This window comes from Melozone crissalis, unplaced genomic scaffold (assembly GCF_028551555.1).
Source record: "Melozone crissalis strain CALT ecotype California unplaced genomic scaffold, PUWL_Pcris_2 ptg000056l_1, whole genome shotgun sequence".
NCBI classification, from domain to species: domain Eukaryota; kingdom Metazoa; phylum Chordata; class Aves; order Passeriformes; family Passerellidae; genus Melozone; species Melozone crissalis.
In genome coordinates, this window is record NW_026535834.1 from 3,624,957 (window position 1) to 3,766,108 (window position 141,152).

Consider the following 141,152-nt stretch of genomic DNA (forward strand, 5'->3'; position numbering starts at 1 on the left):
TGAAGTTTTTCTCTGTTTTATAAACTAAGTGAATGAACGCAAGGAATCTAGCTCTGAGCTCTTCAAGTTTTCTGCTTCTTGTGTTCTGGGGGCTTGCTTGCTCACATATTTGAAAGGCTACTTTATGCCTTGAGACTATAAATCTTTTCCCAAGCACATATGTCAGCACAAGTTTGCAATCCTTTACATACTCCACACACAGCCTTAGGTGTGTCATTCAAAAAAAAACACCTCTTTTGTAGGAAAAAAAAAATACAACTCTCCCAGTGTTAACCTGTTGTTGTCCTCAGCCACTTTCACCATCTAGATGGAGACCCCACATCCCTGCTCTCTTTTCCCTGACTGCCCCACAGCTGGAACAGGCACAGAGCAGCACGGCTGAGGTGAGAGGAAGGACAGAAAACAGCACAGGCGTGGGACAAACTGTCTGCTGGGTGCATTTAGCTCCATTAGCTCTGCAAGACACTTAAATAACAAAAAATTGTGTTTAATAACTGGGAAGCGACGCTGAGGAAGGCAAACCAAGGGCTGAAAAGTAAAGGAAACTATGTGGCAAGGGCAATTACCAGTTGGTTAATAGAAAAAAAAATAGTTCAACCTGCATTTACAATGAAAATGGGTGCTACCTGTTCCTCACTATCATCCCATAGTAGTGGGATTTTGGTTAAGAAGAGTTTATCTGACAAAGTATTACAGTTTGCAGCAACAACTTTTAACTTACAGATAATCTAGTGCCATTCATAAACATATTACCTATTCATTCCTAGGGGAAAAACAAAATTAAAAGTCACAGTACCTTCTCATTCCCAAGGGCCCTCTCTATGTTACAGCCTGGAAATCAAGAGGCAGTGTACCTGGAAAAGCCAGGAAAGTGCTGTGTACCTGAACACCAGGAGCCTGACTGCTGCCTTTGCAGGTCTCACCGAAGCCCTCAACAGGTGCTGAAGTTGCCGCAATCGACTTCTCCAATCCCACAGTGATGGCACTGACATTTACCTGCGAGCTGCCCCATAAACCTGAAGTGGTTTTGAGTCATTTGCAACAACAGCTATCAAACAAGCTTTTTACAAGCCTCACATTCTCCCCTGTGATGATTGCAACCCTTTTCTGCATCTAGTGAAGGGAAAGCCACAGTCAGTGAGTGCCCTGGAAAGCTATCTGAGAGAAATCCATGTAGTAAGCCAGAGTGCTACATCTCTGCTGGTTATTAAATACTACAGAACTTTATTGTTGCCTCCCTTCTCTATAGAATTTTTTAAAAAATATACATCACCTACAAGCTTAAGCAATCAGAGTCCTAAAAGTTGTTTGCAGTGGGGAGAGCTGGCAGGGCAGCACCCACCACGGTTCCCAGGACACCGACGCTGCTGACATCCAAACAAGCAACAAACCAACCCACGGCAGCCGATTCCCTTCAGCTGCCCACTGCTCTGCAGTTTTTTCCCTTAAAGGACAAGCCAGTCCGAAATGTGCGTGCCATGGGGCTGCGGCAGGAGAGCTCATTAACTCGCAGCGCCTCGGACTCCCAAGCTGCCTGCCAGGTTTTTGCTTTCTTATACAAATGAAGAGCTCTGCAGACAGTTTGCAGCAAAGCCAGACGAGTTTAACTACTACAGATTTTGCCTATTCTATTAAGTTCAGCATACCAGCTCCTTACTCAGCACTCCCAGCTCCACTTTTGATTGTCTGAAGAGGAGAAAAACACCCAGTAAAGTATTGAAAGCTCAGCGAGCACACAAGCAACCCAAGAATAACTCAGCACTTTACAGCTGCCCACAGCCCGGTCTCTATTTTACCCAGCCCCACCACCTGCCAAGCAGGACTATTTCTGTTGTCCTCATTTCCCCGCTCTTCTCTCCCAGCCACACGCACACGATGCATTCCCCAGCTGGGAACTGCAGCCCCAGACACCGGTTGCGGGTAGGAGCAGGTCCTGCCCCAAAACAGCACCGGCACACAACTCCGGGCAATTTTTCCCTGCTGTGAAAATCCCGGGAGCCACAATCCCACTGTCCCTGCCAGGAAACCGGGGGGCTGCAACACCAGGACACCCCCTCCCCAGCACCCATCCCAAACTGGGGTCCCTCAGGGAGCCCCCATGCTCTCCCCCATTGCCACTCCAGGGCCATCAGCCACCCCTCCACAGCCCAACACCCCCTGCTCCACTGCTGTCACCCCCCAGAGCCACAGACACCAGCAGAAAAACCTTCCTCACCCCCACACCCCCCCTTCACAGAAAGGAGAAAGAGGATAGATTTATGCTTTTAAAACATTTTATTTATTACCAAAATTTCCAGAAGCCAAATTTGGCAATTTTTTTTTTTCATCTTTTGTAAAGGTTTTCATGCATAACTTGAAACTTGTCAACTGCAACAGTCAAGTGGTTACTTTAGAAGAGACAGAGACAAACATCCAGAATACAAACGGCTGTATCTGAATTAACAACATTTGTCTATTACTAACCTTATAAAGCAGGACGTGCCTTCCCTCTTATCAAAACCAAGCTGACAGATCTGCCTTTATACACACCCAACAGAATAAACTCTGTTATCGGCAAGGACGTTTTCCTTAAACGTTAGAAAAAAATAACAAAGCAAAGAATGGAGTGACTGTCCATAAACCAGTCTTTACTTCAGTCCTCTTTTAATCTACTTCTTCAATGGTGGGGCCACCAGAACCACCACCGGCCCCTCCATCTCCCCGGTACAATTTTGTGACGATCGGGTTGCAGAGTTTCTCCAGCTCCTTCTGCTTGTGCTCGTACTCTTCCTTCTCAGCCATCTGGTTGCGGTCGAGCCAAGACACCACCTCCTTGCACTTGTCGAGCACTTTCTGCTTGTCCTGGTCACTGATCTTTCCCTTCAGTTTATCGTCCTCCACTGTCTGCTTCATGTTGTAAGTGTAGGACTCGAGGGAGTTCTTGGCTGCCACCCGATCCCGGTTAGCTTCATCCTCAGCTTTGTACTTCTCTGCTTCTTGCACCATGCGGTCGATGTCGTCCTTGCTGAGGCGACCCTTGTCATTGGTGATGGTGATCTTGTTCTCCTTACCCGTGCTCTTGTCCACGGCGCTGACGTTCAGGATACCATTAGCATCGATGTCGAAAGTGACCTCGATCTGGGGGACTCCCCTGGGAGCTGGGGGGATGCCTGTCAGGTCAAACTTGCCCAGCAAGTTGTTATCCCTTGTCATAGCCCGCTCACCCTCGTACACCTGCACCAGGACGCTGCTCTGGTTGTCTGAGTAGGTGGTGAAGGTCTGAGTTTGTTTGGTGGGGATGGTGGTGTTGCGCTTGATGAGAGCGGTCATCACTCCTCCGGCTGTCTCGATGCCCAGGGACAGAGGGGTGACATCCAGCAGCAGCAGATCCTGCACGTTCTCAGACTTGTCTCCCATCAGGATAGCTGCTTGTACGGCAGCACCGTAAGCCACAGCCTCATCAGGGTTGATGCTCTTGTTGAGCTCTTTGCCATTGAAGAAATCCTGTAGCAGCTTCTGGATCTTGGGGATCCGGGTAGAGCCCCCCACCAGCACAATCTCCTGGATCTGGCCCTTGTCGAGCTTGGCATCGCGCAGAGCCTTCTCCACCGGCTCCAGGGTGCCACGGAAAAGATCAGCATTGAGCTCCTCGAAACGGGCACGAGTGATGGAGGTGTAGAAGTCAATGCCCTCAAACAGAGAGTCAATCTCAATGCTGGCCTGCGTGGAGGAGCTGAGGGTGCGCTTTGCCCTCTCACAAGCCGTGCGCAGCCGCCTCACCGCTCGCTTGTTGCCAGCAATGTCACGCTTGTGCTTGCGCTTGAATTCTTCCACAAAGTGGTTCACCATGCGGTTGTCAAAGTCCTCCCCACCCAAATGGGTGTCACCAGCTGTGGACTTTACCTCAAAAATCCCATCCTCGATGGTAAGGATGGAGACATCGAAAGTGCCCCCTCCCAGGTCAAAGATGAGGACATTCTTCTCCCCAGCCCGGGTTCCTTTCTTGTCCAGGCCGTAGGCGATAGCGGCTGCGGTGGGTTCGTTGATGATACGCATCACATTGAGGCCTGTGATGGTGCCGGCGTCCTTGGTGGCCTGGCGCTGGGAGTCATTGAAGTACGCCGGCACTGTGATGACAGCATTCTGCACCTTGCACCCCAGATAGGCCTCAGCAATCTCCTTCATCTTGGTCAGCACCATGGAGCTGATCTCCTCAGGGAAGAAGGTCTTCATCTCCCCCTTGTACTCCACCTGCACCTTGGGCTTACCCCCCTCATTCACCACACGGAAAGGCCAGTGCTTCATGTCTGACTGCACCGTGGGGTCGTCATACTTGCGGCCAATGAGGCGTTTGGCATCAAAAATGGTGTTGGTGGGGTTCATTGCTACCTGGTTTTTGGCAGCATCCCCGATGAGCCGCTCCGTATCGGTAAACGCCACATAGCTGGGTGTGGTGCGGTTCCCCTGATCGTTGGCGATGATCTCCACCTTGCCGTGCTGGAAGACGCCCACGCAGGAGTACGTGGTGCCCAGGTCGATGCCGATCGCCGGCCCCTTGGCAGACATGGTGTCGGCTGTTTGTGGTGCTGCTCGCCCGCGTCCACCCCGCCCGCTCCAGCTGCCGCCGCGGCGCGATATGCCCAGCTCGCGCCGCCGCCGCCCGTTTTATACCCGCCGCTGCCGCTTCTGGAACCTGCCAGAACCCTGACGGCCAATCCCGACGCCCCTGGAACAGCCGTTTGGCCAATCGCCCCCGCGAGCCGCCGGGGCGTGCCCGCCCCCAACGCTCTGGCCAATCAGAACCGCTAGCGCCTACCCGCCAGCCCGCCCCTCGCGAGCCGCGGTTTTTCCGGGTTTTTCTCGTGCGCTGTCGCGCTCAGCCAATCCGCGCCGGTGCTGTCCCCTCGCCCCGCCCCCGGCGCGAACATCAGCTAGAAAGTTCCAGCTGACATGACGTTATGCTGGAGATTGACAGCAGCGCTATCCAATGGCAGCGGGGGCGGGCCGGTGGGGTGGGGCTGTGCGGTCGCTACGGGACGCCCCCGCGCTCCGCCCGCGCGGACCCGCGGGGTGTGTGGGGGGGGGGTGTGTGGGGGGGGGGGGTGGGGGGGGCTGTGGGTTCGCGGCCGCTCGCGCCGTGCGGTGTTTGTAATTCCTGAGCGCTCAGCCCGGCACTGGGGAATTTGCCCTTATTTGGTCGCAGGGAGGCAGAAATGTCGCCTTCCCTCCCTGACACAGACACACACCTCCCTTCAGCCTCCCCCACGGTTGTCAGGGCGGAACGGCCGTCACCCCTCCCCCGCCGCGGCGACCGCCGCGCTGTCATGGCGGAACGCCTCCCCTCACAGCGCTCCGCGCCCGCCCGCTGAGGGAAAGTGCCTGAGGGAAAGTCCCGCCGAGCCCGTGTTTAGCCTTATTTCGCCCGAACTTGGCCGGCTGACAACACCCCCGCCCCGTGTCTGTCCCGGTACCCAAACTCGGGGAGCGGCACCGGGTTGTCCCGTCCTGTCCCCCCTCAGAACTGAGGCAATGGCAGCGGGCTGTCCCCCCTGCCCCGGCAGAGCTCCGGAAATGGCTCCGGTGGGGCTCTGGGGGCCCTGGTGCTGCGTGTTCCTGCGTGGTGACCATTCTTGAACCGCCTCCAAATTCTTGTCTGTTGTGCTAATGTGAGATGTCGTCACGCCTACGTTTAGCAAAAGCTATGGAGCTATTAACTCAGAGGTAGGAAAGTGCTTTGATGAAAATATATTAAACATGAAAATCCGCTGTGGTTTCTCCAAATTATGCCTCCGTACTCCGAGACAAACACTTCAAAATATTCCAGTTCTAGTAAGGAGGGCAAAACGTCCCGAGATTTATTTTTTTTTTTATACAGAGTCTTAGTGAGTAGCTCCTTTTCAGCTCCTTTTAAAGTGCTGCTAAGTTTGCTATCCACAGACTTCAGGAGCTGTGTGAGAGAAGGATTAATGTCACTGTATACTTAAATCCTCTTTCATTACTTTTGTCCCCAGCTTTCAGCAGTACCTGGCCTCATAGAAAACACGTTACAGCTTTTCCCAGAGTGATATGTATTCACACAGTTATTACAGGCTGTAACTCCTGTTCAAAAACATCCTTGTTTCCATTACTGTATTTTTCAAAGCCTTTTTTACAAGACATGAGAACTCCACCTCTTCTGTGCATTATGTGTGTAGTGTAGTTTTGTGATGGAAGAGCCTGGATTTCTGACCATACATATTGTACATGCTTAAATAACTTTAAATAACTATTAGTCTTCCGTGAATCCTGGTCTTTTTTTTTTTTTTTTTTTTCCACATGGGTTCTGACCTTGGAGCACTCCAAAAGAAGTCACTGGAAAATGGGAACCATCAGCTGTCTCTGCCTACAGGAGCTGCTCTGTATATCCTGTGTGCATATTTCTTTGATGGGAAGGGTGTCGGTTTCTCTTGTAGTTAGACCAGCGACTGATTCATCACTGAACCATCTCTTCCTGTAATTCACTGCCACTTCATTCAGTTGATTGTATTATGTGGGACAGGGAGAAATGCCAGGGCAATACAAAGAGAGGTGCATAATAAATTCTGTTTCAGCTGAAAAGTTGATGTTGTTTATTATTTGTATCCTTGTGAGGACTGTCCCTTAGGAACACTAATAATGCACAAGAAACCTGTTTTAATAGCTGCAGCACTAACTCAGACCCTGTTATTCCAGAGTAAAAAGAAGATTCCTGCCTCAAAAACATATTTATAGAAACAGTAGATGGAGAGAACAAGGGGAGTAGGAAATAACACAATATTGATTAACACAATAAACAGTCTTTGCAGCAAAATTAATCTGATGTCTCATTTAACTATAGCTGTAATCTGACAAGGATTATCCAATTTAGAAGTGACATTTCCTTTATTTGGCCCAAAGCTTTTAACTATATGTTTTATCAGCCCAGGCACAAAATACATACAACAGCTCCAGACAAAACTCGTTTGATGCTTCCTTGCCCAATAACTAGTGTGGCCCTGATATGGTTTTGCTGATACCAGATGTGCTGGTAACCTGCTGAAGAGGTGTCTGCATTGACTGGATTACTACTCACCCTGAGAGTACTCTCTCAGTCCTGTTTATTTCATCGTGGGAGTTGTTCTGCTGTAGTAAATCTGGAGGAAAGATCTTGGAGGAACACACGAGCACACCATTTTAATGCTACTGGTGTAAAGAGACATCCTAAGGAAAAATCCAAAGGACTGAGGCTGTTCAGCCTGTTGTTGCAGAAGTATTTCTTTTCCAGCTGGGCACACAGGTGCTGTTTTCTTCTGTGCAATGACATGTCTAGGTCTGCTTTTTAACTTTCATTCCTGTTCAGTCAGAAGTTCACAGGACGTTCTTGCCATCACCTCTTACTGATGTCCTTAGAGAAAGTCCAGTCTAATGAGAGGGAGCAACCCCAAAACCTCATTAGACATATTCTCTCTTCTCAGCAGAGCTATTACCAACCTGCTTTTTGTCAGCACTTTGGGAACCAACTCATGCATGTAGTCATCCTCTCATATGGGAAGAGCCACATGATTCCCTTTCATGTTGCTTCATATGCAATCATGGTACAGGTGAGCCAAACCAACTGGTTCAGAAATTAAAGAGTGAGCTTTATGGGGAGGACTTCTGCACAAGTCTGATTTTCCCTTTAACAAAACATTGGCTGTTATTCCCTCCTCCTGAATCTGTAAGCCATATTTTCACTTCCAGAGCAGCAATTTGGCACCTCTGGCAGTGGCAGGCCTCTTTCTGATCCATTTATTTGTGTTTAGGATTGATTATGCACCCATGTTTCCTGTTTAGCAGTGTTATGTAATATGCTGTAGGCTATTCTCCATTACACCACCCAGCCAGAAATGAAGATGATATTTAGATTTCTTCAGTGAAGCAAGAGCTCAGTATCTGGAGCAGAACTGAGAACTCAACCCTTATCTTTATCATGGTAAAAGGAAGATTTTTTTTCCCCACGTGTTTCATAAGGCAAAGGAGTATAAAAATAGGACTGAACCCAAGTTACAGTTCAATCAGACATCAGCCACTTGGATCATTAAGATAAAGTTGAAATGCAATGAATGATTTTTTCAGGTTTGGCAGTCAGAAGATCTTAGATCTTAAATTCTGGTATCCATTTCCCTAATACTCATTTCCCTTGTAAAACTATCCCCAAAATTGCATAGATCAGATTGTATCAGTGAGAATGGATTATTTCATAATACAGCAATCAGATGTTCAGAGAAGTCTAAGCAACTGCTATTCAAAGATCTAGTAATACTTTGTCACAATACCTTTTCACCACTAAAATTCTTCATCTTGGTTTTTTTTTTTTTTTGTGAATGTAAGTCTGGTACTTGGAATTCAGACAAGAACTACCAGCATATAAAATGACAAGATTCTTCTAACAAGGTGTTGTTTTAAAAATCATAGTGTATGTGGGGGATCTATGTAACTTACTTTGTATTTATATACCTCCAGGTTTTGTGCACAGCTGCTCCTTGTTAATTTAAAGGGCAGCCACAAGACATCCTCTTACTTATATAAGTGCTCCTTTGTTTTTGTGACTAACAAATAAAGTTCTGCAAATTTGTATAACATGTTTTTTGGCAAATTACACAAATGCATGATCAGTACTATGGAAATAGTCAGAACAGCAGAATACAGGGCACTGTAATTTCATACTGCCAAAGCAGGAGTTCAAAACTCGTGAGTCAGATCTCCTAAAATTATAAACCTAGTGGCTTTATTTACCTTCTGGCTTTTTCATTTTTACCATATGTTCAGATCGCACTTTTAGGATTTTCCATGTAATTTGCAGGTCTAATTTTTTTAAAATAAACAAAATAGCTCATTACACCATCTTATAACTGAAATCAGGCAGCCTCAGATTGATTAGACTCAATAAAATCATGGAAGTTGTCAACACTGATTAAACTAATGCTTGATGCTTCAAGGAATAATTATTTTATAATTAAGTGGTTTTTAAGCACATTTATTTACATAGACTTCTGCCAGTTTGCTAAGGCATGATTAAAAGCTGAAGTTAGTATCACTAGTGCTAACTAGATAAACTGGTGTGCTGTGCATTTTAGGCACTGAGTTCTTTATTCCTTTAACTGCAGCCTCCTTTTCTTGCAGCCACTACCAGCTCTACTGAGTCCTAAGCAAGTGACTTTAAAGCAAAACATTTTCCAGCAATCACAGAATCAGATCAGAAATTACCTCAACAGGTCATTTAGTCTCATTTTGTGTTTAACCAAGATTTCCTTTCTTGTAATTTAAGGCAATTATTTTTATTCATATTAACTTTGGATATGAGAAACAGTTGTGCCATTTTTCTTTGCAACCAGATTTTTATATGAAAATCATTGTGTTTTCCCTCCACCATCTCTTCTGTAAAATAACTTAAAATTACTCAGCCTGTACTCAGAAGCAAAGTCTTCTTGGTTTCCAGCCATTCACTGCTTTCTCCTGGATTCTGTGCATGCACCTTGTATTTTAGCTTTCAAGTGCTATGCTCAAAACTGGAGGTGTTACCAGCTCTTGCTTTGGTGGTTCTGAAGAAACAGATGATACTCCAGTTTCTACATTTCAGTTTTTACCTTTATTTGCAACATCATGATGTTGCAGATTAATTCTCAGAATATGATCCAAAATAATGCATCGATTTTTTTTTTCAATTAAAATTCAAAGAGTAAATTTAGTTTAGATATAAGGAAGAAATCCTTTACTGTGAGGATGAGTGAGGCCCTAGCACAGGTTGCCCAGAGCAGCTGTGGCTGCCCCATCCCTGGGAGTGTTCAGGTTGGATGGGGCTCTGAACAACCTGGTCTGATGAAAGGTGTCCCTGCCCATGGCAGGACACTGGAACAAGATGGTCCTTAAGGTCCCTTCCAACCCAAACCATTCTAGGATTCTTTGAAATTAAGCAGTTATTCCTTTACTTGCATGGTTCCAGCTTGCACTTGTTCCTATTAAATAATATCTTTTCAGATCCCATCTGCACCTTGCCAGGATTATTCTGAATTCTAATCTTATCTGTTAATGTCCCTGAACTCTGCTTGGTCTTGTTTGAAGATATTAAAAGGATACTCTATATGGTCCAGGGGGTAAATAAATGAAAACAGAGAATTTTATCTAGAACTGCTGTGATGGGGTTAAACAATATACTGCAGTTATTGAAAGTAACTGTAAAGTTGGAAAATTATGCTAAGTTTTAAACAAGATAAATGGTGTAGTTAAACACAGGCAAAGACCAATACTTCTTACTCAGAGATCAGTATGTGATTAATCTCTCAGTTTTACTGATATGCTTAGTGTGAACAATTTTTATAATAATTGAATGGTAGCATGATATGAATTCCTCTTGTTTTCTCATTTCTGTGATTATTTGGTAATTATTCATCTCTGTTTTCCCTCTTGTCATTAGCAGGTGAATGGGAAACACGCAGGAGCCGATGAAGCAGGTGGCACCTTCACCCTGTTGCCAGGACTGTTATCAACTCAGGTATAAGATGGAATTAAATCAGAATAATAAGCAGATTTGTAAGAGTATTTTATTAAAGATACTGTTGCAAAGCACAGAATAAGCTTTAAAGATGATGATAACTAACCTGGAATGTCTTTACTGATTCTCTACATAGACTGCAAGTAATAGCTAAGTTACAGAACAGTCACAGCCTGTTCTAGATGTCCTACACTTTGCATACTGTTGAAGGCGATGCTATAAATGTATTCCCTTCTCTCCTCTGCTTTGTGGTGGTCCTGCCCTTAAGGTCCTTCATGTTTTCTATAGAAAGCACATCCCATTTGCTCTTAGGTATCTTGTGCCTTCTCCCTGCATAGTCCCCAGTGGTATCCAGCTTTGCCCAGATATTCACCATCCTCCCTTTACTCCATACAGCCACTGGGACTGAAGTGTCAGCATCCCAGTGCTGCACTGGAGGCTTTTCAAATACCTGCATCAATGTTTGAGGGGTTATGTGTTAATAGAGCTGATACTTTCAACATCTATATGCTGAAACAATGGGGGCTATGTAATTAGATGAAGGAACCACATTCAAAGATATCTGAACATCTTTTCTTGCATTTGTATAGTAACTTTATAAACTCAAAAAGAGTAAAGCAAGCACAGACACATGCCCTATACAAGCTGCAATACAGACAATATTGTACATACTTGGTAACAACAGTAATGAAAATGATGCCAATTATAAATAAAATTATAGACAGACTCTTCTTGAGATAACAGTTATAGTGAACAATGAAACATCCTTTTATAATCATGAGTAGAATTAGTAAAATATGTAACTACAGCAGAATATAATCAGCATGTTTAGTCTGCTTACATGTCTTAATTTGATCCACTGTTGTCTGAGGGAAGCAAAAGAAATTGATATTTTTATAATTCATGCTTCTTAATTTGGAACACTTACTGCCTTATTGCTTTTTTAGTTAAGGTTTTTCCCTCCCCCATTAATTTAGCTGGAAACATTACTATTCCTAAAATGTTCAAATCTGAACATGAGCATCTGATTCTCTTCTTCGAGCCAGCTTTTGCAAGGCTTAGCTCCAGAACAAGGTGCACCCTGTGCCCTGTGAAGATTATTTTACATTTACTCATCTCCTTGTTGGTAAAAAGTTTTCACCATTCTTTTTAAAAGACCAGAGCACCATTTCTTTACTCTGCACATACAAGCACTGTGCTCCATGGAAGGTCCTCTTCAGCTTGCAAATGATGATGATGGCAGCAGGGGAAATCATGTCAGCTGGATCTCTCTCACCATCCTGTCCTTTCTCTGGGACCCTCTGTCCTCAGTTTTTAAGATTTTTTTTCACCTCTTACTCTTTTTTTTTTTCTTTTTTAACACTTGATAGTTTAGCATTGTGCATGAGTATACACTTGTAATGTTTGAACTAAAAAATCTACACAGTTTTTGACAGCAAATCTAAGAAGCCATATTTCATAAAAGGAGCACTCCAGCATGTGGATAGAAATTTTGCAAATTCATTTCAGTGCAGCCCTTAACACCTGGGCATCTGCCTCTTTTGGCTGTCTGCTCCATGAAAGACTTTGAATTTGTTTCTTACATCTGTAAGTAATAGTCACAAAGAAATAAGATTTATGATACATAGAAGAGTCCAAAACAGCTTTTACTGCATGTTCTAATTTGACTGTTTGGTGCCTTTTGCGACTGCTGCAGTTATGTCAAAAAAGCAAAGGTGGTGCCAATTCAGATCTGGCACACGAGGTTCTGAGTTTTTATCAAATCTTTTGCCGACCAGTTCTTCCTCATGTCTTCTCCAAATCTGGTTCTCTCAGTTGTTCAGAAGCTTAGAAGTCCCTATTTCACTACTGCCATGCAGAAAAGAAATGCAAGAAAAATATTAAAAGTCAGAAGCCCGCACTGCAGTACTGTATTTGCTAGCATGATGTGGTCCCTCCCACCTCACCATGTGTGGTTTTGCTCTAAATACCCATCCTTCAGTTCTATTCAGAGCACCAACCACAGTCTGGAACTCTTTTAAGAAGCCATACATTTCCTTCAACCCCTACCCCACCAGAAAATGACCTGAAACAATGTTGTCATCTTGTTTCAGAAACTTTTGCTGCTTTTTCCTTTGCCTTCTGTTTTCAAAACAGCTACAGATTTGCTGAAGAAAAACTTCACTTCCCAAACCTCCCAGAAGTAAGTTTTCATACTGTATGTGTTCCTTTCCAGCAGTGGTTTATGGTTTGGCTTAGTGGATGCTCAAAAAATTGCACAAGTATTATTTCCCCTCAGCCACTCATAGCTTGGAACACCCCCCACTCTGGAATACTTCTTACTGCTTCTTATTTGACTGTATTTTTGATTGTGTTTTTTTTATCTTGCCTAATTCAGAGGTAGCTGTTATGTATTTACTCAACACACACATCCCCACATACCCCCCAAATTCTTATTTTAGGTTAAATGCAGATAAATTTTATAAATATTTATGATTTCTGGAAGTCTCTTTCAACCACACTAGTTCATGACAAATCTGAGCAGCTTTGTGTCAGAGAGGAACAATCAAGAAACTGGAAATTCATGGTTGTAACTTTTGAGGACAATCCTTAGGGGTATTGGGGTTTTTTATTTTGTACACTGACTTCTTCCTCTGGATATGTGAATCACACTGTACACAGTTTATGATTGTGCCACTTCTGGATAACTCACACTTGGTGTTTCTATGAGACTGTGGCAGCCCTGGCCCAAGTGCTTGTGTGTACACTGCAGAGGCTGCACATGAAGCCAGGTTCAGCAGCTCTTTGCATCACTTACCTGCCAAAGCATCCTCGAGGCCAGCTCAGGGCTGAATTTCCTGGCACACCTGGGAGAGGAAAGCCTCGAGTGATGCTCCACACCTCAGTGTGCACCATGGCCAGGCCCTCACTCACTGCATGTGCCAGGCCCAGGCTTGTCTGGGATTTCATCTGCCCTCTGTGCCATGTCACATGCTTAAGGTGGGCAAAAAGGCCAGCTGGGACAAAAGGCTTTTGTTTTGTGCCATGAGGGCAATGTGAACAGGGGAAACACATCTTGGGCAAACTGCTACCTTCAAAGTACTGCTGGTTCTGGCAGCAAGGCCATATGTCTGCCTACCACAGTCTTAAAATCTTGGAGGGGAATTCACTGGACCAGTGCTGTTATTGCAAAGTAACTCTTACACGACTAGCTCAGAAGTCAGAAAGTACTTTTTTGGGTTTTTTTTGTAAACTAACAAAGGAGGGAAAGTAGATGCTCTAACTACAGTATACATGTGAGCACTGCTTTTCCCCAGCTGACATCAGTGTTTGCCATTGCTGTTCATTAGCGTCACCCTGCACTCTGCAGTCCAAAATCTCTGTCATTTCCAAATCATGGACAACTCACACACAGAGCTGAGCTTCATTCCACCACCTCTCTGAAATACGTGGGCTGTGCTGTGTGGGGCCACCTGTGAGTGCAGGAAGGTGGGCTGCCTGTGCATATTAAATCACATTTTTCCGATGAGACAGCAGAAACACTGCTAATCAGTGCCAGCTGTGGTGGGGTGGGGTGTAGCACACTCGGAGCCGGCGGCACTGCCGGGAGCCTGCAGCCCACAGGAAGGGAGATCAGAGATAAAACCTTGTGCCCTCCTCGCAGACTAACATCGCGCAGCTGCCCTAAGGACAGAACTGACTGGGGATGCACAGCCGAGGCAGGATCTGCTTCCCCTCTCCCAGCAGACCGGAGCATTCCAGCCCTGGGAACACGGACAGGCGGGTCCCAGCGAGCCACGAGATGGCGCTGGAGCCGCCATCCCGCATCCTGAGCCGCTGCAGAATCCCAGCCCTTCCCAGCGCTCACAGAGGATGCGGCTCCTTCCACTTCATCAAAGTCAGAGGAAGTCTGTGATTAGCTGGATGTTTACAAATAAAAGGAGGATCTGGAGACAGATCAAAGATGGCTCTCCAGATTTGGCTCGATACCAGGTTCCTGCGCTAACAGCATCTGCATGGGTTTCACTCTTATGTTCAGTGGCTGAACTTGGTGTATCTCATCATGCATTAATAATGCTTTTTCAAGGCTTAGTGCATTTATTAGAAATCTGAAGATTCAGCCAGCTAAGGACCTGAAGAAACAAAACAACAACATGCCTCAGCCAACAAGATCTTCCAGGCTCCATCTAAGAGAAGCACCCACTGGGTTCTTCCTCACCCTGCTTCCTGCAATGTAAAGGGAACCAAGAAGCAAAGATAAGCACTATTCCAAAATCCAAAAGATGTAGTACTTCAGTCTTAGTAAACAGGAGCAGTAGCTCCCCTAACGCTCTCTAACAATCTAAGTACCTTGGATGGTCCAATCACACCATATATGCTTTTCACTGAGGAGACTGTAGCTCATTCAGGATCTCAGTGGCCTTGTCACTGCCCAAAGGACCAGGGAGAGAAGTAGATGTGAGATAAAAGATGTGGTGTGTGAAATACACTGAGTTAATGTATATGTGTTCTAAGGGACATCTTTGTTTTGACTCTGTGTAACAAACCAACATAGCTTGTGAGGTCTGAGAGGCCACAGACTATTCATTCCTTCTCTCATAGCAGGGCTCTGTTTGAAGTTGGTATTTCTATTTGGGGTCTAAGCCACACTGAACTTGATCAAATAAACATTCTCCAAAGGAAACTGCCTTTGAACTATTTAACTCTTAGCACAACAAACTAAAGCTGAAAGAACTGTGACAATTACTGTAAAATCTTTTGTGTCTTGACTGAATTATTTTCCAGTTTTTAAGTTACTGTACATCAGGACCTCTGTCTTTTCTGGCAGAACTGACTGTGTCAGCAATGGCCAGTAAAATCTAAGTGAAACACAATCCATCTGAAAGCAGACTAGGTGGGGCTAACCCTCAGACTTCCAGGCATGCAGAGCATTAAGTGTCATATTTTACAGCATATGTAAGTGTACACAACTTCTATTTAATTCACCTGATAACAATGTAGCTCAGACATCTGAGCTCTCTCCTGGGCTGTGGGGCATACTAAGACAATTTCTTCATCAGTTCCAAGAGATCCTGTCCTGTATTTCTTCCTCCTAAAATATTACTGTATCTATCCTTTTCCCAAAGGAGGGATACTTTAAATTTTGTCTCTTAAAATGTTTCTGATTTATTCTAAGTAATTCAATAACCAATGGCTAGAAACCAGAACCTCAGTAATTTGGAAGCTGGGACTCTACCAGTAGGTACCAGTAGGAAACCCACAGGCAGGGAAGAAAGCAGGGCACCATCTTTAGCATCCTAAATAAAAGCCCTAACAACGCCTTGTGTAAGAGGAGCGTAACCGACACCAGAAGTCTGGTGTATCTGCTGCCAAAACCAAAAGCAATTTATGGTATTCAGCAAACTCTATTTTTAGCCAGCTTATCTGCATTTCCACAAACTTTCATGGTCTTTGGGGCTTTTGCCATGGAGAGAAGGACAATGTTATTTTTCCCTTTCCTTTTCTGGGGAGTCAGAAGCAGAAGTCCCTCTGGTGACCACCCGCAATGTAGTGGGATGGTTACCTAAAAAGGAGAGAACAGGTATTACTGAGTTGTGTAGGTTCAACTAAACATGTGAGAGCTATTAAAGAAAGCAACTTCTTAGCCCTAATCATTGCTTTAAAACAGGAAGAAAGCAAATCTTCCTTTTCAAAAACCAGAAGGCAAATAAAAGAGCTGAAAGGATGCATTTCTAAAATAGCAACCTTGTCATCAGGGGAGATGGGGGAAAAGAGAGGGGGAAAGATTTTTGCATCTTTGTGTTGGCAACACAGCTGCTGCAGAGACCTTGGCAATTGCTGACACTGGTGGCACTTTGCCTGACAGACAAATTGAGAAACTAAAGATTTACAACAGTCCTGATTTCCAGTGGATTTCCTACAAACTACACAGCTTCCAGGATTTAGAGGCCTATAAGAGATGCACTCATTCCCTGTCAGGAGTCTGGGGATGTCTACAGAACTACAAGACAGATTTATCTGAAGTCACGTCTTATTAGCAAACAAAAAAAGTACACCCCAAAATCTCATTGATGCAAATCACACATGAGTTTGAGTGAAAACAATAAATGCAGCAGACCTTTGTCAGAGAGGGAAGTTCTTGAACCATTTCTTTTTTTTTTCCTCCCACCGGAAATTCTACATGCAGCATTGTTTTTGTGGTTGTAGCTGCAGGAAGATTTACTATGGTTTTTAGTATGCCAGAAGGCACAGGAAAGGATTAAAGTTTTTCATTTTCTTGCAAGAGAATCAAAGATCCTGACCACGTCTGAACCTCAAGGTTGCTGGGGTGAGGTGTGCCACGCTGGCTACACAAAAGAGACAGTCAAACCTGGCCCTGGACCATCTGAGAATTTCTCATCTCACAGTTCTGTTATGTTCCCTTTAATATATTAATAAGAAACTTTAGAAATCTATTTCCAACCACTCTTACAGAGGGAATCTGCGTGAATTACTCAAAACCATTTCTCTAAAAGCACAATGCACGACGTTGTTTTCTTATGTCTTAAATTAATAAAAAAAACCCCACCCTTGAAGATATTGAGGGTAAAAATAACCCAAAAAAATATCTGATAGCATTTCTGCTATGAAGCTGGCACTGGCCATTCAAGTACATGAAAAGGAACATGGGCTGTTTGTTTCAGGGCTGAATATTTATAGTCATGATGAAGTGATTCCTGAGTCATGAGCTCTACTGCCCTGTTACAAATTAAGATTTGTCTTTCTGCATTAAAAAAATAAAATCAGAATTAATTCCAGAACTGTGGAAGTGACTGTAAAAGTAGCAAAAGACACTTAATTTATAAAATGTGTCCTGATTTTTGGCATCTTTCCCCTACAAAATCTCAGCCTACTCACATGTCTCAAGAATACACCGCACAGCAGTATTTTAGTAGTTTTTGGAAGTTGGAAGAAAATACAGAAAACTGGTTTATAGCTCAGAACTACAGAAATGTCAGCTTTTGAAAACATGTTCCTAATTTCTAGCTTTCAGCAGACTTTATAAAGTCAAATTAGTCATGTTTCATCTTGTAGGTCTTTAAGTCTGCGACAAGCATCAAACCAGCTGAGAATTAGGGAAGTCAGAAGATTTGATTTTTAACCCTCTGAGATTGAGAAGCACTTAAAAGTCAGAAGCACAGTAAGAAGGGATAGTAACAGATACTGCCAGCATCAGTTTAACTCACACAGAGAATTACCCTGAGCTTTCAGCATTAGACCAAAATGAGACAACTGTCTCCCCTTACTGAGAAAAGCAGCGAGGGGCACAGGGCAACAGGAGCTCCACAGCTGCATCTGGGCCCACAGCTGGAGGGCAGGAAGGCCAGAGGAAGGTGGGAGCCATTCCTGGGGTTTGGCCAGACAAGGGGCCCAGCTCATTCCTGGCCCTGGGCCAGGCCAACCACACAAACCCAGTGGTGCAGAGCACTACCCAGTCTGCTTCAAGAAACACCAAGAAAGCTCCAGAGCATATTTGTGGGATGAGCTGAATGCAGGAAGGTTTCCAGTTCTCACGAAGAGGGCAGATAGCAGAGATGTGTCTCATTTGTAAGAGGTTGGGCTGCCTTTTTCCTTATCAGGAAACAGGAGATGAATGTAAGAGTTCAGCTTCCCCGAGGATGCTGGGGGGAGACAGAGACCGAGTTAAATTCGGGACATGCTCTGAGTTCTGGTACAACTCATTTCAGCAGAGGAGCCCCCTCACAGCCACTCACTCCTCCTCTTGTGCCACCCCTTCTATTGTGCTTGCACAAGATCTGACACAGAGATGGAGAGGGAATCACAGCAGGGAACTGATCCAGCCAAAAAGCAGCCCCACAGGGAATAGAAAAAAAGCCTGTTGTTTGAGTCAGAGCATTGTGCAGCTCCATAGGTACTGCTCTTTGACAATGGAGAGGGTGGCACACAGGGGACAGGAGACCTGAAACTAATGGAGAGAAGTAAAGGGCTGCCAGGGCTCAAGGTGGCACAGCCTCCAGGAGCAAATTCATGTCCTCAACAATAGCTCTGAGACTCGATGGTTTAGCACTAGAGTATTCAAATACAATCGTGTAGTCAAACTATTCACTTTTATAACAATGTATTTTTAATACATTCTCCAGGGCAATATATTTTCTGTCTACAGCTTTGAATAAAAAATATGCTGAATTATATGTTTTACACCAACTGAAAGTATTACATAGAGAAATCCCCTAATTAAAGCATAAATTCTTAGAATTCCATGATTTCAATAATCAAGATTTCTCCACAGACCTCTTGGCTACAAATATCATTATACACAAATGTAAATACTCTTTGAACTAACAAGTCAGCAGGAAACATTTACAAGTATATATATATATTAACATTTTAAACATCTCCTCTGAAACTGAAAAAGAAGCTCAAGAGCTTTTGTGATATTTTAAAGCTCATACCAGGTCTTCATGAATTCCCTCTTTTTAACTTTCAGTAAATCTTGAAAGCTAAGAGCTAGGCTGGCCACTTAAAAATTCTTAGGATTGCAGCCCATAGCACTCCCAAAATGGGAAAAACAACAGAACACAGAGAGGTCCTCCAAAAATAAGAATAGCAAATCACTTTAAAATATAACTTATGGCATCCAGCAAATCTTTTTCTTTCTGTCTACGCCTTCTGCAATGCTTACACCTTCAGTTTTAAAGATCCTTAAGTGTTTTTACATGCTAATATTCACTAAGGAGACAGAAAGGAACAATGTTATGGCAACAGAAAAGCTCAAATGAGAGGAAAAGAACTCTTAAATAAAATATTTTTTGCTTCCCCTTCACGATCTTTCAAGTAACTGCAAAACTTCTAGGATAACTGCTGTTGATTTTTTTTCATGTCTGTTTTTGTTCTGTCTCCACATTAAATCATTTTTGTATGGTAGAAGCACTGAAACACCATCATTTCACTCTCCTGCAGATGCTGTCCCATTCTGGGGAGAACATTCAGGAGTAGCCAGCCCCAGGCTGCCTCAGCACCCAGACCTTCTCCCCTTTCACAGCAGCCAAATTCCTCCTGTCATGTCACTCCAGGCCTTTTCTCTAACAGTGCCATGCTGTTCCCCTGCACGCTTTTACATTTCATCTCAAATACTCATCTATTTAAATACCCATCTCATTGCAAGCCAGGCTGACTTGTTTATGTTCTCCTATACGCCCCTTGATCACTTCTCAGGCTACTTCAGTCATTCTGATTTTTTCTGCCTACATGTAAGTAGATCCATTTTGAAGCTTCCCTGCAGTGCAATTCATGCTCTTTGTGAGCCTTAGCATGGACTTTCATACATGTGAACTCCAAGGCACTGGGTTTTGTTTCCCTAGAACAGGAAAAAACATCAATTCAAGTTCAGTTGGAAATATTTAACAAACTTTACTTTGAAAGGCTACTACAACAACACAGCTTATAATTGAAAAACAGAGGTATTCAGGGTGTTTATAAAGTTAGATAGTACACGTAAATACCATCATTCCCAATTTCTCCATTTAACTTCTGTAGTTGACAGGTTTACTTGCACTAGGAAGTCACATTTTTTAAGAAACATTTTTGGGTCAAGTTCAGACCAATAAACTCTACACAAGGGCTCCTGATCCTGAGCAGGAGGCTCTATAAATCACCCTTAGCCCTTCACTGAATTCAGGAGTGATCCCTTACATGGCAGAGGTCACCTCCTGCCTTTCAGCAAGGTCTTTAATCTGGGCCGTGCCGTGTCCCCGCAGCGCTGGGCAGCGGGGCCGGCCGTGCTTGGTACGCGACCGGCGCTGGTTTGTGAGCTCATGGCTCAGGCCCACAGCTCCCCAGCCAAGCTGAGTCATCCTCACTCTGCTCTCACAGCCGGGACATTTTATCCACTCCTCCAGCCACCCCCTCCATGCCACCTTTGGGATTTGCTTCCCACTGCACAGCTCTAATCCTGCCTGCCTGCCTTTGCCACTCCCTCCCGTTCAGGATCTCTTCTCCCACTCAGTATTTCCACTCCTCCACTGCCACCAGACCCTCCTGCCAGCTCCCCCAGCGCTCTCCAGTTCTCCTTCACTTCCCTTGACTGCTTTTCCCAATCCAGCTGATACTGTGAGGGATAACTGCATGTCAGAGAATCACTGTGTGCAGTGTATGAAGCCCCCAGCTCTGGAGCACTGGAATATTCACGTATTCGTGCATTTGCTCTATTGGCTCCAGTGCTGTTGAGGGCTTGGTTGACTTCAGCGTCGTACAAGAAAACAAAGGATTGAGCAGTTAAAGCAAAACACTAAAAGCCCCTAAACTGTGCCCAAAGCAGCTGGTGCCTCAGAGCAGCTGCTGGCTCAGCACCAAGGGCTGGTGGGGGAGCCTTCTCCATCACTGCAGAAATGCACACGTCTGCCAACCAAGAGAAACCCTAATGCACGTTTGAAACTGAATAAATGCAAGGCAACTCACACTACTTTTAACAGTAGAAGTGGAGATTCTGAATTGTAGATTCACTCCTCTGAATAGTCTAAAATTAAAACTTGATACCCTTCATAATCCCCAAGAAATGAGGAATGAAACTCAACTCTGACAGAAACAAGCACATGAAAGCCCTGGACTAGACCATCAGCTCTTGGCTCCTATTCTCAACCCCACCACTGGCACATGAGGTGATAGAACATTTCAGCTGGAAGGGACCTGCAATGATCATCTAATCCAACTGCCTTAATTGCTGATCTAAATTACCTTCCTCCCTCCATAGCTCAGCGGGAAATAGCATTACCACCCTCTTTGATAAAGTGACATCTGCTGGGAGAAAGTACAACTAGGTTTTATTTTTTAATTGTTTTCTCCACAATTACATATTGGGATCCTTTCCTCCACCCCATCACAAATCACACACTTAACAAACGTTTAGACAGCTGGTGCCTAAAAGTCAAAGCCAGTTGCTCTCTCAAAGGCCAAAGTGCCTCACTGAATTGGTGTCAGCTGGTACTTAGTAGGATTTTTAAATTCAATTAAATTAAGAGACAAGCTGCACAGATTAGGGCTCTGCTAGAATGAGAAAGAAATCTTAAAAGGCATAAAATATCTTTACATTTATTAAGCAAACTCTGCAGTCTTTTCTTGTTATATTCTTGTTGAAAAACAGAACATTCATAAAGTATCATGAAAACAAGAAGCAAAAAAACCTTAAGGTCCCAAGCAATGGGACTATCTCCACACTCACCCTGCTTTTAACTTTCCAACACAAGCAGCAAGACACAGTTCACAGCTACGCTGAAAATGCAGTGTTCAGTGCACATGGCCATACTGCATTCCTAGCAACCCACCACGGCCACTCCTCCCTTGTATGTTAGGATAAGCAGGTTAAATATGCCCACAGAGGTACAGACAGTGAAAGAAAGGCCAACATCAGTTGAACAGCTCTGCTAGGACTTCCCATCTGGAAAACAACCACTGTGCTGGAACCCAATTGGTTATCCCAAGAGTCATTAATTCCCTTCCCCCTTGTGCACAGCAGCCCGAGCCTGCAAGGGTTAACTGAGCCTATGTGCTCTCACCCCTGGGAAGCAGCTTCCAACAAAGCCAAGAAGCAGGGGACCAGGACAGCCAGCTCTGCCCCTGCAGCAGAGTCAGAGCCCAAAGGATTATTTCTTGGCATGGCTGGTTTGGGTTTGGTTTGGCTTTTTTTTTCATTTCGAAAATTAATTTGGGGATTACGAACAATTATGCTCTTGCACATTAATCGCTGGCATCTAAAATTCTCACATGAAGAAACAACACATGGAAATATTAAAGCACTCATCTTATGGACATGGATCCGAGAACTGTTTAATAGCAGTCAGTGAAGGGGTAACATTGTGCTTTTAATCTACAGTTTAAAAATAATGATTTGTATATCTACGTAGTAAAACAATAAAATTAAGAACAGAAACTGATATTAGGAAACAGTGAAAATGTAATAATTAAACACATGATGCTTTTCAAAGCTTTATATTTAATGAGCCTAAATAGACACCTATGGTTAGGAGGGTCTTAAAAAAATAATAAAAAAGAGACTTATTTTCAATTTTTTTTCCTTTTCAAATTTTTTTACTATACTTATGCTTTGCTTTGGTGTTCTCTCTGCTGCCAACTTAATGCTTTAACAGTATGTTTATGCTTATGTTCTTTTCAAATGCTTGGCATTATAGTGAGATCTCATATCTTTCCTCAAATTAAATTTTGCTCCACATACTCCACAAGTATACAGATGAACATCCCTGTGCTGCTCCAGTTGCTCATTATTTGGGAATATCTGAAAGCAGACCTGGCATATAGTCTCTCCAGCTGATAAGTGAGATATCATATGCCGTACATGGTCATGTTTTCGGAAGTTTCCTTGATCACAAATGGAACAGACATACCTGGCCATGCCTTTGTGCATATCATTGTGGAGCCGCAACTGGCGCTCTCTTAAGAACTGCTTCCCACATGTCTGACAAACAAACTGTTTTTCCTTGGTATGAACGGTATAGTGTTCCCGCAAGTGGCAACGCTGATAAAATCCTTTCCCGCAAAGGTTGCAGAAATGCTTACGCCTGTGATCCCTCTCGTTCTCTTCCAACATGGAGTTCTTGAACAGATCTTGCTCCAGGCAGTTTGACATATGTTCAACCACTAGGTTTTCTGTATCAAAACGCTGGCCGCAATTAGGGCATCGGAAAGGACAGGCAGAATGCTTGTATAACTGGTTTTTTTGAAGGCTGTTCATTTGGAAGTGACCGTCCCTGAAGTCCTCTAGCATCTCTGCAAACATCATGTCCCTTATTTCTGACTGCTCCTCGGGGTTTTCTTCCAAGTCCATTTTCTCCTCAGAATTTCTGATCCCGTTCATGGTCAGATCCTGGGGTTCTCCACAGGTCTGTGCATGCTCCTGTAGCTGCTTGCCTTTGACCAGTATTTGACCACACTTGCCACAAGCACATATATTTTCTATGTGTTTGGATAAATAATGAGAGGACAGATCTTCCTCAGTGATTGTTAGCCCACAAAGTTCACAGGGAGCATTCTCCACGTCTTCCTGCACTGAAGAAGCCTTGCTGTTAAGGTGCCGTGGACTTTTCAAACACTTTCTTTCATCCTCATCCATGGATAAGCGAGGCTTTAGAGTCTTGCGAGCATTTCTCTTCTCTCTCATCTCCTCCTCGACGTAGTATCTGTAAAGCGGCTCTTCCTGTTCATCGTCTAGGTCGTCATTGTCAGAAGACTCATTGCAGTCTTTATCTGCCACCTTGATAATATTAAAATCCTTCAGCTCATCCGTAGGATTGTCCTCTGGCTCCACCTTGATGATAATCCTCTTCCTCTCAGAGGCTCTACTTCCTTCTTCACCTGATGTCTCGGAGGCAACAGTGCTGCTTTTTCTGCTCGTGATGTTTGACACGGGAGACGATGAATCGTCCGCAGCATGGTTCGAGTCCCCCTTGTATTTTTCTGTTTGTGTGGAGATCATTTTAGAAGTAGAGTTCTTTTCACTAAAGTCTATTTTCTCAGCACTGTAGTACCTGGCACTTTGGTAGGAATGCCTGTTGGTGCATGTTAACACGTGCTCATCCAGTAGCTTTTCACAGCTAAAGCTAAACCCGCAGCTGTCGCAGGTGAAGCTCCTTCCAAACCGGCGCGAGTGCGACACGCGCTCTTTCGTGTGAGAGAATTTGGACGTGGTGCTTTTTTTGCAGACATCAAACAGTTGCTCGGGGAAGCTGTTGAGGTGCAAAGTTTCTTCCTCAGGCTCTTTGTTATGGGATGTATTTACCGTTGAACTTGGTGGTTCCATGCCCCACCTGTTTGCTTCGCTGCCATTTCTAGCAAGTGCGTCTTCATACATTCTCACACCAAATATCATTTTATTAGTCTGCGTGCTAGAAGCAGGAGATGAACATTTTAAACTAGATGAGTCTGTGTCCTGTATATCTTCTAGACACTCAGGCACATTATATAGCTGTAAATAGTTCATGGCCACTTTAAATTGCTCGAAATTGGCAGGGGCTGTCATAATTTTTCCTAAATACATGAACTGTAAAATAAGATCAAAGCATTCAGCGCTAATCTTCATGTTGCTTAGATTCAGCTGGGCTGTAGTGTTTTGATGGTTCATAAAAAACATCCTAAAATAGGCGCTGCAGGCAGCAAGGACTGCTTTATGTGCTTGAAAATAAATATCATCGATAGCGATGCAGCAGTCGCACAGAAAGCCCCACTCTCTTTGCTTGTTTAGCTGCTGAAGGACATAGTTGCTATGGCTGGTTTTTGCCATCTTGTACTTCGATTACAGCCCTGCATAAAGAAAAAGGTATCTGTTAAATCATGAGCACAAACCCCAAAGCCTACTTCAACGTAGGGAGGAACTGCCACCTCTTTTCTCTCTAGATCTTCCTATTCTGCCAGTCTGCAGCACAGCTTCCTGTCTGGAGATCTCTGCTGGTAACTGCTTCTGAATATTGATGCCAGTGAAAGCATCCATAAGTCCATGTGCTCACCACTAGACTTACAAGACTAGTAAACTAATAAACATAACCAGCACACATGTCAATCAGAGCTGCTAGAATATAAATTAGCAGATATATCTCCAAGTCCTACAGCCAAGGTTTTCAGATATGAATTCTGAATGCAGAACTTCAAAAACTTCACAGGGTAGACTTCTGTAAGATGGCCCCAGGACAACACCTATACAAGGCTGTCAGAAACCACTCTTCAGTCTCAACTTGCCTTTTTACCTGTCAGTCCAACGGGCACATGATGCAACACACACTGGAAACCAGGCCAGGCTCAAACTGGTCTTTCCCTCCCCATTAAAGTAAATTAAGAGACAACAGAGCACCCACACAAGCTACTCCACACATTTTGCTCTTTGTGGCAGCTGAGGGACCATCTCAACCTTCTCTGCAAGGCGTCCTGCAAACCAGGAACTGCAAACTCAAACGCCTTCTCAGAAGCAGAGGGCAGCCCAGCTGCGGTGGCACGTCCCACGTTCGAGCCCAGAGCTGCAGATGGTGACCAGGCGAGCTGCGTGACAGCCACAGGGACTGCAGAGGCAGGAAGTGGTGCACGCCGTGCCTCCAACTGCTCTCAAAACCACTCGTTGAGAGCGCTGAAATGTAACCAAAACACGTAGATGGGAAACCGGACAAAGAAAAACTCAGCAATGGAGAACTGAGAGAGCCAGAGGTGGAGCCACGGTGAAATGAAGCCTCGGCAAAGCCTGGAGAGAAAGGTCTGCCAGTGCTGAGGGTTGCTCTATGTGAAAGGACTAACTCGTCCTCAAGAGAAAAGAGGAATAAAATATCGTGGTTTATGTTAACAAAAATATCCAGAAGAAATGCAGTGTATACAGGAGGTGAGTGTTTGATTAAAGACAAACTTCACCAAGTGGGGCCAGCGCCTAATCACGACTCACTTTGGAAAACCTTTACTGATACACATAAGCTGTTCTAACTGCACAGGCTGAGGGGGTAAGGAACCAGAAGAGGGTATAGAGAACACCCTAATTGAAATGAAAAACATAAAGCAGTAATGAGGATTCTTAACATTTTGAAAGGTTATTGCAAACAGTACAAATAACTGTATGAGGTTTGTGCAAATAAAGACCAGGCTAGCAAATAATATATACTAAAGGGCATTTTATGACTCAATGAAATGCATGGATTGATTTGCAACCACTCTTTCAACTGCCCAAAATTTAAACACAACACACACACAAATGTTCCATTTTTCTTCTTATTTTCCTAACAGCTTACATCTCCTAGGGAGAAAAATGGGTAGAGAAATTAAATTCCCCAATTAGCGTTGAATTCGCAAGTCATAGGCGTTGCCTGGCTTGTTAAGCAGCAAACCTAGAATTAAGTCCCCGTTCTTCATTCCACAAAGGACTGCCACAGCAGAAAGGCTCCCAAGATCTCGAGAAAAGAACATGCTCACCCCACCCAGCAATATTCCCTACTGCCAACCCACACAGCAGTTCCTATGGATCACCCCCAGCACAAGATCTTGTCTGGCAACAGGAACCTTGAGATTTGGGTTGAACTGTCCTGACAAGGAGCATCTGAATGGCAGCTGCTCCTCTCCTCTCTATCCAACCCTCCACACCCAGAACTCCAGGCTAGCACACTGCCATAATATTCTCAAATTGGTTTGGCCCACTGATGTCCACTGCAGAAGTGTAACTCATTGCATGGAATTAATTTCTCTTTTTCTACTAACTTGCAAGGCAGTGGCTTTGAAAGTAGGAGAACCTCTGAAGAAACTCCACATCTTTTCAACAGAAACTGATTATCGTCTGTGTCACTGGGTGATTTCAGAAGTTTCTGTGAAGAACAGCAAAGCTCTTGACATCAAGTAATAATAAAAGTGCACTTCATATTCTTCCAAGTGGTAACGTGTTTTGGATTTGAGGCAATTCATTAGATGCTTAAATGTTACTCAATCAATTGTATTAAGAATGGCAGCTGCATAATGATAAGGAATTAACTTCAACTTCCACATTCTAAGGGTGAAAACCAACAAGAAAATGAGATGATCCCATCTAAGGCACCACTGGCCTCTCGGTGTGAGCTGCCAACGTGACAAGAAAAGGCTCAGGACAGCTCATGTTAACTTCCCCATCCTCACAAAGTGGCAAGTTCAAAATGTTTTATTTAACTGTGGTTCTTTTACACTAGATACACTCCACTGTGCCCTCCAATAGAAAACCAGCAATACAAACAGCAAGCCTGTACAAAACAGGTGGTCACAAACTATCTGCAGGCACCTGCAGATGGGGTCGTTTCCACATGGTGGAAACAACGAGTGACAGCACACAAACTGGCCTTTTTCAAGTCTTCTTCTCTGAAAATGGGAAAAGATATTTCTCCTTTTGAAAGATGAACTCCTGCAAAGCTTTTAGCATGTGGATCCTGACGTGCAACAATGACCCACTGGCAATGCCACCCCTCAGGGAAAAACAGGTGGAGCATGAGGCTGCTTGAGCTGGATGGCAAGGTTTTGGATTTGACATGTTCTTGGTCTCTACCACAGTAGTACTACATTTAGTAGTAGGTATAGTAGTTTATGAGGTGATTTATGTTAATGACAGTCCTGGCATCCTGCCTCTGGATGCTGTATTAACCTGCTGGATGTAACTTCCCACCACAAGAGCCTGTGTTGGGCTATTTAAAACTTTGACAAATTTCAACCAGCAACAGCAAAACTTTCCTTCTGAAATCTTGGACTGATTACTTTTTTTCCCTCCTCCACAGAAAACCTCAGCCAAAAGGCTTCCAAAAACGAGGCTAAGAAAAAGCTTTCATGCATGCAGATTATTATTTGTTCATTTAGAAATTAAAAGTTTCTCTTCCAAAATCTTTGAGGAGACGCTTTATGTGGGAGAAAGCGTTATGACTTAGATATGTTGTCACAATATAAAAATCTGCCTGAATTTGGCCAAACTACATGCTTCAGGGGGAGAAGATACAAATTATCAGTTTATTCACACTTAAGACTTTGTTAGTTATTGAAACTTCAGATTACAGCCTTGCTGAGAACATTTCATCTTCTGGCAGCTGCTTAGTAAACAAGGCCTGCCTGAGCCATCCACAGTGAAATCCCCTTTTGCACAGAGCTCTGCTATGGTTTCAAACTACACAGAAGGGTTGATTCAGATAGAGGGAAGAAATATTTTATTATGAGGGTGTTGAGACACTGGCACAGGTTGCCCAGAGAGGTGATGGATGCCCCAAACCTGGAAACACTCAAGGCCAGGCTGGATTGGGCTCTGAGCAGCCTGATTTCGTTGATATCCCTGCTCACTGCAGGGGGGTTGGACTAGATGGCATTTAAAGATCCCTTCCAACCCAAACCATTCCATGATTCTATGTGCCACCTCCACAATGTCCCAGCTGATGGCAAAGCCTCCTGGAGACTGCTCCACAGACAGCATGGCTCGCCAAGGGGTGTCAGCTTCCCTCGTGGCAGCTGATGGAGAAGATGCCCAGTTCTGGCTGAGGCAGAGCCAGAGCCAGGAGGGGATGTAGGGAAAACACAGGGAGATTGGGAAATGTGAGGAGGATGTGATGGAAACCCTCTGGAAATCTGGAGAGAAGAAAAGGGCAGGCTGGGAGCACAGTGCTGAGCCAAGAGAATGGCACTGGGATTAGGAAGCAGCAGTGGGAATTAAAAATGGGTGCAATGAGGGTCTAAACAAGGGAAGAAGCCATTTGGGCAAAGGCCTGGGAAGAGCCAGGCTGCAGGGCCAAGGGCAGGAGGGGTAAAAGCCACAGACAGGCTCTTCCTGGGGGATGGGTGGAAAACAATTGCAGCATTCATGCCTTCAGAGCAGGAACTGCACCCCAAATTCCCAATCCTGCCTTCCCTTTGCATCAACAAGCACAACAGGCTTGCTGACAAACTCCTTCCCAACCAGAGCAAGCTCTCAGAAAATGGTAATTCATCATTACTTTGTTACTTTAATTGCTAAAATGGCAGCAATCTGCATTTATCACTCGTGTGGGTGGATCCGTACTGCAAACTATTTTTGAAGTTTGCTTTAGAAAAAAACTCCAGTTATTAGAATGAAAACAGGTCTTTTTACAGAAAATTCAAGGTATACACATATATTATGTATATACCAAAGTATATTCTTCCATTCCTCTTACCAAAATTTCCCTTACTCAGCACATGCTCTGGATCTGTCCAGGCCTGGATCTGAGCAGTACAAGACAAGATCCGTGCTCATTTGGCCAAGCATTAGAAGGATGTGAAGTGAATGAGAAGTGGGGGACAAAAAGGAGGATTTCACAGCAATGACCACTGCTTGGAGAACATAATCCCATTGCTGCCAATGCCAGGACAGGTAATTTCAACCTTTCTCTTTTGGTCTTTAATAAGCCTGGCTTGCATTTTTTGGATGTCCCATTTATTCACACAGGCAAACACCAGTGGTGGCAACTGAGGCCAGTGGGAGCTATCCTCTGTGAGTATTAAACACTGAGTATCTTGGAAAATTAAAGCTCCATACAGGTGAGTCTGTCAGTCCAAATCTTCTAATTATTTCTGATCCTCTTTTTCAAAGAGAGGAGAATCACCAGCCTCTTGCCCAGTGGACTAGCACACTTTGTGAAGCATCCAAATCCTGGAGGCACCAACCTCACAAGTCCACAAGGAACCCAAGTGACTCCATCTTCAGCAGTGATTGATTTGTGTGGTAAATGCAGCAAAGGCCACGTTGGAAGCAATCCTGAATGATGCAGAGGTGTTCTGAAAAAATGTGCTAGAAAAGCATCCGATATGAAAATGAAAACTGAAGGCATTGACTTGGGCATTTTCACTCTGATTTTCAAACTCCAAGTCTCCATACGCATTTTATTTTCCTAGTAAACATTTATTTTCACACAGCCAAGCTTTGATTCAAGCTACTTGTCTGCCACCAGACTTTTCTTTTGAAGCACCACTCAGATACTATTCAGATGTGACCATGGACAAGGTTAAGTTGCACTACTACACTAACCAATTATGTTGTTTTTAAGTCTGCTAACAAGAAAAAATAGGTATTTACTACAGCTCCATGCCATCATTTCCTCACACTCAAAAGTTTTCTGAGACGTTTTAAAACAAAAGAAGTTTAAAAAGTCCTCAAGCAAAGAAGTAGTGAAGTTCTTTTGCTAACTTCTCTGTCTTTAAAACAGACATACCACAAGGTTCAGAATTCAGGAGCCTTTCGGCTCCTAAAATTAGTAGGTGGTTTTCAAAACCCAGCATTTCCACTGCTGAGCAGGCAAAAACATGGCACTTACATGCTTACTTACTGGCTCCCTTTCTTTGGAAACCAAGAACAGGCTGGACAAAAGTGTAATAAATGAGTGGAGAATTTGGTGCTAATAGAAAATGAGGCTGGAAAACCTCAAGCAAACAACGCCCAGTTATCCAAAAAACAAGCACACAAGGATCAGAAAGCAAACCTCCCATCACTGTCTGTCTCCATACCCCACCCTGGTGTGGCTTCCCAAGAACTCTTCCCCCTAATTTTGCCATTGTGGGTCAGATCTACCAAAAAGCCTGGATTCCTAAATGACAGCATTGACATGCTGCAGAAAATCCTACAGAACATGTACAAATTCTCCACACAACACCCAAGAAGTTTTTGTGTTCTGCTACTGCACTGACCACAGAGCTGTCCATAGGCTACACCTTTTACCTAGATATCCTCAAAAGGAAGCCATAGAGATTGCTCTGGGTGCCTCAGTTTACACAAAAAACACTGAAAAAAACAGCAAAGAACTTGGGGCCAGGTGACAACTGTCCACCCCAACAGCGAGCACGCATCAGTTTGCATTGCAAGCACAGCCTTGATCATGAATTAAAACAGCTGTGGGAATTCCATGTACTGCCAGGGAAAATGTAATTAAGCTCCATTATTCAGGCTGTGAAGGACTAAAGGTATAATTTATCCTCCTCTCCCAGCCCTTCCAATCGCCTGCCTTTCAGGCATGTCAGTTGGGAAGATGATTCCAGTGAGGCAGATATTCATCTTCAGACACATCCTGATGGCTGAATCAACTCATTTTAAACAGGCTCCTGGACAATACATAGGAACAGCTTTCATGGCATTTGGGCTAGACTTGAACCAGGGGAGGGGAAGATGCTCCAAAGCCTCCAGCATGAGCTGTCAGAGCTCCTGGATGCCCTGTTCTCCACTGCTCAGCCAGCAGTTCTCTGCTGATTCAGCATCCATGCCCACAAATGAGAAACAGACATCAAATTTTAGCAAGTTATGCTTCTCAGCTGGTAACTGAAAATTAGTTAAGATACATTACATGGTCTTAGATAAGAACACTCCTCAAAAGACAAGGAATACAGCTTGACAGAAAAAAATAAGAAAGCTGAGTTTGTGCTAAAGCCCCATCTCAACTTCAAACAACTTTAGATCAGATCTAGGGAGTAGAAGTCCTAGAGAGACCTCATGCAGTCCTTTAAAGTAACTTGCTAGCCACAAAGGTTGACTCTAGAAAGTCACAGTTATCTTTCATCTGGCACCTTTACAGTTGTCAGGCAACACGGTAATGATATGTTTAAAAGAAACTATTGGGGGGGAAAAAACTGTGACACCCAATTCATGCTTTGCAGCAGAAAGATGAGCCTGTTCATCTCGGCTCTCCAAGTTACACCAACTTTCAACTTCTGGAGGGATCTTGGTGGTTTAACCACGTCTTGAGACCCTCAAATGAAGTCCCAGGTGCCTTCCAGGAAAGGATCCTTGGCTAAATGCAGGTTGCATTTCGGTGTAACAAGTTGCTGGATGCACATGAATGAAGCATGGTAACTTGTGACACACAGATCAGACTACAGATTTTCTTGACTCTCCCTGGTCTCAAATGTTTCACATTTTACTTTCAGCACACTAAAATAAAAATAAGGCTACTATGGTCTCTATCCAATGAAATAGGTCTAATATGGGGCAGAAAAAGCAACAGCCACTGAATTCTGGAGTTTTGCAGTGTGCACAAATTAAAAATTACCAGACCAATTTGAGGATATAAATGGTCCTCATGCAAATTATGTCAGCTGCTGTGCCCACACACTGTGTCCGCAGCAGAACTCTTTGGGTGAGGGTGTTTACCATTCCCAAGCAAAGGCAGGGCTGAATAACCCAGCTGCTAGAGAACCACTGCCCAGACTGAAAAATGAACATATGGCTTCTCACTCTGCATGTGTGTAGGTCCAGAACAACTCTAGTGAGAGGCCCAGCTGTAACAACTAAGAGAAAGGACACCGGGCTTGTGTCAGGGAACTTTCACTATCTCAGTTCTGAGCAGCTATTCTATTTCCATCCAGCAGGTAAATAGCTATTGCAGCTTTGTCCATCCTGGATTTTCAGGGCTTCCCACTGTCAGCAAGAACAGAAATCTGTGAAAGAAGCAGCCACTGACATTCAAGTAAGAAAGCATCTAAAAACCCAAATCCCTGGTTAATATGAGCACTCTCAATGTAATCGCTGCTAATTCCTGTGCCAGTGACAACAGTGGTTGAGCCTGATGAAGACTTGTGCAAGCAGAGCTGAAGCATCTGTTAAGTCTGTGATCTTATTCCACACAAAACTTTCTGGCTACTAGGAAGAAGTGGCTTCTATTACTTCTCTGAGCTTCCCACACAGCACCAACCCACATCTTCATTACCTGCATCAACCCCCCCAGTGGGTGCTGGTTCCCTGCGACCTCAAACATCAGCAGACTGCAGCTAATACTACTTGTTACTCCTTAGGTTTTCTGGCCAGTCATCCAAAAATCTCTCCACAATCTTGTCAACTCGTTTTGCTGCTGCTGCCTAGGAAAATCTCTGCAGCCGCTCGCGTTTGGCCGGTTTTCCCCACGGCCATATGGTCCCAACGCCTCTCCCGCCTCTCCTCCGCTCGCCATGAAAGCTCAACTTGTAACTCGGCAAAAACGAGAAGCCCGCATCCCCCTGCTCACGGCTGCTCTGTGGGTTCTTCCAAGAGCTGTAATGAGGAATGTTAAACAAACACCTTTAATTAAAGGAATGTTTGTTTAGTGTAATTAAATGCCTAAGGAACACCGCACTGTTGCAACCCCGGATAGTTTTGCAGTGCGTGCTGTACCTTGCGATACTCGAGTGCGAGGGAAATAATGCAAGCAAGCGACAACCTGGCAGTAAACACCCAAATATTAAGCAGCGTCCAAGCCATGCTACCCGTTTACCAACGCCTACGTGTCAAGAGGAACCGGCACTCCTGTATCAGCTGAAACGGGGGGTAAACTTGAGAAACTGAGTCACAAAAAATCCTGAAAAATAGAGAGGAATAAAAGCCCAGTCCCAAACTCACAGCGTTTTCAGTCCCATTTCCTCTACTCTCTTCAACTACCTTTCTATCCGAGCAGAAAAGAGGAGTCCTTTGAAGAACGAGACTTTAGACACCGCTCCCAGAGCGGCACAGGGTTTGTTTTTTATGTGACAGAAGTATTCCCCTTCCTTTCCAGCCGCCTGCACGGCGATCCAGCGCACTGCCAGCCCCGAGTGAAACCCAAGTCTCCCGCCTGGCAGGGTGGAGCATTCCCTCCGGGCTGCAGCTCCGCTCCGTTTTTCGCTAAACTACCGCAACTCACTCGAAGTTTTGGGGCGTTTATTTTGTGAAGACAAAAGGAAGAGAAGCGGCCGGACCCACGGCGGGGGCCGGGGCCAGGCGCGATAGCGGCACTCGAGATGTTTACCGCGACTTCGAGCCCCGGAGCCACGCGGGCGGCGCGGTGCCCTTCCCTTCCCTTCCCTCCCCGCCTCTCGCCCCTGCACCTCCCTAGGCCGCTTCTCGCTCTCCAGCGCGGCATCCCCGACCCCCGCCCCGCAGGGGGAGCGCGCCCGCCGCGACCCCCGGAGAGAAGGAGGGAGGGCAGGAGGGAGGGCAGGAGCGAGCCCGAGCCGGAGCCGCCGCCGCGGCGCCGCCGCTCAGCCCCCGCGCGGTCCCCGCGGCGCCGCTCCGCTCCGCGCCGTGCCCTGCCCGGCCGCCGGGCGCAAGGTCACCGCTCCGGCTGCCGGCCAGGGACCGGCCGCGGCTGGAAAGCCCCTACCTGGCAGCGCCGCCGCCACTATGGCGGGCCGCGCCGGGCCACGCCGCCGCTCGGCACTTCCCACCTCCCGCCGCCGGCGGAGCTGCGGCCGCCTCCCGCCTCCTCCTCCCCGGGTCCCGGCGGCGGCCCCCGGGCCCCGCTTACCGCGGCTCGGCGAGAGGCGGCGGCCGCCGACGGGGAGCTGTGCCCGCGCCGCTCCCGCCGCTGCTGCTGCTGCCGCTGCCGCCGCGGCTGCAACAAAGGACTTCCGCCCCGCCGCGCTGCCGCTGCCGCAGCGCCGGCTCCGCCGCGACCGCACGGAGCCGGACCCCTCCCCTCGGCGGCCGCGGCTCCCGGCGCCGCCGCTGCCAGCGCTGCTGCGCCGCCGCCAATGCCGGGGCCCGGCGGGCGGCTCCCTGCCGCGCTCCGCTCTCCTCCCATGCCGCCGGGGACGCGGCGCGGCGCGGGCTGGCGCTGCCGGGGCCCCCTCGGCCCGGCTCCTCCCCGTCCTCCGGCGGAGCCCCCCGGAGCCGCGGCGGGGCAGCGCCCACCGGGACCCCTCGCTGCTCTCCCGGGCCCCGCAGCCCGCCCCTTCCCCGCGCACCCGGGCTCGCCGCAGGGAACGGGCAGTCTCTGCTCTCCCCCCGAAGCGGCCGTGGCGGTGCTAACGGGGAGGCTCCGGTCACCCTGTGGGTGTCCGGCGATGGAGCGTTGTACCGCAGCCCCACGGCCCCCGCGTGGGACAGTGCAACTGCGAAAAACCACTGCGAGCTGCGTGAGCGAGTATTTCCTTCTCGCAGCAATTTCACACGTTAATACCTCCGCCCTCCCTCCTGGAGCTTCACGGCGATGCAGGAGCACAGGGCTGGCAGCCACCGCCACGCTCTGTCACAGATCCCGAGAACAGCGCTTTTTCTCATCCTTCCAGGAGCTGTTCCAGGCCCTCTTCCCACCAGTGTCGGGACCTCTCCTGTGCGACAACACCCAGCTTCTCCGGAACTATCCCATGTGAGTAAGTGGGATTTCCGGCCCCTCTGCCATCTGCCGCAGATCTGAGAGAAAACATAAGCCAGGTCAGGCTTTCCTCCAGGTCTTACCACTTGACTTTTCCACCCTCAAAGTGACATTTGTCCTTCAGCACAAGCATTGTAAGTGCTTAATCCGCAAAGCTCCATCATTCAGTTTCTGGAGATACCATTGTTTTTATGTTGCTGCAACTGAGATCCCTCTAAGTATCTGACAAGCCAAAGGGGCAAACTTAATCATAGCAAAACTAAGAGATTTTATTACAATTTGAAATGGCAAAAGTAACAAAAAAGGCAACAAAATAAAATGCCACAATGTTAAAATGTACCAGCATCCTGAAGGTTTTCCTGAGGAATCCCTCCTCTGTGTAAGCAAACAGGACAAACCCAACTCACACAATCCTAGTTTCCAAGTGCCCTTCCTCCTGGGTCTGTCTGGGGATTTTCTAACCGCTACAGAATAAAATCAGAGCTTTCAAAATATGCCTTTCAGAATGTGTCTAAAAAATCCCCGTTTCCCCTCTCATTCTGCTTCAGCCTTGCCTCAGGGATCTGTAGCAGTCCAAGGGAAAAAAACCTCTGGCACAGGAGGTGGAGGGACCCCCACATTACAGCTGCTTTGTAGGTTTTCCTGTTTTATAGGAAGTTAAGTAAACGGCCTCCACAAACCAATAGAGTCATGGTTTTCAAATCACACTGAAAAGTTGCTTTTCTTATGGTTCAAGAGTCTTTTTCTGCCCACTCTCTACACACCCCAGGGCAGCACAAGCCAAGAGCACCCATGAGGGGCTTGTGCAGCCTCTTGCTCTGTCCCATGTGTGTCACCCCACAGCTCCTGCCACCTCCGGTGAGGTGGGGCCCAAGGCAGTCCCCCTTCCTCACCACCCCGTTCTCTTACTGCCTTCCCACCACACTTACATTTACAATTTACTTTTTTAATTATTATTTTCTGACCACAGAGGAGGGAGTAGAAACACACATGGAGAGAGCTGTGATTATGTGCTGATGTCTTTCTGACCCACCAGCATAGGCTGTGTCACTTTCTACTAGCTGTGAGTGATATCATTGTCTGTGTTTTACAGCAAAACACCAAATTCAATCCTCACCACCGCTTTCATCAGTTTGGCTCTGGTTTCTCTGAAGCTCTTCAAAGTCCTCTTTGGACCAGAGTCAACCTAAATAACATGTAAATAATTAATCATTTAAATAAATAACATGCCATCTGCAAATAGCAACTCGCTCCATACACAGGTTAATAAATATGTTAAATAACCCAAAACAGAGTACAAAACCTTGAGCCACCTACTGCCAACCTCTTTTGGGGAGGAAAAGTGGGTACTAATATTTATAGGAGCAGCAGGATTATAGCTCCATAATATCTCAATACTGCTGCTGTGCAAACACAGGAGGGAAAGATGGTCCCTGAGTCCTGTGAGTTTTATATTAAAAAAAAATAAATAAGGCAATGGAATAGACAAAGCTGTGCTGGTCAGTGGGATAAGCAGCAAACACATGGATGAAAATTCTTTGGAACCTATGGTCTGTCATCTCTCAGCCCAACTTCATCACCCACCCAGGCTCAGGCTGCCTGGAAACAGCCCCATAAGCTGATGCATTCTGGTGGCCAGGGGCATTATTTGCCTTTAATATTCAAGAATTGCATTTATGGGGATGCAAAAGGAAAATGGACTACAAACTATCAAATGCTGAGAGGAAACCAAGAGGGATGATCCGAGGCACTGAGTATCTTCTGCAGAGGCCCTGAGTCAGCAGAGATGCTATGGAGGAGGTGGGTGTGATAGATCTTAGAAACTGCACCAAAATCATGACAAAGGTGCACAAATAGTGATTTTCACTGCCTTTTCCAGCTGGAAAAACAACGTGTGAGCATCAAATTAACCCGGTGGCAGCAGGACACTGTATGGACTGGACGTTTGAACAGGTTCAGAACGCAATTTGGTAACACTCATCGGAAAGACACCTCGGAGTGGTACTGAGTGCCGGAGCGGAGGATGGGGAGCGCAGGGGTCGCGATGGCGCTCCGGGAGAAGCCCATCCCTGCCCATCCCTGTCCATCCCTGCCCGGGAGGGGCTGCTGGTGGCCGGGCAATCGCGGTCAAGGGTGGGAGTGCCGCCTGTGCCTCCTCCTCTGCCTGGCACCGGACCCGGCACAGCTGCTCTCGTCTAAAATAACCCCTGGTTGAACATCAGGGAGCGACCGGAGGAGGAGGAGGAGGAGGAGGCCTGACAGGGAAACGCTGCGTCCTCGGGACTCGCGGTGCTTAAAGCAGCGCAGAGGCCGCAGACATTGGCGAGGAAGCCAGATCGTATCTTCTCATCCATTCCCGGCCACACCGGGGAAGCGCTTTTACTTTTTTTTTTTTTTTTCCCCCTGTAAAAAACAAAACAAAAACCCCAAAACCAAACAAAACACCAACCCAAACCATCAAACACCCCCCAACAAGCACGCACTTTCTGCCGAGAGCGGAGGCGCTCAAGGCGATCAAGAAGCCGAGCTCCCCGCCCAGGCTGGTGCCTTTGGCAGCCCACGGGAAAACACGCACCCTCCCAAAAATCCCCCACGGGGCTGCACCCGCTCCTTCCCTCCCTCGCTCCGGAGCTGCGGGCGAGCAGAGCAGCGCGGGCAGTGCCGCCCGCAGCCGCGCAGGGGCCGCGCAGGGGCCGCGCAGGGGCCGCGCTCGCGTTTCCCGGGAGAATCCCATCCCTGCCCATCCCTGCCCGGCCCGGCGGGGCCCGGCCCGCCCGGCAGGAAGCGCGGGGGGGCAGCGCCCACCCCATCCGCCGGGCGGGCAGCGGGGGCGGGCGGTGGCGGCGCTTCCGCGGGTAAGCGGCTGCGCGGGCGCGGGGGAGCGGCGGGGCCGGGAGGGAAGGAGGGCGCTGGGCCCGCGCCACGGGCGCGCTGCGCTCGCCGCTCCCGATGCGCGCCGTGTTTCTCTCTCTAACCCCCCCCCCCACCCCTCAATAATTTTCTGCGGAAACAATAGCAAATATCGGCGTTTATTTGCGCAGGGGCCGCTGGCGGGGCGGGGCGGGGCGAGGGCGGCTCGGCCCGCACAATGGGGGCTTTGTTGGGCGCACAGGGCTCCTCTGTGCCGCGGCCGCCGCGCTCAGCCCCGCTCCCCCGCGCCTCCGCCGCGGCTCCGGGGCGGCAGAAAGCGCCGTCAGCTCGCGGGGAAAACGCCAGCCAGGGTTAAAGTTAGTGCTGACACCCCGCAGAGCGTGGGTAATCAGCGGGAGAAGCGTCTCTGAGTGTGGCTGGCAGATGGGAAAGTCCCCGAGAGGTCTTGAGCACCCGCGGTGGTATCGGAAGGAGAAACTGTTAAATTGGGGTGCAGGGAGTATCTGGAGGAGGGAAGAGGCTCCATGCCAGGCGTCCATCTCGTTTCGGTGGTGAGAAGTCAACATTTGAGCCTTTGGGAGCTCTCCGATTTCTTAATGAGATGAACATCTTGTTCCCTTGCTCCCAGCACACCATGGATACCACCGGCCACAGCGTCCTCCTCCTCCAGCAGCTGAACATGCAGCGGGAGTTTGGCTTTCTGTGTGACTGCACAGTTGCCATTGGAGATGTTTACTTCAAAGCCCACAGAGCGGTGCTCGCTGCTTTTTCAAACTATTTTAAGATGATATTTATTCATCAGACGAGGTAAGAACACACAGCTCTCCTCCTATCCTTTTACCGTCCTCAGCATTCTGCTTTTTCTTCTTTCTAAAGGTATGAAAGTATAAAAGAGTATAAATGGGGACGTTAGGTGGCCTGAGATTATTTTCCTAACCCAGCACAGGCCTTGGCTCTCTAAACAATCCCAGACCAGAAAGCACTGCCCTTTAAAACCACTTTCTTAGTCAGCATATGGCAACATCAGACCCTGCATTTTGGAGATGAGGCATTTGTGTGACCAGATAAATAAAGCATATAAGTACCACCGTGTTCCTGCAGTGAGAGCCTTGCAGATTTGGAACCCAGGGATATCCTGGTACCTCCTGCCCGTGTGAAATATGTCCAGTACTTAGCCTTAGGTTGTAGTCAAGCTTGCTGGGTGAGACTGTCATTTCTGGCAGGATCCACAGGCTTGAAACAATCAAGAAGCTGTGGCCTTATCACAGTTCTGTGCTTCAGACTCCTGGAGATAAGGGCTGAGACTGAGATCATCAATTCATTTCAAGCTGTTGTTCACATGCTTCACCTGGCCAGGTCAGGAGTGGTTCTGCAGGTATACCAAGAGCAGTGCCAAGGTCTGGCCTCTGACCTGGGGCTGGCTGTTTGTGATGGATTAAATGTTCTTCATTCCCCTTCCTTTCTGAGGGTCGTGGCCTCCAGCACCTCTGCAAGATAATCTTTAGGATCAGCTGCATCGCCCCTTGGAAGTGAGATGAGTTAACTGCCCTTCCCTGAGGATGTTGTTTGCTGACACTTAAGTGCAATACTCATAAAGATTAGACAGTACTGGCAGCTGAACTCGTTACTCAGATGGATGGAGTGGCACACACTGGTGATGCACAGCGTGCATGGCATCGCTGCGGTGCCGTGTGGCTGCAGCTGGCTCTGCATGGGAGGGACGGGGTGCCCAGGGCTGGTCACCAGCACCAGCCTCAGCTGCAGTTGTGCACGTGGCCTTCGGAATCACAGGGATAAACGCAGACTCAGGCACTTGGCTTTGCAAACAAAGCTTCTGCACTTCTGCAGGGCTTGGCAGGGAGTGCTGCTTGTAAAAGCGCTCTCACAGCAAATGGGCAGGTAATGGATCGGGATTTGGATCCCTGTATGTACTTAATCATCTGTTTTGTTTCAGTGAGTGCATAAAAATTCAGCCTACAGACATCCAGCCTGACATATTTAGTTACTTGTTACATATCATGTACACTGGGAAAGGGCCAAAGCAGACTGTCAGCCAGAGCCGGCTGGAGGAGGGCATCCGCTTTCTGCACGCAGACCACCTGTCCCACATCGCCATCGAGATGAACCAGGCCTTCTCCCCGGAGCCCGTCCAGTCCTCCAACCTGTATGGGATCCAGATCTCCACGGCGCACAAGCTGGCCAAGGAGCGCCTGGGAGCGAAGGAGAGCCTGCCCAAGGCGGGCAGGTCTGCGGCGCAGGGCGATCCCCCCCAGCTGCAGCTGTCCCTGGCCATCGGCCTGGACGAGAGCCCCCTGGACCAGCAGCCCGCCCGCGCCCCGGCCCAGCCCGCGGCTCTGGCCAAGCCGCCCGAGGAGCGCCCGAAGCTCTCGGTTTCCATAAAGCAGGAGCGGTGCGACTCGGAGCCCGTGGTGTCCCAGAGCTGCACCCCTCCTTCCCCGGGCGTGGCCAGCCCCATCCTGGCCAAGGGCGGCCTCAAGGCGCACCTGTGCCACTACTGCGGGGAGCGCTTCGACTCGCGCGACGGGCTGCGGCAGCACCTGCACACCCACGTCTCGGGCTCGCTGCCCTTCGGCGTGCCGGCCTCCATCCTGGAGAGCGGCGACCTGGGCGAGGTGCAGCCCCTGGCCGAGGACAGGGAGCCCGGGGACGGCCATCGCCTCGGCGCCTTCCTCCTGAAGGAGGACGAGCATCAGCTGGAGCATCCGAGCTGCAGCGAGCTGGAGCCTCTGCAGATCGGGCAGCTCTCCCTCATCTCCAAGGACCACGAGCCGGTGGAGTTGAACTGTAACTTTTCTTTCTCGAGAAAGAGAAAGGTCAGCTGCACCGTGTGCGGCCGCGCGTTTTTCCGGAAGAGCCAGCTGCTGGAGCACATGTACACGCACCGAGGGAAGCAGCACAAGTACGGCCGCTGCCAGCGGCTGGAGAGCCCCAGCACCCCCAGGTTTCACCCCTACTGTGACAGTGAGAGTGTGGGGAAGAGCTCCAGCTTGTCCCAGGAGCACTTGGATGAATGCATCCTGGAGTCAGATCTCATCCAAGAAAGCGTCGATACGATCCTGGTAGAGTAATTCTCCCCCTTCAGATCTGAAACTGGATGTTTTGGCATTCTCCACCTAGGGAGTGGCTGCTCTGTGCAGCTGATTTTCTTGAGCCACCATTCCCCTCACTGCTGAGATAACTGTGAAGGACTGTGTACTTTGACTTGTGTACTTGCTTTTTTTACTTCTCTAACTTTTAAACTCGAGTTAATTCCCATCTAAGTCCTTGGAAGCCTCCGTGTAACTCAGTTATGCTTTTCCTGAATGTGAACTTATTCCTACTCTGCTTTACTGGAGTAAAGGCTGTATTGCTGGGTGTGAGGTTTAAACATTGTCTAGTACTCTGTGTGGTGCCTAGGACTGTTTGTATCCCATAGAATTGCTCTTCTGAAACCAGATGGATGGAAGTGTAGAGGGAAATATTTACTGTGTTTCCCAAACAGTTTGTTTTTAATGAAAATAAATATCTCAAGGAGATGAATCCTGAAGTTCATGTTGTTCATGTAACTGCAGTTAATAAATCTCTGCATAAATATTTGCAGGAGCCATAAGGCTGCTCTTTTCAAGGGAATTGGCAGTGTTGATGTAGGGGTGGCAACCTTCATTTTGACAAGCCCTGGAGTCCTCATCTGTCTTCTAAATTTACTTTTAAACTCTAGGGATTTGCATGTGTTTTTCCTCCTTCCTACTCCTCCCTCATTCACCACTACTGCATAAGCAAGGACAGATTTTGATGCTCCTCTAGGACCGTGTTTCATTTTTGGACTGTCTTCTCTGCAGGGAGGAAGGAAAGCTGCAAAGGAGTGTTCTTCCTTGAGAGGAGACATACCCTGGCTTAAATCTTTACAGGATTAAATGCCACACACGTATTTTCTGAGGGAAAATGATTTCTGACTATAAACAGCTTGGAGTAAACACATTTTTAAATATTACAATCTGTATATTTGCTCAGAGCAAATACAGAGCGTGTTATTTTTTTCTCTGTTTGCAGAGCCAGTGTTAGATGGTAACATGCAAGTTTTTTTGCCTTTCATATAATCACAGAATGGTTTGGGCTGGAAGGGACATTAAAAATTACTTAGTTGCAGCCCCCCTACCATAGGCAGGGACACCATCCATTAGATTGCTCAAAGCCCCGTCCAGCTTTTCATTTATCATTACTTGTTATCTGAAGGGTAATATCCAATAAAATTATACACATGCCTCTTGAATTCAGAGTTTGTCCCTTTCTAGTTTTCATCCCAGGCTGCAGCCCACCCCTCGGAGATGCTGTTACTCAGAAGGCCCCAGGGGACACACCAAGTTCTTAGAGAGCAGAGGTCTCTCCTGCAGCTCAGAGCAAAAGCCTCGTGAGCTGCTCCCGTAATCTCCTTACCCAGATTTTGAGAAGCCGGAGGCTTCCTGCCAGTCCTGGTGGAGCCTTTGGAAAGGGGGAGCCTGAGCAATGGTGTGAGAACAGTTTGCTGTCAGAATGCCTGCTCCAAAGCTCTTTGTAGTCGGGGCTCTTGAGCTGTCTTTGGTATTGTCCTGGAGCAAGAGCTGCAATTAAATCACTGCTGAATTAAAAGACCATCTGAGGTCTTTGTAAGGGCGATTGTTGCTTCTGGGCAGGGAACTGCTCACTCCAGGGGCAGGATTGGCCACTGAGAGCTGCCAAATTGTGTTTCCAGACAAAGGGGCAAAACACCCAGTCCCCGAGCCTGCCGAGAAGATGTTGCAAAATGCAGGCTGTGGTTTGGAGTGTGCTTCCCTGCAAGCCCCAGTGCTCCTTCTGCTGCTTGTACCCATTGGAGCTGCTCTGGTGTGAACACATTTGAACCCTGCTTAAAAAGCCCTTCTTTGGAGCAAGCAAACAAACAGAACCCAGCCGACACCCAGGCCTGTGAATGCTGCATCTGAGCACGGAGCCATTCACACAGCGCATTTCCTAGAAGGGAAATGCTTCTGCTTCTCTCCCAGCCTAATAGCATCAGCTAAATCACATCCAGCACAGGCTGCTCATAACTGGGCAAATGCCCTCCGGCTTCCACTGACCTCTATTTCTACATGATGAGTAAAAAAAAGGGGAAAAAAAGAGGTATTTTATGGTCATTCCTTATTTGTATGTGACACTTTACTGAGTGGGCTGGCTTCTCTGGGTGCTGCTTGCTTCCCTCGGCTTCCTGCATTTAATTTAAGAACACAGAGAAGCTTTTGCTGGGGTGGCTGGCGCTGTAGAAATGAGCTGTAGAGGGACTGAATATCAGCTATTCAGTCAGTAGGTGAGCACCTCGGATTGTCAAATAGGTGCCTAACTTGCCTGAAGTAATTGGTATTGAAAGCCAAAGGGCTCTGGATGTCTCTGCAGAGGTAACAGGGTGGTGGCAATAGAGATCAGTGCTGGGGACAGCAGCAGGGACAGCAAGCAGCAGTGCCCGAGGCATCTCTGGGACACGCTGCTCCTCCTCAGGTGCGTGGGCTGGACGGTTTTGTTCTGTTCTTGCCCATTAAAAAGGGAGCTTTTATAAAAGCTCTGATCTCGGGTGAAAGAGCCAAATGTCACTGAGCTGTGTGTGCTGTAGGAGGGACTCCATGGCACTGACTGCAAAGACACCAGCAGAGCTGAAATGAGACATAAACCAGGGCTGTGCTCCTGTGTATCCTTGAAGATACAGCTGTAGAGGATTGTTTTCTGTTATCCTCACACCCCCTTTTAAAGGTGTGCTTTGGTTAACCTTTGTGGGACTGAACATCTGTGACATCAAACGTCTGCCAAAGGCCTTTTTTTTTTTTGCATCATTTGCAATACAACAAATGCATTTTCAGCAGTTTCCTACTGCAAGTGTTAAAGCACTGTTATAATTAAAGCAGCAGGAAAAGCTGGAGACAGAAATCATCAGCTCCAAGTTATGTTAACATAAAAACATAATTCTCTCCAAGTCTTATGAATAGAAAATAATTTTACAGGGCAGTTACATTTGCTAAGCAAGGGCAGCAGCTGCTCCTGGATAAATCATGAGAAGTTTTATTACTGTATGTGGAAGACACTTGAATTACTGAGTGCTTAACCTTTATGCCGGTGCATGCTTGGAAATCTGCCCAACTTGCACAGCTGGGTTTGACAAATACTCATGTCTTGTTGTGGTTTGATTTTTTTTTTAATAAAAACATAAAAAATTTTTGTCACAGTCTGCAGAATAATTATACTAGTGATTCCTTCCAGATATCTGTGATTGGTTAACAGATGCACATGGGCTCAGGCAAAGAAAGCCCTGGGGTGGGAATACTTCAAGGATGAAAGTCCCAAAGGTCCAGGGGATCCTTGGAGATTTGCCATGTGCTCTGGAGAAGTCCCATCATTAGAAGTACTGAGCTGATGAACCACAGTCATTGAGGTGCCTTCTCTTTGGGCTCTGCAGCTCCTATTTTATGTAAAGATGGGAAGACTGGGGCTCAGATCCCCCCTGCCAAAGCCCCTGAGCATAACCAGGCTTTGCAGCCAGCTCAAGTGAACCTCTGCAATGCCACAAAGTGCATTCAAGGCTGTCATCATGTATCTGGGTGCTGGCCCCAAAATGCTGACTGTACCTTGGCTGGCTCAACCACCAGAGCACGAGAAACAATTTCAAGATAGGTAATTTGAAATATTTTGAGTGCTCTGATGCTGCTGGATCCAACAGGGTCTGTGATTCTCAGGCTTCTTAAGATGCATTAAAATGTGTGGACAAAAGTGTATTTATCTCCCCTTGCAGTGTGGGGTCTGGAGAATGTTGCTTTTTTGCTCACTGAGAAGATTGAACAGGGAAATGAAATTTCCTGTTGGGATGTAAACCTGAAGCAGTGAGCATTACAGTTAAAAATAAGGCCATGAAATGCTGCTATCATGACATTTCATTTCTTCAGTGTAATGCTGATACTGAATAGTTTTCTGGTATTTTGGAGGCAGAAAGTATTTATCCTGTGTAAGTGAAGCCTTCAGAACTGCAGTGAAAAGTGACCTCAGCATATGCAATTCAGCATCATTGAAGGGGACCATGGGCTATCAGTGGCCAAACTTCATGGCTTATGGAAAGCCTCCCACAGCAATCAGCCAACAGGTAATGCCATACCTCTGCCATGATTAATGGCAGATTCCCTGTTTAATAAAACTTAGACTCTTCCCTTCTTGTCCAGGATTGCCAAAACGACTGCAACAGAGTGGGCTTCCCAGCAGTCCAGCACTAAGAAAATATATTCTGAGGAATAAGAAATCATGAGGGAAAAGGTAATGAGGATGGATATGTCCTAAATTACATGCTGGTTAAATATTTGCAACCAGAGCTGTGCCAGGACTGAGCTCCCTGAGATGCAATCGCGGCATCTACGGGATTTGCATGTTTCATTAAGAAAAAGTAATGACACAACTTCAAAAGCAACCTAGGAGAGGAAATGTTCTCCACCAGCTATTCTAAACCAGAGGCTGCACCCTCAGAACAAAGGCAGGGCAGAGCTCTCAGCCTTCTCTGGGTTTCACAGGGTGGAGGTGGCGCTGGGAAGCTTTGGGGGTTCCAGCTTTGGGGGTGCCTCGGGGGTACCTGCCGGGATGCACAGGGCAGTGCAGCAACGTTCAGTCCGTGTGAATCCTCCTGTCACTGGCACAAACGCTGTAGGGAAACGCTGTCTAAAGCCCTCTGTCCCTCCTGGCAATCCCCGGGATTTGCAACCCATTGGTTTTAGGACATAAAGCCACCTATAGGCGCCAGGGCAGGGCAACCAGGGCAGCGAGCCATGGAGGGTGATGGACGCAGGAGAAGAACGTCGTGGCAGGCAGGCAGTGGTGTCAGGCACCCAGACAGGATCCAGCGGTGGGCGTGAGCCTCGCCGAGCCCCAGCCCAAGCAGCGGCAGCGGCGGCCGATGCTCCGCGTCACTTGTGCCCGCAGCCATCCCTCCGGGAGGGCCCCGCTCCCGCAGCGCCGCCGGAGCCAGCAGGGCGGGCGGCCCGGCCCGTCATTAGGGCCGAGCATCCCCCCCCGGGCTGTTTGCCCCATTCGCTTACTCATCGCCTAATGGCCGGGCTGCGGGCGCGCCTTCCTGCCGTGCCTGTTGCTCTGGCCGCAGCCCGCTCCTTGCCCCACGCACGGCTGGGAGCTTCGAACCTCCCAGCGCCTCGGCCTCCCCGCCTTGCTCCAGCTGGGAAATGGAATGCAAATTGGGTTTCAGGCTGTCTGGGCTGCGCCTTGGTGCGGCGCAGTCTGCGAGCTTTGGCAGGCGGGGAGCGGCGGGGGCCGCCGGCGGCAGCGGGACCGGAGCCGCTCCCCCTTCCCGGGGATGCTCGGCAGGAGCCGCTCCCCCTGCTCTTCCCGGGGATGCTCCCCAGGAGCCGCAGCTCCCCCTGCCCTTCCCGGGGATGCTCCCCAGGGGCCGCAGCTCCCCCTGCCCTTCCCGGGGATGCTCCCCAGGGGCCGCAGCTCCCCCTGCCCTTCCCGGGGATGCTCCCCAGGAGCCGCAGCTCCCCCTGCCCTTCCCGGGGATGCTCCCCAGGAGCCGCTCCCCCTTCCCGGGGATGCTCCCCAGGAGCCGCAGCTCCCCCTGCCCTTCCCGCCCAGCTGCCATCTCAGCAGGTCCCGTCACGCCGAGCTGTCACCGCGCCGAGCCCTGACACGCCGCGGCCTCGAGTCTTCATTAAAATGGCAAATGGTGAGAGCAAACGGGACACGAGTGACGGGCGCTGGGGCGCAGGGATGACGTCCATCCCTCTCCAGATGGCAATCTCTCAGTGACAAAGCGGTGCTCGCTGTGTCCGTGCACCGGTAAGGAGCTGGCATGGGAAAGGCACCTCCCGAAAGGGACCCTGCTCGATAGGGGGGTGTCACCTCTTCCAGATCAAAGAGCTTTGGAAGGCAGATCAATGCGAGGTCTAACTTGAGGACTGACAGGGTGAATGCCAGCTCGAGCTGCAGATGATACTTTCATCTGAACAATCTGAATTGCAAAACATGTTTTCTTACTGTCTCCCTCCCTTTTGTATCCAGCCTGTTTGTCAGTTTTTATATAATGAAACCTACTTTAAAATGCTGGGTTTGGGTATTTTTGCTGAAATCCACTTTTTGGCTAAGTGGACTTTAACCCCACAGCAGAAAAATCCCATCATTTGGCACAGAACTGCACTCTTCACAATCCTCTGCAAAAAGAAAACCATGTGAAAGCTTTGCCTCCTAAAAAACTTTAACCTATATTGTATAAGAAATAACATCCTCTGATTAGGTGTTTTTTAAAGTCATATTTAATGTTAAAATTTTGTCCGTTTGCAAATGAAAAGTATTTCATTATTTTAGTACTACCCAACAAGAGCTGACAAGAACCATTTGTCTGGGAAATAAAACTGCAGAGGTAAAATCATATTAAAGCAATTATTTAAATCAATCTGTTTCCTTGGAGCAGCTCATTTTGAGTTACTCATGTTGAAAGGTTCTATCTATAACACAGGAAATATTAAGGCTTCACTGCCTGTACATGTGGGTCTGACTTCCATCCATCCATCCATCCATCGATCCATCCATCCATCCATCCATCCATCCATCCATCCATCCATCCCAAGTGCAAACCAGGATTCCCGTGTATTTTGTGAATTTACTCAATTTCTTACATACATTTGTGAAAAAAAAACCAAAACCAAACAACCCAAACTCCACAAAAACAACAACAAAACCCCCCACAACTGCATCTTCACTTTTATACATGTTGCATATGAGAATGTCCACGATTTAGGCAGGGATTGCACCTTGGATTCAAACACCAGGCTCCTGGCTGCTGTAGAGTCAGTCCTTTGAAGCCCATGGAGCTGCCACGACCTTCAGCAGCTGGAGATCTGCCCCTGTGCATTTCTAATCCATTTCTGGTGTCCCAGGGCAGGAAAGAAAATGCAATATTTGTTTGTGCCATCATTGTCTACTGGCAGTTTCCACAAGGAACTTTTCAATGGATACACCTGTTTTCTGCTGGGCTCAGTGTTGACTTAACAGAAAAGCTTTTTATCCCCCTGGAAGCCTTTTTGGGTATGAGTTATACTATTTAAACACCCTTTTCTTTGCTGCTAACATAAAAAAGCTGTGGGAGATGAAAATATTCAAAATGACACAGCAAAGCAGGGACAGGGAACTTGTTGGATGTAGAACTGAATTGTCCCCCCTGAGGAGAGCACTGGCAACATTTGGGACAAAAGCAGCAGCACAGGCTGTGGGGTGAGCAGAAGAACCACTTCCACAATTCAGAGGGCAGCAAGCAATGAATTTCTGGGTAAGGAGCCAGACAGCTCAGAAGCAAGCTGAATAGGGCTATAAAAATGATTGGATATCAGGAAAAAATTCTTCCCTGAGAGGAGTGTCCATCATTGGAACAGGCTGCCCAGGGCAGTGGTGGAGTCACCATCCCTGGAGGGATTTAAAAATCTGTAGGTCTGGGATGTGGCACCTGGGGACACAGTTTAGTGGTGGCCTTGGCAGTGCTTGGTGATCTTAGAGGTCTTTCCCAACCTGAATGATCCTGGGATTCTATGATAATTCCAGATTATTTCAGCTGTTGGTGAGGATGATGGTCCTAAAGTCAGGCCACCCTTTGGTGCTCTGGCACAGCCACATCCTCACAGGTTCCCTGGTTCCCTTTCACAATAGTAAATTTATCATTCCTTCTATGAAAGAATAAATGTTTTATTAATGTTCTACTCTCTAATCATAAGGAAGGAGTAGAGAGTCTTAATTAAGTCATTAGCAGCTGTTATGAGCCTATATTTTGTTCTGTAAACCTGAAAGAATAGATAGTATTAACACTATTAAAAACTTATAACTCCTTTCCGTCGTATTTTGTGCATGTTTTAAACTGTCCCAAGAAATTACATGAAGGACATTATGCAAAAAAAAAAAAAAAAGAGGGTGTGGGACTGATTTGATCTGCCACAGAAAGTGCCAAAGCACCAAATGTGCTGCTCCCCTTCCCAAAATTCCAGCCCCAACCTGAACGCTGTCAGCACCACCCTTGTCAGTCTGCAGAGCCTCAAACATTTTCCTCTGGTGCCACGGGGTATCTAACAGGGAATTTAACCATGGGGCAGCAGGGTGGCTTTTCTTAGCTGCCAGAGATTTGTGATCCTTCACAAATTCCTTACAGCAGTCCCTGGGCAGCCAGGACTCTGTAGTAGAAATGACTGACCAGCAACCCAAAGGAAATGTCATAGAAAGGGCAGAGGAGGAGCAAACCTCCAAGGAATTCGGATCTGCCACCAACATTAAGATTTCTCTCTGCTCACTGTATGACTGCCTGGAAAAGCTGGACACAATGGAGCACCCCTGTGAGTTAATCCTTTCACATCTAAAATCTCTCCATAGCTGCCCACTCAATCACAAGGCAAGAAAACAACAGGTACATTCAGCTTTAATGAAATAATCATCAGTTCTATGTACAGCTATAACAGAGGGAAAACCAGATACAAGAGAGGATGCAAACCCAACCCCTGACATGGAGCAAGTCACAGGGCAGGGCTGGACTGGGCATTTTTGCCATTCTCCTCCTTCTTTGAAGATGTTTCACCTAGAAGGCAGTACTGAAATAACACCAAATCCTCCCAAAACAGCTTAGCAGGCTGACAGAGGCCGACAGTCTGGCCCTGGGGGGTTATTTTGTGTTTATTTACTAAAGCTTGGACATCCTCCTCTGCAGCTGACTCCAGTGGGATCCCACAGCAATGCTGCAGCCCTCTGCTCAGCACCAGCCTGCCACAGTGCCCAGTGTAATCCTGTAAGCCTCTCCCAGCACCAGGATGGCTTTTCCTGGGGTGAGCTGTGGCAGCTCCAAAGGTATGTCTAAAAGTCCTTTAAAAGTCCCTTTTTCAAAACTATGGCAAAATACCTGGAAGGACCAGTATGAAGTACAAAGCCATTAAAATTGTACACACTGAATTATCAATAGCTGATAACTTAATAAACAAATTCACAGGAAGAAAAAGACACTTTTTTTTTCTTTACCACCCTCTGGGTTTTTTTAAGTTTTACTTGCACAGAGATGAGCTGTGGCTCTTGCTGCTGGCAGTCCTCTCATGACATCGAGGAGATGTTTTATCAAGGTTTAAAACATGTTTGTGCACCAGATAGGAGGGACAGGTACAGCCCTTGTATTTCAGCAGGAATCCAAAGCCTGTGCTGGGCAGGGAAATCTCAGTGCACGGTCAGTGAGCAATCACCAAGCACGGCTGCTATTTCTGTGCCAGCTGAGGAACACGCATGAGAATTCTCTCAGAGGAACACACTGCCTTGCCCACAGCTGGACACAAATCCCAGCCATGCAGATGCAATCCCATATTTTTAAAAGGCTCCTTTCTCCTGGGGTGCTGGTAGCTGGAGGTGATGCTCACACACACACACACACACACACGGTGCAAACCCCTCGGGCAGGGCAGTTCTGGGGTCTGACAGCAGTAGGATTGTCCAGGCATTTTCCAGCCATGTCCTCATGTCAGGATTTTTTTCCCCTGAGGACTTTGCTAAGATTGCTCCAGCATTTCCCTGCATGTTTCCGAGCGAGCTCCATGGCGTGCCAGAGCCTGGTGGCAGCAAGCCGGGCACAATGCGATTCCCAAGGGGTGCCTGGGCTGGATGGAGGCGGGAGGGCTTTGAGGGGGGAGCGGTGCGGGACAGGCTCCGCCAGCAGCCGGGGCAGCCAGCGGCACTCAGACCAAATCAAAGCAATCCCAGCCTGTGCCGGCAGCACATTGCAGCTTCCCCAACTCTGCTGACTGCTAACACGCATGCAGCTCACTGCTATTTATATCGCATGCCATGGATAAAAAAATATGCTACATCCGAGGAGAGCTTCAGCACGACACCGGGACGGGGATGGAGGAAGGCGAGGGGGGCGAGGGGCGGGCGGCGGCAGGGCTGCTCCTGCCCGGCCAAGCCCGTGATCCCGCAGGGAATTCTGCCCGTCGAGTTCAATGGTGCGAGAAAGGCTCCCCCAGCAGACGAGGCGCTGTCGCTTTCAGCCCGGGGTCAGCAGGGCGAGGCTGATGCTGAGCTGTAGCGTCTGGAGATGCACAGGCTGCTCCTGACAGGGGACAGGCCGAGGGAAGAAAGGAGAGAGCTCGCTGGAACCCCCGGCTTCGGGCCACAGCACTGACCGCGGCTCCTGGCACCCGGGCCTAGCGAGGGCCGGTCACAGCACAAAGCACAGCCCGGCATTGATGGTTTCTGGTTAATATTGCAGACACTTCGTTCTTCCTCATCTGCAATAAAGGCCCAGAGAGGCTCCAGCTGTTTCAGCGTGCCCCGAATCCACCCCAGCAGCAGGTCGGCCACTTGCTGCCTCTCAGGGCCTTTCTTCCAACACATGGTATGCACAGATCTACAGCGAGAACAGCAGGGAAACAGGGCATGGGGGACAGCAGAGATGTGGCCGTGACAGAAATGCGCCAATAAGTGGAAATACAGTCACTGTAACACCTTAATGTTTCCGCAGCTGTGGCCAGTGGCGCTGTCTGAAGGCCCAGGGGACACGCTGCCCTCAGCAGGGCCTGCCCACGTCCCGGGATCGTTTCACATGGACACAACTGAACGGGCATGCAGAATGAACCACACCGCGGCGCTGGGAGCTCTCCCAGTTCTCCACACACCCCGCAGGCCAAACGGAGCTTGAAATCACTCCCTCTGCCCTTTCTCTCTGGGCAAGGCTGCCATCACAGAAAGCTGTTGTGCTTATTCTGTTCCAGGGCCATTTCGTTGACCAGCTGCTCTATGGATGACTGAATGGCCGCCTTCACGAGGGAGGAGGCGGTTTCTATGAGGAGCAGCTCGTACTGCTCCCCAGTTCTGTGCCCCTGGTCACCCAGACCCTTCTCCTCTGCCTGGGGACCGCCACCAGCCTCAGGGCCCTCTTTTTGACCAACATCAGCGTTCCTGTTTGATTTTTTATTCCCTTTTTGCTTTTTTTGGTGCAAAACTGGGGAAGGCTCATAGGCCTGGTCAGAGTCGGTGTTGTCAGAGTCCTCAGCTTCGGTGATGGTGATGACGATGCTGACACCAGCGCCTGCATTTGCTTCTAGTATCTGACGGCTGGAGCATTCCTGCACACTTGCTGCATCCTCCACACTTGCTGCCTCTTGCACACTTGCTGCCTCCTGCACACCTGCTGCCCCCTCCACACTTGCTGCCTCCTGCACACTTGCTGCATCCTGCACACTTCCTGCATCCTGCACGCTTGCTGCCTCCTGCACGCTTGCTGCATCCTGCACACTTCCTGCATCCTGCACGCTTGCTGCCTCCTGCACGCTTGCTGCCTCCTGCACACTTACTGCATCCTCCACACTCGCTGCCTCCTGCACACCTGCTGCATCCTTCACGCTTGCTGCATCCTGGGCACTCGCTGTCTCCTGCACACTCACTGCATCCTGCACACTTGTGGCATGCTGCAGGCTTGCTGTATCTTGCATACTCTCTGCATCCTTCACACTCTCTGCCTCCTGCACACTCACTGCTTCCTCCACACTCACTGCTTCCTGCACACTTGCTGCCTCCTGTGCACTCTCTGCATCCTGCACACTTGTGACATCCTGCACACTTGCTGCCTCCTGCACACTCATGGCATCCTGCACACTCACTGCATCCTTCATGCCTGCTGCATCCTGCACATTTGCTGCGTCCTTTACCCTCTCTGCATCCTGCACACTTGCTGCATCCTGCACACTCGCTGCATCCTGCACTCTCATGGCATCCTGCACACTTGTGGCATCCTTCACTATCGCTGCATCCTGCACATTTGCTGCCTCCTGCACACTCACTGCTTCCTTCACACTTGTGGCATCCTGCACACTCACTGCATCCTGTGCACTCACTGCATCCTTCACACTTGTGGCATCCTGCACACTCACTGCATCCTGCACACTTGTGGCATCCTGCACACTCACTGCATCCTGCACACTCACTGCATCCTGCACACTTGTGGCATCCTGCATGCTCACTGCTTCCTGTGCACTCACTGCATCCTGCACACTCTCTGCCTCCTGCACACTCACTGCATCCTGCACACTCACTGCATCCTGCACATTTGCTGCCTCTTGCACACTCACTGCATCCTTCACACTCACTGCATCCTTCACACTCACTGCATCCTTCACACTGTCTGCCTCCTGCACACTTGTAGCATACTTTACACTGACTGCATGCTTCACACTTGCTGCCTCCTGCACACCTGTAGCATACTTTACACTCACTGCATCCTGCACATTTGCTGCTTCCTGCACACTCGCTGCATCACCTCTGGATGCCAACTCACTGAAATCAGTTACAGTCTCCTCAGCTTTGCACTCCTTAGAAAGATTTATGCTCTTTTCCAATTCATCCCTTTCAGGCACCTCTTTGGAGATATGAGGGATTTCCTGGCACTCTGTGATTTCAGGGGCATTGTCAGGCTGATCTTTAGAAGCAGGCACTTCGGGAGCAACTGCCCTGCCCTCCTCATCGTCTGTGGCTGAGGGCAGACTCCCTTCCTGCAGTTTGTCCTGGGCTGTTTCATCAAATGTCTCTGAACTGGTTATCTCCAGCTGAACAGTGCACTCCGAATGTTCTGCATCCCGTGTGGGCTCTGTCGGGGGCTCACTCTTCCCAACAGAGGTGTCACTTTCCTTTGCTGTATGGTTGTCCTCTTTCACTGAATCCTGGTCCTTTTTTATTGTATCCTGGTCCTTCTTCTTTGTATCCTGGTCCTCCTTCATTCTATGCTGCTCCTGCTTCGCTGTACCCTGCTCCTCCTGTGCAGAGACTGGCCTGAGGGACTCAGATTTGTCTGTCGGGGACAAATCCTCTGGCTCTTCAATAGCCTTATTCACAACACCCATCACTTCATTTGCTTGAGCACTGCCCTCTGACTCCTCCACTGCTTCTGAGGGGCTGGGTTTTTTCTTACCTCTGGAGAACCTCACACAGGGCATCTTCACCCCAGAGCTCGCCCGTTTCTTTGGGAGTTCTTGTGCACAGCTCTCCTCAGCGTCCACCTCCAGCTGCACTTGGGAATCAGAGGGCACCTTCTTCCGTGAGGAGGATTTCTGCCTTCTCTGAGGCCTGGCAAGGTTTTTGATGGCTGCCCAGGTTCCCCTGGAGGATCGTGGTGGATTGGAAGCCTTGGCCTCCCCTTGGTCAGCGCTGACACACTGGCTTTTCTCCTCTGAGGCTCCTTCGCACGCATCCTTCACAGTCAGTCCCTTCTTACAGGACTTCTTACGCTTCTTAAAACACAGCATGGAGGGTTTTTTAGCTTGTTCCTCTGGTGGGGAACATGTGGCCCCTGTGCTGGGAGTCTCTGCCTCTCTTGGGTTCTCCATTTCAATTTCCTTAGCTGCCTTCACCATATTCTCTTCTCCTTTGTTGGCGTTGTACTGCCGATTTTCCTGATCAATGCTTCAGACACAAGAAGTGCAGAGATGCTCAAAGTGCATTTTTTTCCCCAAACAGATTTCCAAATAGCGTTTGTTGCTTTGTAACGAGCCTATGTGGCAGTAAGAAGAAGTTCTGCTGGAGCTGTCGCATCCACTTTATAACTCCCACTTTGCCTTATTACTCACTTTATCACCTCTCCAAGGAATCCCGGGTAGATGTGCAGCTGAACAGGCTTCTCCTTGGCTTTGCTGGCCTCAGTCACTCTCATCTCTGGAGCAACCCACTTCCAGTTGTGCTTGGTCTAACTGTATAATGGCCAGGCTGACATACCTTTTTTTTTCCCCCAAAGGATGACAAATCAAGCCAAGAATTAACAATTTTTATTCACCCCACGGACCTGGAAGGAACTTGCACTTTGTGAGCTCTCTGCAATTCCACATTGCCCAGGGAGCTGAAGGAAGCACCAGTGGAAGCAGTGGCTGTTTTCTGCCCCCCAGTGACAAGGTCAGACGCTGCTTTGCCTTGGCTTTGGTTTCTGCTTCAGTTCCCCTCGCGTGTTACATGAAATTTGCTGCAAAGCATGACCAGGGCTTTCATCTTTTTATCTGGAACACAATAAATGAGTGATAAGACCCGTAGAGAAATTTTTAAAAAGTACTAAAAAGTTTTTTCTCCCTAAACATTTCATTGTGGGAGGCAGACCAGGGCTGGATGCACTATGGCACATTTTTTTCACTAATTAGCATCAATATCCAACGGCAAAATAAGGCCACAAGATGTCAACCCAGTGATGTTCCATCACAGAAAGTACTATTTTGCTATTTTATGTGGTAAAAAAGGACTTTTTTATATAACTGCCCATATTATGGCGAATACTTATTACACAGGCACACACATATTTCCTTCTCCTACGGTTTGCTAAATCCTTTCCCCACTGCTCCATATGCACTTATAGTTCCAGCTAGGGAAATTACACCCTGAGACAGCAGATATTTTTATCTTTAATGCACCATATGACAATATGCAAAAACAGAGAATACAAAAAGGAGGCTTGAGGAATACAAAAGCGAAATCACATGGTAAGAAGGGAGCTTATTTATACTACGTGCATGCCTCCCATGGCAACCTCAATTAACACCGTGTGTGCTCATCAAAGACATGATGTTGTAAGATGTGTGTCAACCTTAGCAAAAAAAAAAAAAAAAGAAAAAAAGAAAAAAAAAGGAAAAAAGCTCTGCCTCGAAATATCATCAGAACCTTTTGGATAGAAGGATGCAAAAAGGTGTTACCACGAACAGACCAACTTCTGCAGGACGGGCTCGGGGGCTCCGGGCAGGGCTTTACACGGCATTTCGTGCTCTGCTTTTCAGGAGTAGGGTGATTAAAAGGGGGATCCGGGGCACGCTTCCCCCGCAGCACATCTGGGTTTTTAAGAGATTATTATGATTTTAATGAGGCTATTTTAAGGGGAACCGAGCGGAGCTGTCAGAGCCGTGCGAGCGCGGCAGCCGCTGCCCCGAGCGCATCCCGCATCCCGGCCCCGCATCCCGGCCCCGCCGCCCCCGCGCCCGGCAAGTTTTGGGGGCGTTCGCGGGGGCGCAGCAGGACCCGCCCGGCAGCGCCGCTCCCCCGCCGGGTCCCCCCACGGCCGGACCCCTCCGAGGCCACCCAGGGCAGCCACCGCCGAGGCGGCCCCGGGACCGCGCTGCTGCCGCCGCCCCCGCGGGTCCCCCGAGGCGGAGCCGCCCCCGGCCCCGCGCCCCCCGCGCCCTCACCTGCAGCCCAGCCCGGCCCGGCCCGGCCCGGCCCGCTCCGCTCCGCGCGGCTGCGCTGCCGCCGCCGCCTCCGCCGCAGCCGCGCCCCCCGGGCCGGCGGGGAGGGCGCTCCCGCAGCCCCCCGCCCCCCGCCAGCCCCCGGCCCGCCCCCCGCCCCGGCCGGCACCTGCTCGCCGCCTCCTGCCGCCGGGGGTGAGCGCCGCTCCCCGCTCGCCGATCAGCAGCCCTTCCCCTGGCGGGGCAGGATCCCTCGCCCGCTGGCACAGGAACCTTCCGTCCCCTCCCAGGCTGTGCACGGCAGCTGCAGACCCGAAAACCACCAGCTTGAGCTCGGGGTGAAGATCCTCCCGGCAGTCGAGCTGCGGTTTGTAGTTCGGGTCCCAGCGGCAAGGGAGCCCGGAGCACACCCCGCGGGGAGGAGGGACCGCTGGGGGTGTCCTGGCTTGGTGCGAAAGGTTCCTGGCTTGCTCTTGGCAGCTGTTTTTGGTGTCCCACCTAAAACCCTCACAGCCTTCAGCACTCACTGTTGGAGTGCTGCAAGAGCTACACCTTTGGAGGTGGAGATAAGGACAGCCAGCTCTTGGCTTCAAACTAATCCATGCCCAAAACACCAGAGAAAGTGCCTCTGTTATCGGAGCCTTTCTTCTCTCCAAAGCAGCTGAGATCTGACTTAAAAAAATCACATCTCCAGCTGTGATGATTGATGGGAGAGCTTCAGAAAAAGAACTTCCCAGTGCAGCTGATGAACTACAGGGAACTGCAGTTGAGATGCCCGAACGTCCCCATTCATCTCCACGGGGAGCTGACGCCCACAAAGGCTTTACAGACATTAACTGCTTCACAGCGTGTTTGCACACGAGAAACTGAGCAAAGCAGCACTCTGAACTTGCAAGTGGCTTCCAGTGTAGGCCAGGCTTAGAAAAACACACATGGCCTCCCCCCTCCTCAGCTTCTTCATGGGAAAAAAGGTACAAAATGGATTAGTTGGGCTGAAATGCCAGCCAGGAGGGCTGAAAAAGTGCATTGAGCATCACAAGGAATTGCCTTTTTAAAAGCTCCCCTCTGAGATGTGTTTGCTCGCATTCACTCAGGATAATAAATTTCATTTGGAAACAGCTTCTCTCCTGAGGTGGGTGGTGGGTTCTAATTATGATCCACTGCTTTATTAAAGCCAAGTGAGGCCCTTCAATGCAAGGAGCTTTTCCCTCGTTGCAGTTGGAGGCAGGAGGGAGGGAAGCAGACAATGAGGATGGTAATGTGAGGCTGGGGAATGTGGTGGTGTGATGGAGGCAAGCTGCCATGAATCCCCTCGGGAGCACTTTGCATGGAATCCAATTATTGCTGACTCTCCAGGGACAGATGGCAGCACCAGTGGCTGTGGTGAAAGGGAAATAAAAGCCAGGCAAAGGATCAGGTCAGAAATTGGGTAAGCTGGATGGGAGATCCTGGCCCAGCTGGATCCTGTTTTCTTTCTGTGGTGCTGGTGACACACAACAAGCCAACCAAGCAACACCTTCTCCTCTTTCTTGTCCCCAGCACTACTAAAACCACAAGTCTGTGTTATTTCTTACAGGATGTGATGCAGTGCTCTCACAACAGCACAGCACAGGGACGGATGGCTGTTACACCAGCTAAGGACCAGGCTCACAAATAGCCCACAGAGAAGAAATTTGTACATAATTAGTTTTTTCTCCAAGCAACAGGAGGAGAAGAGAACCAGTGAGTACTTTGCTAGGAGAAATTAAGTGTCCTCTGTGTCCTATTTGATAGGACAAGACCTAGCTGGCACCCTTAGCTGCAAAGGAGAGTATTAAAAAAATAACCTATTTATGTATCCATCCTGCAGGAGAAAAGAGAGGTTGGAAGTGCAGGTTAGAAAACATTGCCCTGGAGATGCTTGGGGCTGTTTTTTTGGCCCTTGTGCTTTGTTGTTGTGCAGCAAACCCTTCAAAGCTCGTGCCTGATCCGGCGCTGTGCCTCACTGCAGGAGGGGGACTAGCAACCTCTTGAACCATCTCTCTCAAGCACATGGCTATGATCTCATGCTAAACTAAAAGGAGGCTAATCTTAGCATAAATTTGCACTTATCCCATCTTTCATAAGCATAAAATGAAGGTGGAACACAGAGCACTTGCAGGAAAGCAGTGTAGCAGGGAAGATTAAATGTAGGAACTGACAGCAGCCTTGGCAGCATCCGCTCTGGCACCCTGCTCCAGGGAAGGCTGGGCCCAGGGGCTGCAGGGACCCCCAGCCAGGCTGGGCAGCACTGGGGGAGCCCCTCCTGACCCCCTGCAAGGGGACTGAGCCTGCCAGGAAACCCTTGGCTGGGTTACATCAAAAAGAACATTTCAGGAGGCTGTGAATGCATCTCAAATGCTCTCATAACCATTTTAAGTGTTCTATCTGCTCGTGTCACAACCAGGTAACTTTTATGTAATTATTCTCCCCTCCTGAATAATTGAAGAGATAGAGATCTTTCTCTCCATATCCATATATATATATATATTCACACACAGTATCTGTGTACTACAAATGCTCTCCTACGTTGGTGCACACCTACATCCTGATCCTCCCAGTTCTCACCAAATTTGGAATGTTTTTAGATTCAGTTCTGATACAAGCAGATGGGCCTCATGACTGTTAATTCAGATATTCTGCAGTCAGATGCAAGTATCTCACATTCACAGAATAATTCAGGTAGTTTATTTCCTACAGACAACATACATCATCCAGGGAAGGAAACCAGATTAAAACACACACACCCTGGTGCATTGCAGGCTACTCGTTACTGCAATAATCACTCCTACTTGTCAATACAATGATTGCTGTTGTGTGTAGTTAATCACAGAAATAAATCCTAATTCAGTAATCTCAGTGCATACATTAAAACCCAAAAAGCACTTGAAGTATTTGCCAGTTTATTTGTATTAGTTAAAAAATTGGCAGCAATGCTATCTTCATGTTACAAAATGATTTTTGGTCTGCTGACAAAACCTGCTACAAATCACTTGATCACTATTCACATTCTCTATTGATCAGAAAGGTACCATGTGAAACAAGGCCTGTCAATGGTGTAACTGCACTTATGGTTGAGCAGGAAATGGTTCCAAGGACACATTTGGCAGAAGCCACAGATATGGGCCAGTCCTTGCAGATCTGCTCTGCAGAGCTTTCATTCCATGGACAGAAGAACACAGCAGTCACAGCTGGGCTTGGGCTGTCTCTGATGTGGCTCAGGTGCCTGCAGGAGAAACTCCCAGCAGAAGGCAGGGGAAGCAGTGGTGGAGAGCTCTGGGGAGCAGAGGGGACCCTCCCTGCTCCTCTGAAGTGACACTGGAGGGAGCAGTGCCAGGGCACAGCAGCTCTCCCGTGGTGAGAACAGGAACAGAGGATTCCACAAAGGGGAAACTGCAGCCAGCAAGACTTCTAAAGATAATACATGTGCAAAACCCTGATGGTTAAGACAATGAAAGTCCCAAGACTGTTTCAAACAGCTCCAGCTTTAGGATTTTTAATTATTAAAATCATGTCACTGAATCAAAAGAGGTCATTAAAGCCAAGCTTCTGTATTCTGCTTCAGCTACAATCATGAAGAGGGAGGTCTGCAGAGGAAGTTTGTTTTATATGCTCAGTGTCAACTATCTTGGAAGGCAGTAGTTTAAAAATTATTACAGATTAAAAGTTACTGGTTGATTCTTCAGTACTCATCCTTACAGTCACTCCTTGCACTATATTCTCACTGATGTCTTATTCTGACTTTAAAAAAGATCAGAGCACAGTTCCATTTACATGACTCATCAGGTGTTCTTCTGGGAGCTAAAAACAAAAATAAAATTTAATTACTATTATATAGTACTGCAGGCAACTTTCAGGCTGAATTATAATGAAATGTCATTTGGAAACATATGGCATAATATGGGATTGGCTTAACTCCATTATCTCAAGATCTTTGCAAAAATAAAGCCCAAATATTGAAGGCTTTCAAGAAGGCACCAACCTTAATCATTCCTTTCAGAAGAGCCCATTTACTTCTCCTGACACTGGGTCCAGGTCTATATCATAGAAGCAGGGTCTTGTAGGCAGTCCTGGCATAGTGCTCATCTGGACAACAAGAGACACAATGTTAAATGGCAGTGGCACCATTTTTGGGCACAAGATCCAACACTGAAGACTTGGATGGCAACAGCTCCTGAACACCAACAAACCAGAGAATGATGGCCATGGACTGTTTTGAAGCACCCCATGAGAACCAGAAACTCCTGGCTCAGTACACAGATATGAAGATTTGCTTTTTAAGTTTGATTTCTGCAGCTGCAAGTAACTGAGCCCAAGATTTGGCAAAATACTTGGCTATGCAGCTGACCAGTTCACTGTTCATGGACTTTGCTGTGATGAGACAATTACTTCTGAAGTTTTCTGAGTACTAAAGTGAAGATACAAATTTTAATACAACTTTGCCAGCTGTAAAGTCTCAGTTGATTACAATTCCTTGAGAATCTAGAACTAGACATGTTAAATAATTAGGAATAATTACTGAACACACTCAGAAGGGCTGTTCAGAGGCAGAACTGAGGCTCACAAAGCAGCTGCCAGCACTACTGCCTCAGGCCAGTCCTCTGCACTTGTCCCACTGCTGAGTACCCAGTTTCAGGGATGCAGAACAAGGCTGGCAGGAACTACACCTGGCCTGATTTATCCTTGCAGCTGACAGCACTTCCCCTCCCCTGGGGCAGCATTTAGCCCAGCAGCACACACAGGCTGAACATGGACTCTGCAAGGGTCCCTGACCATGTTTGGTACTTTGTGTCAGTGGCCATTAAATGCTTTTATAAAAAGGGAGAACTTGAAAGGTCTCATTTTCTATCTGCATCACCCTGCCTGAGCTTTCACAGTCAGTATTGTTATGCCTGTCTCCATTAGATTAAACATCTCTTTGGCAACCTGGTATTTTCTCCCTGAGCAAGTATTTTGCACGCTAATCAAATTACCTCCCCATCTTCCTTTTGATAATAAGCTAAGCATCAAGAAGGCAAAGCTCTGGTGGTGAGGTCTTTCCTGCAGTTCTCAAAACTGGTCAGGGAGCTTTTGGAGTCCCAGCCCATTTTCCTCAGCCATTTACAAGTGCTAACACCAATCCCACATGTACTGTACCACTGCAAGTCTTTCAAGGGTTATGCAGAGGTAGCAATCACTAAAGTCCCCTCTTTGTAATGAATTCTGGGGCTGCATTAGCTTTTTATGAGAGCCACTGCCTTCCCAGACAGAGAAGAGGAGGGTCACAGAGAGGACCCCCATTCCTTGTCCTTGTGCTCAGCTGTATAAATATTTTGCTCTCAAGAACATCTCACAGAAGTATTAAGAGGTTCAAAGTGCCCAGAGGGGTTTTCCTGTTCTCAGCTCTCAGTCTCTGGCCACAAAGAGCAAGAAACTTCCTATTTATTTATGTACCACTGGAGACTCATGGAGCTTTGCAGATCTCCACCTCCAGATTCAGAGGGCCACAGCAGGAGCTCAGAGAGTGACATTCAATAGAGTAGGAGGTGCTGAAAATGTGCCTGACTTTGTCATTTCTTGCACTTTCTATTTTGAAATGAACAGTCAATTTTTCCTCCTTTCCTATCCAGAGGGCAGCCCACAGTGGCTACTCTGCTATCTATTACTTTAAGGCAGTCTGCTCAAACCCCAAATTTCCATGCAGTGCAGAATAATTTCCATCCAGGCTACTAATTTTCTGTACAAGTGTCTACAATGCTTCATGCAGTTATTTTCAGAGCTGAAGGAATGAACTTTTTCTCATTTATCCTCCTCCCCTTTAATACCACATGTGCTCAAAAGGAACACAGGGCAATTCACACTATTTACTTACAAGAAAAACTTAGACCACCTGGGTATAATCAAACCCCTTGCATGATTTCAAATAAAACCAATACCGACCAAACATATATTTGTTGCTCTTTTGGATTTTTCAAAATAAATGCCATTTAGGATCTAAAAAACAGAGCTGAATAACAGAATTGTTTTCAATTCAGCAGCAGCACCAGAAAAGAACCAAATCAATCTGAGTCCAATGATTTATTTCATTTAAATCTAGATAACCTTTGAAATTATATTTCCTTAAAAATTTCACAGTATTTCATGGAAGTACAACAGTTTCAGCTTTAAGCCAGAAAGGAAAATTCCAAACCTCAGAACCTGAGAAAAAAATAAAGCATGATGTGCCTTTGTGATTAATTTCAGATAAAAAGAATAGGCACACACCAGTGATTAATTTCACCTCACATTTATCCTAAAAGCTTCTGCATAGAGCTACATATTTGTTGCATTTTCAGCTCACAGTTCAATGGCTGCTGCCTAAAATTTATTCTGAGGCTAACACATCCCCTGCTGAATGGGTTTAAAATAAGGATCTGATTCAAAATGCCCCAGATTGTTTCTCAAAAGGACATCCATTCCCTGGGCTTTAGACATCACAGAAGAGTGATCACGTCCCAGCCAGAAAACTTATTGTTAACTCTGGCAGAATTAACACCATGATTTGCTACATAGCCAAGAAAACATTAGGAAATGGGTACAGGAGCAGAAAGGAAAAAGTCCAACTCCATAGAAACTGAAGACATCAGAAAAAGAGCCAAAATGTTAGTTTTAATGTCTGAAAACATCTCTCTCTTGTTTACTCATTAATGCAGTGTACCCTTTCCTTCTCCAATGCTTATGGAATAAATAATAAAATAAATCATTGTTTGGACTAAATCTTGGCTAGCAAAAAATGCCATTTATAACAGGAACAGGCATGCTGTCTTTCATTCTATCCCAAACCACACATTAGTCTTTAGAACATGGATGAGCCAGACTTTAATCAGGATGTGATTACCTTATTTATGCAGGATAATCTGGAAACCTTAACTACCTTTTTAAAAAAAAAAGAATTAAAAGAAAAAGGCAGCCAATATTTGGCTCTAGTTAGCATTTGAAGGGAGAGAGGATACAACTCTTAAATCAGCAAACTTCATCAACTGAGTCATGCACCCCTAATGCTTCTAAAACTTTATTACAACAAACATGTTGAAATGAAGCCTCAGAGAAAGGTTCAGGGCTAGTAAACATGAAGAAGAGCTGCTTGCTCCACCTGCCTCATGCCCTAAGGTAATCTAACTAGTTGCTCAACATTTGCCCAGAAGAGATTCCCCAGGTAAGATTTCCAGTGGATCCTTTCATCCTAGTGCTGTTTCTAGAGATGCAAACCTGAAGGTGGGTTCATTTTGCAGATAGCTCCTCTTTCTGCCAGGCAATTCATAACAAAGCTGCTCCAGGATCCTGTTTCCATTGTTGCTACTCTCTCCCCTCTCAGCTGACAATATGTCAATCATATCAAAGAACAGAAACTAAAAACTGAAGGGCACAGTGAAATGAGTTGCTGGAATTGTTGCAGGCTGAACAGCAAACAGATGGTCAGCAAAACCATGAGAACCAAAGAGGAGGGGAGCCTGATGAATGATTGATAGCAGAGCTCAGCTTTGCTTTGGAGGGGTCTCATCCAGAGACATCTGCTCTGTAAGCTTAGGAGGGGTTGCCTTGCTGTGCCCTGATCCACAGCTGTACACAGAGGTCACCTGCAAAGTGTTTCACCAGGAATGCAAAGCCTCAACAGCAACCAGGTGGGCCAAGGATTTCTCCCTCTACCAGCCTGCTGTTCCTGCAACTCACAAACTACAGAGCTCACCCTTTTCTCAAAACTGAGGAAAAGAGATGTGGGACCCGAGGAATACAGCAGGGGCTTGCTAATTATTCAAATGTGAAATGGTCTATTTCAGCCTCCCTCTTCCCTCTGAGAAAAGCCCCTATTAAGGCACCTGATACACTGGACTGTTAAAACACCAAGTGTAAATGACAAGGACTCTCCTAATGTAGGACACTTAAGAGAAAGTGACTCCTGGAATGCACATGAGGTTTCTCCCTCACCCACAGCTGCCACATACCGTTCCCACCAGGGGATACAAGAACCCAGCCCCAACGCTGGCCCGAACGTCTCGGATTGGCAGAACAAAACCTGTAGGTGCTCCTTTTTGTTCAGGGTCATGAGACAATGACAAATGAGTCTTAGCCATGCAGATTGGCAGGTTTCCAAATCCCTGGGAAAAGAGAAAGAAAATGAATGACATAAGTGGAAAAACCAGTAATTTTTCCAGTACAAAAATCTAATTGCTCTATTGTGCCACTCTCTGCAGACATCAGGCATTTTATTCCCCAACAAGTGCTTCATCCTCAGCCTGTCAGATCCACTGATCATGCTACATCCCCATTGCTTCTCTCTCAAATTCTCTCCCCACCCTCCATCAAGTACTAAAGAAAGAACCACCATGTCCCTTGGCACATCCAGCTGAGGAAAAAATTAATGGTATGGAAGTGTTGGATATACAACTTTGACAGCCAACTCTCTTCAGCCTACTCTGCTCCCAAAATGTTGAACAGCTCAGAGTTGAAGTTTTGTTCAGGTGAAGTCAGTAATTAGAAGCGTTTGATCAATACAATTGCAGGTTGTGAGGAAGTGGCAATTGCATGCCTTTGGGATTTTGATGGACTTGTAAAGGAATATATAAGAAGCACGAAAGTGAGAAGCTCTATATGCCAGTAGTAAATGGACTGCAAAAGGAAAATTGGTTACAGCACCCTGCAGCCAATGAACTCCCAATCCTCACATTGCTTTTCTCTTCAAAGACCTTCAATAATGCAGAAGCAGGTAAATTCACAACAATGTCACACTCAAGAAGAGCAAAAGCAGCACAGCAACCAGAAAACACTGAATTCAACAACCAGATGGTAGGTTCAAAACTTAAAAAACTTTCCACATTAAGTCTTGTATAACCCACAGAACTCTTTCCCCAAAATAATTGTGACTGAGAAAAATCCACATGGAATCAAAAACTGATTAGTGGAACTTGATCTCAATGGAACAAGACAGAAAAATAATCAGAGACTATTTAAAACCAGCGTAATGAGTTGTAATTCCCTAATTGTCTAAATGCTGAAAGACTGGAGAGTATAGCAGGGAAAGATCATTAAATCCTCCTACCCCTTCTCCCCAAAACTATCACAGATGGGTGGTACTGGGCCACATGAGTGAGTTCTGTCTTCTTCACTAGAAGACAAAGTCAGTTTCTCCTTTCCCACATCCTTTTCTTTGTCTGCCATAGCAGCATTTAATGAGTCCTGGATAAGGACACGATTTGAGTGAGGATTCCCTTGTAACACAGCTTCAACACCCCTGTTCAGTATGATGATTTTGAATGGAAAGCACCACTGCTACTAGGTGGTGTGGAAAACTCACCTGCTTGGTGTACAGGGCAACTTTCTCCTGTGCTTCTGGAAGTAGCTCAATGTCTCTTGCCCCATAGACCTGCTGGGCAATAAGCCTGATCTTGTCTACAATAGGTAGCTAGAAAAATAAAAAAGACAGGCAAGTCAGCATGGCCAGGGCACAAAGCCCCGCAGCATCACAGCAGTTTCAGATCCTCCACACATCATCAAGTGCACTTCTACAGACATAAGGCTTAATTCCATTTGCTGTAGAACAAAATACAGAGTAATTTGAGAGCTTTCAAAACATGTTTCAATATTTCAGTGGGTAGCCAAAACAGTAAGAACTGACTAACTAGGTTTGTGAGACACGTGCAATCAATGTTTCAATTCTAATACCATGTTTCTTCTCAATTTCTCAGGCAGCCTTTTAGCCCTAAACAACTTAAGCTAGTGAAACCAACTGATATAAACAAAGCATCTCTGTAATAGTGCAAGTTCCTACCTCCACATTATAGAGGAACCTGAAGTTGTTGGGTGCCTGGGATGCTCTCTGAACAGCTCGGGCCAGGGCCAGGGCTCCTTTCCCTCCCTCTGCCCAGTGAGTGCACTCCACAGCATCGAATGCTCCTGCCTCCTTTGCATGTTGGACTACGAGGGCCAGCTCAGCCTTTGTATCTGTCCTGCAAGGAGAAAGTTTGCATGTTTGTACCAGGATGCACACACAGTAAATGAATGTTCAGTCTTGACAAGATCCAAAATGTGTCCCAAGAAATCACAGCCAGCAGAAAGCTGCTCAGGGGTTATCCACCACAGCCTCCTCCTTGGCTGGCTTCAGCTTTAACACCACAGCTCAAAGTACCTCTGCTGCATAAAAAGACCACACAGTGGTTGTTTGCTGTGCAGTACAACAGGCAGAGCCCAATTCATGCATTTTCCAACAATGCAAAACTGTGGCCTTCCAGTATCTGAAGGGAGCCTACAAGAGAGCTGGAGAAAAACTTCTTACAAGAGCACGTAGTGACAGGAACAAGGGGGAATGGTTTCAAACTGACAGAGTAGATTTAGATTGGATACTAGGAAAAAATTCTTTACTGTGAAGGTGGCTGAGGCACTGGAACAGGTTGCCCAAGTGTTGTAAGTGTTCCTGTTCAAGGCCAGGCTGCTGGGGCTCTGAAGAGCGTTGTGTTGTGAAAGGTATCCCTACTCATGCAGCAGAGTGGAACTGGATGATCTTTAAGGTATTACAGCGACCTGATGAGGTCTCCAGGGTGAGAGAAGGATGAGAATCTTGTTTGATGATCAGAAGGCTGGATTTATTGATATATGATATATAATACATTATAACTATACTGAAAAGAATAAGGAGAGAAGTTGCAGAGGCTGCTAAGCTCAGAATAGAACAGAAAAGAATCTAAAAACAAGAGAGTTCTCTGTCACTGTGTTCAGAGAGCTTGCCCTGTGATGGCCCTTAATTGTACACATGGAACATGAACCAATCACAGGTGCATCCTATTGCATTCCACAGCAGCTGATAATCATTGTTTACATTCTCTTTCTGGGGCCTCAGCTTCCCAGAAGATGAACAAGTCCCAAAGAAACGATTTCTATGAAAAAATGTCTGCGACATTAAGGTTCTTTCCAGCCCAGGCCATTCTGTGGTTTTATGACTCTATGGAAATGCTGCCAACAACACATCAACAGCACTGAGAAGGAGAGTTTGTGTCAAACACAGAACATGAAGTGGCACAGTGTTACACCCTGCACCTCCCCATCCCAGCTCGCTCACTTGAAGGCATTGACAGCCACGACCACCGGGACACCAAACATCCGCGCGTTCTGGATTTGCTTGTTGAGGTTGCTGCAGCCTTTTGCCACCAGCTGAAGATTCTGTGGAGAAGCAGCAAGCAGAAAGTGTATTTTATCAGGGGCAGGGAAACTTTTTTTCCAAACCCACTAAACCAGAAGTTAACGGTAAAAATGTCAAAATGGGAATGAAACCACAAAGGCAAATCCCCAGTGCTGCTTTTGGAACAGTCCAGACCACTGCAAGCTCTTGGACAGGAGACAGGAAAATGAGTGACTACTTCTGATGATCACTGGTTTCAGCTCCCAAGTCAAGGTAAGAGAAAACATTTTTTATCACTTTTTGTTATGCTTAAAAAGTTAATGCCTGTTCTCATTAACTCCCCACAGACAAGCCTCAGTTTCCTCTCTGACACATTTCTCTTTATATATTAAATATCACCAGGAATGAATTTCATGAAATCCATTTGAAGTCTGTGGCAACAGCTTTTAGTTTACATATATTTACATTTTGCAGCATCAGAGACTATTCCTGGAAATTCAGACATTCCATCCCTTCCTATGCAAAGGATAATATATACAGAAGCTCCATGAGAGGAAGAGCTGCAGCAATGTAAAGAGTCTGATCAATTATCCAAAGGGTACACAACCATTCAAGGCATAAGGATGGAAGGTGAGACTTTAGTTCACTTTCCTTGCCTGCACACGAGGGGAAGGGATAAAAACAAAATCTGCTGCTAAGAAGAGAGTAATTAGAGAGGCACTCTGGATATTTTCAGAGACAATATTTCAGCTAAGCAATTACTCCACATTGAGAGGGTTGGGGAAACAGAGTAGATACTACTATGAAAAACTGAGCATACAGAATGAGTTAAGGAGAAAAAAAGGCTCTGAACACTGGCTAGGTCAAGGACAATAAATATTTGAAAGAGCAGAGCCAAGGTAACATTTAAAAAAAAAAAAACATTACAGCTTGCATGAAGAAGCCTTTCTGTGGAAGCTAAATAAGTGACACACTAGTAATCCAGGCATGACACCATCATGTCATGGCCACAGTTAGCTGGTGCACTGTCACAACAGCTTAAAGATTACCTCTTCTGTGTATTCCTTTGGCAAAGGTACCCCAGCAGTGACCTGTGGAAAAAGGGAAAGAAATGGAGTCCCATCAGACTTTTATCCATGACAGCAATCCCCACTTGATTCTTATCAAGATACAACACTCTACGTCATGCTGATCCTTTTTATTTCTAAGAGAAAATAAAAGGAAAAAAAAAAAGACTGCATGATAAAACACATGACTCACTCTGGAACTGTTACAAGTGGCCCAGCACGCAGGCACTTCACTAGGACAATAAAACAAACAGGTATGAACCTGGAACATACTACAATGAAGCTGCTGACAAACAGGGAAATAGCAATTCCTTTTACAACTCTGAATTTCAAGCTGCTGAAATGCTACAAGGCTTTAAGTGACTGGGACAGAACAACAGGAACAGCCCCTCAGACCCACTGAGAACCTTCCCCAGCACTTACTGCAGGTCCTCCCCCGTGCATTTTCAGAGCTCGGACAGTGGCGACCAACACCACCACGTGAGGCCGGAGACCAGAATAGCGGCACTTGATGTTGAAGAATTTCTCCATGCCTATGTCTGCACCAAATCCTGCTTCTGTAACTAGAGTAGGAAATAAAAAGAAGTTTGTGAAAGATTTCTGGGTGGAGAAATCATACTCTGAGAATATAAATCAGAAACTTCTTCCAAGGAAAAAAAAGAATTTAAAAAGCCTAAAGACAGTAATGATAAAAAAAGGCAGATCCCTCCAAAACAAAAAGCAAACAAAAATACCCCACACTTACCAACAAAACCATCTTTGCCCACAAGCTTCAATGCTATTTTGTCTGCCAACACAGAGGAATTCCCATGTGCAATATTGGCAAAAGGTCCAGCATGAACAAACACTGGTGTTCCCTAGAACAAGGGGGACGCAGGAGAGAGAGAAAGAGGAAATCAGAAAGTGCAATTCCGCAAATATGCAGCATGTCAGGAGCTAAGTACTGTGGTATTTGAAAGCAAAGAAAAACACTTTTAGAAGACAGATCTTAAAGCCTTCTGATCAGACATTTGTTATCAGCAATAAGGACTACAGGGCAAACAGGATTATTATAATCTCCACAAGTGGAGGTATTAATCCGCTTAGGAAAGGGATGGCTAAATCCCAGCAACCCTTTGTCGTTCTCCTTCATCCACACCATTTAAATTCCCAAAACACTTCTTGACATTAAAGACAACAGACCAAAGACACAACAAATTTTAGTGCATTTGCTCAGGGTCATCCCACATGCCAGTGGCAGACCTAGGAGGAACCCAGCCCTGAGCACAAAACCACAGCAAACCCCCAACTCTGAGCTGAGCAGAGCCACACTGACTGTGATGAATTAACTAAATCAGGAAGTGCCTTCTCAGAGCCAAGAAAGAACCAAATAACCTGTGCTCACCTCCAGTGTCTGCATGAGGTTTGGTTTAACAGTATCTTTCATCAAGACAGCCAGAGCTCCAGTTACTCCCTAAAAGAAAAAAGGACAATCAGTTTCCAGATCCACCAAGACCTTGAGATGGCTCCTATGCAGTGTAAAGGCTCTGATTTTGTCCTCAAGGGCTTTTGGTACCAGAAGTTGCTCAACATAGAACTAACTCTAGTCAGGGCAAAGGAGAAAAATGATCTTTACATTCCTGTAAGAGGAGCTGTGATTTCTGGTGGGAGCAGCCTCTTGGTTGTGACCTTGCTGGGCCATGACTTTGTAGCAAAGGCATAAAGAACAATTAATTCATGTTTCAGTGCTATGGCAAGGTCAGCAGGTAAGAGCAGCAAGGCAGTAACCTCTCAGTAAGCATGGTTTACTGCAGCCCAGGCAGCAGCAGAAAGCAATGCTCTTAAATTTTGTAGGTCCATTTATCCTGGATTTTTCTTCCTTCTTTTCAGCAACTTTGTCTACATACTGGCCTTAACATGTCATAACAACCTGCTACATCCTGCTCAAGTCTCTTGTGCAGAAATAACTTTGAAAGTGAACCTCTGTGCTGATGAGAACAACCAGACTGACATGAAAGCAAACACTGGAGCCCACATTTCCTCCCAGGTGCAGCCACATACTCTGCTGAATTCTGCTTCCTGAGCAACAAAAGTTTATGATTTCATCCCCATGTGCTTTGGGAAGAAAAGATGTGGGTTTGGTCATTTTTGTGACTGACAGTCCAGTGGAAACCAAACCAGCTGTTATCCAGCACTTGAAAAAGTAACTAAAATTGCTGTCGTGAGTCCTGAGCCAAATGTTCACAGCAGTTATGAAAACCTTGACCCATAATCTCTTTTTCTTCCCTTTCAATTTCAACTGAATTGCAGCACTCAAAGACATGAAAGACTATTTCTTTCTAAGACATTCACTGCTTTGTTTCATTAGTTTCAATCTTGCCACATGAAAGCTTATTTAACATTTAATGGAAAAGCTTTAAACTTCACTTATCTCCACAATAATGAAAACTGCAGAGCAAGATTTCCATGGTGACATTTCAGACCCGTGTTGCTCAGCACACTTCATACATCCCATCCCCAAAACCTGAAGTCAGTTTTTGATTCCACACTCCTTCCCAGATTTTTTTTGCAGTCCCTGGTAGCACACTCATGACATTGGTTGCATCACAGCAGCAGGACCCAGCCTGGTCTCTGCAATCACATTTCTGCCTGCATGAGGAGAGGGTAACACGGTCCTAACAACATCAGCCACTGGCTGCCATCAAGTGCAAACATAACAAACCAGAGAACAAGTTGGATGTCTGATACTATCCTCCATTCTGCAATTGGAATGGACAGAATTAAATATAATTAGATTTTTTAAAAAGTTAAAAAAAATCAGATGAAAGACTTCTATCACCTGGACTCTACAGAAAAGTCAAGGAAACTCCCAAGCCAAACCTTCTGCCTACATGGCTGATGGGCAGTAAGAAACACTCCTGTTTTCCAGAAAAAGGGTTTAACTCAGTTACTTAAGTCAAACTGGCAGCATGCTAGGTGTAGGAATTAAAATCTCAAAGCTGCCTACAGAACTTTGGCTCATGCTCTTTCTCATTCCCAACCAATGTCTCACATAGGGATTTACAGATAAATTGTTCCAGCCAGGCACTTTTCCTGCAAGGCCAGAGCCAGGCCATCAATCTGCTGTTTCTTAGCCTGATCCTGGGAGGAAGTGAAACAAATAAACAATACTCCCACATCCCCCCAGAATATAAGGAAACAAAAAACCTGCAGCAAGATAGCAGGAGCTGGGTAAGCCTTAATGCCCCATCCCACCTAGCTGGGGACACAGGTCAGGAAGGAGTGCCAGGGACACAGGGCATTGCCCTGACACCATGCTGAAGCACCATTTGGGAAAATGCTGTTTGACACACTCCACAGACCTGCCAAGAACTAACAATTATTGGAGGGAGAGCTGCAAAACAGTGCTGCAGCTGGAAATAGCTGCTTTACACACTGGTAACAGGCATCACCAGCACTATGACATTAAGCATTTCATGAAGGGAAATTAAACATTTGTGTCCCTCATCAAAGGCTGCCTTACAGAGAACACACACTTTTTGCAAATGCTTTGGCTTTTATAGCATTCACAGACTCCCAGAAGATATTTCACTGTCTCTAATTGAATTTGCAAACGCTTTGCTCCTGCTCAATGTTTTCCTCACTCCAGGGAGCCTAAGAAACAGGATGGCCAGCAGGATGCATTTTGAGTCCTGATTCATAAACATGCTTTTTATGTAGAAGCCACCACGTATTTCCCTGTAACTCCTACGGTGCCAGGTGCAACTTGACACACAGCACACCCCACAGGACCCTTGTCCCTGCCCAGGTCACACACACACCCTCTCTGGATAAGGTGTGAAGGTGCCACACTGAATGAAAATAACCTTCATTAACTGCAGGGGCCAGGATTTTATGTTTCCTCTTCTATATGTTAATTTATTTAATTTTTCATACAACTATCTCTCTGCTTTTTAATCCAAGGACTTTCAGAAATAATAGGAAAAAGCATTTAATGGCAATGACTCTTACAAGGTCATCAGCTGTAACTGGTTGTCCTTTTTTGCTGGAAGCCACCACCATTCTGCCAAATCGCTTTTTCATATCATCCAACCCATCAGCCAGGGCTAGGACTGCCATGATTTCACTGCTCACTGTGATGTCAAACTGAGCCTGCAAGAGATGAATGAAGGACGTGAACTCATTAAGATTCCCTCCCAGCAATTCTTGCCTCTGTTCAATTCTTGAAACAAGGCAAATCATCACCATTGTAATAAAGAAAAGAAAGAAAAAAATACAGACATAGAATATACAAGAAATCCAAAGCATTTCTCTCAGAACACTTCATTTCATTTGGCCATTTTAAACTGGATTTTTTTTCCTGCAAAATTAAACAAAACCTACTCATTCTGTTGCTATTACGTGTCTCTCCTGGCACGAACATTAGTGATTCATGTAAGAACACGTAACACTTACAAATTATATTTTTGAAGACTGAGCTCACTAACTCATCCGATCATTGCTAAACAATACAGTAAAAGACAAAAAGCCCACCAGCAGAAAAACCAGATTCTATAGGAAATGTAGGGTAAAATTCATCTGACAAAATGCATACACTTCCACCTTAGGGAAGCTAAGGACCCTAAGGACACTTCAAGTGAAAAGAAAGAGGCTTTTCTGAGCACAATTCAATTGAACTATAAATGTGACAGTTACTTAAGGGATGAGGGGAGTCACAGCCCAATTTCCTCTTTTACTCTATTGATTATACAATAAATCTAGGCAAGCTCAGATTCTGTGTCTAGTTTTGGCTGGATAAACCCCACCCAAAATACCTGCAGTAGTGAAGACGAACCATTGTCATGACCAGCTTTACAAAGGGCACTCCTGTACCACTGTAATGCCACACACATCCCAGTTTGGGAAGCCAATACTGGGGAGACAACAATTAAAATTCAACTGTTCAGTTGAGACTTTCTGCTTTCTATTTAACAAGATAATGGTCAAAGATGAAAATAGCTGGAGCTACAGCTAAACTTCCTTCAGGAACACCTTTTTTCAAAGCACTTTTAAAGACATGTGAGAAAAGGGAACAATTACCGTCCGTGAGAAGCCTTTCTCTGTTGCAGACTGTCCAATGGTGATTTTCCTAAGGAATCTGTCATTTGTATCCAGTACTGCAAGGAATGCAGAGAGGTAAGATGTCACATTGCCAAGCTATAAATTCTCATCTTTGCCCTGTGACAAACACCCAGCCATGTCACCAATGAAGAGAAGATGGCACTTTGAGAAATCATCCTCTCCTAAAGAATGGCAAGTGCTTCTCAACATGATTCTCAGACAAAAACTGAAATGAAATTAAGACACCCAGAGATACACCAGAGCCTGCACTGCATTCAGAGGGAGTCTGCATCCCTTTGTGTGCATTAAGCACCAGACCAAAGCTTCTCTGAAAAGCAGAACTGATAATGTTATTCCAATTGATTTTTCACCATCATTAACCAATATGAATCCAGGAAACTACTGCAGTCAGAAAGAAATCAAATTAACACTTTATAAGTTAAGTGATAAAATGGTCAGATACTATCATTTAGTGAGAATTGTTTTATATAGCTCCATTAAGTCAAATTACCTTGGAAACACAAACTATGAAACACTGGCTTAAATTTGCTGTTCCCTTCTATATGCTTGAAATATTCCAAGTGTTTTATGAAGTATTTCCCATGAGGCAGACTACTTTAGTCTCATTACAGGTTATGAAGCAAATTCTGGAGAATACATTTCATACTGTATTTCAAAAGAAAGAAGTAAAAGCAATACACTTGGATCCTACCTCAGGAAAAAAGTCCACTTTTACAACTCTTTTGACAGTGAAATATTTAATCTGCCAGACCAGAGAATGGTTCTACCTTCAACTATCCTTAAAAACAATCTGGTCTTCTTTGCTGTCAGTCCCTGATAGAGCAAGTGGGCAGATTAGAACTGAGTTTAATTCCAGAGCAGAGCCCTCTCCTTACTCACAGAGCAGTAAGGTAAAAAGGCTGTTGGCTACAGTTGCCAAATTCAACTCTCTCAGTGACTGACAAATCCAGAAACGCAAACTGTCACCCACTAGCAAACTCAATGTTTGTGAATTCAGAGCAGATTCAAGCCCCTGTGTAAGACCCTTCAGATAGGGGATCCCAGCTGCAGGCAACTATCCCACCAAACTTAGGGAAGGAGGAACCAGCTCTGCCCCCTTCCCCATTTTTCCAGGAAACACAGTTTCAGCTGCAACTGCAAATGTCTCTTTCGACAAGTTTTCTTTCATTTAATGTCTCTAGTACCTCTTTGCCATGTTATGGTGCCTGGGTCAATGTCCAGTCTCACAAATGCATTTACTTCTTCCTTTGTCAAAGCCATAGGATCCGTTTTGTTAATGCCCAGTTTCTATAGGAAGAAAAGACAAATAAGAGGTAGAGTGAAAATATTCACAGAAATGAACCTTTTACTGCAGCACTGAGAATTTGGCAGCAGCATCTGCATATTCAGAAATAAGGAGGGGCTGCCTTTTTGTGACCCTTTGTTCCAGACCCCACAACAACCTAAGATGATCCATATCAGCCTATATTGGACAGAGTTTGCTGCTGCCCAGCTTGGGAAGGACAAGACAGACAATGGAGCTCATCAGGGGAGATTGTCACCAAGCTTTGTGCAAGGCACCTACAGAAAGAGTAAGAGACAGCTCTGCACTTCCTTCCACGCCTTGTCCTTGTCATCAGCCTCACATGCTCACATCCATTTCTCCTCAGTTTGCCTGGGGTCACTGCACACAGGCACACGGATTTAAAGGCACTGCTTTCAGCATGCTGTTTAAAGCAGCACAAAGGAGGAATTAAACAATTCAGTCACAAGGCTGTCAGCATCCCAGAAAGCTGATCTTGAACACACTGAGAGGATGGGCACTTTGCCAAGTTGCTTAATTGAGAGAAGAATTATCTCAAGAAGCCTGATAGAAGCACAAGCTTAGGCATGAGGGAAACGATACAGTTGATTTATGAGCGAGCAAGGTTTTTTAATTAACCAGACAGTTAAGTCGTATTTTTCTTCTGAAGAACAGCAGGGAAGAAGAAAGTCTGTTCTTTTCCTCTTCAAGCATATCATTTAGAAAAGGAAATAAACAACAACAATGACAGAGATACCATCTTTCTGGAGTATTAGCATTCTGTTCACATCTTGACATTTAATGACCAGAAGAGTGGTTAGGGTAGAGTTCCCTCAGCAGCCCATCAGGAACACCAAGCAGTATGACATCATTTCTTGCTCAGCAATGGAAGCAAACCACACATTCTCTAATGGCTTAAGACATGATAGCCAATTAATATATCAGAGTTTTACCTTTCCAAGTAGTCTGACTATTGCTCCTGACTTCCAAATGGGCAACTGATCCAGCCTGAATACTCTACAAAACAGGTTTGTACCTTGAATGAGCTCAGCAGGGCTCAGTCTCTCCTCCTAGCTGCAAGGTTCAAGCCCAGTGCAAAACTATTCATCTGCTAATCCTCATTTTTGCAGAAGCCAATGTGAACTTGCACATGCCCTTAAGTTTTGAGGATCAGAGGAGCTGTGGGCTGCTCAGGGACTGCATTTAATGACAGGGCTACTTATCTAACTGGGAATTCTCTGGGAATTTTTTTGGTCTTGTTTTTTTGGTGTGTGTTGGTTTGTTTGGTTTTTTTTTTTTGTTTGTTTTTTTTTGGTGTGTTTTTTTTGAGGAGAAATTTGCCATGTAGGGAACAGGTGTTTTTTCTCATTTTTCTTTGTTTTCTCCATCTGGGTAAGACAAAGAAAATTCTGTATGTTCTTTTTGTGCTGAATTTTATGAATTGCATTTTTTTTGTGTGCTGCATTATCTACACAGCTGTCACATGGGAACCACTAAGCTCTAGCTGTAACTGTGTGTTAGGTACAGAGACTGATTCTGGTCCTTTCTTAAGCTGCATTAAGGACATTGAACTGACACCACTAATAAAGGACACTAAGCTCTATTTCTTCCCATTGTGTTAATCACAGAGTATCTGACAGAGTTATAGCAATGATTCCTCCCCTTTCTGCATCTGTTTTCTGCGCTGTATGAAGGGTTACCACACTTCTGCACACTTTGTGCAAAAAACAAATGCCAGCAGAATGACCTAAGGGACAACACAGGGGTTTCTGTAACACAGCTCTGCCTACCTAAAGGATAAGTAAATGGAACCAGAAACCAAGGAGAAAGGAGCAAGCTCACCTGCAGCCTTCGGATCTGAATGTCTGAGAACTTCCTGACACCATTGACAGATGGCACCAAACGGTTGTAGAGAGCCTTGCAAAATGAAACAAGCATTTAATCAGCACTGCTGGCACACCCAGAACAGCCTGGCCAAAGTGGGCTGGGGTCACACACGAGGTAAGGAAGGACTGTACCTGGTCAGACTGAGTCAGCTCGTGGAACATGCGCGCGTCAATGGCGGCAGCGACCAGGTTGTTGGCTGCAGTGATGGCATGGATGTCACCAGTGAGGTGAAGGTTAAACTAGAGGACATGGAACAGATCAGTTACCTCATCCTGCTGCAATTTTCATTTATTCCAACTCACCGTAGACAGATGGAAAGAGGAGTATTAATAGTAATGTTAAAGTGGGTGAGGGCGGAGGGGGAGAGATTGCTCAGTGCAGTATGTGGAAGAGAGGAAAGAATTTCTTTAAAACATAAAAATGCCTCCCCCACACTCATGTCATTTTACAAACTTCTAAAACAAAGCTCCCAAATAAAAAGTTGTTTGTTTTTTTCTTTTCCCTTCCACCATAACAGCTTTCACAGGCTCCTTGGCACTCAAAAGACCCCACTCAGAAGACTCTGTGTTCTGCATTGCTCCTCCTTCACCCTCCTACTGACCCTCTCATTTGCACAGCAGGTTTCACACATACATTAGCTGAAGTGGCTGCTGCTCCCACAAGGGAGTCTGAGCTAAACTGGAACTAACAACCTTGTGCAGCACTAGCAGTGGAGCTCTGTGGTTGCACAGAGCTCTGCTTAAGGTAACCACCCAAACATAGAATCACAGGCAGAGCTTGTAGACCACGTACTACACAGTGACACTGCTAGTAGTTTTCTTAGTTCTATCTCATTAAAACATAGTTTGAGTGGGTTTGCCTACATGAGTTATCTGGCTGCACTGTAGCTGTGAAGCTGGTGAAGGATTTAGATTGGCTATGAGGGAAAATTTCTTCATGGAAAGGGTTGTCAAGCACAGGAACAGGCTGCCCAGGGAAGTGGTGGGGTCACCATCCCTGGAGGTACTTCAGAAACATGAAGTGGCACTTGGGGACACAATTTAGTGGTGGCTTGGCAGTGCTGGAGGAATGGTTGGACTTGCTTAAAGGTCTTTTCCAACCTAAATGATCCAATGATTATGGCAGGTGAGTAAAGGTGTGGTTAAGACAATCCTCTTCATCTCTAGCCAAACAGCAAAGGAAGAAGGTGAAAAGGAGATATTGGAAAAGGTGATATGACAGAACACCTTACAACACCATTTTATTGAAGCCTTGTTACTGTGGTCTCAAAACCCACAAAGCCAAAACAAAATGCAGCTAGTCACACACTGATTATAAATCCTAATCAGTAAATGATAATTGTTTTCTCATTCTGCATACACCCAACAAGAAGCAATTATTATTACCTTTGTTCTGCAGTATGAACTCAAAAGTTTTTCACTTGCTATTTTTTTTCATAGGATAAAAACTGCATGCAGAATTATTAAATGATGTATCAAGGTCATTATTTTAACTAGTGACTCCAGATACTGTAAGTTTTACCAGGCATGCATTGACTAAACCACTCCCACAAAACTCTGTGTATTTGTATCATGTGGATCATACTTAAAAAAAGCCATTCCAGCCACTTTGGCTCCTAGAGTGTGGCTGTTTCCCATTGCAGCACACAGTCAGGTATTTTGGCTTGTCTTACTAACACTCCCAAAGAGGAGGAGGTTATTTTTCCTGTCACATTTATTCTTCACACATGCTCTTGACACGTGACTAAATCAATATTCTGCCTCCTGAACATCTTTATCTTTTATGGACTTGCTGCATCAATTAGAACAAACAGCTCCTTTTGATCATTTCTACTTTTCTTCCTGAAATTGTCCTGTGTCAATCTACAATGCATGAGACAAAGGCAGAATTCTGCAGGCAATTACTCTGAGAGCTGAGAGAGGCACGAGAGCACATGCTACACGTGCTTTTTAATTCCCTGCCTCCAAACACAGAATTTTACTTGTTGCCAAGTCACACCAGAAATATGCTCCAGTGCCAGCCCCCCACAGGCTGAGGTCTTGGCATTGCTGATTCTCAAATTCCTTTTTCCCACTTCATGTTAGTAATCTAAAACACAAATACTCCAAAATAGCTCACGGAAAGAGTCTGTGGCCACTACAGCTCACAGAACTATGCAACATTCTTCCAAAATTCATTAAGCCATTATCATCTTCATTTCAGCACTGGGAAAAGGAGGCACAGGGTGTACTTTGCTCCAGGGTACATAGCAATTCAAGGCAGAGAAGGGGAGAGAAGAGAGGAACTGGGAATTCCTAGCTCTATGAAGTTCTCTGACCATGAAGGCACACTTCTGAAACAACACAAGGATGGTTGTTTGCTAAAAAAACCAAGCTTTGCTGAAATCAAGTACCCAGTTCTATCAAGTGCTACACTAGGTCATAAACTCATACATTCCCTAAGTTATCTGACTGCAGTATCTCTTCAGGGTCTGTGAGCTGTGAGGGCAATGAGGCTTTGTATAAAGAATTACCTCTTCCATTGGGACAACTTGACAATAGCCACCACCTGCAGCTCCACCTGCAGAGAGACAACAGTCAGACCACACCAATCCAGGTGTCTCCAGCCCAGTGCTATTCCATCTGCTTGCTTAATGGCTCCAAGAGAGCAGCTACCACTGAGCAGCTGAGTTTAGTGTCCCAACACAGTACCTTGAAGACAAAACTGAAGAACTTACCCAAAGCTCCTTTTTTCTTAAAACAAATGCACTTGTAACTAGAAATAATGTAAAACTACAGTGCAGAGAAGAAGAATAGTATTTTTGAATGCCACCTTTGTCTATTTAGGCCAACTGCAAGCAACAGAACAATCATACCTTTTATGCCAAAAGTTGGCCCCTGAGAAGGCTGCCGAACACAGGCAAAGACATTCTGGTGAAGGTGGGCTCCTAAGGCTTGGACAAGGCCAACAGTGGTGGTGCTCTTCCCCTCTCCCAGGGGAGTCGGAGTTATTCTGCAGCAACAAAGCAGAAAAGACACAATTACACCCTTGCAGTGGGTGAGAATCAAATCCCAGGGATAAAACAGTCATCCAGTGATTGCAGTTAATGAGAATTCAAATTCTGAACTGGCTCACACTTCAGCTAATCTTCATCAATTCAAAACTGGAAAGAGATTGGCAAATTATCACATAACTGCTGACAACTTTGCTCTGAAACAATTTTTTTTGTTAGTTTCTACTGAAGGCAGACTACTAGACCAGGGGAAGTTTGGCTAGGAAGCAGTCTACCCTTCATAACCCTGACCTGCAGACCAAAACAATTCATCTGCTGGAGAGAAATGTTAAGCTACATCCCCACTGTTTGCCACAAGCGATCCATCTACTTCCCAAGCTACTACATTTTCAGTGTGATTTACTAAAACCAGAGCACCCCATACAGTCACCCCACCAAAAGACAATTCAACAACAAGCCATGATAATAAAATTTCTTTTCATCTTGTAAGTGATGTGTCAGTTCAGGAGGCCCCTACCCAGTCACAACGACGTATTTGCCATCGGGTTGGTTCTGCAGGCGTTTCAGCACCGAGAGCTGAACCTTGGCTTTGGTTTGGCCATAGAGCTCCACCTCATCAGGGAAAAGGCCAACTTCTTTTGCAACTTGTTCAATGGGCTTGGGCATGCAGGACTTGGAGATTTCAATATCACTTAAAAAGAGCAAGATGAGTTTATTAGACAAAGACTTCCACAAATTCCCAGCTTCTGTGTGGAATAAACTACAAACACCTAATCTATATTTCAGAAGTCAATCTTTAAACCCCCACTAGTTAAATAAATCAATCCCACAAGTATCAGGTACACTACAACAGACACATTCTAAGAGCTGCCTTTCTAAAAATAAACAAAGGCCAAAACAAACAACAACCCCTCTCCTCAACCTCTCCATTTCCCCAAATGCCTTTTGTAGGCAATGTGTTATGATCCCATATGGTATTTTGCATATTTTCAGCTGCTCCTTGGGGATTTGAGCAACTCCTATTTGAAGATACTACTGTTTTGGCATGCCAGACTGAAAATTTTCCAAAATACAAGGTTTTCAGTATTTCCTGAATCAGCAACCATCTAGCTGGCCTGAAGTCTGTGAAAGTCCAAGAAGACTTCAAGACACTTCAAGAGATATCACAGCACCACTGCAGCTTAGCTCTGCTTCCTCAGGAAGACTTTAGAGTGCCTTAATTTGACAGCATTACCTTGGAACAGGCATCTTTAGGGTGAGCTGGTTGTATTGGATGGTCCATTTTCCAGGCTGGAACTTCTCCAGAAAACGCTGTGCACTCTCCACAGTGCTCTAAAATGAGCAAGTGAATGCATTAAAGCAACCACCATTGCCTGAACTGCACTGGTTAACCCAGAGACCAGAAAGGTTTGCCCTTCCTATCTGTCTCAGTTTGGGATTAAACAAAAGTGCTTTTATTAAAGCATTTGCTAATAATCCAAAATGAGATTCTGCTTGCTGTTTTCTTAAAAAGAAAAAAATCCCACCATATCTATCTCTCTACTGATCTTCAAGTGTGCTGGATTTTTTGGGGTGTTCTGTGCCAGCAGAGTTTCTTCAGCAAAGCATGCAAACAGAGGGAGCTGGTTTATACTGTTACTCTCTTTTTTACCCAATCACCCTAAGGATGGTTTCAGAATTACAGCCAGAGTAAGACAGTCCCATTTCTCACGGTTTTGAGTGACCACACTCAAAAATCCCTAAAAAACCTCCCAAAACTGACCAACCAGAAACCTCTGTTCTAACATTTCCTTGAAGCCCATCTTCTTCCTCAGTTAACTGAATCCAAATTATCTGAACTAGAAGCTGGAAATCCTAACTAGGTTTTTCAAGAGCAAGAAGGGAGCACAGCAGCTTTGGCAGCGTGCTGATGGTCAGCAGCAACACCCCCCAACAAACAGAGGAGATGACCACAGTCTGCTCAGTACCTGCATTAGCATGGCCACAGTCATGGGCCCAACACCACCAGGAACTGGGGTGATGAAGGAAGCCTTTTCCTTTGCTGAATTGTATGCCACATCTCCCACAACTCTCTTTCCACTGGCCTTTGTGCTGTCTGGGGATTTAAGGAGAAAAGTAAGTTACACATCACATTTCAGCACAGCAACAGAGGAGACAGCACTGACTGAAGCTGAAGTCTTTAATTCTGCTGGAGCAAACAAAATAGAAGCTGAGTACCCAGGAAGCTGCAAAGAAAGATAAAACAGCTAAGACAACATCACAAGATGAAGCTGTTATCATCATACTTCACTTGCAGAGTGTCAACAGCTCATGCAACACATCCTCCTATTAAGCACCATTTATCCTCAGCCAGACAGATCTCCCTTTCCTGGAGGAGGCAAGTCTTTCCTCAGTGGCTCACTGCCCACAGGGCAGTTTCAATGAGATATAAACCAACAGTCATGAAGAGGTGAGAGATGAAACATGGCTGACTTGTTCCAAACCCTCCAGGTTTACATTTGCTCTGTCCCATTTTGGAGGGCATCTGGGCCTTACTACTGAGTAAAATCACCTGGTTTTACAGAAACTGAAGGCAGAAGGTGCTGAGCTTTTCAGTTATCACTGCTAGTTTAATGATGGCCCAGTAAATACTGCAGTTCACAGAGATCAGACTTGTCAAAACAAACTTCACAGGTGCCTTAAGAAAGCCTCAGTAGGATAATCTTTCTCTCAGGCAATGTATCTTGCTATATCCTGCTGCACTCTATGACCTGACAGTTCAGAAGCAGACATAGTCCTTGTTTCCAGTGGTGACCTTTAAACTCACCCAATAAAGAGAGGAAGAGACAAAATGAATTAATAAACTAGTGCAGTCACCCAAGGAAGTCACTGATTACAGCACATAAAACCAGAAAATTTAAGTTGCTCCTGGAATGGCAGATTCTCACTTCAGATAAAGGACTCTAGGGAGCTTCTAACCAGTGTGAAAATCTGAAAATAGATTCTAATGTTGTTGTATTGAAATGTTATATTGCATACAATAAGTGTGTATTTGAACAGAACACAATCAGTAACTTTCATATACATCTGGTGAGGGGGAGGAGTGGAGCAGAAACCAAACTCCCCAACAGCAGATTATGTTAAAACCAAAGAGAGAACAAAAGTCAACATTATTTTTTAGCTGCACTGTTACTGACAATTAGCAGCTTGGATGCTTTGCTGTGTGTTTTAAGCAACACTGTTTCTCCCCAAAGCTCAAAGCCTGAACAACATCACAGCTGGTAACCAGTGTTTCTGCAGCCTGCTGTCAGTTTGCTGCCTGAACTGCAGACCAGCCCGGCCTTCCCCCCAGAGACCAATTTAATTAAGGCTGCAAACAGTAAATAATGTAATTTTATTTTCTTCCAAAGATGCCAAGCAGGCTCATCAGCCATCCTAGCCAGGAAAGCTCTCAGCCCAAGAACAAGGAAAACAAGCTGGCACTCCAAATTGCCTCATCTGTTCCACAGACACAGAGATGAGCACAGGCCAAACAATCCCCCAGTCCCTGCTTCTGCATCTGCACCTCACACAGGCACTGCTGAGCACAGCCTAGGAGCCATTCAATTACCTGCAAAATATTCTTTTGAGAGAAAGCTCACACACAATACTTGCCATCTCTCCCCATAATTTCACCTTTTCAGTATTCACCATCCCACTCTTAAAAAATACAAACTAGTTACAGGGAGCATCAGTGACACTATAACCATGTTGCAAAAAAGCTGCTCTCTTATTCCACTCTCATGTCTTCCTGTTAGCAAGGGCTGCAAAATCCCACAGCAGGCAACTGTGAGCAGAGGTGCTTCCTCCATCAGGACTCAGAGAGGGACATTCCAGGGGCTGCCATCTCTGGGAATATCCTCTACCTGCACTGCTTTCCCTTTCTGCAACAAAGCAATTTCTACAGGCCTGGAAAAAGGCACCCAGAGTATTTGCTGGACCAGCCCTCCAACTGCAGCAGTGAGGAGAGACCAACACAACCCAGTTTGGAAAGTAAGAGGCACTTGCCTGCTCTAGTAGAGGTTTCAGGAGATTGTTTGTTCCTCTCTGCCTACCTGAAGGAAATTCTGTTAATTGCAGTACACCAAGCCAGATGTGTCTCTTCCAGCCTCCAAACCAGCACCCTTGGAGCATTCAGGCCACCCTCCATTCAAAAGCACAACAGCTGCACTTGTATGGTGCTACATGGCTGTAACCTGTCCTAACTCCAGCCTGGCAGGACAGCATAAGGAAATGTCCTGGTATATCAAATCAGTTTGGGATCTGCATGGATGGCTACCCTGACTAGCAAACCAAAGGCATAGCCAGAGATTGCCAAGTCCTCCAGCTGCACCTGCGAGGCACCCAGAGCTGGGTGCACTTACACCTGTGGTAAGATGCATGTGCTCCCACCCCATCACATTCAAAGCACCATCACAGCCAGCAGCAAAACTCTATCTGCACAGTGACTTAGCTGGAGAAGGCAGCAAGCTGGCTGCTGCTCTTGCTGTAGCACTGCAATTCCCACAATTCTGGTACTCATTTCCCAAAAGATTAATCTGAAAACCTTTTCTCAACATAACAGAGGGGGAAAAAGTCAGGAAAACTCAGCAGCTTCAGAAAACCACAGGAAAAAAAAACCCCAAACCAGAGCCTATAATACCCAGCATTTAAAACTGTGACAGTTTCCATGATACACTATCAAGCCTCAATTATCAAATCTCAGTGCCATTAAGGGTACTCCACGTGACACTGACTGGGCTGGGTGCACAAGAAGCTCAGATGTCAGAGCACTGCTCAAGGCAGGCTGATGGCAAAGGAACAGGGGTGTGTCCTCAGAGATCAGGTTCAAATAAAGCCTGAGAAAAGGTCACACCATCATATATCAGAAACACAATGGGGGTTTTATTTGCAACATGTCAGCTGGGAGACTCCAGCCCATTCTGCTTCACGCACATCAGCAGTGACCTTGTGGGTTTTGGCAAATGGCCTAAGTTTGGGTTGTTTGGAACAAAACCATCAAGCAACAAACAGAACAGCAAATGACTTTTTAGTTTTAATTAGATAGAGGACTAATGTTTTTAAAAGCAGCCTAATGTCAACTTTGAGTAACAAGACCACTGAACAGAAATTTCTTTACATTCTGTTAAATAATGGCAACAAAATGACTGATTAATTATGAAAACTACCTTTTAAAAGCCTTGTGGGTGTAGCACAGTAAGAGTGACTAATTTTCCATATCATTCAATATCTGTAATTTGGATTTAAAATGAGATGAAAACAGAAATTGCCAGACTGTCTGTAGCATCTTTATAAGGAAGGTGCAGCTAAGTGAAACCCTACCCTAAAACCCATTACGTTAAAGCACTTTATTCTCTGCCTGAGCCATTGTCACCAATACTCTTGCACAATCTGCTTTGTTTCAAGACAACAACCATTCAAGCCTAAGAAGTTAATGCTGTGATTCAACAAATCCACAGCTACTTTAAGAGACTGCTTGTCATTTCTGTACTTCAAAGGGAACTGCTTCAACAGATCCAAGCATGAAGTAATGACAGCAAAGCCCTGAGCTCCAGAGTGACAACAGTGACAAGACTTCACCATGTAGCTGGAGCAAATTAAATGGATATTCTGTTGCAATATTTCATAGGCCTCCTCTTTCCTCTATTAATCATCAGCCTCATTGAAGGCTGAATCAAAACTGCCTCTGATCTGCTTTAGGAGAGTGCTTCAGACCAGTGGTTTCTTTACTCTGGCATTGCCAGAGGTTGTCATCACTACTTAAGAGAGACTTACAGGAGAAAGAAGTCCATGTGGACCAGAGACACCAAGGAAACAGAATTCACGAGCTTAGCAACTGCATTTGTACACAAACAAACACATCCCCACGTGTTACACACTGCCCACACACCTGGCACATGGTTAATTCCACAGTCTATCACGATGGCACCAGGCTTGATCCATTCACCTTTTACCATTTCAGCTCTTCCAGCTGCAACCACCAGGATGTCAGCTTTGCCAACCTACAAAAGAAATTTAAAAACAACAAACAATTGTGTATCACATTGGCAGGGGAAAAATGCAGAGCAGCTTCTGCAGCAAGTAAAATCAGCTTGAGCTGCAGTGAACTGTGCTCACCCATTGCCATTGGAGGCATGGAAGGGCACTCTCAGCATTTAAAGGTAGCTGCCAGTTCCTTGGCAAGGACAGATTCCTGCAGCTAGAAATAATGGCCTATTTTCACACTCCTACCCTGAACTATTGCTAGTCAACACTTCACAACCTCCTCTGAACTCCTCCATGATTCCCAAGTGGATCACACAGGCTACATTTAGATAAAATTAAAGCCTTCTGAATATTCTTCTCTTCCTTCAAATATCCCTGCACATTCAGTGCTAGAAATATACCCAGCACTCATCAGACAGCAAGAACTCATCTTGCTCAGCCAAGAACAACCCCTGCACAGAACTAAGCAGCACTTCACTGGTGACAGCACTGTCTTGTGCTTTTCATGTCCAGGACTGCATAACACACAACTCCAGGGGAAGCTGACTGTATTTCAGCACTAATATTCATTCAGGGACTATTCAGTAAATTTGACAGATCCAGTCATGAAGCTGGTGATAAAGACTCCAGCTAAAGCTCGCTGTCAGTTCCTGCACTGCTTCATTCACATTTGCTTAGGAAGCTGCTATCCCTTGGATTTTTTTTCCTTTAATCTTCAAGGGAGATAAACTATTTTTAAGATATCATTAAATATGAGCACTTCAATTTTTAATCAACCTAATGATGGTCTTACTGAACAGCAACTTAACGGCGTGAAGCATTGCAGTGTTTCTGATCTACTTTGTGAGTTATATTCAAACACTCCTACTCCCTTTTTCAGCTTTAATACTTGCCTACAGAGCCTGGCAGTGCTGATGGCTCTACGAAATCCAAGTAGGTGGCAGCACAGCAAAACACTATTTCTGTCACTCTCACTGCTGAAGAGGAAAATGGTACCAACTCCCTGTCATAGAAAATCGACTGAAAAAAATAAACCCACTGAGAAATCATTTGGCCTAACGTTTCTCAGCCATTAGAGCAGAAGACCACCTGGTCTTTTTGGTTCAAAAAATAATCAAAACAACAAAAACATATGCTGTTTTGCCAACCCCTACATGGAGATTAGGAAGGGATGATTAAATTCTCAGCACTTGCTCAAAGACAACAAAAATAATAATTTTATTGTTATAATTAAACCCCTCTAATTAAGTGCCAAAAATAATCAAGATCCTAATTCCAGCGGAAGTATTTACACAACCACGCAATGAGCAGAACTGGGAAACCTATTCAGAAAAAAAGACACCCCAGACCTAAGGACTCACAGCAACAGCATGGTACATAGAGCAGAGTGGCCTGGGACACTGCAGGCTGCCCTTACCTCCTCAGCCAGGGTGGAGGTCTTGGAATGGCAGGTGGTGACTGTTGCGTTGTTCCAGAGCAGCAGGTCGTGCATGGGAGCCCCCACGATCTTACTGCGGCCGATCACCACGGCTCTCTTCCCTGCCACCTGGACACCTGCCCCACACACAGGCACAGAGAGCAAAGAGAGGTCACTGTGCAGCCTGGTACACACTAACTCAAGCTGCTCTGAAGCCTTGGTCAGTTTAACTCTGGTTCTGGTACTTCAGAATTCTGCTTTTCTTTGTTGAGTGTGGCAGGGAATTGCAGCTGGGAGGGAGGAAGGCAGGACCATTTTAACCTAGTTCTTTTACTATCTAGGGCAGCAGAGATGAAATGTGGTATCTCAGCAAAAGCTGTGAAGCAGAGCCTCACAATGTGTGTGATTTCTACACTTATTGAAGACTCCTGCACTCATGGATAATGTATGGAAACCTCCTTACCTGTCTGCCTGATGAGTTCCATGCATCCCTTTGGCGTACACGGAATGAAGCAGTCTCCAAGATCCCCTCTAGAGAGTTTCCCAGCATTGATGCTACTTAAGCTGTATTTTGAAAGAATAAAGGCCAAGTAAGATATCCAGCCTCACTGTTGAAGAGAAAATAAAGAAAAGAGGTTTCTTTCTGGAGTAGCTGTGATGCTCTCCAGGGGTGAAGCCAGCTTACCCATCCACGTCCTTCTCAGGTGCAACAGCATTGGTTATTTTTTCTGTGTTGATGGGATTATCAGAGTCAAGTGGCAGCTGCACTATAAAGCCATGAACAGCTGGGTCTGCATTCAAAGAGGCAATGCACTTGAGCACCTACAACAGCAAACACCAAAAGCTAATGGCTGATGGACTGAAATATGACTGATGCAAAAGAAAAAACATAATTTTATCTGGATTAAAATATACAAACTTTATGTTTAGCTTTTCCACCCAAAAGTATAAACCAATTACATTCTTTATTAAAAAAAAGCTCCTAAAGTCTCTAAATTTTACATTGTAGGGTTTTAGTTTTGTTTAAAAAAACACAAAAACACCTCACCAGGTTCCAATTCTTTTTTCATTAGTTAGTAGCAATAGGCAAGTAGCCCTTTTTATACAATGATAGGGCAAAGATATCTTCAGCACAACACTGAAGTTATGTATTTTTTCATCACTGGCTGTATTACTTACATCAGCTTCTGTTGCTGTGTTTGGCAATTTTATGTGATTGGCACTGATCCCAATCTGCAAATGAGAATAACAACAAATTATCTGATTTCTGAATTGACATCCAATTGATCTGGCTAATCTCTCTATCCAGCTAAATCACAGCTGCATTCTGTCACATTTCCCAAGTCTCTCTCCTGTTCCTGAGGCTCCAAGTCCCACGATTTAGAAATACCATCAAAGAAAGATTAGTGCTTTGCCTACTGACTCTGTCCTCCAACTGTCCTATTCACCTTTTGACATGAACAACATCAGCTTTGCTTGAGAGCACACTGCCTTAAAATACCAGCAGAAATGCCAGGTATCACCTAGGGAAAAATGCACTGATCTGTGTCCCTGCCCTGTTGTAGTAAGTAATGTTCTACCTGTGACAAGCACAAAGCAACTGCAGGTACCTTGTTCTTATCTTCCTACAGGCAGGGAAGATAAGAACAAGGCCAAGGGTCAGGAAAGACACAGCACTTGAGACAAATGTAATCTGTGATGATCACAGAAAAAGTGGCACCAAGGCACACTGCTGTGACCAGAGCACCCCCCTTGGCTCTCAGGTTACACACCTACACAATTCTTGTAACTGAGAATTCAGATCAACGCTGCTTTCTTTAATACTGGAAAAACTTCGACAAAACTACTGACTTGCATCTGGTTTTTCATATTCAGATCTGACCAACTGTAGGAGGGTAAAAAGTAGTCCTAAAAGTCCATTATTACCTCAGCAGCAGCCTTCAGCTTCATCTGAATGTAGAGGTTTGAATCATCCCGATTTCCAACCTAAGGATGAACAGACAGTTGAATTACAGCACAGAATGGAGACCCAGACACAGGCTGAGATGGGCTTAACCCTCAGCTCCCTTGGATCTACATCAAGGAGACAGAGGTATTCCTGAATTACTGTAAAACACACTGATAGAGGATATGAACAGCTGGAGCTAACAGGAAAGTTCTTTCAAGAGCAAGGCAGTTAAAGACAAGTTGTCTGATCTCCTGCACAAACTATTTGCACCTGTTGAAAAACCTTAAAAACACAGTGATCCCCAAAGCAGAAAATACTGCCTGCCATCTGATCTGAGAAAGTTAAATCCTTAGCTAATTAACATCATCAGCAGGTGCTGATAACATTCAATTATCTGATTAAGGCTTTCAAAAACGTTGGGCCTCTTTGATATTCGGGAATCTTAATTTTATGTACGTGTGTGCTTTGATGGAGACATTTCTTCCCCTGCAGTTTTGAACCTTGGGAATTTTCCTGCAAAACAAAAACCAAAACAAGGACAAATTGGTGCACAAAGAAAAAGCAGCAAGTGGAACAAATGCCTGCAGTTTTTGGCAGCACTGAGTGCTCACAGTACAACTGCATTTCAGGAGACCACTTGCATCACCCAGTATGTTTTGTTAAAGGTAATATTCCTTCTAACCTTAAGAAAATAGGGGTCAAATAAGGAAAAGCTGATAAGCAAGCTCTTGAAATTCTGTTCCCTGGTACTCAGGAGCCATCCCTGGTTCTCCCATAGACTACAAGCTGCAGGGGTGACCTGATCACCCAGAACACATTGGTTCTTCCTCCTAGGTACAGATAAAGGGGCTGTCTTCCTGTAATGTCTGCTGGATTTAGGAAAAAGTTTGCTTCACAAAGGGAAGAGAAGCAGGAGATGTCAGCAAACATATGTTTTGTGAATAAGGAATTACTGACTACAGGACAAAAAAAAAAGAGATTATCTGATTTATTCTTGAGCTCAGAGGACACCAGATGCCTCCCAAGAACAGGGCACATAATGTATGGTGTGCTGCAAATAAAAACAGCTCATTGTCCTGACTTCACTGAAAAACAGACAGCTACAAACACCAATATTAGGAGATGAACTCCAAGACCAGATTGTTTGACAGCTTACAAAAGTGTCAGATAGCCAAAGAGCAAACAGGTTGTAAAGGACTCTGAGACAATCCAGGACTGAATACAAGGCCCACCAGGAAAACAATCCAATAGTGCCACAAGACAGCAATTTTTCAACACAGTTTATGAGGTGAACAGTTCAGCAGCTTTCATCAAAGCACTACTAAATTTTTAGACCCTCCTTTCTTCCAAGCATCTGCAGACAAAGCTTCTGTAGAGACAATCTACTTAAAGCTAATGGAAAGGAAAACCAGAAAAAAACCCCAAAACAAAACACAAGCACAAATAAATTTGTTCCTGGCTTTGAAGAGGAGCATGGCCTTTGTGTGCTATGGTGATATTGGCACTGGAATCCACAGACAGCCACCAAAGGCTCTGCAGGGGCTCAAAATACTGAAAAAGGACAAAAGTCACTGCTCTAAGCAGACACTTCCATCCCCTCTAGCTTTTGTGGACACACAGGTCCTTCCTGGAGCATGACACTTGCTACTGCTGGTCACCTTCTGACCTAAGAACAGTTTCCATCTTTTTATAGCTGCAAAGAAAAAAACTATGCCAAACACAGGTCAAACCCCTGTACCTGTTATGTGCTTTTACCTCTGCAAGCCTTTCTGTGTAAGCTCTAACACTTGCTCACTTCTGAGGGATATCCAATTCAGCAAAAGAATGTTGTTCCATCCCTTGTAGTCCAAGTCATCCTGGCCAAAGGTAGTTTTAGTTTTGTTTGGGTTCCCTCCCCTCCTCTACCCCTCTTTTCTCTCCGTGTTTTGACATAACAGCAGACCAGATCACTTAATAAACATCCCATTTGGAGGATTTCTGGTACAAACACATCTCTGAAAGCTGCCAAACTTCAGGGCTCACTCAAGTGCAGAGATTTTGAGTGGAGTCTACAAGCACTGCTTGCTCTTAACAGGCAAACAGCTTGACTTTACCATTTCACAAACACAACACTCCAACAGAGAACAGGGTCTGAAGAAAGAAATAAAACAATTTAAAAACCCAAAAAACTTGTTGGGCTTTGATACTTGGCAAAAAGACATAACAGGGCTGTGTCACCATCTCACAGAGAACACTGTTCCTAATAAAATGCTACCAACTGCAAGGCAGCTTTGATGAAGCTCATCAGCTGTGCCCTTACCACTGCAGAGAAACTCTCATTTTCTGTAGTTGGCATGAAAGAAAACAATACCTGTAAAATGGCAAGTCCTGGTCTGAAGCCTGGAAATTTCTGAGTCATCTCAACAACTTGCTGCTTTAGTCTCTCTCTCACTTGTCTGAAAAGGGGAAAAAATGGAAACAAATACAAGGTAGAAGTTAATCACAGGGCTGAATTCTGATACAGCGATGGAGTTGTTCTGATAGTCAGGAGTTGTAAAAGTGACAGATGGCAGACTGGCAAACATGCACTTATGCCTTGAGTACACAGCTCCCAGCAATCTCCAAATAAAACTGAAGTCAAAAAAATCACTGAGACACTCTGGAACCAGGTTCATTCAGATTTATTTAAATAACTTTATTTCTTTGAAGTCTACATTGTGCTTCTTCACGCTGTCAGAGGACACAAGGGTAAAAAAAAGGTTCAAAATTTGGCATGGAAACTCTTGGGACTTCAAACTCATTTCTCAAAAGGAAATCCTCTTTTCACCTATGCTGTACTAAAATTACCTGAATCCCAGAGGCACCAGTTGTCACTGTCACACAAACTGTCCTGGTAAGGGATTATGAATCTACAATGGTAAAATTCTGGGAAATAACTAAACAAGCAGGAGGTACCCAAAGATAAAGGAGAGGAGAAAGGGAGGTGGACAGGAGTGAGGAAAAGTCACCAAACCCTGGTTCACAGCTCAGGCCAACTCTTCAGTAAAGGCAGGTTTAAGGATACAGTTGTAAAAAACCACAACTTTGAAACTGAGCACTGACTGGTTGTTCCAGCTCAGATGTGAGCTCACACCCAGCTTACCATGGAACATTTTAATAATGAGAACCCAGCACTGAATCAGCCACAGACAGCTCAAAAGTCACTGTTACCACCTCTCCCCAGCCTTGTACTCCTCTCTAACTTCTCAACCATCCTCTGGCCCCACAGGCAGAATCCTTCACCAGGGAAGGGGAGGCCCAACTGCTCCATCTCCTCACCAGAGGCAGTCAGGATTCTGAAAGAACTGCCCAGTTCTGTCCCTCTCACAGGCTCATGGCACTGGAAGGAGCCTGTGGCACTGCAGTGCAAATCTAAGAGACACTCAGAACCAAAAGCCAGGTAAGCAAAACCTCACAGGACATGAGAGGCTTGACAGGTCTGTCCTCCATGTGAACTCCACCCTGTGTCCCATCCCCATTCTCTGAGATGAGAAGGTGCCACCACCACACTCAGCAAATCCACCCTGCAGCAAACAGCCTCTTGTATAAAACACAGCTCTCCTTGTGCTCATTTAGCCTCACATCACTATCACCAGGTGTGCTACTGCCCAAGTGGGACCAGACTTCCCAGACTGGAGCAGGTGCTGTTGGTGGCAGTTCATTAAAAATGGGAATGGCAAGGGTACAAGGACAGGGGACACAGCTGATGCCAGCTGGGAGCCTGTGATTCCTGCATAGAGGAAAACAAACAGCCAGTGAGGCAACTCCACCCTGCAACTGAGCTCCAAATTAGAGCTGCCAGAGGCAGGAGACAGAGAAATGGGAGCAGCACACAGCTCCTCAGCCCAGCAGCCCTGACCCCAGGGGACAGCACAGCTGGCCCAGCTAGAAGCAGCCCTAAGGCTGTTTAAAGCCTCATCTCAGAGGGAGTCACAGCCTCCAGCTACATCCCAAATCATGCATCTCTCCTGCTGCATCCTGAATCACGTACTCAGAGCTCTGCTGCACCTGAGGAGTGGGTTCAGAGTATTTAGAGGTGCTTGCATCTGGCCAAGTGGTTCAAAGTCTCAGTGGAAGCGACTGTTCTCAGCCTTACTTAAGAAACCAGATCTGAGCCTTCCTTTGGCTGTCACCTCAGTAGAACACTTGACATCAGGACCAGCTGATGAGTTCAGAAAGTCTCATAGCAAACCTTAGCCCAGTGTCACAGATATCTTTTGTGAAAAATCTTTTCTTAAGATTTTTCCTTGTGAGAAGCTGCAGTTTCAGCAACAAATGTAAACAATGGTTATCTGCTGCTGTAGAATGCAGCAAGTAGATCTGTGATTAGTCTCCTGTAGATGTTTAAATTTACTGACTAATCATGGCAGAGGTGGCTCTCGCTCTCAGTCTGAGCCAGCTGCCTTTGTTATTTATTCTTTTCTGTTCTTAGCTTAGCTAACCTTCTGAGAACCTTTCTTTCTATTCTTTTTAGTATAGTTATAATGTAATATATATATAATAAAATAATAAATCAAGCTTTCTGATCATAGAATCAACATTCTCGTCTCTCTTCACCTGAAAACCCTTGTGACCACAGTCACAGCCCAGCAATTCTTTGTGCTTAAGTGACAAAAATTCATCTGCTGGGCAGCAAAATCTCCAAGTGCCTCTCCTTACACTGCAGCTGTAAGCCCCTAAGGAGGCACCTGAGCTGGCTCATGAGCAGCCTCTAACACCACAACAATCTCAAGGAGCACCACAAACCCCCTGGACGTGGCCAGTGAGTGGGGGCTGTGGGGAACTCCTCAAGGGAACTATTTCTGAGATCTCTGGAAAGGGCAGCACTGGTTTGTGGCCAGCAAACAAAAAGAAATACAAACAAACATGAAATATTAGAAAGGGCCCCAGGATTAGGTATTACTTTTATTGCAGTCTTCTCAGCTGAAGAGAAACGAGCCCACCCAACTTCCTCTGTGAAGCAGGGCTGTGGTATGCCTTCACCCCCAGCAGCCACAGCTGTTCACACATGGCACTGCTGTCACTCTCTGTCATTAGGTGCCAGGTCACCTCCCCTTCAGCTCCCGAAGAAAGGCAGCACACACACAAACACACAAACGTGGTGCTGTCAGTGGGATTTTCTTTAGGAGCCTTCAATCAAGGAATCATTTGTTAGACAGCCACCTAGCGTTGGGTGCCACTGCTTCCAGTGCTCACAAAAACCTCATGGGCAAAGGTTTAAGAGAAAATTCAAGAAAAAAAGAAGAAATCATTGTTTTTCCCCAAAGCCACAAAAATTATCTTTGCAAACCAGCAGCTATTTAGTTACACAGTCTACAAAATTCTGTTGTGGACCTCAGGCCTTCCCAAAGATAAAAGCCCATATTGATAAATCAACACTACTTTTTACTAGCTGTATGAAGGTGCTTTTAAGTCTTCAAATAGAAAATTTGCAATTCTATGTGTCTGCTTCCCCAAAAGCCTTCTCTCTGACCCTAAGCCTCACGTGCCCTTCCACAAACAAATTCATGCAGCAAACAAAAGTCCAGGGTCCACACAGGTTAAGGACAGCACATGGTTCTAAGCATACAATGCAACAGCCAGCTCCAGAGATTAAAGAACTTGTCAGCATTTCTGTCTGTGGGCTGCAACAGTGAGCTGAATTTAAATTTATTAAGTGAATTTCCCAGAAATTCAGACAAAGGACAAACCACACTCCTTTAGCTCTGCTGGAAATGGAGAGAACATGGTTCCCATGTTAGCAGAACCTCACACCCTCCTGTGGGATTATGGACTCAGTGCTCAGCTGGTGAGGACACAGCACCACACTGAAGATGACACCAGGTGTGTTTCTGACACTTCTGTGAGTATCAGGGTCCAGGGTCTGTGCAAAGAGTGCCAAACACAGGAGCTGGCAAACACCTCCTCAGAGACAGTGATGCTCCAGAAGAAGCCTGTCCCCAAAGGGGAGGGTCTGGCTCCACTGCCTGGATCACAGATTCCCCAAGGGTTTCGTAACCATGCAGCAGAAATGCTCCTGCTGCAGCCCTGCAGAGACAGCTGCATGAGGCTGATGCTCCTCCCCAGGTCCTGCTCCATCCTGGCCAGAGCTGCTGTCCCTGCAGCCATTCCTCCCTACAGCCACCAGCACTGCCACTGCTCCCATGACCAACACCATAATGTGGAAAAACAAACTTTCCCATCTCCAGACCACTAGGGTACCATGTCCAAGGTCAGGACAACTGCATTGTCTTAAAATGCTGCGAGGGAACTGCAGAGAAGAATGTCACAGAACATCCCACTGCACCCAAAGGAGGCACAGAGGAGTCTCTCCTCAGGGAAGTGACAGCTTGGCTCAATGGGTGGCACAGGGATAGGAAATACCTGGGAAAGACCATCTGAACCCTGCTGGCAATTCAACAGCTGGCTCCAGACATCATTTAGAGCTGGAATGAGTTCACATCTCCCACCCTCTTGTCGCATGCTCCTGGCACTCTGTCATTACATCCTAGGAAAAAAGCCTGCTACTTTCTACCACTTCCACACTTCCAAAGCTTTTTAACCACCCTATTGGCTGTGTCAGCATAAATACATGCATGAACTCTCTTCAGACCAGATAAACACACAAAGACATTCCTGATTTTTTAGATGCCTTTTCATCATGTCCAAGGTGGGTCTGAGATGCAGCAATTGAGGCACTTTGCAAATGTGGATGACTGACAACAGCACAACAGAGTTTAACACAAAGCTGAGTCTTTAAAACTTGGAAGAGTTTGCCCCAAACATGAGTTATGGTACCACATTCCACATTCCCACGCTGCAACATGCTTGCAGGCCTGCTTCCCAAAATGGGTACTGCACATAATACCCTACTATCTGATTTAATCAGAGGAAAACACAATAGCAGTAGGTAAGGACTCAATCCACCTTGGGACTGAGGGGCTGCCAGCACTCCAGACAATATTCCAGGCCCTATCTACAAAGGTTTGCCTTCTGAAGGAACAATGTTGAGAATTTACTCAGTCCACAAAGGGGGCACAGCAGTCCCCAGATGTTCTTCCCTGTAAGCTGGTGCTGATGTGCACAGATCACAGATCTGTGGCCCTGCTGTCCACCAGACAATGTTTTCTCCTCTCTTATCAACTCTTTAGAGCAGTGTCCCATTTCTTTAAACTGAGTCTGCGCAGCACTGAGCACAAGGGGTTCTTGCTCATATTTGGGGCCACCAATAGCACTGGCAGCTCACTTTATCTCAGCCCATCCACAGTGTGGGACCCTTCAGTGCAAGCCTGAAACATTGTGGGTAGGATCTGGTAAAAGAAAGCTCAGGGATCAGGGAATTTTTTCCACTTCAGACTAGATTTACTTGGAGTTACAACAGGAACTCTGGGAAAAAAAAAAAAAGGCCCAGACTGAAAAGGCTGAGGAGTTGTTAGCCCCAGCTGTATGTTCAGCCTGATCACCACTTTAGTGAGCACTCTAAACCCAAAGCAGGTAGTGCACCTGGCCCACCCCTAGGAGCTGTGAGAGGGGCCAAATCTTCCCTGCCATCCCAACTCATCAGCCACTCCTCCAGAGCAGAAATGTTGGTCCACTCCTGCTCCTACCAACCAATCTGGGCCAAGCCAGAGTTTTCCAAACCTGGGTTCTTTCAGATGGTAAAGCCTGAACTCACTGCAGGGCACATAAACTATAAAGAAGAACCACTACCATGTTTTGCTCTGATTATCTCTTTAGACACAGAAACAGAGATTGTTTTTTCTTCTGGGAATACCAGCAATAAAAGGTATAGAATACTGTATTTTTATTACCTTCAACCCATCATATCCTGCACACTTAAAGCACTGCTTTTCCTCCTCCCATCAGTCATTTGTTTACTGTGCTGTTATACAATAACTCATCTTTTGTAACTCATTTGCCAATGAGGTAAATTTAACTTGTAGCAAGATCTGAGGCAGAATTACTAAACAGCCACTCAGAGAAGTAGAGGAAATCCATCGTGAGGTAACCAGCCAACTCAGATTGATGCAGAACCCATCTAATATTTAATATATTTCACAGACTGTGCAAGCTTCTTGTTTGTACTGACAGAAGCAGACTAGATGCATTTTGATGTTGATGCATTAATATCAACACCAAAATCCTACAGAGAAAACAATGCCTGCTGTGTTCCCCTTCCCATGCCCAGCCTAAACACATTTTCCATCCTCACAGGAAATACTCAAAGCCACTGAAATTGTCACTTTTCCTCTGTACCTCTTCTGAGCCTTCCAAAGGTGTGAACTGCCTTTATCACTTCATTAAGCTTTCCTTCTTTATAGAGGCAAGGAAACTCTCTCAAAGTACTTATTCTCTTTTCATGTTTCACAAGAATAAGAATGCCAGTATCCACCTGATTTTTGTTTAAATAGCTGGCATGATTGGGAATTAGGGATTTTTACATCTGTTTTGAGGAAGGGGTGCTTGGTGGCTGGAGGAGAAAGTTCACAATACTTATGAGCTTTGATTTAAAACACACACAGTAGCCCAGCTTTACACAGCTGAACATTACTTGTTTGATTCAACTCATCTGTCAATATTTGACTGACTTACAAATAAACATTTTTCTTGATTAAAGGGTAAAGTCACAAAACCCACCCCCTACAAGACAGTAACTGAAAAAGTTTTGCAGCTGATGTAAAGACAGGGACATTCCCTTTCTTCAACAGGTGGGTCAGTTGAAAATTCCTAGAAAAACCACATGCCTGTCACTTCTGCTGCTGCCAGACTCTTGGCCTGGAGGTGAACTCAGAACAGGGAGAATCCCTTGGACCAGCACTTCTCCAGGGGTCTGGAGGAAAGGCACAGCTGTCTCCAGGCTGGACAGCCCCAATCCCTCATGACTCCTTCAAGAACTCCACCAGAAAAAGGCAGAACTACCCGAGGCCCACAGGCAGCAGGTGATGCTTTTGCTGTACTGAACATAAACACAGCACAAATAAAGGCACTGAAGGACAGCTGAGCAACTGCAATTATTTTTTTTATTCTGTGGTGTCTTCAGGTCAAGATTTGATGACTCTGGACAGCCAAACACCTTAAGAGATGTGCTGGAAGTTAATCAAACCTTCCTCCTGCATGTGCCTATTAAAAGCTCATGCCTCTTCCTGGGTATTTGCACATCATGAATGTCTTCTGAGAACAGTTTATAGCTGCTACTATAGTACAGAAAACAAACAGAAATAAAAAATTTCACCCCTATATCTTTAAAATTAAGTAATGCAATATGCCATGCCAAGGAAGCTAGAAGTTTTAATGTGAATTATCATTGTACCCCAAATAGCATCTTTCCAGGACCAACTGCACTTCAGGGTGACTTTTTATGACAGGAAAGAAACCTACAAATCATCACCCACCCACCAGCAGCAAGCACAGGCATTACAAAGTGTGCTGGCCCCAACACTGCCAAAAGCATCAGGTGGAATGAAGCATGTAAGACAGAGACTGCAACACATGGGTGATACTGGCTCCAAAAATACCAGGTAAAAAACATGCAAGCGGCCTTTCCTCATGGATATTCAAATTCAAGGCCTACTTTTCAGCACTGCTCCACTGTTGGTTAGATGTAGCTGTGTCAGACACTGCAATACCTAAGAGGAGGACTAACTGCTTTGCTGAGATGCTTTATATCTTTTCAAATGTAACCTTTCTACCCAAATTCCCTGATTATATCCACAGAAGATACCCAATGAACCTACCTAACCAAACTCTGTTTCCACAGGATATAACAGAACCACTATAATGCATTTCCCTGGGGATTAGGGAAATTTATTTGTCTTTCTTACTAGATGCGTATGTTGAGAGGCAGCAGGAAAAACAAGCAAAGGTTATTTTTTTAAAAGACACAATGCAGGCTCACTTATACCCAGGGCTTACCAGCTGAGTAAATCCTGAAAAGTACAAGAACACTTTTTCTTTCAAAGTTTCCCAAACTTTTTAAACAGCTTTGGCAGGACACCTGTGACCGCTCAGCTATGTGTTACCAACATGTGAATCAACTTATTTTCCTTTAAAGAGGAAGAGTAAGTGCTTGTAGAGTATGAAAACAGAGCCCATACCTAAAGCACATGTTCCCCACTCCCGCTGATAAAGCATGCCACCAGCCCAGCCTGCAGGCACAGAAGCCGCAGGTCAGCCCGTGCCTTCACACCTGCCTGGGCGCTCATCTCATCCTTGCTGAGCAGCACCAGGTGCGTTCTGGGGCACTTTGCTCTCTCCTTGAGACCTTTAACACCGTACTTCGTCCAGTAACTCCCAGTTTACAGCCAGCAAGAAGCGAGCTTTGGCTGCAAGCGAGTGAAAAAGCTGTAGGGTGTCTCCAAACCTGCTTCGTCCAAAGATCCAGAGTAAAAGTCCCCCAGCCCCATCCCGCTCCAGCACAGCCGGGGGCTGCCGGGGCACGCCTCAGCTCCCGGCCACACCGAAGGGCAGGAGCCCCGCGGCTCCCGGACTTTCCCGCACGAGGGAACCCGGCCGATCCGCGGGCAGGGCGGGCGGGCGGCCCCGCTACGTACCCGGAGACAATCTTGCCGCTGAGGATCTCGGCGGGGGCCATGGCGAGGGCCGGAGGGCGGGCGAGCAGCGGGCCTGCAGAGGTGAGCGCGGCGGGGCTCTGGGGCGCTCTGCGGGACGCGCTCTGCCCGCCGCCGCCTCACTCCCGCCCCACGTGGCCCGAACTTCCCGCGGCCCCGACCCCGGCCCCGCCGCGCAGGCGCTGCCCCCGTTCCGCCCCTCCGCTGCTCCCTCGGAGAGGGCGGCGGGACCGGGGCCGCTCCATGTCCCGCCCCTCCGCTGCTCCCTCGGAGAGGGCGGCGGGACCGGGGCCGCTCCGTGTCCCGCCCCTCCGCTGCTCCCTCGGAGAGGGCGGCGGGACCGGGGCCGCTCCATGTCCCGCCCACGGCCCGGCTGCAGCGCGGGGGAGCGGAACAGAGCAGAGCGCCGCGGCGAAATGGCCGCCAAAGCGGTCTCCAAAACGCCTCTGAGGCAGCGCTCCCGGGCGTGCCCGGCCCTGCTCGGCGGAGAGCGGGAGGGAGAGGGCAGCCCCGAAGGGAGCTGAGCGTTTCAGCTGAGCTGGGCTGTGCGCAGAGAATAAATACGGAAATCCCACATCGGTGTCAGAATAATCTGTGATTCTTGTCCTCTTGTGGTTCTTATAACATGTCATGCCAAGAGTAGAAATTAAGAGTAGAATTATAGATTCACAGTTTGGATTGGAAGGGACTTAAAAGATCATCTAGTTTCGCCCCAAAGCCAGGGGCATCTTCCACCAGATCTGCCCAGCCTGGCCGTGAACATTGCCAGGGATGGGGCAGCCACAGCTGCTCTGGGCACCCTGTGCCAGGGCCTCACCACCCTCACAGTAAAGAATTTCTTCCCAAATATCTAAATCTACCCACTTTTCGGTTTGAAGCCATCCCCCCTTGTTCTATTGCTACATGCCCTTGTAAAGCATCCCTCATTTGTATAAAAAAAAGTAATTTTAGTTTTCAGGATTTCAACACATCTGTCCAACGTAGAATTGCCAAACCAGTGGCTGACCAGAAGGAGGGCAATGAAAAGGAGGTTGGGATTGTGGCCTAAATTCATAAAAGTTTTCAAGAGTGAGAAACAGGTTCCTAACAGTGGCTTCTAAGGGATGTATTTGCACTAAATAATCCCATTAGAACTGGTGAAGGTGGTATTTTCCCATCAGATCCATGCAGTTGTCCACATGCACTGTTATTTGCATGACCAATGTTTTTCCTTACTCTGCAGACCAGTGCACACATTTTAGGACCTTTCTCAGAGAATTGTCAGTGGTTTTCTCACACATCTGGCAAATGAGTGATTAGCATCCAGCCAGGGCTAGGGACAGCAAAAGCAGTTGAATATCACTGAGACAGACTGGCCCAGGCAAGATAATGCTGTGACCCAGAGAACTGTTAAGGAACTCATCAGTGTTCCCTGCTAATGTCTAGCACACGGTTAGACAACAGGTCCATGACTCAAGAAACTGGTGATGAAGAGTTCAGGGGCAGAGAACTGGCTGGTGGGGATTGCTGCTGGGCTGACCCCACAGTGTTAGGTTGCTGCTGGGGAGTAGTAGCACATTCCTGTGCCTCCAGTATATCTGTGCTCTTTCTGCTTTGGGACCTAGCAACATCTGCCACAGCAAAGAAATGGGATAATCTCACTGCAAATCATCAAGCTATAGAGAATCAGGACTGAATGCCAGAACAGCAGTGCTCCTGCTGAGAATTTGAGGCTTAAAAGGCCTGTGTGAAGTGCTTTCACATAGACTTTTGCTTTACCTAGAATGCTTAAGTTTGGAGAAACAAAGTATCTGTTCCGAAGAGATTGCTTAGAAAACTTTCAATCCTGCTACTACGTAATGTAATCAGCTCACAAAGGGATTTGGGGAGCTCTAGGATTTTGAGATGAATGAAATGCAGGTCTTGCTTCCACCTAGGGCACAGAGCTGTGAGGATAGAAATATACAGACCCTTCTGTTTTAGAAGGTCAGAGGCTTTAAGGTTGCTTCTTTGACATTCTAGGAGGGGAATGTAAACCATACATAGTCCAAAACCCAACTGAGGATAAGTTACCTTTGTGTTTCCTTTATTACACTAAAAAGTGACATCTTTTCTGCTTTTTTCTTCTCTTTTTTTTTTTTTTTTTTTTTTTTTTTTTTTTTTTTTTCTGTTGAGGGTAGAGATTGCTACCTTGGGTGATTAAATTACTTTAAGTTAATAGCATGTTGTATTTGTAGGATAAAAGATAAAAGGTCAGAAATTTCTCTTTAGGAGTGACTTGGAAATGAGAGAAAACATTATAGTTTGAAGGTTTTATATGTTAAATAAGAAAAACTATAGAAAAAACCACAAAAAGCTATAAGAAACTTCTTTTCCCTCTTTATAATGTGTTCCCTGTATTCCTCGAATGCAGCAACAGGCACTTGCAGTATTATACAGTCAAAACTCAGATTATGCAATTGGTCAAGAGGAGTGATTTTTCTAGGCTGCTTAAAATTCTGTGCCTTAGTTGTTTCTTCTGTTGCTTTTATCTGAGGCCTTAACGAACTCTTGGAGGGCAAAATAACCCAGTGTAAGGGAAAAAAAACCCCACAAAACATGAACTCCTTCAGCTAAGCACTGGATAAACTCACAAAAACAACTTTTGTTAAAAATAGACCTAACATCCAGGATTACAGTGTAAAAATATCGGGCAGGTAAAGAAAAAAAAAAGAAAGTATTTTTGTTCAAAATATTCAAGTGACCTTACTTGCAGAGTGAGCAGAAGACACTGTTGCCATCAGGAGCTGGAGATTCCTACCCACAACTGCTAATTTGTATGATTTACATGTGTGTGAGCAATAATCCTCCCTTCTTGCTTTTCTTGATGCCCCAGCTTTTGAATAATACATATACCATGATGACAGATAAAGCTTTGAATATTACCCAAATTTGTTGCAGGAAAGGAACTAAGAATACTTCCAAACAACTTCTTCTAACTTCTTTAGTTTTGATCCAGATTCTAATTTTCAGGAAGGGACAGGCTCATGAATTCTAAATATACTTATGCCAGAAAATCAGACTAACCTTCTTTTGTCAGAGCAGGAAGTCCTTCTGCATTTCTAACTTGTCTGATGTGGCAGTCAAGTTGGGATTTTTCCTTAGAAGTTATGCACATCATGTCTCTAAGTAAGAACATGTTCTATAACATTTATTCTTAATTTTCATCCTGGGATCAAAATGCTAGAAAAGGAGGGGGAAAGATACAGAAAAGGGATTTTGTGATAAGAAATGGCTGAGCAGACCTTTCTGCCCAGCTCAGAGCCACATCCAGCCCAGAAATGCAGTAAAAAATTAAAATTCCTATTCACGTATAGGAACTGTCAGAGAAACACAGTGCAAATGAGACAAACATTGTGAAAATGTTTACAAAGTGGACAGCAAAAATCAGTGTTTTATGCATTCAGTATCAAAGCAGGCTTACTACTTAATGGTTGTTGGGCTAGGGATAAGAACAGTTACTTTGGGGTAGGCTGAAGCCTCGTGTAAGAGTTCTCTCTGCTCTGAGTGTTGCTCCAGCATGGTCCTTCTCCCTCCCTCACCTCCCTGCCAGGATCCCTGGGTTTGATTTGGCAATTCCCACAGTGTGACTGTTTACCTTTGCATCCACCCCCTCTTACCCAACATGTCAAAAGTTATGAAGCTTGCTCTTTTAAAAAACCCTGAGGGCTGCAAAATACATGCCAGAAAGACTTTCAGTGTTATTGGTGAGCTAAGAGCTGTGCCTCTGATGACACAGGGCCACAGAACCTGTGATTTGTCAAAAGAAACTGATCCCAAACCATCAAAGTGAGGAAGAACTTTAAGCTGCTTTACTCATTAGGTGGGATGGCTAGGATAGGACATTATCTCTAGTAAAGGGGTGGAACAGACAAGATTATATAGATTAATTTAGTAAACTTTGGTGAGAAAAGGGATTTTAAGAAAAACTGTTTTCAGGAGCACACCAGAAAACCAGTATTAGACTTTGATATTCAAATGTTTATGGGGAACTTTTGGTGCTTCAAGATGCCCCACTGAACAATGAATGACATTACCCAAGAATGTCCCTTTATCTACCATGGTGAGGGACACAGCTTTGTCATGGGGTAACAGTGACACATTTAATCACATGCTCTTGGTCCACTCTCCCTTTGATCAGAGCATGACTGAACTTTGACTGTAAGGCTTGAGACTGATCTCAGTCTATGCTGTTTGGAACAGCCCTTACAGCTAAGATGTGTTAATGAAATAGCAGATGGCCTGAGCTATGATTTGTTCCATCATAAAGTGTTCCCCAAGCGTAGTTGTCTCCTATTCTGTGTAGCCTTACCAAGTGTTCCATCACTGAAATAGGAAGGTGGTGACACAGCCAGCTGTTGGATAGTCACTATGGAGGTGCTCTCCTGGGTTAGGATGGTGTTTCTTCTTTGGCTTCCTCGTGGTTCCTGGTCTGATGCCTGAACCAGCAGAACAGATACTTGGAGTGCTCTTTGTCCATTTCAGTGCAAAGGCAGACAAATTAACCGAATCACTTCCAAGCACAGACAACACTCCAACAAAGTGGGGGTTTTGTAAAACCTGTGAAAGAGTACTTTCATCATAGGTATTTCTGGCAAGGAGGTAAAGCTGGTTGTGCCCCACAAAGTTGCAGTAACAAACAGATCTCTCAAATGCTCTCCTGACCCCTGTCTCCAGCTTGCTGATCACTTGCCTGTCACGCAGGGGTTTTGGATTGACCATTGTTTATCTGTCCCTCTACAGACAGCAATAACAGTTCAGATTATCTCTGAATTTCCACTTGTGTTACTATGCCAATGACACAAAGTTGTACATGGGTGAGTGAATTTTCCATTGGCTGTTTTTCTTGTTCTTCCAGCTAGCTTCCTTTAGCTACATCATCTTACCTTCACACAGAAACCCAACAGTTCCTATTGACCTCCTAGGGATCCTGCATGAGGTCTTGGTAACAGTTAGAAGAAGTTTGTGCCACACTTGATTCCACTGAGAACAGTGCCAGAGTGCTTGATAAATGTGGGCCCAAGGTTATCCCAACTCTTTGATGGTAAGAGAGAATTCAGATCAAAGAGACCATTTTTTAAGTAGTTCCCTCTCTCACGTAGTAACCATTCCTAATACTGCTGCAGCATGCTGGGGCGCTCCATGCAGTAAACAAAAGCCTAATGCACTGTCCCAACCTGCCTGTGAGTCATGTATTACCACATTTTTCAGATAAGGAAGCTGAGAAAGAAGGGAATATTGATTGCCTAAAGCAGAATACAAACTGGAGCAATGGAGCTGTGATTAACTACCTTGACATTTCCACCTCCTCCTAATTCTTTTGGCTAAAAATTTTAATTAACAGTGGGTGGCTACAGAGGACTTCTCCCTTCTTTTGCCTAAGAGCTGAGTGATTTGTGTGGTAGTTGTACCAAGAACTGCTCCATTAATAAATGGGGCAGAGCCTGGTGAGGCACCTTGTCCAGAGACCCATTTCTAATATTTGCCCTGAAGCTGTGGAGTGTGTCCCTTCCCTCATGCTCAGCTGCATCAGGGAAGAAAAACAGTGATTCCAATGACTTAATCTCACAAGTCTGCAGAGCTCCAGTGCCTGTCCTGCACATCTCTGGGAGAAAGATTTCTCAAAAAAAAGCAAGGCTTGCTCATGTCTGCTACTGTGAGCTCTCTCTGAGCTTCCTGATTCATAAACGAGCTGGAGATCTCATTAGAAAGTCTGTGCCATGAAATGGTCCATCCTTTTCTCCTGTCTCCAAGACATTTACATAATCCAGCAAGGCAGTGGTAATGTTTTGTCCTAAGTCAGCCAAAGCTGGCAAGAAGCACAATAAGGACTTTTCTGGTCCTCTCTGTTGTTTTGAAGTTTTGGATTTTGACATCTGTAGTCTGAGCACCCTAGTGCATTTGCTTGTAGATGTAGTAATTCTGCTCTGGAGCCCCACTCTTTTGCAGATAAAAATGTGATGAGCCTGTGCTCCAAACTGTTCTGAGACAGTGGGTGGTGCTGCCTGGGCCACAGGAAGATTCAGAGCCTGTAGACTTGCAGTGGAATGGAAATATAGTGAGCTCAGCAGGGAGAAGTCTGCTTGGCCTGTGACTCCTCTTTATGGCCTAGAAGCCAGGAGAAGAGAATGAATAATCCCTCCAAGAGGAGCTGTGCCAAGCTAGGATGTTGCTGGTGTCCCTTGTGCCCGCCAGAGCAGCATACGACTGGCAGACAGATTCTGTGAAGGAGAACTGGCCAATTTGTCCACTTGCCATTGGCTAAATGACATCTCTTGAAAGCCCTGGGAGGTTGGGAATGGAGGAGTCTGGTGGGCTGCTGGTGTCCTGCCAAACTGCACTGCAGGGAACACGTGGCAGAGCCTGTGCTGAGCATCTGGATGAGCTCAGGCTTTCTTTCTAACTGTCCCAAATATCACCATGCCATAAACATGTGCTTCTGAGCTTGGACTGGAAACCAGGCAGCTTGACTGCAAGATGAATTTGGGCTTAAAGCTGAACAGATAGGCTTAGAGTGAGTGAACAGCAGCACACAGGTGTAATGGGTGACCCTGTCTGGGTGCCAGACACCACCAAATCCTGTCTCACTCCCCTTCACACCTGGACAGGGGAGAGAAAATACAATAATGAAGATTCATGAGTTAAGGACAGAGAGAGATCACTCACCAAATACTGTTACAGGCCAACTGGACTCCAGTTAGAGATATCAATTGAATTTATTGCTGACAAAATCTGAGTAGGATAATGAGATGTAGTGTAAGACCTTACACACACCTACCCCCCACCTTTTTTCCCTTCCCAGCTCTAACTCCTCCCCACCAGCAGTGCAGACAGATGGGAATGGGGGTTATGGTCAGTGCATCACATGTTGTTTCTGTGACTGCTCAGGGAGAGGAGTCCTTCCCCTGCTGCGGCATGGGGTCTCTCTCACAGGAGACAGTTCTCCATGAATTTCTCCAATGTGAGATCATCCCATGGGCAACACTTCTCTCCAGACTGCTCCAGTGTGGGTCTCTCTTCCCCGTGGTCAGCCCTTCAAGGATGGTCCCCCACAGAGTTACAAGTCCTGCCAGGACACCTGCTGCACTTGGGCTCCTCTCTCCACAGGTCTGCAGGTTCCAGCCAGAACCCTGCTCCCATGGGGTCACAGCTTCCTCTCACACATCCCCTTGCTCTGGTTTGGGTTTCCTTGAAGGGTTGCAGGTGGATTTCTGCATCCCTGTGGGTTTCAGGTGGATTTCTGCATCCCTGTGCTCCTCCATGGGCTGCAGGGGCACAGCTGCCTCACCATGGTCTGCACCACAGGCTGCAGGGGAATCCCAGCTCTGGTGCCTGGAGCAGCTCCTGCCCCTCCTTCTCCACTGACCTTGGTGTCTGCAGAGTTATTCCCATCACATATTCTCATCCTGCTCTTCTCTGGCTGCAGCTACATCTGCACAAGAACTTATTTCTTCTTCTTATGTATGTTATCACAGAGATGTTATCACCATTCCTAACTGGCCCAGCCTTGGCCAGCAGCACATCCAGCTTGGAGCTGCCAGGGATTGCTGGACAGCCACCCCTATTACCAAAACCAGGCCATTCAAACCCAATACAGCAGGTCCGTAGCAAACTTCCCAGCCCATGGTCTCTTGTGCTGATCCCTGCAGTCCTCTGGATTAATGGAAGATGTGAGGACAATTTGCTCTAACAACTGCCAGCTTTGGCACTGTGCTTTGTTTAATCTAAAAAATTAAGGTATTGGAAGCCTTGTTAGCAGGAGTACTTTCCAGGTTTTTATGGGAACAGTTCTTGTAGGTGCCTATTACATGTTCTTGGTCAGGATACTCTGGGCTGGAAGGAAAAATCTATGAACATGAGCCAGTGTTGTATTTCTACAGTGGTCCATATAGCTATACAATTGAAAGAGTCTGAAGGGGGGTGTCTCATGTGTGAAGGAATTAGAAGATGTGGGCATAGTTCAAGTGTCCCTGTTACTTCCTTTCTAAGGAAGATGGGAACTTTTAGCACTTCTTATGCCAAAAGAATGGAGTTGAACTCTGGAGCTTTTAGCACTTCTTATGTGGAGTTGGCTGCTGCACATGAGGAATTTGATTGTATGAGTAGTCCCTTGGAACATATGAGACATTCACGTTGTAGTATTTTTATAAAAAGGGTTCCTGGCCTTATTTTAGCAAGCTTTGGCAATGTCTTTCTCCTTTTCAGTCCTGACCACCTCTGGATCCATCTGACCTCTCTGCTGTAGTGCCAGCTGAGGATGGAAGGGACCTCTTGAGAACCGCTGGTCAAACTTGCTCTACTCAAGCAGGGTGAGCAAGATCAATCTGTCCAGAACTTTGAAGATAGCCAAGGATGCAGAGTCCATAACTTCTGTGAGCAACCTATTCCAGAGTCCAGCTACCCTCACATGTCCTTTATTGTTGCTTTTCCCCTTTTGTCTCAGCCATTGCTTCCTTGAACCACTTATGCTGGACTGTGCTCTCTGCTCTGTCCATCTCTAACACTTGCACCTCTCCCTCCTCAGCCCAGCTCATGCCAGGAAGCTCTGAGCTAAACTAGAACAGGGGGTAATCCCACCACAGGGCAATATTTTTAGGAAGCTTTTCTTCTTGGTACAACTTGAATGTATGCTTTGACCGGTCAGGAAACAGAATTTATTTTATAAACCCAGAGCATTGCTTATCAATAAAGCCTTTCTGAGTCAGCTTTGCAGAGCAGAATGAGCAGTTAATTAGTACATGAAAAGGACAACATAACCTCCTATCAGTTGCTCTTTGTAAAACTTCATACTTTTTCAGCACTGTATTTTTAGAAGTGCAGAATGTTATTTTGTTTTCTTTTGTGGTGTTTGTTATAGCAAGGTTGCTATAATGAAGGAAGGAGGCTAAAATTCAAGTCAGCCTGATTACTTTTTAATCTAGAATTTACTGGAGACTTTGTATACCCACATTAAGTGCCCAGTGAGAGCTAATGCTCTGATGGGAGGAAGAGAGATTTTCCTGAAGATACAGACAGCAAACACTGCTCATGACAATGCTGAAGTCAAAAAATTATGTCCCATTCCCCATAATTCACAGATCTCAAATACTTTCTTGTGGCAGGTTAAGAAATGAAAAAGTAGAGTTGAGTGATGCAAAGAGTACCCACACCAAACCCCATCCTTGAGCCAACCATTCAAGCCTTGACCAAGATAACAGGCTAAAAAGTCCCTTGTTTGGTTTTGGGTGTCACTCTGCTGTGGCAGGATCCTAGGACAGTGCTGTTTCTGCTGTGGTGCTGTGATGGAACATGCTGTGACATCCCAGCCCACTGAAGGGGGTGGAACCTTGCCATTTGTCCTGTGACTGTCAGTGACTTCTGTTATCACAGGTGATGCAACATCTGTGGTACAATGATACCAACGTCACAATGTGGGTGCTTGACCCAGTGGGGAAAAAAAGCAAACAGTAACAGTAGCTGCCAGCCAAGGCAAATAAAACTTAGAGGAAGGTAAATTGCTTAGGATTTTTTTAACTTCTACATGCACACAGAATTTCTATTCTTATTAAATATCTCTGAAGAAGAGTTAGTCATCTTTTCTTAAATAATGAGAAACAATTTGGTTATACCACAAGTTCAAAGTAAATGCTCCTCACTCATCAGGAACAGGAATCAGTGCTTCTTTCTTGGAGAAATATGAATTCCACAGAGAACTTCTTTGATTTTACTCTGTGAGATCTAGACGGGGTTACATGTCAGCTATATCCATAGGCTATTCCCTGTGGGCTGAGCCCTCTGAAAATCTGAGAGGCCAGCTGAAAGCAATCACTTCAAATGTGGTTTTAGACTTTCTGAATATGTCCCTGACTGCACAGGTATGGCAGATACTGCATTTGGTAATGGTGAAGGTCAGCACAAGCTGAAAGTCTGCACAGATCAGAAAGGACATTTTAAGCTGTGTGACAAATGTCACAAGCTCACTCTCTCAGTGCTTTTACACAAAACACCAACAGCTGTGTTTAAACAATCCTGCAGGACTCTCTTGGTAAAAGGCAGTGCTGTGTTTTCCAGTTCTGAGGGAGTGATGGGTATGAACTGAATCTTTCCCCACCCTCTCATGACAAGTGCAGTGACAGCACTTGCTGAACACATTCAGACAGTGGCAGTATTCCCAGTGAAGCACAAGCTCCCCTGAGCTTCAGGAGTGGAACTGGCTGGGCCAGACAGCATTTTGCCCAAGGCCTTTCCATGCTCCCAATTCTACTTTGAGGGAGCCAGTTATTTATAGAAAGCACTGTGAGATCTCCTGTATCAGTCTCTCGCTTGCAAACCATTGCTCTTCAGGACATATTTTGGCAGTGCCATGTCTTGCAAGTGGAAATATTGTCAGGAGTCTCTCTTGGAAGAGTCCAGATATCCTATGGCTTATTTGGAGAGTCCTCTACACCATTAAAAAAAAAAAAAAAAAAAAGGAAACATGTTAGACTGAACTCAACAGCCTGTGAATTAAGCACAACCTGCCACTCAACCCTGCATTATGAATATTTATAATTTCCATTAACTTGAACAAGAACTTTGTGGATCTAACTATTTATTTTGCCATTTGCCCTAGTGCCAAAACCGTTTGTGGAATTAATCTGGTAAAATCGAAAATGTCAAAAGGCAAAGCAGTTTCCCAATGCCTGATGTGAGATCTTTAGACTGAGAATTGACAATAGAGTGCTTTTTTTCCAGGTGACCTTTAGTTCTTTCTTTCCAGGTGCTTTGGTCTTCTCCTCAGAACTCCTCCTATAGCTGTAAGAATAAAATATGTTACATGCTTTTCCATCAGAGTGTTTCAGTACTGTGTTTACACTCCATGGTAACATGCTCCACTGGGTTTAGTGACCACATGGCCCTTGCATGCCAGAACCTGAGGTAGATGCTCAGTAAATTGTGCAGCCAAAGCTGTTACTCAGATGTTCGACACACAGGGGAGCTCTGGTAACAGAGAAGGGAAACTTGCCCTGCATCATCTGCAGGCACTGAACAGGAAAGGATGGTGTGAGGCTGCTCCCAGTGTTAGTCTGGTCCTACGGCTTTATTTGCAAAACCTAAGTGTATTTATCTCATTTGCTAATAAAGAGCTTTTTTTTTTTTGTGCAGGCAGCTAAAGCCTCTACAGCTGTGAGATAATCGCCTGTGTCTGTGTGCTACGGAGCTCCTGCCTGTCTGGCTGAAGACAAAGGATTTCTTTTTGTCTTTCTCATCTTTAGGTTTATCCCCAGTTTTACTGATTACAAGTTAGTTCAGTCCCTACAACTCCTTAGTTTGTGCTAAGTCTGAAAAACAGGGCACATACTTTATCAAGGTCCTGTTATAAAATGATCCTAGATGGATTGCCCCGTTCTTAACAAGGGAAACAAAATAGTATCATTTAATTAATTATTTTCTGTTTTCCTATGGTCAGAATAAAGGCAGAAGGAAAGTTAAAAATTGCATAAATTTTTGAGCACTGCAATATAATTGTCAGGGAGCAGCAAGGGCTGGTTGCTCCATAAGGGAAGGTGAGCCACGAGCAGAGGGTGATTCCACCCTGGTGAGTGTCCTTACTGATGGCTGAGCTTAGAATCATGGAATGGTTTGGGTTGGAAGGGACCTTAAAGACAATCTTGTTCCAAACCCCCTGCCATGGGCAGGGACACCTTTCTCTAGACCAGATTGTTCAAAGCCCCATCCAATCTTTGAATCCAGGGATAGGGCATCCACAGCTTCTCTGGGCAACCTGTTCCAGTGTTTCACCACCCTCTGAGTAAAGAATTCCTTCCTAACATCCTATCTAAATCTCTTCTCTTTTAGTTTAAAACCATTGCCCCTTATCCTATCACTATCTGTCTGTGTAAAAGGTCCCTCTTCCTTATTTTTATTACCCTCTTTGGGTACTGGAATGTGCTCTAAGTTCACCCTGGAGTCTTGTCTTCTCCAGGCTGGACTATCCCAGCTCTCTCAGCCTTTGTTAGAAGAATGTCTTCATGTCTTCATGTCCTGTCTGAATGTGGTGGACAGAGATGGATGATGATAACAGAGTTCATCAACAGCCCCAGACCAGGCAAGTAATGAACCAAATCCAGGGTCCAAACTTGGACCCAGAGCAAATGGAGACAGGGTTATAGACAAGGCTGATACATGCATCCAAAGTCCATCCAGAGTACAGGGACAAAAACAGGCTGGGACAAGCTAAAATGGGCATTCTTGGGGTCCATCCACCTATGGCACAGCTCCATGGCCAGCCCAGGACTCTGGGCCTGAGACTGGACTGGGGACATGTTTGAGCATAGCTCAGCTTGGGCAGGGGCTGGATTTTCAGGTGTGGTGCAGGGCCAGCAGCCTCCCCTTCCCTCAGAGCTGCCATGAGGGCAGGGTCCCCAGCACAGTGTAATGAACAGCCTGGCTGGCAGCTGAAAGCACACTGCCTTCAGAGGGAGATCTATAAAATAGATATTGATATGCTGCAGTGTGGATTACAGATCCTTCAGAGACTTGGTGAAATGGGGCGGGAGGTGGGGGGGAAATCATCATTTGGGTCTTTTGTAAGATTAGTTTAAGTCGTGATAGTGAAAAATGAGTGTTAATCATGGCTCTTCTGGATTTTTGTCATTAGGCTTTTAAAGCGCTGCAATCTGCATTGCAGGCTTTCCCTAGCAGCAGCCTGAATGCCAGAAATTGTTTCCTCATTTACACCCGAGTGGTAATACTTCTTATATTACTTATAAGAAGTATAAGTAATATACTTATACTTCTTATAAGTAATATAAGAAGTATTACCATACTTAACATGCTTATACTTCTCATTTGCTTTTCACCCAAAGAGCACAATTCATGAGAAACAAACTCCATGAAGGAGGAGGACTTAGGACTTAGTTCTTTTACACTAACTGCACGTTTCCTGCAGCATCTAGAAAGGTTTGAGCAGGATATTAAGCAGTTTACCTCTTGGTGTGGCAGATACTTTGTTGTGAATTAACACAGTTCTTGTTATCTTTTATATGATTGTACCTCAGCCCAGTGACACTTCTCTCCTCTGACTGTCCAGGTTGTTTAAGGAAGGTACTGCTCAGTGTAAAGGTCTCACCAAAAGTTTTTATCTGTGGAAGACATTTCTAGAGCCTGTGATCAAAAGGGTGTGATGGTTTCCTGTTTAGCTATCTTCATCACTTCTAGGAGGTCTCTGACATTTTCCTGTGAGTTTCACAGTTCTCATGTTTTGTCAGGTGGAACTGTGTGATTGGGCAGGTAGCAGGTAGGGAGATAATGGTGTCCGCATGACAACCTGTTTAGTTCTCCTGGCAAATAAGAATTTTACCTATGAATTAGGTTGCTTGTGTCCTCCCTGTTTTAGATATCCTGCATTTCCAGTTACACACCTCTTATTTCTGATACTAAGCCATGATTACTTGCTCCTGTTATATGGATTGCACCTGCCCACTTAGTAAATCAGATGCTTCATTTCACCTTATGATTTTATGTTTTCTGCAATCTAATCATGCTCTTCATAGGTATGTCACTACATAAAAATTAGATAGACAATTTCACACCCACAATCTCCCAGATTAAACTTGTATATCATCAAAGAAATTAGAATTTCACTGTTTTTCTTTCTGGCTAACTGTTAGTCTCCTCTGCTAGATCAGCTTATTGAAAAAGATCCCATAGAGAAGAACACTTGCTTTTGAAACTTGACCAGTATTGCCTTTTGGGCCAAAAAAAAAAAAAAAAAAATTATCAGCAGCAGCTGCTTTTCTTTCCACTGGCCAGTGGATATTACCAAACTAGCCAAGGCTGGTGGGACCCAGCCAGACCTGATCCAAACAGAAATGACTTTTGGATACTCAGCAAGTGAGGAAAGCCAATCTATTATGGTATGACACTGGTCTCACTTCATCAAAAAAGCAGCAAGGAAATAACTAGGAGTGACTGATTGGATTTTGTGTTCAGTAATGTACTAAAATAGATTAGAATTTCAAAACAATTGCAGTAGCACTAGCAGATTCATACTACATCAATTATATAAAGATGTGGTAAGGACTTGTAATTTGTTACCTGGAGACTGTACCAAGCACCTCACACAAGCATGGATTGGAACTCATTAGCTCTCACTCCAATGAGTGCAGCAAAAGAGTAGCAAATTATCAGTGGAGGGAAAACATCTATCAAAGATCCTATTAAAAAAAAAAAAAAACAGAAGAGGGGGGACACTCATATACAATCACAGTTTCTCATTTTTTTTTACATGAAACTGAGATTAGTTTAAAAGTACCTACTTCTGACACCTGTTTCCATGACAACAGGAGCAGCAGCTAGAAATGGCATCCTTGGAGTTCTTCTTGCTTGCACTGGCATAGGAAACTGGAGATATCATATACAGGCATTGGGACCATTCAGCAGAGTGTTGTCAGGAGAAGAGGAAGGTTTCACGGTGTGTTAAAATCTCTTAACACACTTCCTACAGCTAATATTATTGTCATTTTAAAAAAAAATTTAAGGTAATTTTCAATTTAAAACTAAAATTATCAATGAGAAGTACATTTTGCCTGGAAAAACTGCACCTCTCAAGCAGCTCATAACTTGTGGCTTGGAAAAGAAACACTTAATGTAACAACATTATTGTATTTTTCTGTGCCTCTAAAACTGCCTGATAGACAGTTACTTGCCTTTTATCAAATCCTTTCCTTAATGGTGTTGCATTAGAATCAATTTCAATATGTGCTGGCAATATGTACATTGCTGAATCATATATTTACTTGGAGTTTATTACATTGAGCAGTCTTATTTTTCTATGTGATTTGCCTAAATATTTTCTTGGACCAGAAGTGTTTTGCAGTGGAAAACTTGGGCATGAATTCCTACTTGGTTGGGCAATACTGTAAAATCTGAAAAGGACCACCCCCAGCAGGATGGAGTGTGGTACTTCTGTGGAAGTTGTTGTTTAGATGTCTTCTAAGTAAGATGGAGCTGTGGGACATTTGTGCAAAATTTCTGAATGTTTGCAAAGTATCAGAATTGAGCAGTCCTGAACTGAGCATGACAGCTTTCTGCTTCTTCTACAAATTCTCTTTCTCTCCTAAGAAATATAGACAATTCCTTCATCCAGAAAGTGTATTAAAAACATAATTTATGAGTCACAACACCTATGACTTAATACATGGTTTAGAATAAAGTTCTTCTTAGAAAAATATCTTGTTTTTAATGTTGATCAATAACTGATGTCCAAGAAAAAGTGTGAGGAAGGGTTCCTGTATGGAGCGATCCTTCCTTGCTATGACTACTTCTTAAACTGAGGTTAGTTTTTGTGTGAAGGTATAAACCCGTTTTTTCCCGTATCTGGTTACAGGTACTTAATTGTGCCATCGTTTTTCCTAAGCTCATTCTTCAATAAATTGCTCCATGCCACATTTAACAGGACTGAGTTAATTGGCAACTTCTTTTTTCCCAAAGGGAAAATCCCTCAAGGAAAAAAGGACTAAAGCCTTGAGGCTGCAAGTAACTCATGTTCATGCTGCTTTTGCAGGGAGAGATTTCACAGCTTGTAATTGATGCAATTCCTTGCAGTAACAAAATATTCCTGACCTTTTATTGATCATTTTTATTGCTATTACAGTTATTAAAAATTCAGTTGCACCAAGTGGTGACATGTGGTACTCCCAATGAAGGGGAACCATCAGAACCTGTCTGGATCCAGCCCACCCATGATGTGTCTCTGTCAGGAGATGGGACAGAGCTCAGGCCTCACTCAGCCCCAGAGCAGATATTATGGGGCTGCAGGGAGTGGCTGAGGGATGTGCACAATAATGGGATTTGGAGTATGGTTACCCCTGGAGTGACAAGATGTGGATCATCCAAGCTTTTCCTGTGGTTAGTGTCTTAAATGCCATGAGTAATAATCATAATTAGTGACATTTTTATTCTTTCAGACAGTGTCACAGTGCCACTAGGCAGGTTTCAGTGGTGTTTCAGAACAGATGATGGTAGGTTAGAGATCTGTCTTAGGTTGGAAATGAGCGGTGTGTTCTATTCCTGTCTGTTAGAGGTGGGGCAGTTATCTTCTGTTAATTGGGCAGTTTTTCTTCATCTTTTCCACAACCAATCCTCCCTTCAGAGGGACATCTGCTGTTCATGGCCCATTGAGTGTCACTGATAAAATTCCATTCTCTCATTGGGAGATGCTCCACCCAAGGGGAGGAGCCAAGCATTCCTACCTGGATATAAGCTGAGATTTGGAACACCACATCCAGCCTTTCCTACTGGATTCCCAGGGGAAGACCAGGAACGTAACACTACCACTGGATCTTCATTTGGAAAACTCCACCTTTCTACAGGATCCCTGCTCCAACAGAACCACACCTGGCACTGCAGCGGGGCTGCAGCCACCATGGAATGGGACTGCTGCCAACACCCTGACCCACAGGGTGTCAGGCTGTATTCTGACTCTGGCAGTGTTGTTTTGTTTTACTGCATTGTTTATTTTCTTATTTTCTTCCCTAATAAAGAACTGTTATTCCCGCTCCTATATCTTTGCCCGACAGCCCCTTAATTGCAAAATTATAACAATTTGGAGGGAGGGAGTCTATATTTTTCATTTCAGGGGAGGCTCCTGCCTTCCTTAGCAGACACCTGTCTTTTCAAACCAAGACACCGTCTTTCAGTAGAAGTCTGGGACCCTTCCTGGGGATTTCATACTGCATTGGAAGCTGCACCGTAAGTTTGGACTAGGGGCACTGGAACCCTGCCCTTCTTGATTCTCTACCTGATCACAGCCTGTCCTGCCCCCTCCCCTGCCCCTGGAGTGGTACATCAACACAAATAATGCTGGCAGGCTCTAAGAGCAGGACATTTGAAGAGACAATATGACAGCATGGTACTGGGTACATCCAGGCTATACCATGGAAAGCAGCACAAGAGGTATACAATAATACTCTTTCAAATTTTTCAGACTATGGATACCTCATAATTTGATACTGAGTGGTGTAATGTGCATTGAAGAACTGTTGTGCTACCAAAATATCAAGGGATTGCCTCTGACTAATAGAAGTGACTGTGAGAACAATATGTGAACAGTTTAATTTACTGTTTCCTCTAAGGAGATGTAATTTGAACAGTGTTAAACTCTCAACACTGACCAAAGCAATATCTTGACATGCATTTTCAAATATTTTAATTAAAAAATAACTACTATGGGCTGTCATGTATAATCTTATGTCCAACATATGAGTATTTATTGTCCAATATATAAGAGTATTTATTATCTTTGGGAAGATCTAGGCTTCAAAGATATTCTAGCCCTCACACACAGGCTATGCTGCAGTTAGTTATTCCTTGAAAGTAGTTATTCCTTGAAAAGTTTTCCTAACTTAAATCAGCTCTTTTAACCCTGAGAAGCCAGTAAATATCCAAGAGATGTGCAATTTTTTTCTTTCTTGATATTTGCTTATCCCTAGATACCATTTTCAGCCAATTTTGTTCTGGAGAGTGCTCATTCATATTTTATTCTTGATACCCCTGTAGAGGGAGGAAAAGAGGAGCAGCAACAGCCTAAGAAGAGTCTGAGAAGCCAGAGGCAGGTTATCCTCTTACATGACGTTAATGACAAGAGGATCTGCTGGGATTTCTGCTAATAAAGGTGAGGATATTCAAGTCCCTCTTTTTTTGCAGAGATTATGAGGGGAAGCATTGCAGGGACTTGCTGAGGTAGTTTTCATGGCTGTGCTCTTCTGCACTGCCAAAGGAAAGCAACTTCTGTCCATTAAACAACTCTTTCCAGAGGGGACATGCTTTTGTTGTTGTCTTTGGTCAGATCCACCTCTCATTTAGTAGATAATGAGGGAACTTTTGTGCCCAGCTCAGAAACTCCAGCAGATGTGGAGCTCATTTCCGTTATTGGAAGCAATTGACTTTCAGCTGAGATAATGACCCTTCAGGGTGACAAGGGCTGAGCACATGCTCCCTCCTGTGGGGTTTTGAAGTCTGGAGGCTTGGCTATTGAGGTGAGTTGTGATACCCAGCTGTGAGTGATATTTGGGTAAAGCCACAGGTGAATTTAAAGCCTCATGCTCCAGCTTTGCAGTGATGCTCAGTAAACACACCTGTGGGCAGGAAGAGCTGAATGGAAATGTGCAAACATGCTCCTCATCACCTCTCAGCTATTAGTGCCAGCTGAGACCAGTGCTCCCTAAGAGTGCACAGGTGGATTTAGCTGTGGGTTAGCATTCCAAATCTTCCTGTACCTGCAGTGCAGCTGCAGCCATGCTGTGTCTGGGACCAAGACCTCAGTAGGTGTGAGGAGAGTCAACAGCTCCTCCTAGAAACCAGTAGTATCTCCTCTATAAATCTGAAGCAATATGTCTCACTTTCTGCCTGAGGTGAACTCTAGCTGAAAAAATGACAGTGCTGGTAGGGCATCCATGGTGCGCATTTTTTTGTGCTGAAATAAAAGGTTCTAGGAAAACCTTTTGAAGCATTATGTGCATGGATTCCTCACTGCAGCCGACATGTTCCTGTACAGTAATTTCCATTCTGGTGAAATGTTCCTAGAAAATACATTCTCCCCAGCTGCTCTAGGTCAGAGTAATCAATGGCATCTCAGAGGTATAAAATAACTCCTTTGTTGGCTTGCCACTCACTTTTTATATCCACAAGTACATTAAAGCTTTTTGTAAATAATGAAAGGAGTTTGCTGTTAAGTGACAATGGTGTTCCCATATTGCATTATATCCTGTTTATTACTTTTATTCCCTGACTTGAGCCATAAGTAGGACAGCAAAATGTGTCACTTTCCCTGCACATCTGCCTTTCCTAGCTCTGTGATTCACAATACCTTGAAGGAGCATTGGCTGGGGAAGACCAGCACTGCACTCTTTAAAAGGTATTGACTATTCAGGAAATTAAATTTAAAGTTACTAGAGAAGCTAAAGTGACTTTATCTTGAGAAATAAAGGGAACAAGCAGCAGCAGCTGGCTCCATTGAACAAATGATACAATGAAATGGTAGCAAATTCTTCTTACTGATCTCTCCTGATTGCTATCAGCTGGCTACCTCATTGTGAAGAACCATGTTATTTAGCAATAAAAGGAAAGCATGATGCCCTTTTTTCCTTGTGAGAAAAATAGCATTAATTTATGACGCCTTGGACTCCTATCAGTTGATATTCAAGGAAGTACTTATCAAGGGCAAAGTACTTGCTCTTCTCAAATTTAAAAGTAGGCCACTTTCTACTGTTGTTGGGTTTTAGTGGTTCTTCCTGGTTAAAAAGTTATTGGGGTACTGGATGATGCAGGCCCTGAAACCAACCCTTAAGGAAGGAGCACAAATAACAGGTATCAGCCTTGCCACAGATAGGAGCAAACTATTATGATTTTCTCAAATGAAACAAAATGAAACAAACAAACAAACAAAAAAAATTTGTGAAATATAAAAGAGTTTTTATTCTCTTTGGACATGTACAACTTGCAAGAAAACAGTACCTTTATGAAAATTGCATAGTGGGAATACCGGTGTATTTAGGAGTCATAAAAAGATTGAGCAAAAATGCACAAAATCACAATCTTTCTCTTAGAAAACACAAGTAACATGCAGTATTTAATAGGCAGGAGAGAATAATTGCTGTTTTTCTGAGTGAAGCTGGTAGCTGGTGTTAGCTGATCGTGACCACCTTCACAGCCTGAGGAGCAATGCCTTGATGTAGCTTGGTCCTGTTGACAGACATGAGGCTGTCCTGACCATGCAAAATACTGAATGGAACAGTAATGTTTTTACAGAGACAGGTAAAATATTTCCCAAGTTTTAATTCCACGGAATTCCACATAAAGAGGAAAAGAAAAAGAAACCCCTAACTTAAAATTCTGATTTTACCTCGGTTGGCTACATTTGTATGCAACAGATTATTGACAAACTAAGACAAAAAAAAATTTCAAGAAAAAAGATAAAATGGTTCTGTGGCAATGAATATTCCAGAAATTTGCAAGATGGATCTGTCCAATTTAAATTGCCATTTCCCTTAGGACTTGTAGTAAGTCCTCAAACACAGACTTTAGATATTCCATTTGAACTCTGTGTACATAACTTTTCTGCTATTTTACAGTATAAATAATTTTCAATAGGATTTGCAGTGCTACAGTTACATGAGTTTGAAAAATAGAGCATACAAAACCATATACCTTTTTCTAAAAAATCATATTTTCTCCATCATTCTTTATCATAGTTTTGGGGAAAGCTGGCCATTCCTAGAACCTGCCCCAGGAAGGACTTCTAGAGAGCAGGAGTACCTTGTCCTGCAGTGAGGGCATGGCCAAAGGATTTTCAGGAGCAAACAAACCAGGAGATTGCCAGCTGAGCTGTCAACTAATGTAAGCTCAAGCCAGTCATAAAATCAGAGAATCCTTAAGGTTGGAAAAGACCTGCAAGATCATCAAGGCCAGCCTTAAGCCAAATACCATAATGCCCATTAAGCCATTTTGTGAAGTGCCATGTCTACTCATTCTTTGAATACTTCCAAGGATGGTGACTCAGCCATTTCCCTCCAGAGACTGTTTCAGTGCTAAATCACTCTTTCAAGTGAAGAAATTTTTTTGTAGTATTGCACTCCCCCGGAGCAGTTTTCACAGTACTCAAAATATTCTAGAATGCAATATTAAAAAAAAAATCCCAAACAAACAATAACAACAAAACAAAAACCAAAAACACACAAAAAACCAACCAAACAAAAATAACCACAAAACCCCCCAATAAAGTATGAAAGTCTTGAATATGTCTCCCTGAAGATCAGCAGCACAAGGTTTGGACACTCAGCATAAGGAAGGAGCAGGCACTTTGCAGTCTCATGACACACAGGCTGTTTTCCCCTGTTTGTAGCACAAAATCTGGTGTTTGCTGTGAGGAGAATGCTGCGAGCTCCCCTTGCCAGCTTAATCTTTCTGCCCCTTTTAAATTAAGCTTGAAAGGCTAAGGAGTGTATGTGAGGAATGAGAAAATGAACGAATCAGGTTTGAACTAATAATTTTTTTCCTCTTCTAAATTTGCATCTGGCAACCAAGCTGGAAGCCCTGGCGTGGGCAGTGGCTTTTTGAGAGGCTAGAGCTTCTCCTACCCTTGTCCTGTCCACACAAAGCATCAGTGTGACTCCCAGGGCAGGCTGCAAACTGGCAGACCTGCCAGAGTTCATCTTTTCCTTTTTCCCCCAAAGCACCTCACCTTGTAGCCATGGCAACTTGCTGCCAGGAGCAGGCAGCATCCCTTCCTGAGCAGCAGCATCCCTTTGTGGTCCACAGCATCCCTTCATGGGCTGCAGCATTCCCTCCTGGGTCACAGCATCCCTTCATGGGCTGCTCCCACATCTGTGCCAGGGCTATGGAGCTGGAGATGCTGGACAAAACTCCACATTAAATCTGAGCAGGGAAATGGGTCTGTTCTCTTTGGAAAGGCTGTTACCAACATTTGAGTTTGCTGCTGTCACAAACAGCCCTGTACCCACAGTGCACATTCTGTCTCAAAACAACAACAACAAAAAAAAAAATCTCAATTGAGATGTGTATTCTGGGGTGGAAAAGGAATCCGATCCTTTTCCAGCAGCAAGGTTAAAGCTCTTAAAGGGATGGAATAACACAGCCTGGGATTTTTTCCTAGGTCTCTTGGAATTTGCTATTGCAGACGTTTGTTATACCCTGCACTACTTGGGTTGTCTGCTAAGATACCTTCTCATTACAGCAGCACTCCCTCTTAGTGAAAATTTCTTAATGAAGATTTCCTCATGAAGATTTCTTAATGAAAACCCTCTCTTCAGGTTCCCAATAGGAAGCTCTTTATTTACATAGCAGTCCAAACCCTTTCCCTTCATTGTCTTGAGGCGTCGTCCTGCTTCTCCTAGGCGCCTGAGGAAAAAGAGGAGGTAAGAGAAAAGCAAACCTTGAGTCTGACAGCACCTTCTGAGGGCTGCAGGTGGAGCTGGGGGCAGCTCGCTTGAGGCACCATCATGAGGTGATGAGTGGGAACCTCACTGGGCACATCCTGACCTGAGCCAGTGTGACAGCAGCCTGGTGTCCGGCATGGCTCCATCCTTGATGCCACCTTCTGCAGTTCATTCCCTGCTGCCCAAAAGCATCACTGTAAACAGGAGCTGCAGCCCCACAGGCCTCCACATTGATCCCTGTGGAATCATTCTGGCTTTGCAGGAAGTGGCAATGCTGTGCCTGCAGAGCAGTGCGCTCCAAAAGCCAGAAAAAGGGTTACACTGGAGTCCCAGATCTGCACTGCTCACAGTCTGCAGTGCTGATACTTCTGTGTGCCCAAGTACCCACCCCTGGGTTTCACAACAAGTGTTCTTTCTCATATAATGATATTCCCGGCAAAGTGCAAATCTCAAGATTCACATAGCAGAGATGGGGAGACTGGACTGGCTGGATAGAGTTGACACTCTGATGACACTTGTAAAAAGACAGGAATCCACAGGGTTATATTATTCCAAAGAGGGGAGTCTGTTGGCAGATTACCACTGCCACCACATAGAAATTTGTGCCTTCTGGCTCTGCATAGATCTATTTAACCTTGTGAAGGTGCACAAATAATTCAAAGGATCATAGACTAGAGGCCTTTGACAACACTTTCTTGCTTCCAGTGGAAGCATTTTGCTCACCAATTATCAGCTTGATTTCAAACGTGGAGACATCTTGTGGGACACCAGAACAGTGGGCTACAAATAACTGAGGAGGCTCATGAAGCATCCCTGGCCTGTCTGGCCAGAGGACCACAGTGACCAGGACCAGGGCTGCTAGAGCTGTCCAGAACAGACACTGCCAGCTCAATGTGGAAAATAATGTGTTCTCCTCTGTGTTCTCCTCAATCTCCTGGATGAGGCGGATCATCTCCTGCCGCAGATGCACCTCACGCTCCAGCATCTTTCTGGTTACGGCCACGTCTTTTGTGTTATCCTCCTTCAGGACAGGCTGGACAGCCAGCAGAAGCAGAAACAACGTTGTCATCAAGGACATGGCCTGAAGGAGGTGAGAGGAGAGGGGGCTCATCAGGTGGGAGGGAGTAGGGAGCTGAGGGCACCCAGCTCATCCTCAGAGTCTCTCTGGGCACTCAGCTCTCTGTCTGGGTTAGAAACATCCTGGGGGTCACCCTGGTGCCCCATCCAGCTCAGCCTTTCCCCTGCATGACAACTTGCCGTTTGTCCACGTCCAGCTGCAGTGGGGCTGAGGCTCCCTGTGGATACCCCTGGTGATGGGTCCCATTGTGGCCCGTCCTGAATGATGTCACAACCACCAGAGCCTCATGTCCTGGCTGACAAGATGATGGTGGCCCTGCTGACAGCTCCCATTGTGAGCTGTCTCCAGTGGTGTCACAGCCATCAGAGTGACATCACCCAGCTGGAAGCCCCAGCCTTTGTCCCACCCCGTTCAGCAGCTCCAGGGCATCATTACACCAAGTGCAAACCCTCCTGAGCAGTGAGGTCCCAAGGGCTCTGCACAAAGTGAGCAAACTCCCCACAGCTGTAAAAGAAAAAAAAAAAGCCAGTTGTCTCCCTGGTGTAGTGCAAAAAGAACCACCACTATACCATGCCCCCATGTCATGGGGGGTACCATGCCCCCATGCCCCCACAAGTGCCACGTGTCTTTTAAATTCCTCTAGGAATGGTCACTCCATCATTTCCCTGGACAGCCTGTTCTTCAGTGCTTGATAACCTTTCTGGGGAAGAAATTTTTCCTTGTATCCAGCTTAAACCTCTCCTGGTGCAACTTTTGAGGCTGTTTCCTTGTCCCGTCTCTTGTTACCTAGAAGAGACCAACCCCCAGCTTGGCTACAGCCTTCTGGCTGGACTTAGAAGCAGACCTTTAAATCAGGTTTGACAGGGAAAGGGGATGTACTCCCAAGTGTCAGAGAGGAGCCAGGAAACTCCAACATTTTGGGAAGCCACAGGGAAATACCTGTAAATAGGTGTATTTACAGAGCTAGGCTGGGCAGGAGGTGTGTGTGTGTTGTGCTCTGTGTTAAGGAATGGATTGATTGTGAAGAGGAACAGCCAGGAGCAGGCGGAGAGCTTGTGGGCACCAATCAAAGACCAGACCAACAGTGGGCACCTCATGCTCTGGGTCTGCTCAGGGGTCTGACCTGTGGGCTCTGCTGGCTCCCTTGTTTCAGCTCCAGCAGCATCTCGCTCCCAAGCTCTCATCCTGCTGGGGATTTCAGTCCTCTGGGTTGTCTGCAGGGAGGGACCACAGCTGGCTGTGAGCAATCCCCAGAGAGTGTCAGGGAACACTTCTTGGTCCAGCCATTGCTAGAGGAGAAGTGCTGCTGTGTCACTATAGGACACGAAATAAAACAACACAGACACTGGAACCTCCAAGGTAAAAAGAAGGGAACTTTAATTTCTGACTCCAACATTTATAGACTTTCAAAAGAGACAGTGGGTTGGAGGATGACAGTGCCACCTCTCCAATGACACTGGACAAACCAACAGTTCATCAAATTTCTCCTCCTCCATAAAAGGATGTAAAACAATAATTATTTACAGAAATGTGCGTGAGAAAGTTCGTTACAAGAATGTAAACATCAGAAGGCTTAGAAGAACTTAGAAGAACGGGGTGACACTACTGGACCTGGTGATACATAGACAAAAAAGCTCATCAGAAGCTGAGTGGAGCCGCCTGGGCTGTAGTGACTGTGCCCTGGGGGTTTGTGATCCTGAGGAGCATGGGCCTGGTGAGGAGTTGAGGCAGGACCCTGAACTTTGGGAAAATGAACTTCCAGCTGTTTAAATATGAGCAGTGGGCAGATTTAAACAGGATGTGAGTAGAATATGAGACGTTTACTTCAGTGAAGCTTTCTTGCTTTTCAGGTTTCCTTTAGACCTGCTACAGCAGTTCTGTTATTTGCCTTTTCTCCACATTTGAGATTCAGATTGAACATAATGGCTTTACACAGGTGGGGCAGACATCCCTGCTGCTCTTCGGCCTTTCTGATAAATCTGAAAGCAATATATCCTGCATGATACATGATTCTGTTGAAAAATGCTTTGTCTCCAAATTTTTGCCCTACTAGTTTTTGAAATGACCCTGAGTAACAATGGGCTAAATTCATCTCTAGTGAAATTTCACAGATTATGAAGAAAAGGTAAGATAGATTAATTTTTCCTGAAAACCCCTCATAAAAATATTACAATAAATTAGTTCCTTTCATAGAAAACTATTCAGTCTTCTTGTTTCTTCCTAGAAGTCAGGAAATTTCCTTTCTTTCCCTTCCCACCATCATTTTTTACTCCATTCTGTTGCTTTACTTTTTCCTCAAAAAAATACTTTATTCCCTTTCCTCGTAGTTTTTGGATTAAAAATACTTTATAGAATGCAATAATTAAGTCAGTTCAGATAGTGTTTGCTCTCAAATTACATATTCTTTACTTTAGGGAAGGGATAGACATTAACATGTAATGGAATCACTTTGCCTTAAATTAAGAAGGTCTCTTTAAAAAATATTTTGTGAGTCTAGAATAATAATGTTCGCAGTTGGTGAAATGTCACTGATTTTATTTTAGATCTATCAGAGTGTGGAAAGATCCCTTAACTAATTATATTTTTCCTCAAAGTACTTAAATAACATTTTTCTCAATGATTATTTGGAGTTCATTGTCTCCTCTTCCACACTGTATTATAAAACAAACAGATGAGTAATTGTGTAATATAATTCTGAGGAAACCATGCCAGAGAAAAGACATTTAAATTATTTTTGCCATTTAATCTCTTGCATTTGCTGTTGTTCTCAAAAGTTTTATATTCAAAATAACTCATGGCCACTTTTCTGTGAAATTTGAGAATAAAATGCACTCCTACACGAGTTAACATAAGGTCTGCTGTCCCTTAATTAAAAATAATTCTCTTCAGAGTGCACAATGTAAGTTGCTGGTAACCAGGAAGATACTGCACTGATTTAACACTACTGTAATGTTAAGTATTGGACAGCCAGTTGGAAACACTGCGAAAGTTTTATTTTCCTTGGGGTTTGTCTGTACTGCACATGACAGGCTCATGCAAACCCACTGGAGACCAAGTGGCTGTGGCATCAGAGAGGTTGGAGCTTCTTGGTGGTGAGGGCTGTGTGAAGTACCAGGTTGTCACAGCTACATCCTCCTGGAACTTGCACTTAATAAAGCTATTTTGGATGTATAGTACAGGCAAACAATTTGTTAAAGTGATGATTTCTGAGGCAGAATAAATGAAATGGGTAATTGATTTTCCTCGCTGCAGCAGACCACTATTCCTGAACTCCTTGACTTCTGGAGCAATACAAGAATGCTTTGGATATTATCTAGCCCTTGTAAATGCAGATTAATAAAGGCAAAGCACAGTTCTTTTATCCAATGTTTTTGCAGGGCAGCATTCTTTCTTTACTGCTAATGAGCCTCAGGAATTAAATGGCCACCAAAGTGCCTCATGAAATGCAGTCTCAGGTGAAGAATTATTAGTTATTTGGCAAGTGTCACAATCCCTCAGTCACTGAGCTGCCCAGCTTTGTGAGCAAAGCTGGATGCAGGCACACATGGACTGACCCTTCTGCAGAGCATCCTCTGCACTGCCCTGCTGAAATATTATCAGTGGTGGCAAAAAGCTTCCATGCTGACATTTCCTGCATGGGTTTGTTCCCAAGGAACACAGTCTGTAAATGCTCCTAGAGGTGAACAGGCTGAAAGAGGGAAGACATGAAGGAACCAGCACCCAGCACCAGAGGGAACTGAAGAATTGCTGCAGCCCTGTGGTCACCCTACTCTGATCCCAGCAAATGGTCACCAAGGTGATTAAGTGAGATGAAAAAAGATGATGGAGCAAATGATCACAGAATCCTGGAATAAGTTGGGATGGAAGGGACCTTGAAGATCATCTAAGTCCAATGATGGCCAGGAATATCTTCCACTAGACCATGCTGCTCAGACAGAGCCCCATCCAACCTGGTTTTGGTGCATGGGAAAAAGCCAGCTGGGCAGGAATTTGTTCAGCCTGGAGAAAGGAATGATCTTTTCAATTCAAAGTGAACACCCACTAGGAAACACAGCCAGACTCTCCATTCATGTGAGCAAAGGAAAGGATAAGAAGCAACAGAAAAAATTGCAGCAAGACAAACTCCAATCAGATATAAAGAGAAAAATTCATCATGAGACCCAACCAGCACTGTTACAAGTATCCCAGAGGGGTTCTGGAACCTCTTTGGAGATACTCAGAATTTGACTGTGCTGAGGAACCTAATGTAACTGCTTTAAGCAGTGGTGTTGGACCAGATGATCTACATTATTCAGTTTTTCTAAAAAAAATCCATCACTCACCTGGTACCTATGATAGCAGTGACATCCCTACCACAGGGCTCTGAGAACAGCTTGTAAAGGCACAGATGTACTTCAAAAATTTGAAATGTTGGAAAAAGAAAGCTTGAAGAAGAAATTTGCATACAAGGACAAGACTGAAATGAGAGAACAAAATTGAAAAGAAAGAATAGTGGGCAATGTTAAAGGCACTGTCTAATTCTGGCAGTAGCAGCCCTGACACCCTGCTGACTAATTTAAACTTTATTTAGCCATGATGAGGCAGTGACACTGGGGATAAAGCAGGAAGGGACCAGCTCTTAAGGCTCTGGCAGCTCTCAGATTTCCTGGGGGTTTAAAAACCCTCAACACTTCCAGGGAGAAGTGACAGATTTTAACAAGGCAGAAGAAGAGCCCAGTGAGCAAATAACTTGGGAAGTTACTCTTTCCTTTCATTATGTTCTTTCCCTTAGTGCTTCTTTCAATTATTATTCCTGACTCTTCTAATTTCTCTTGCTTATTAATTTTTCTAATGCTTCTTCCAATCACATATATCCATTTCTTCTAGGATGTTACACATGGTCTGTGAGAAGACAAGAAATAAATACATTTGGTACTTCTGTTGATTTCAGAATTCCTCTGGCAGGATCCACCTTCTCTGGTTGCTTTGCTGCTGTACAGAGTATAAAGAAACATCCAATTATATTCTTTATGCCTGGGTACAGCTCTTGCCTCAATGTAACTGAATAATCAAATGGAATTGAGGTATTTCTGTTTCTTGTGTGCTGCTTTGGGATTAGAGCTGGGATGACATTGCTTATAGATATAGAAGACACCATCTGTGTCTTTGTACATGGAATCTGAGACAATGTGCCTTAAAGGCAAGGGGAGTCCAAACAGATTTCTAAAACATAGATTCTAAAAAAAAAAAGGTAGATTCTAAACAGATTTCAAAAGATAGCTGATTTCTTAGCAACCTTGGCTACAACAATGGAAAAATTATGCTGTTTAGTGTTATGACTTCTGCACAATACAAAGTAGAAGAATGGTGGATGCTGAAGGTAAGGAAATTGAGTTTATCAGTGCTCTGGGTTCTTCTGGTGTTCTTGGAAAAAGTGGAAAAATCTTAATGAACAAGACCAGACTGTGCCTGCCACTGCTACTTGCACATCTAACCTGCAGGGAAAGTCAGTGAAAATTTTCAACTTCACATGCAAAATTCAGTGTGATTTACTCCTCCTATCTTAGGATGATGAATTCTGGTATCAAGAGGCTGCAATCTTGTCTCAGTTGCTGTGATTCTGTGGGATGCCATGCAATAACTGAATGAGCAGAAACATAATCCGGTGAGATGAATACTCATTAATTAATATTAAAAATACAACTATGTATTCCCCTTTCCACTACAGACTGTTGCAATAAGGTAGAAAAATTATAAAAGAAAGGATTCATAAAATCAGGCCTGCTCTGATTATATTATATTGTATTATATTGTATTATATTGTATTATATTATATTATATTATATTATATTATATTATATTATATTATATTATATATCAGTGGCGGGCCTTGTCAAGCTAGCACTTTGCAAGTTCCCATGTGAAACCAATCCTGCTGTGAGCAGTTCCTAAACATAAAAATCTCTTCCTGGGTGAAAAACAACTAACACCTGCATAAACATTAAATCTATCCCATGAGAACCAGTGAAGAAAATAAGTAAAGAATTTAAGAGTAGAGAGATTTGAAGGACAAGTAAAATACTTATTTTACTAACCAATAATGTAATTGGCAAGAAAACTGCTAACCAATTGGAGTCACACGAGGTCTGTAAAACTGTATAAAAATGAGTTGTGTGAATAAAGAATGGGCTTTTTCCACCATGAAGAAAATGGATTCTTGTGTGATTTATTCCAATAGTAAACTCTTCCTACAGGGTACAGAAATCTGTAAATTTAATCTGCAAGTACTTCAGATACAATATTGGGCCACAGAGTACTAGTAAAGGCAAAAATATGTTCCATGTATTAATGCAAGTTTTCTTGAAGCAAACTTCAGATGAAAAATCTGGTGAGTAGATTTGAAAAAGACACCCATCTTTGGTAGTCTCATCTGAGAGCAGGGAGGGAGCACAGCACACATGGATGTCACTCCGGTCTCTGGCAATATTTTCCTGTGAGCCTCATCATGGGGGACTTGGGACTTCTTACTGCTTTACAAGAGCAACAGACTGCGTTTGTCACTCAGAGATTGATGGAGGACAAGGACATTTTTAGTAATCAGAAACAATTCTACTGATGTTTACTTCCCAGACATCATGTAAGTCATTAACTGTTGCTGAAACAGTCAATTAATACATTCAGGAAAGCACTTTGGAATAATAATAATATAGGTGTGTTGAGGAGTAACTGTGCCACCCTTCCCTTGCATTCAAATCTGCTCATCAGTCTTTGTTTTAGGGCATGTAAACAGGAGGAATTCAAGATTTTCAGGGGACATGCTCTGTAAAATTAATTCTTGTAATATGGGGAATGTTTCATTTGGGGGAAAGGAAATAAGTGTGCAGAGCAGCATATAAACAAATACCAGAGGAAATGTAATCAGCCTGAGAGAGGCAAACAAGTTTGTTTCAATGCTGAAAGTTTCTCAGAACCTGAAAACTCTCCATGGTGCTGAGAAACTTCAGGAACAGCTCAGTGAAAGGGTGGTGTCAACAGCCTCAATTTCCAATCTGAACAGTAAGTACAGCAATCCTATTTTACTGACCAGGCAGAGCATATTGCTGCAGATTGCTAGCACAGTGGCATCAAGGCAATTTTTTACAGCTCTTTTAAAGTCAGATAGCTGAGCACAATGTTACCCAAGTCAGACCAGTGCACAAAAGTGAGCAGCTGATGCAGTTTTAACATTTTAACCCAAAATTGTAATTCGTATTAGCTGGAACAAGATGTTTCCATTTGACTACAGATGCTTCAAGCAAATCAGTAGGTAGAGCTATTTCTTCCAGCACCTACATATTTCACAAAATTTAGATAATCACTGGCAGATTTACCCCATCCCATTCTTTCCACAATAAACATCTTATTTGATTAATTACACCACATATCTGTCTGACAAAACTACTAGCTTGGGGAACTTAGCTCCTTGTTCACGATTAGAATGTTTGAATGCAATTTCTGATTTATTTCCTTTATTTATTAAATGTATTTTGCAGAAAAAAAAAGAATCACAGCAGAACCCTAAGTGTTTTGGAAGGATTTTAGAGGGCTAGAGAAAAAGAAGTATCTGGAAAGGTGGTCAGTTTGAAAACAGATCAAGGCTCCACAGGCTATGAAATAGAAAAAGATGAAGAAAGCATATGTTGGAAGCAGTCACTGATGAGCTGCACTTGGCCAAAAGAGCACTTGAAGAAATAGCAAAACGAGGGGAAAAAAGAGCCAGGTACTTTTTTTCCTCTGTATTGCTATTACAGTGAATCATTATGGTCTCTTAAGACACTCTTTAAAACCTTATTAAACAGGTTTTTGGTCCTCTAGTTAATGCAAGCTGGCTCTCTGCTTGAGTGATGGTAACTTAAGGAGTTTTTAAGAGACTGCTTCAGCAACCTGAAAGAATGAGTTTTGCCACAAAAAGAGATGGAATGCATTGCAGGAACTGAACAAAAGAACCGTTTGGAAGAGAGGAGTCACAAGAACTGTATTGTTCCTTTAAAAAGCAACCAGGAGTTGGTTTACTGAGAGTTTAAAAAAAAAATGAACAAAGAACAATTTTAGAGGTTTAATTAAAAACAATTTTGATCTTTTTATTAAAAATTATTTTAGTAACAGTCTCACTACTTTCATACCAGTGCTATTATTATTGCTGGGAAAGAAATCATGTTCAGTGGTTCACTACAGCATGCTGGCATCACAGAAGATGTTATGAAGAAAATGTGCTTTAATAGCAATGCATTGTGGTATCAGATGCAAACATTAGATACATAGAGTAATATAGAGTTGCAGTTACTTGAAGAATTAATTACAACTTGTCATCTTTGGGTTCTTTAGCATCAGAACAACTAGGAAATACATTCAATAAAATCAGAGTTGTGATGATTTGGGCACTAGTTTCAAGAGATCAGAATAGGAGCCCATATTCTATGCATGGCTCTGCTCATATTTACAATACACAGGGTGGCTCTCATATGTAAAAGCCCCCAGGTGGGTTTCTTTTGTTTTGTTCTGCAGCAATATATGTTTCAATATATCTAGAAGCAATTAAAAAATACATATAGATGTGTGTGTACATATGTGTGTTTAATTTTATGTTTCAAACAGCATTTTTGTTAAGATGGTGGCATCTCCAGGTTCAGGTGGATAATGATGACTGTAAGAGATGCAAAGTTGTTTCCCAAGAGAGAAACCTGGGGATTACAAACTATGTGGAATATTTGAGGATCACCTATAAGGCAGCAAGGAAAGGCTCACAGTTTAGAAACTTGTATATAGATTAACATCTCACTTCCATTACACGGAAAATATTTACAGTGTAGTTTTCCCATTAATGGTTGTATAAATTGCTTAATCTACTTTTCACAGTATGGGAAATTGGAAGGAAATAAAAATCAAAATGAGTACAAGGTACAGGCAGGAGGTAATAAGTCTATTACATGTGGGTCTAATACATGTATTTTTCTTCCCAAAAATGTAACTGAAGGAGTGGTAGGTAAGTCCAGCCCTACAGGATGCTATGTTATGGTAAAACAGTCTATTTCCACAGAGCCATGTACTGTGACTTGTAGGGAAAATTACTTTTGCTGCCTTTGGACCACCTTTAAGTTGAAATACTTCAGGTTATGTATGTTAGTAGTTCATCCCATATTGAAGTGAAGGGAGACGACCATCCGATTGATGAACATCGAACTCCGATTTATTGATCAAACCAGCCACTTTTTATAATAGTGTTAATGAACTTCATGCATATTGCAAAATCCAAGCTCACGATAGGTTAACAGAGAAAACTCTAACCCCTCCTTTTGTTTTACAATACCTATGATTTGTTTATTGAAAACAGGACAGCGTTCTCACTGTGATATGAAAAGTTCCCAAAACCTCCATACCTGTTCCCAGAGTAGCTATCTTTTCCCAGAGAGCCCAAGGACAGAGTGTTTTGCCTGTTATGGGAAGACTGTCTGAGAATCTTATTGTTTATAAAGTGGTGCTTGAGAGAGCCTAATTGTTTATAGAATCAAGCCTGGGAATTGCTTTACAACTACCTTTTACTTTTCCCTCAACTGTATGCCTTCATGGCCTCTTTCTTTAAGCCATGCTTGAACCAGACTCTCCACAATCCCAGTTCTGGAAAATGTGTTTAACCAAGGCTGTTTCCCTAATGAGAGTGGAGCTGGGCATGACAGTGCTCTTGATGTCCTCACCCTGTGGCACAAGGGGATCTTGGTGAGTGGGTGCAGTCAAGGCAGAAGATGGTTGGCACTGCTGGGGCTGCTCTTGGCAGTCCCCTGGCACCCCTGGGCTGTGTTTGGATTCCCTGAAGCACAGAATCTGTCTGCAAGCAGCCTTCCTATCAAAACCTCATTTGTTTTGGTGAGCTCAAGTAACTGGCTTCAGGACGTTCCGGTCCTGGGGACCTGAGTGTGCTGTTTGTCTTTGCTCTTCTTTGGTTAATTTTGGCACAGAATGCAAGAAAAGCTGAGTCCATGGAGTCTTGGGATGATTCTGGATTTTGAATGCTGGTTTTTCTTCATTTTAATCTCATATGGAAGTAGTGATCCTGGCCCTGGTGAGTTTAATGGCAAGAATTCCACTGACTTCAGCAAGAACATGAATTCTCAGAAAGACCATGCCCTTTCACCAGTAACAGCTTCATATTATTAAGAATTTAGGGGCAGATCATAAAAATATATAGAAAGGAGGTCACATTCCCAGAAAAGAATCACTGAAATAGTTTTGAAAATGATTTTTTCAACACTAATAAAGAAAATGTAATAGTCCATTTTATGCTCCTGTCCTTAGGCTATGCCTTATACTATGATCAATATAAAAGAAAATTATATTTCCTTGATTACTCATTCAAGCAGAAAATGAGTTCTGTTACCTGGAAATTTAGAAGTTTCCCACGTAATTGGATAGCCTTTGTACATCTTCAATTTTTGATGTTATTGGGTAGTTCATGTTATTTACTTAGATGTTTTAGTCTAATCATTTCTTTGACAGGTTAAAATATCACTATTACAGTGGGAACATTCTCCTGATAGTGGAAACCATTTAACAAATTAGATGCTCAATGCAATTTGCTGGTCAGTGATGCAGAATATACAGTGCATGTGCAAGAAATAGTTTAAATATCAACTAGAAACTAACTATGCAAATTACACAAAAGGATCCTGCATTGTGCTGCCTCTTTCCCCTTCTTCCAAGAGTGCAGGAGACACTGGCAGGAATAATTTGAGCAAATAAATTGTATAGAAATCTGTCTGCAGGCTCTGTCTCAGAAATTGCAGGCTCTCCTTTCAGTGCTGAGCACACTCAAAAAAAATAGAGTTTAGGATTTGAAGGAGAGTGGATTAACCAGGAGTATTCATCATTTCTCTCTGGTACTCATGCAATAATCATCAGTCTTGAGGGGTGCCTGCCAGAGACAGGCTGGTACCTTTCAAAGTGTTTGTAGGGAAGATATCTGCCACCTTGGCTGGCAAGAGTGTCCCTGAGGTCCCTTAGCCCTGGTGTGGGTTCTGTTGGATTTGTGACCAGTGCACAGCAGCAACAGCAGTGACAAATAGAGATCTCCCAGCTCCTGCACCTGCTGGAGTTCCAGCAGAGCTGAGGTTTCACTTCAGCCAGAATATCCCCCCCTTGCTCACTCTTTCTCCCCCCAGCTGGTGGGATGGGGAGAGAATCACAAAAGCCATGGTGAGCAAACCTGTGGGTTCAGATACAGACAGTTTGGTAGGGAAAGCAAGAGACACCCCCACAAGCAAAGCTAAACAAGGAATTAATTCTCTGCTTCCCATAGTCTGGCAGGTGTTCAGCCATCCCCAGTAGAGCAGGGCCCCATCACACCTCACAGTGAGCTGGGGAAACAGTGTTTTGTTTTCTGGTTCATGCACAGAATCACCAAAAAGAAAATCTGTGCAAAAATTAGCTTTTCACCCTCATGTTTCTCACCTAATCTATTTCTGATTCTTCAGGCTCTGGTGTTGTCTGCTTGGCAATTTCCTCACTAGCCCTACACTGCATGTATTTTATCTTCTTTCTTGTGACTGTGTCTTTGTACATGCAAACTTCTGGGGTTTTTCCCCTCTACATCTCCCAAAAGAGGTGTATTAGCCAGATGGTTTTAGTTTGCATGTTACAAAGATTTCATCTGTTAGAATAATTGCATAGAGTCATTATTTTATGTGTAAAATTTGTTCAGCCATGGGCCTCTCTTGAGAGCCCTATTCCATTCCTTCCTAATTCCTACCATTACTATTACTACATCTCTTCACAAAATAGAAAATTAATTAGTGAGATGTCTCTAATGTTCATTATTTTTTTGGTTATTCAAGATAAAATAGCTTTGAGTGATAAGTAGAAATGCTGTTTGCATTCAACTGCACTCACCATTTCTAGTTTTTGACACCTTTTTATTACATTTGTGATTGGTGCAGCAGAAGTAAGTGACTGCAGCTTCTGCTGGGTTCAGTATTCACAATCCTGTGGATTCTGTGAATATCCTCTCCCAACTTTCTTCCTGCCTCCTTGTTTCATGTGAGGATCCCTCAGAGCTTTGCTCTTCATCTCGTTCATGAGGAAAGTGTCAGAAAGAGATTAAGGTTAAAATGTCAGGTTTCTCTCATTTTTAGGTGTTGATTTTATGTGTCCAGACCCCAATCCTTTCAAGTGCACTCTGCATTATTGGACTCTCAGATGGAAGCTGCCCTTTGAAAACCAGCCATTGTTGCTTCTTGCTTTCCACATTCTCCTTGTTAAAAATCTCTTTAAGCTGATGGGTGTGCCAGTTTCTTTCCATTCTAGCAGAAAGTGGGAACAACAGTGAGCCCCTCTGTTTAACACTAATTGGAACATGGGAAGCTCCTTCAGAGACCACTCTGAATGCCAGTAAAAGCTGGAACTGTTAATCTCCTTGTGGGTGAGTGGGTGTGTGATCAAAATAACCAAGGAAGAGTCAACTAAAAAGAGGAGTGCTTCTAGTATGAACTTGAGAGAAGAACAAAAATTGCTTGGAGCATTTTTGTAAAAAATATTTCTGGGAGAATAAAATGAACTTCCACATGATTATTTCCCTGATTAGAGAACAGGAGGTTTATGTGTGTTCTGCAAATAAACAGCCAGAGGGAGGTGACTGCAGACCCCACATAGTATAGAAGTGTGTGCTTAGGACAGAGCTAGACCATGAACACTCACCAAAAAATGGTTTAATGAGCACTCAGATTAAAACCATGGTAGATTGGAGCTGAGCTCATCTTTATTTAGGTGCTGTGTATCTTCTGTTTCCTTTAGCAAAGTAATAAGTGACATGTTCTCTGCCAATATATTGGCAGCATATTTTCTCTGGTGTTCTATTGCATTTAAAGCCTATTTTAATTGAAGACTTTGCCTAAATTCCTAATTATTCTGGAGAAAACCCACCCTTCTCTCCCTCTCCTTTTGCTGGGATAGCTTCCATGTGAAATTCCCAAGCTGGGGTGGCTTCTCCTGGGTCAGGGGAGCTCCAGAGCCTGAGGGATAGGGAAGGCAAGAGAGGGACACTGCTGCTGGTGATGGCAGCAACCTGTCAGACAGGAGGAGATGTCCAGGCCAACCTCTGCCAGTGGCTGCTGCCATCAAGGACATTGATTTTGAGGGGAAATTGAGCTAAACTTGCTGCAAAATGAGATCTGATTTAGAAAAACTGTACATTAAAAAGATATGTGGTTAGAGCTACCAGGTTCTTTATCTACCTCTTTGTGGTGACACTGAAAAGAGAAACAGCAGTTTCACCACTGTGATCTTTGAGGTGGCAAGCTGTTCTTAAGTACCTGCAAAGATCAAAAAATGTAGTTCAGTTGCTTCAATTGCTGTAAAAACTTTAAGAACCTCTCAGCCACTTCAGGTGCCTTTGTAACTCCCTTCTCTTGTTCTGCTGGCATCATCTTCTGTGCCTGAACTTTGCTTTGCCAGTTAGATTTGGGTTATCTGCTGTGGACAGAAAATGTATTTCAGCTTACTTGAGTATATTTGTTGTCTTTAAGAGAGACTGAATTCAGAGCAGCTGTTCTGGATGTCTGTTAAACTATTAAAGGGCAGTGGGTGTGACCAATTACATTTCAGCCCCACACCAAAGGCACTTCATTAGAGACTGCTTTAAATCAGCAGGTCTTGTCTGTCTTGCCCAATTTTTCTGCCCCCTCCCATTGCCTACTTTCTGGTAAGATCATTGCAAACAGATGAGGCAGAAAGAAATAATTTTCAATTTTAGGTACAGCAGATCTCATAAACAGGTATATGACATTAGCTGTTATCTCCTGGAATGGCATGGTTTGCATTTTGTATCACCTGTCAGCTGTCTGTAAGGTTGTTAATTCTCTCTGTTGATTTTTGTGGCTTTATGGAAAGAGCAGCTTTCTCCAAGTACTCCTACTCTGTAATGTGTGTTTTTGGAGTTTGTTGCCTAAACTTGTCTAGTAGACTAAATGTAACCAGATTAAATGAAGAGGAATAACTAAAAACCTTCTCAAAAAATACTTTTGACTAGTATTAACTGTAGGGTAGATGGGAAATGAATCCATTGTCACTAGTCCTTAGTGTTTGGGGGGGAATTCCTTTAGGGATAAAGTAGCAGGTTGCGGCCCTGGAGGGCATATGAGGTAGGTGAAAAGGAGGAGAAGGAAATGAATAATAATTTCCTGGACAGCAAGAAAAAAATTCCTTCCCCATGACCAAACCATGGTTGTGTATTGGCAAGAAACAGCTTATGTTTGAAATGTTTGTATAAAAGGGCTTAGTTTCTGTAATTTCTATGCCCCAATTTCTCTGGAAGCAGAAAGCCTGGAGAAATAAGATATGATTTTGATTTTGGGGAAGCAGAGTTGCCTCCTTCAGAACACCTGCCAGTTAGTTAAGATCTCAGAAGAAAAGCAATATTTGTTTATTATAATGTCTTCATTTAATTGCTACTTCAGGACTAATGTGTCTACACACTGAGTGTGTGATATGGAGACTGCTGGGTTTTTCATGTGTGATTCATATAGATGTTTTAGATCCATGTTGAGTTTCCTCTGGAAACCCAGGTTTTCTACATTTAAAAACCAGCTTGAATTCAAGATGACCTATGTTGAATGTGTATTTAGTGAGGTAAATTGGAGGAAGAGAAAGTCACACACAATCAAGGAATACAAGTTCCACATTCTCAGCCAGTGACTTTCAGCTCTTAACTCTAGTTGTCTCTTGCCAAGACTACAACTAATTGAGGAGAGAATGAAATACTGCAGCAATCTTCAATCCTAATGAACGTTGCAATAATTTAATATGAAAGAATTTAAATCTTTAGTTGTTTTCTTCTGTGTGGTACTGGGGTAGAAGCTGTGGTAGTAAAGCAAGGTATTCACCTACTGTGTACTCACAGAAAATAAGGAGAATATACCTTTGCACAAAACAACACAGGGTTGGATCGTTTCCTTCAAATTCTTTTAGACATAATTGTGCTATTTATTTCTGCTAATGTAATATTGCATCCTTATTTTCCTTAAAATCTACATCATTTTATGGATATGTGAGAAAACGTGGAGCTATTTTACAGCTATCAGCAAGTGTCCTCAAGGACAAAGCCACAGCAATGTAATGAGGTCCATAAGAACCTGTAACCACTGATGAACAGTGTCCAGGAAGATTCTTCCTGCAGTTCTGCTCTGGCCTTGCTTCTTCACTCCTCCCTCAGAGCGATCCTTTTACTGTAACACCTCTAAAACTTGTTAGAGGTGGTAAAAATGTTCTTTGTTAAGTGAATCCTCAAGTTAAGCCACTCTTCAAATCGCTTACATAGTGTGAATTTGCTGGACAGCCAAGTCGTGACTGTGAGACCTGGTGCTAAATATAGAGGGAGTGCTGGGGAGAAAACTCTGCTTTTTTGGGATTCTGTGGACAGTGCACACCATGGGATGGGCACAGCCTGTCCTGTGGCCCCAGGAGCTGCTCAGCCTGCAGTAATTTCAGGTGATAATGATGTAGGTAAATTATTCTGTCAGGGACAGGACGGTCATCCAGGATGGGCCTGCATTGTCAAGCAGATAAATTTACCCATTTTATTCACCACATTTGTCTAAAGGAACTGCTTTTTGAATCTATTGGCAATAATGTGTTTTCCTTCATGTACTTGGACACACAGGGGAGCATAACATCCTGAACTACATCTGATTTGGACTATTTTTTCCTTGTGTATTGCCTCAAGGCTCCTTGTAGCTGCTCCCCATGTCTGCTAAGCAGATGCTGCTTCACTTACAAACTGCTGCAGCTTGGAGTCTAATGATTCCTTTTTATGTGTGGAAACTCCTATCTTGACACTCCCATCTTAACAACTGCCCCCCCCAAAAAACCCTAGGTGGAAAATACATTAATTAAAGACCTTAATTTTATATTGTTGTTGAAAATATTAGTTTACTGTATATATATATATATACAGTATATATAGTAGTATATATATAGTATATATATACTATATATATACACACACACACACACACACACATATATATATATATATATATATATATATAAAAGTGAGGGAAGAGAATGTGATTTATTTTTCTTTGTTTGCTGCCAGCCCCAGCCAGGTCCTGATTGTTTACCTAGATACTTTTCATTCCATTTGGTTATCTAACACACAAAATCTTTGAAACAATTTGAATTTTCCTTCATTGGAGGGTTTTGTTCATATTACCCAAAACAGCTGTGGCTCCTAACACTGAATGGAGAGTAAAGATACAATCCACAGGTAACCCCTTCATGCTGCTCCCAATGCTTACTTGGTTCCCAGGAATTTGGAGTAAAAGACTTACAGGACCCGGGTCTGGTCCACAGATTGTTGAGGGGATACATCAGGATGTGAGGACAATGCTGCCCTTTTATGTGCAAAAAACTAAGGTGCACTTCTATAGTGTTTAGCAGAAAACCTTTATTATCAGTCCCATTAGCCCTGAGGGTGGCTGGGAACATGACCTGGTCCTTAAACAGACATAAATGGGATTACATAGACACCAGTCACATTCCGTGTAATAAGTAATCATCAAAAAGCACTGGCATTTAAATCCCCTCCCTAGCTTGCAAAAGGCTTCATCTTTTAAAACAAAAGGAAATTCAAATTAAAAGCACCAGTGTTTGAGCCAGCAAAACAGTGATGTGAGGAGACAAGGAGGCTCAAGGAAAGCACAGAGAAACAAGGTAGAGACAAATTTGATACTGAGAAGAATTGCATTAGCAAAAAGTAATTATAGGAAAGGCTGACTGAGTAACAGTGATATTACCTTGGTCTGGTTTTGGCTGTGCTTGCAGAGATGTTGATAGCAAAGGAGGCAGAGCTGTTTCAGCTCCTAATTCTAACAAGTAGTTTTGGAAAGTTGTGTAGGCTTGAAGGTGTTTTGGTGTCCAAAATAACATGAAGCTTTATCCAAGCAAATTTATAAGCTTGGTATATGGCTTTATCTGAGATAATTTATAAGCAAATTTATTAATTTCTCTTGAGTAAATTAAATTAATGCTTAACAACTAATCAAGGATTTTGGAAGACATTACAATGTACAAGTGAGAAATGGACCTTGCTGGCTGTGTTCAAATTTTATGAGATTTTCTGTTGTTTTGGTTTTATGGTGGTTTGGTTTTGTGTGATTTTTTGGTAAATGCTAACTCAGTATGGTGGTTTTGGCTAGGGTAGAGCTATTTGTGTTCATAGCAGCTACCATGGGCTATGCTTTGAATTTGTGCTGGAGAAGGCAGATCTGGGAGCATCAGTGGCTGTGCATGAGGTGTGCTGGAGCAGGTCCAACCCTAAGGGATTGCAGTTTGTGGATAAGTGCAAGCTGGAGCAGGAAGGAAGGGAGCAAATTTAAACCGTAAAACCTCACTAAAGGGATCAGGAGTGGACATGGTAATGGAAATACCTTTCAATTGTTGTAATTCATGAGTTGTATGCTATGGGAGCTGCTACAGCAGGAGCCACCAGAAGCAGTGGAGGACAATCCTTACAGCTGCAGCAGACACCAACCTGAGCTGCCTTTGGTGTCTGATAACCCCACAACGCAGCACCTCTCGTGTCCTGAGTGAGCACCATAGCAGATGGAGCACAAAATCATGGGGTGAATGAGCCTGTTGGGCATTTTGGGGATGCTTGTGGTCTTTTATGGACATTTTACAGACATTTCACACGGGTGGTCCATAGACTAAGGGAATGTTATCTGTGAAATATATCAAACAGTGAGAATGAGGATGGTGGGTGATGATGATGTGTAGGACCTGAGCCTGATGTAAATGCTTTGGGAAAAGAAGTGGAAATTGTGCTGGTTTGGGCTGGGGTGGAGTTAATTTCCTTCACAGTAGCTATTATGGGGCAGTGCTTTGGATTTGTGCTGGAAACAGTGCTGAAAACAGAGGGATGATTTTATTATCACTGGACAGCGCTTACACAGAGTCCAAGCTTCTCAACACCCCAGTGAGGAAATTGGGGCTGCACAGGCAGCCAGGAAGGGACACAGCCAGGACAGCTGACCTCAGCTGACCAAAGGTGTGTTCCAGACCACACAGTGTCATATCAGCATACAAAACTGGGGGAAGAAGAAGAAAGTGAGAGGAACATTTGGAATGATGGCATTTGTCTTCTCCAGGCACTGCTGGGTGTGATGTAGCCCCTCTTTCCTGCCTGCCCATGGGAAGTGATGAATGAATCCCCTGTTTTGCCTTGCTCGTGTGGGAGACTTTTGCCTTACCTATTCAACTGTTTTTATTTCAACCCACGAGTTTTCTCACTTTACTCTTCCAATTCTCTCCCCCATCTCACTGAGGGGAAGTGTGTGAGTGGCTGTGTGGTGCTTAGTTGCAGGCTGGGGTTAAAGCATACATAAGCCTTTTTTAACACATGAAAAGCTTTGTTTTACATGCAGTAAAACAAAGCTATTATCCCAAATGGGTTCCAGTTAATTTGCTTTTCTTGAAAATGAATGTAGCTACATTGAAGAAAAATATCCCCCCCTTGTCTGTGTTTGTGCATCTGGTATTTAAAAAACAATGCCAAAGGAGTTTATTTATTATGCTGCCCAAGATGTCCAAGAT

General features: G+C 44.9%; 5 protein-coding genes across 13 annotated transcripts; 1 reads left to right on the top strand and 4 right to left on the bottom strand.

Moving 5' to 3' along the window:
• Positions 1–2,268: 2,268 nt before the first annotated feature.
• On the bottom strand, positions 2,269–4,634 carry HSPA2 (heat shock protein family A (Hsp70) member 2). Its single transcript, XM_054286718.1, has one exon. The coding sequence runs from the start codon at positions 4,543–4,545 to the stop codon at positions 2,644–2,646; it is 1,902 nt and encodes a 633-aa protein (XP_054142693.1). The 5' UTR covers positions 4,546–4,634; the 3' UTR covers positions 2,269–2,643.
• Positions 4,635–9,680: 5,046 nt separating this feature from the next.
• ZBTB1 (zinc finger and BTB domain containing 1) lies at positions 9,681–35,024 on the bottom strand. 4 transcript variants are annotated; one of them, XM_054286687.1, is made up of 3 exons: positions 34,867–35,023; positions 22,885–24,796; positions 9,681–12,355 (listed from the first exon to the last, which is right to left on the bottom strand). In XM_054286687.1, exons 2-3 carry the CDS (start codon positions 24,774–24,776, stop codon positions 12,319–12,321), a joined length of 1,929 nt encoding a protein of 642 aa, XP_054142662.1. In that variant the 5' UTR covers positions 24,777–24,796; positions 34,867–35,023; the 3' UTR covers positions 9,681–12,318. The 4 variants fall into 4 exon arrangements, with proteins under 4 accessions (XP_054142662.1, XP_054142659.1, XP_054142661.1 ...); XM_054286684.1 differs by lacking the exon at positions 9,681–12,355 and having other exon boundaries at positions 18,773–24,796; positions 34,867–35,024; XM_054286686.1 differs by lacking the exons at positions 9,681–12,355; positions 34,867–35,023 and adding an exon at positions 34,652–34,721 and having other exon boundaries at positions 18,773–24,796.
• A 2,842-nt stretch (positions 35,025–37,866) lies between these two features.
• ZBTB25 (zinc finger and BTB domain containing 25) lies at positions 37,867–41,472 on the top strand. Of its 2 annotated transcripts, none has more exons than XM_054286842.1 (3): positions 37,867–37,916; positions 38,561–38,739; positions 39,887–41,472. In XM_054286842.1, the coding sequence occupies exons 2-3, from the start codon at positions 38,567–38,569 to the stop codon at positions 41,019–41,021; spliced, it is 1,308 nt and encodes a 435-aa protein (XP_054142817.1). In that variant the 5' UTR covers positions 37,867–37,916; positions 38,561–38,566; the 3' UTR covers positions 41,022–41,472. The 2 variants fall into 2 exon arrangements, with proteins under 2 accessions (XP_054142817.1, XP_054142816.1); XM_054286841.1 differs by lacking the exon at positions 37,867–37,916 and adding an exon at positions 38,143–38,483.
• A 7,889-nt stretch (positions 41,473–49,361) lies between these two features.
• Positions 49,362–56,897, bottom strand: AKAP5 (A-kinase anchoring protein 5). Of its 5 annotated transcripts, none has more exons than XM_054286738.1 (3): positions 56,308–56,897; positions 55,667–55,787; positions 49,362–54,971 (listed from the first exon to the last, which is right to left on the bottom strand). In XM_054286738.1, exon 3 carries the CDS (start codon positions 54,336–54,338, stop codon positions 51,672–51,674), a length of 2,667 nt encoding a protein of 888 aa, XP_054142713.1. In that variant the 5' UTR covers positions 54,339–54,971; positions 55,667–55,787; positions 56,308–56,897; the 3' UTR covers positions 49,362–51,671. The 5 variants fall into 5 exon arrangements, with proteins under 5 accessions (XP_054142713.1, XP_054142712.1, XP_054142714.1 ...); XM_054286737.1 differs by having other exon boundaries at positions 55,656–55,787; XM_054286739.1 differs by having other exon boundaries at positions 55,624–55,787.
• A 1,924-nt stretch (positions 56,898–58,821) lies between these two features.
• Positions 58,822–99,667, bottom strand: MTHFD1 (methylenetetrahydrofolate dehydrogenase, cyclohydrolase and formyltetrahydrofolate synthetase 1). Its single transcript, XM_054286802.1, has 28 exons — positions 99,528–99,667; positions 91,331–91,415; positions 88,959–89,018; positions 88,212–88,265; positions 87,718–87,854; positions 87,496–87,596; positions 87,033–87,169; positions 85,521–85,632; positions 81,580–81,707; positions 80,847–80,944; positions 80,130–80,303; positions 79,475–79,611; positions 79,133–79,179; positions 76,752–76,859; positions 76,576–76,650; positions 74,636–74,738; positions 73,410–73,486; positions 72,342–72,482; positions 69,736–69,804; positions 69,097–69,208; positions 68,775–68,914; positions 68,334–68,375; positions 67,225–67,325; positions 65,941–66,118; positions 65,467–65,574; positions 64,118–64,270; positions 60,139–60,242; positions 58,822–59,957 (listed from the first exon to the last, which is right to left on the bottom strand). The coding sequence occupies exons 1-27, from the start codon at positions 99,566–99,568 to the stop codon at positions 60,153–60,155; spliced, it is 2,808 nt and encodes a 935-aa protein (XP_054142777.1). The 5' UTR covers positions 99,569–99,667; the 3' UTR covers positions 58,822–59,957; positions 60,139–60,152.
• Between the last annotated feature and the right edge of the window lie 41,485 nt (positions 99,668–141,152).

What these genes read in the sequence shown, in the direction of transcription:
- HSPA2 (XM_054286718.1), bottom strand. Translation starts at nt 4,545, where the DNA reads ATGTCTGCCAAGGGGCCGGCGATCGGCATCGACCTGGGCACCACGTAC.
- ZBTB1 (XM_054286684.1), bottom strand. Translation starts at nt 24,776, where the DNA reads ATGGCAAAAACCAGCCATAGCAACTATGTCCTTCAGCAGCTAAACAAG.
- ZBTB25 (XM_054286841.1), top strand. Translation starts at nt 38,457, where the DNA reads ATGCCAGGCGTCCATCTCGTTTCGGTG. An exon ending in GCGTCCATCTCGTTTCGGTG is followed by an intron (nt 38,484 to 38,560) that starts GTGAGAAGTCAA and finishes CCTTGCTCCCAG; the next exon opens with CACACCATGGATACCACCGG. An exon ending in ATATTTATTCATCAGACGAG is followed by an intron (nt 38,740 to 39,886) that starts GTAAGAACACAC and finishes GTTTTGTTTCAG; the next exon opens with TGAGTGCATAAAAATTCAGC.
- AKAP5 (XM_054286740.1), bottom strand. Translation starts at nt 54,338, where the DNA reads ATGGTGAAGGCAGCTAAGGAAATTGAAATGGAGAACCCAAGAGAGGCA.
- MTHFD1 (XM_054286802.1), bottom strand. Translation starts at nt 99,568, where the DNA reads ATGGCCCCCGCCGAGATCCTCAGCGGCAAGATTGTCTCCGG. An exon ending in GCCAACTTTTGGCATAAAAG is followed by an intron (nt 79,180 to 79,474) that starts GTATGATTGTTC and finishes GTCTCTCTGCAG; the next exon opens with GTGGAGCTGCAGGTGGTGGC. An exon ending in GTGGCTGTCAATGCCTTCAA is followed by an intron (nt 66,119 to 67,224) that starts GTGAGCGAGCTG and finishes TTCTCCTTGCAG; the next exon opens with GACAGATACAAAGGCTGAGC.